Source organism: Trichosurus vulpecula, chromosome 5 (assembly GCF_011100635.1).
Source record: "Trichosurus vulpecula isolate mTriVul1 chromosome 5, mTriVul1.pri, whole genome shotgun sequence".
NCBI lineage: Eukaryota > Metazoa > Chordata > Mammalia > Diprotodontia > Phalangeridae > Trichosurus > Trichosurus vulpecula.
Genome location: NC_050577.1, coordinates 226530991 through 226675169, shown reverse-complemented (window position 1 = coordinate 226675169; position 144179 = coordinate 226530991). Strand labels below are relative to the sequence as shown.

The 144179-nt window shown below is 39.7% G+C and overlaps 1 protein-coding gene across 3 annotated transcripts; it reads right to left on the bottom strand.

Moving 5' to 3' along the window:
- Window positions 1-23398: 23398 nt before the first annotated feature.
- KITLG (KIT ligand) lies at window positions 23399-141884 on the bottom strand. 3 transcript variants are annotated; one of them, XM_036761303.1, is made up of 10 exons: window positions 141544-141884; window positions 86750-86863; window positions 60889-60951; window positions 40958-41125; window positions 39157-39316; window positions 38034-38117; window positions 34773-34882; window positions 34082-34149; window positions 31398-31474; window positions 23399-27440 (listed from the first exon to the last, which is right to left on the bottom strand). In XM_036761303.1, the coding sequence occupies exons 1-9, from the start codon at window positions 141556-141558 to the stop codon at window positions 31435-31437; spliced, it is 822 nt and encodes a 273-aa protein (XP_036617198.1). In that variant the 5' UTR covers window positions 141559-141884; the 3' UTR covers window positions 23399-27440; window positions 31398-31434. The 3 variants fall into 3 exon arrangements, with proteins under 3 accessions (XP_036617198.1, XP_036617200.1, XP_036617199.1); XM_036761304.1 differs by lacking the exon at window positions 23399-27440 and adding an exon at window positions 27551-27574 and having other exon boundaries at window positions 141544-141661; XM_036761305.1 differs by lacking the exon at window positions 38034-38117.
- Window positions 141885-144179: the final 2295 nt, after the last annotated feature.

Genomic DNA, 144179 nt, shown 5'->3' with positions numbered 1-144179 from the left:
ATTTAAATTTAAACTGGTCAAAAAAAAAAAGAAACAAAACCAATAACAAACAAAGAAAAAAAGAGAGCAAGTAGTTTGCTTCAGTGGGTGGGCACTTTCTCTGTAACTTAGAGAGTGATTTGCCTAGGGTCACACAGCCAGTATGTGTCAGAGGTAGCACTTGAACTCAGGTCTTTCAGGCTTCCAGGCTTGCTCTCTATCCACTCAAAATTCTGCTTTCTTTAACAGGTTAAATATTTTCTCCCTAATCCCCCCACCCCAAGTTAGCACAGGATGTATTATGTATGACTTGACAAGTCTTTCATTTCTCTGACCCTGTTTTCTCATCTATGAATGGGCGGGTGATGGCGTTTGTATGACCTTCCCACAGTGGGGAAAGGGTTTGGTAAATTGTGAAGTATTCCATAAGAAGTGACAGTAGTATTACTGTAATCATTGTAATTATGACAATTAGCCTCAGACGTAAAGGTCTGAGTTCTGTCTTCAGAGACTATTGACAGGGAGGGTCCATAGGTGCTCTTCTTTGTGGATGACACTTCCATGATACAAACACCAGAAAACTCAATGGAAAACTCTTTGGCCTACTCAGTGAGATCCACTTGTCACTCAAGACAGAGACTGCCAAGCCATATGCACGGTAAAAACATAGTGGATGGGAAAACACCTTTTACGTAGATTATGACATTCAATTAAATAGGCACCTGGACCTTCAATACATGTGGCTTGGATAAGCACTATGGATAAAGGGCCAGGACTGGATTGGAATAGGAGGAATAGATTACAAAAGATTCCATTTGAGAAAGCTATGTGTTGCTGCAAAAGTCTATCTCTTTAACACTTAACACCAAGGGCCTGTACTAGGAGAGGAAGCAATCATATCAGTGGGATCATGAATCCACTGCAGAATTATTATTTCCATAGAGTACTGAGCCTAGAGCTAGGAAGACTCATCTTCCTGAGTTCAAATCTAGTCTCAGACACTTACTAACTGTGTGACCCTAGGCAAGTCACTTAACCCTATTTGCCTCAGTTTCCTCATCTGTAAAATGGACTGAAGAAGGAAATGGCAAACTATTCCAGTATCTTTACCAAGAGAACCCCAAATAGGGTCACAAAGAGCTGGACACAACTGAAACAGCTGAACAACAAGTTACTTTTCCACTATTCCCCACTGGGGGCATCCTCCACCCCAGCTTTTCAGCCCCCTTTTATGTGTTGTCTTCCCCCATTAGAATATAGACTTATTGGGGCAGCTAGATGGCACAGTGGATAGAGCACCAGCCCTGGAGTCAGGAGGGCCTGAGTTCAAATTTGGCCTCAGACACTTGACACCTACTAGCTGTGTGACCTTGGGCAAATCACTTCATCCCAATTCCTTGCCTTTCCACCTCCCAAAAAAAAAGATAGAGAGAATGTAAGCTCCTTGAGGGCAGAGACTGTCTTGTTTTTATATTTCCATAATTCAGCATGATACCTAACATCTGGAAAGTGCTTAATAAATGCTTGTTGACTTGACTGGTAAAATGGCCTTTTGAACTTTTAAAAATATTTTTAATTGAGCATCTTCAAATTCAGTAAATAAGGCAAATATTAAGTATCTACTATATACAAAGCAGTGGGCAATAACCAAAGATTGGATAAAGATAAAATCATACCTAGGTCCTAGACTAGAAGGAAGCATGAAATCCATACAATTACACTAATTCAACAAACATTAGACACCTGCTATGTGCCAGATGAATATCTCTAATATAAATAAAAGCATGTTAAATATGACTTCTTATCTGACTGTGACTGTGGAAAAGTCACAAACTCTAGGAGCCCCAGATAACTCTCTAAGGCAGTATGTTGTGGAGTAAAAGCCAATGAGAACGGTTAAAAGGAGTTTTCTCAATAACCCCACTGGACCTCCAATAGCTCTTGGTAAGTTTTTTTTTTTTCTTCTCACATAGAACCTAAATCTGGAGTTTCTACCCATGCTCAATCAATCAATCATCAAGCATTTATCAGGTGCCTACAATAAAGCAGGCACTGTCCTTGGTGCTGATGGTATATAAACAATGAAACAGTCACTGACTTCAATGATTTTGCATTCTGTGTGGGAGATTATATGGACATATCAGGGTCAACTGTGGCCTGTAGTGTGGGAGAGGGAAATCCCACTCATGTAAAGCTCTGAGCTCATGTAGACAAAGTTCACGTTCTAGGGGATCCTGACCCCAAAGTTAGAGGATCAAATTTTCACATTCTCTGGCTCATTATGTCCCAACTAGAGAAAAAAAAACGAACTCTGGGGAAATTCTCTTTAAAAAGCTTAGATTTGGCTTGTGTCTAAGGTCTTCCCTAAAACATACTCAACATTACTCAACATACAAAGTAATAGATATCAGACACAGAACAGCTATTTATTTCTTCTGCTGCAAAAGAAATGCTCAAGACATAAAAGTCTCATAAGTGCACACTGACAGGTACTTACAATATGAAACAAAAACATACCACTATTATTATGTTCTCCCAGGAGGGAAAGATTACCAGTAAATCTGTGGCACTGCTGAACACATATTTCACTTTTTACCTCTAAACTGTACTATCTTCACAGCTCACAACTCCAGATCTTCTAGACAGCCTTTCATGTACACCAGTGGTTCTCAAAGTATGGTCCAGGACCTATGGGAGTTCCCAAGACCTTCTTCTGAGGGTCTGTGAGGTCAATACTATTGTCATGATAAAACTAAGACATCTTAACTTCTAATACAGTCAGTGTTGCTAGATATAACTCACATAAAGAAAAGCTCTTTGAGGGGGTTCCTTAATAATTTTCAAGAGTATAATGAGACCAAAAAACTTAAGACTAATTGATCCTCACGGCAATGGTAGTTTCTCTTTCAAGCTGTTGTTTTACAGATAACTTTCTGCTAGACAACCAGGACCAAAACCTAGATGGTCCCAAATTCGAATTTACAAGGTAGCTGCCAAGGCTAGAAATGTACATCTCAGCACTAACGTTTAGTCAACTTTCTTTAGGGATAAGAACACAAAACAAAAGAGGCAGCCAGGAACTCCAGTGTCAGACTCATCTAGGCAAATATGTTTTCTTGCTGCCATATATATGCAGTTCCCATTGCTGGCATTGGAAGGAGGGAAAAGAGATTTTCTTTTCCCTTCTTGCTAGCTGCAAGTTTAAAGGAGAGACTCCCTGAGTCTGAAGTGACACGCTCCAAAACGTAGATGAGAAGTTTTTTTTCCTTTTATGCGTACTGAGTGGGTAGTTCCTTCTGGCTCGATGGCCAGTTTTCTTTGGCACAGATCCTTCTTTGTTCCCCTCCTCCACAACCAACCAGGAGTAAGAGACCAGACCAGAGTACATGTTTCACTGTGGAGTTACCAGTCCATCACCCTATTACACAAGTAGATACAAGATGTATAAAATAGAAGTGCAAACCAATTTTCTGTGGGAAGGTACTACCAGATTTGGGGTAGGAGGAGAAAGAAAGGCTTAGCTCTTGCCCATATGAGCCAAGGAGAACAATTTTAATTCCTCTTCCCTTTCAAATATTTGAAGATACTTATAATATCCCACTCCTCCTACCCCTTACTCGTTCCACTTAATACTAAGTGGTCTCCAAAATCTAAGACCAATTTTGTACCTAGGCTGGGTATTATGACATCATAGACTTAGAGCTAGAAGGCACCTCAGAAGCTATCTGTTCCAACCTCCTCATTTTACAGATGGGGAAACTGAGACCCTAATAGTTTAAGTTACTTGCCCAAGGTCACATAGATCATAAGTAGCATGGCTGGGATTTGAACTCCATGTAAACCCAACTCCAAATTCCAAAGCTTTTTCTCTTTCCATTGTACTGGAAATCTCATTTGAGTCTCATGATAACCTTGTGAGGTAGGTGCTATTACCCTCATTTTACAGTTGAGGAAACTGAGGCAGAGAGGTTAAGTGACCTACCTAGGGTCTCAAGTTAATGTCTAAAGCTAGATTTGAACTCAGATCTTCCAGACCCCATGCCCAGCATTCTACTTACTGTACCATCTAGCTTCTAACTGCCTGTATTACCTACCTATGAGTCACCCACTTAACCTCTCTGGGACTCAGTTTCCTCATCCGTAAAATGAGTAGCAGTTAGGTAACAAAATGGATAGAATGCTGGAGCTGAAGTCGGGAAAATCTGAGTTCAAATCCAGCCTCAGAAACATATCAGCTTTGTGACCCTGGGCAAGTCACTTAACTTCTACCTATGTCAGTTTCCTCATCAGTCAAATGGGGAACATAATAGCTCGTACCCCACAGAGTGGCTGTGAGAATTAAATGAGGTATTCATTATAAAGTGCTTGGCAAAACTTAAAGTCCCAGCCTGTTGTCTATTGTTACATGATTTATAAGGTTTGTTCTTGTTTGAAATCTCTGATCTTCTTTGTTAGATCTTATATATTGCTATTCAAGCAGTGACCTCCATGGACAACCCAATCTCCCAGCAGTTGGAGCTCCAGTGTCTCACTGCTTGGGGTCCTGCCTCTGCACTCAAGTCTCCAGCTGGCTAGATTCCTGACACATGCTGCCAGAGCTCTCTGATCCTAGCCCTTGTCTGCTGGGACCTCCACTGATGGCCTGCAATTTGACTCTCTGTCAACTTTCTGCCCCACCCTGGCTTAGGATGATAGGATCACAGATGGAGCTGGAAGGACCCTTGGAAACCAACTAGTCTCACTCCTGGATTTTGCAGATAACGAAATTGAGGCCCAGGAAGGTTTTGTGACTTGCCCCAGGTTACACAGATAGCAAGTGGCAGGGACAGGATTTGAATACAGTTCTTCTGACTCCACAACCATTGTTCTTTTAAAAAAAATAATTATTTTATTTTTAATTTATGGAATAAAACAATCATTTCCATGACAAAGTATAATAAAAGGATGATTGTACATGAAACTGAAAATCTATTATGTATGACTTGCTATTCCTTTTAAACATACAATAAAGTTATCAAAGAAATTTCTTTTTTTCTCTTCTCTCCCCCCCTCCTCCAGCCTTTGCTTAGGTATGAATTAATATTCCTTATATCACATATGCCCCTTCCCACCTTGTATTCAAATGCTAGATTCATCTTCTGCCTTCATGTTCCCGAATGTCTGTTCCCATCAAGAAGTCCCATGATATGCTTCCAGATGGAGACTCCCAGCCTTCCTCTGACCCTGTGGCTTTCTTGGGACTTGCCATCTTGACCTTTCTCATCCTGACTTATACCAGCTGTTCCTGAACTCTAGTCATGACAGTAAGCTGTGCCTCATTATGCAGAATTTTGAGTCAGAGAGACTGGATGCAAATTCTGGCCCTTGCTCCTTACTACCAACGTGATCCTAGGTGAATCACTTAGCCGAGGAGGCAGTGGGGTTCAGGGGAGAAAAACAGTATCTCTGGAGATTTTCCCAAAGCACTGGTCCAATTATGTTACCTCTTTACTCGGTAAACTCCAGGCTCTCTATTACCTCCTGGATCAACCACAAAATCTTCTGTTTGGCATTCAAAGCCCTTCATAAGCTAGAGCTCCCTCCCATCAACCTTCCTGGTCTTTTTCACACATTACTCCTCAGCGTATACTCTTCAATCCAGTGACACTGGCCTCCTGGCTGTTTCATGAACAAGACACTCCATCCTCTTGGCTCAAGGCATTTTCTTTGGCTGTCCTCCATGTCTGGAATACTCTCCCTCTTGAACACCACTTATTGACCTCCCTCGATTCCTTTAAGTTTCAAGTAAAATTTTATCTTTTATAGGAAGGCTGGGAAAGGCTTTCCCAGCCCCCTTAATTTTATGCCTTCTCTGTGCTACTAGTTTCCTAATTATCCTGTGTATAGTTTGTATTTGTTTCATTGTTGTCTCCCCAAAAAGACTGTGAGCCTCTTGAGGGCAGGGGACTATTTTTTTGCCTGTATATCCAGCAGCATTTAGCACATATTGCTGTTATTGTTCAATGATTTAAGTCATACCCAACTCTTCATGACACCATTTGAGGCTTTTTTGGCAAAAACACTACAGTGGTTTGCCATTTCCTGCTCCAGCTCATTTTACAAATGAGGAAACTGAGGCGAACAGAGTTAAGTGATTTGCCCAAGGTCACACAACTAGAAAGTGTCTGAGGCCAGATTTGAACTCAGGAACATGAGTCTTCCTGACTCAATGCCCAGCATTCTATTCACCACACCACCTAGATGCCCTTAGCACACATAGTGGGTACTTAATAAATGCTTATTAACTGAGTGAGTCAGAGGACCTGAGCTCAAACCTCACCTTTGACACATACTCCCTTGGGCAAGTTATTTAATCTCCCCGACCCTCATTTTCCTCAACTGTAAAATAAGAAGACTGGACTGATTGGACTGTCAGATCCCTTCTGGCTCTAGGCAGCTAAGTGTTGTCATCATCATCATCATCGTCGTCTACCATCATCACCACCAACCCCAGTATTTATATAGCACTCTTTTAAAAATATTGTCTCATGTTGTCCTCCACCAGCCCTGGCAGGAAGGTGTTTATTTTATTTTAGTCTACATTTTACAGATGAGAAAACTGAGGCACGCAGAGATTAAGTGACTTTGCCAAGATCACACAGCTAGTAATTGTCTGAAGTTGGATTTGAAATCAGGTCCTCTTCACTCCAGGTCCAGTGCTCTATCCACTTTGCCACCCAGCTGCTCAATGGATACAGAGCTGGACTTGAAGTCCAAAAGACCTGAGTTCAAATAATGACTTAATAGCTATGTGATCAAAGGCAAATCACTTAACCTCATTCCAGCCTCAGTTTCTTCTTCTTTCAAATGAGAATAATGTCATCTACCTCCTAGGGTTGTTGTGAAGATAAAATGAAATAGTATTTGTAAAAACAAAAAAACAAAACAAAACTCTTAGCACATAGCAGACACTATATAACACTTATCCACTTCTCTGCTTCTTCCCCTTCTTCTTCAGGTTCCCCTAACTTCTTCTAGTTAAACATACCCATAATTGACCCTCACTTGGAATGCCCTTCAATTGCCTGACTATTCAGATTGCCCACTTTTGGTCACTCTACAACTCATCAATATCCTTCCAAATATGTAAATCCTCTCAAAGTTTTTCTTCAAACAATACTGCTCTTACTGTATACAATGTTCTCTTGATTCTACTCAATTTGCCCTTCATTATCTTGCACAAGGCTATGCATGTTTTTCTAAGATCATCGAGTTCATCATTTCCTATAGTATGGTAGCATTCCACCATGATCATATACCACAATTTGCTCAGCCATTCCCTATTTAATGAGCATCCATTCAATTTCACATCTTTGCTACCGCAGAGAGAGCTGCTATAAATACAAAGAACATATGAAGGAAGATGCTATCTGCATCCAGAGAAAGAACTGATAAATAGAAGTATGTATGGAATGATTTTACATATATCTACATGTTTGTGTCTAATGGTAGCCATCTCTAGGTTGGGAGGGAAGGGAAAAAAGGGGGGGAAGAAAGCTACATGATAACTTTATTATCTATTTAATAGGAATAGCAAGTTGTACATAATAGATTTGCAGTTTCATGTGAAAACATCTTTTTAAAAAAACTATGCCATGTTATGGAAATGCTTATTTCATTTCATAAATTAAAAATAAAATAAATTTTAAAATTTTTAAAAGCAAATCTGAACTCCAAAAGTCTTCTCCCTTAATAATTTTTCTGACTAGAGCTTCACTTTGTAAGTGTCTGATGATTTGGGACTTGATTTGTCTGCTCCTATTAAGACCCAGTAACCCTCCCCAGGTCTGGGGAATGATTTATCTGTTAGACCCAAATCTCAAGAATCCAGTGGATATGTTAGTCCAGAGATTTTTAAGTGAGATCTCAAGTTCAGTCATCTTAAGAATCATTAATACTCTAGACAGCTGTAGCATTATCAATATCCAATTCCTAAGTGGTCAAAGAATATGTACAAAAACATTTTCAAAAGAAGATTGGCAAACTTTTATCAACTCTATGAAAGCATGCTCCATATCACTAACAGAAAAGGACAAAACAACCATGAGGTTCTATTTCACACCCTAACATTTTGCAAAGTTGTTTTAAAAAAAATGTTGGAAAGACTATGGGAGGAAAGGTGCACTGATACACAACTGGTGGAACTGTGAATTGTTCCAACCATTCCAGAAAAGTATTTGGAAGAGAAAAGCTTTTCCTACTCATTGACCCATAGATCACACTGTTGGACATCTCAACAAGGTTAAAAAAAGGTCTAATATAGACTAAAATATTCAAAGCGTCACTCTGTGTGGTGACAAAGAACTGGAAACAAAGTGGGTAACTATTGGTTGAGGAATGGCTGAACAAATTATGGCATATGAATATAATAGATTATTATGCAGTAAACAGTGACAAAAATGAGGAATTCAGGGAAAAGTGGGAAGATTTATATGAACTGATAAACAACGAAAAAAAGCAGAACCACAGGAACAAGATATAACATAACTACCATAGTGTAAATAGAACAATGACTAAAAAGAAGTCAAACTGAGTATTTGAACAATTAATGCTGATCCTAGAGAACATATCTCTTCGTTTGACTAAGAATATATTCTATAACATAACTGATAACCAGTCATCCAGCTTTCTCAATGCAAGGGAACAGTGTCTAAAGTTCCCTGATAATAACGTTTGTACAGAATCTCTTTGTATCCTTTGCAGAAGTTTTTACTGTATTGCTTCCTGGAGTAAAGAATTTGGTGGCAGTTATGTTGAAAACTATAGGATTGAAATTTGAAGCTAATATGATGTTCAAAATCTCACAGAATATGTGCTTTTCCTCCCTCAGAAATGTTATACATTGGAAGTATTTGCTGAGATTTCAAATGCACATTTTAAAATTACAACACCTAGTAGGTCTTTAAGAATGCTCCAGCCTCCTTCTCTAATTGGTGAGTTCCTTCTGGAACCTCCATTTTGAGGAAGTGACCAAGGTAGCCATACTCACTCCTTCATTCCTCTTCCAACTCCACTCCTGACTTCCCAGACTTCACCATGTCACTGTATGGCCACCTTCTCCCTTGTCCCCAACTTTTCAGCTTTTTTATGTGTTGTCTCCCCCCATTAGAATGTAAGTTCCTCAAGGACAGAGACTGTAATGTTTTTGCTCATGTCTTTATTCCATGTTCTTTGCCATGTTCCTGGCACATAGTTAGTGCTTAATAAATACATGTTGACTGATGGACTTCTTAAATGTTTGTTGAAGAGAAATGAAGGAAATTACCTTAAACATTTAAACAACTTAACACTTTAGGCTTCAGCTTTACATCTCTCAAAGATCTCTCCGATACAATTTCATAATCCAAATGATAAACTTTCAGTAAGGTCTTTTTTTTCATATAGCTAATCCTGTCTTGAGACAAAGCAAATAATAACAGAAAACTAATGAAAAATTGATATTACATTAAAAACAGGTGTAGTCCTTATAGGCTCCAGGGATCCTTACACCAATTCCCATTTTGATAATTGAGTTGGGCTCCCAGATAGAAATAGTCACACCTTGCCTTTAAGGTCACCCAGATATTAAGAAAGTAGGTGTTTATCATATAAGTCCTCAAACCCCAAACCCAAATCTAAGTCACTTTGTTGATTGGTTGATTACACTGTGGACACATTAGCCCAAGTCCTCCTTTTGCACTGGTGTGTACATGTTAAAAAGTGAAGAGGAAAGAAGAGGAAATATTTATTTACACCTACATTTTAGCAGGATTGGGGGCAGGGTAGGAATCAGAGGAAGATAAGGTCTGAGATGGACTTGTGATTTCATAAATATGGGCAGCTCTTGGTTTGGCACCTCTCTCTACCATGGCAACCTGACATCTTCTGCATAATTTCAAGTCTTAATGATTTACCTGGGGCACTGAGAGATCAGTTTGCTGGCCTATGGTAACGCAGCAGTATCAAAAGTCATGTAATGGAGGCATTTTGTCTGCAACAGTGGTTCAAGATATCTAGCAAATGTTGAATCTCTGACCAATTCTAGTCTCTGTAATTCAGTTTTACGTTGCACCGATATTAACTAAATATTATTCTGGGTATATATCTATTTCATCTGCCAGATGTTTTTGGTACTCAACCAGCTGAAAATTTTTGATATGCTATAAAATATAGCAATGAAATCACTATGTTATAATAAATCTCTGGAGTTTTCTTATATGCCAAATAGTTCAGTCACAGAAATCCACTGAGTATAGAAAATGCTAAATATTTTGCAAAGGCACTTTGGGGAAAGTGGCTATATTTGATTTTTTTTTAAAAGACATGTGGCTGTCATTCAATTTCTCTACCCTAATTGGGCAGATTGAACTATAACATCTTCATTCTGGGTGATGCAAGTTGCAGATTGAAGGGGTCTTTGTGGTCTCTGAGATCTATTTTTCCATCAGCTCAAGATATACTCTTCCATGATTTTCACATCTGGTCTGACCCATGGCCAGATCTGATCTACCCAGGCCAGGCAAGTAAATAAAGATTACACAATAGCTCACATACAAAGTATTTACATGACATTGGGATACTGCACGCTCACACATGCATGCGCACACACACACACACACACACACACACACACACTACATGGTCTTAATATGTGGCTGCATAGCATGTCTAACAGTTAAAGGGAGATAAGCAAAGAGAGTTGTAAAAGGATGAACAGAAAGTAAGAAAAAAAGATTTGGAGAGTCTGATCTCAACAACAGGTGCTGCTAAAACAAGACTATGTGCAGCCTGATATGCTAAAGGAAAATGACCTTAATTGGGGGCAGTGGAAGGGGGTGGTTACAGATGACCAGTGCTAGGCTGATAAAGGCAGTGAGAATAGAAGGGCAAAAGGTAAGAGGTAAGGTAAACGTAAACTGATTTTGCATTTGTGTCAACAAAAAAAGAGAAGGCAGCTTTGGAAGGAAGAGACAATTTCTGACTTCAATCTTGAAATTAATGAAGCGCAAAAAGAGTAAGACTTAGGGATCTTGACATAATTAGCTATGGCATGTTAGCACCCAATACGATGCTCACCATCCTAGAATACAGTGTTTCCTAAAAGCCAACAAAAATTTTGGTTCGGTCCAATGTGATCTGATCTAGTCCAATCCAATCTAACAAGAATTTATTAAGCAGCTATTACATGCTAGGCACTGTCCTAGGTTCCAAGTACATAGATAACAAATGGAATAGTTCCTACACTCAAGAAACTTAGATTTTACTAGAAGAGGGATCCTTAACTTTTGTGTGTATCCTGGACCCCATTAACAAGTCTGATGAAACCTATGATAAATGTTTTTAAATGCCTAAAACAAAATATATAGGATAACAAAGTTTCAAAAGCAGTCATATTCAAATAGTCATCAATTTAAAAAAAAAACATAAATTTACAGATACCCTGAAGTCTTATCAACTGACTCCTTGGAGGTCTTTGGACTCCAAGCTAAGAACCTTTGTCATAGAAGGATAAAACTTGCACTAAAAAGTTGAGATTTGGCAAACCCACAAAGTCTTCTACTTACATCAGGAAAATATTCAGACACATAGCCTGTAGGGAAATGAACTTATCTCTTGCATCTTAACTAAATTATCAGTTTAGGGGTGTGTGTGTGTGTGTGTGTGTGTGGCTAGCAAATACAAATCTGCAGCTCCATTAAATTGTGCAGATAATTCATAGGTAACTCTCTCCTTAGTCACCTGGCCCATTCCTTGAATAGCAGTATTCATAAGTTCAGCTAGAAAATATTTATAAGCCCTCTGAAGCCAGACTTTGGAAAACAATGTCTCTTGGGTATGTGTTGAAGGCAATAACCCTCACGTCCCTTCCCTCCTCCTCAGCCCCCCACCTCAAACAAATAATCCTTCCAGTTCACTAGAGTTGGATGACCTTCCTGGGAACCCTCTACCATGGTCTCTACAGAAATGGCAGCAGCCCAAGAGGGCTTGCTGGGCTGTTCACATTCAAGTATTGAGCTTGCTGGGTTCTCATTCAAGCATCTTTAGACATACTTCCTTCTCCCTCAGCTGAAAGTGCTAATTGGCACAGGAAACATCCCAGCTTTGTTCCTCTTCTATGGGAGTTCGAAATGCCCCTACCTGAGTTGACGGCATTATGGTTTTCTTTTTCTCTTTCGGCAGTCTGAAAGGCCCAGACATTTCAATGACAACTTTGGGAACCACACAATGAACACAAATAAATTCAGTTAGTCTTGCACATGACTGAGTCACAGTGCAAGTGATTATCAGGAGGGGTGCCCCAAACTCTGGGTTAAAAAATGAAATGAAATCGGGGCTTGGGATCTGGTCATTTCGATTTGACAGAAGCAACACTTGCTGCTTCTCAGTTCCTATTGACCCTTTTTTAATTGGGCTGGTTGAACCATTGTGCTTTTGTTCAGGGAGGTACAAGTTACAAATAGGAAAGGGCTTTGTGGTCTCCAAGGAATATTTTTCCATCAGTTCAAGAAAACTTGTGATGTTGCCAAGAGGAAAGAATATTGTCCCTGTATTTGTCACTGGTCCAAAGCCTGTGCCTCACATATGTCTGTAAAACATCTCAACTGTTATTTTTAGTCCCTGCCGGCTTCTCATGAGGCTGTGTAGAAAAGACGACAGGCGGGAGTCAAGATTGTTTGTGGGTGCGCTTGGACTATGTGGTGAAATCATGGGAAACAATTGAACTAGATGTGACTTTTAACTGCATCCGTACTGAATTCTTTTCACATGGTGAGGGTTCTTTTTAAAATTTTTTTAAATTCCACCTTTTTTCCAATTTAAAATATTTATTTTCTTTCTCTCCCATTCTCAACTGAGCAACAAAGAAAATCTAAATCTTTGCAACAAATATGCAGAGTCAAGCAAAGCAAATTCCTATTGGCTGTGTCCAAAAACGTATGTCTCATTCTGCATTTTGAGTCCATTGCCTCTCTGTCAAGAGGTGGAAAAAATACTTCATTGTTGAACCTCTGGACTCCTGGTTTGTCACTGCCTCAGAATTCTTAAGTCTTACATTGTCTCTCTTCATAATGTTGTTATCCTATAAATTGTCCACTTCACTATATAGTACAGTTGAGGGTTATTTTTTAATCATTTCCACTTTCTAGGGGTTCCTGAAGGTATTTTTTTTTTTGGTATTTTTTGGAGGAGGGAAGGACAGGGGTTATGTGGGGTTAAGTGACTTACCCAAGGTCACACAGCTAGTAAGTGTGTCAAGTGTCTGAGGCTGGATTTGAACTCAGGTCTTCCTGATTCCAGTACTGGTGCTCCACTCACTGGGCCACCTAGCTGCCCCGTGAAGGTATTTTTTAAGGGGAGAAGAAGGGGGATGATTTTGTAAAGATATTACCATGTAGCTGTGTTGCTTGTCATTCTCCTAGGCAAACAAATTCTCAACTTAAGTCATTTGATTCACCCCATTTTCCTGAGCCCCCATGTACAAAGCTAGAAAATGCCTCTTCTTCTGCTTACACAATATCTCACTCATTGGCAAGGTATGGTCTCTACTTGGAAATATCATAGAGAAGGTCATTTTTTGACTAGGTGAAAGAATGGCTACAGAGGCTGGAAGACCTGAGTTCAAATCCTGCCCCAGACATTCACTAGCTGTGTGACCTTGGGCAAATCATTTAATCTTTCCCAGTCTTAGTTCCCTTACCTATTAATGAGAAGGTTGGGTGGAATAGCCTCTAAGGCCCCTTCTAGAACTAAATCTGTGAACATATGATTTCTTTTCTTTATTTATGTATCATATAGGCTCAATGATAATCATAGCTAAGTGGCAGAACGGATAAAACCCTGGACCTGGAGTCTTGAAGATCTGAGTTCGAATTTGGACTCAGATGCTTAATAAACTGTGTGACCCTGGATAACTCCCTTAATCTGTCTCAGTTTCCTCATCTGTAAAATTGGGATAATAATAGTACCTACCTCACAGGGTTGTTGAGAATAAAATGAGACTGTAGTTGTGAAGTCCTTTGTAAATCTCGGGGCTGCCGATGGCATAGTGGATAGAGTCCCAAAGTCTTCCTGAGTTCAAATCTGGCCTTAGACTTTAGTTGCATGATCCTGCTCAAGTCACTTAACCCTGTTTGCCTCACTTTCCTCATTTGTAAAATGAGATGGAGAAGGAAATGGTAAACCACTCCAATATCTTTGCCAAGAAAACCCCAAATGGGGTTGCAAAGAATCAGACATGACTGAAAACAACTAAACAATAAAATTGCAAACCTTAAAGTTCTACATAAATGTTAGTTATCATCAGCAATAGGATTGTAGTGAATGAGATCTTCATTTATGATGCCATCACCATGTTGTTCATTTCCATTACATCAGCTCTCCACAAGGCAACAGGGAAATAAAGATAGGTCATACCCTCGAGGACCTTATGTTTTACTGTCAGAATATGCTCAATGGGCAGATCTAAGATCTAAACTCTAGATCTAAGACTATAGGCAAAAATGGTCTCTGCCCACAAGGAGCTGACATTCTATCAAGAGAATACAACTTGTTACAAGATTGGTATACACGTGGTTTTTTATATTTAATTTTTTATTCTGAATTTGAGCACCATTAAAAGAGCATTTCCATATACAAAAGAATAAAGTGGGAGTAGATGTGAGAACACAAATCTGTATTCCATGCAGCTTGCTTTAAAAAATATATGTACAATAAATTCAATATGTTACTTTCAAAGCTGTCTTGCTTGTTCTTGCTTCCTTCTGAACTTCCTTTGACTCTTCTCTTTCTTTTCTGTTCTTTAATTTTTTTTTTGGCAACATTATCACCAGTTCCCCTCTTCCACCAACCTCCCACCATAGTCAATTAAAACAAATGCACACACTGGCCATGTCTGAAAATACATGTCTTATTCTTCGACTTGAATTTACCACCCCTTGGGCAGTCAGTAACATTTTAATCACTGGTCTTCTAGACCAGGGCTTCTTAAGCTTTTTCCTCTAATGACACCTTCTCACATTCTGCAGTCTTCGGTTGCTGTTGTATAGCCTAAGGGCATGTGCTGTGCAAAGTGCCCACGCGTTGTATTCAGAACCAAGGCTGCAGTGAAGTTCCTCATGTAACACAGGCAAGGCTACTAGAAACACCCTGGATTCATTACACTTTTGTTTTTGAATTAAGTTTTGGTCATTGCATGTTCAGAAACTTTTTACTGTTGTCAAATTTTTCGTTCTAGAATCTAGAGTCAAGTCATTGCATTGATGTTCATTCTTCTATCTTTCAAAACTGCCTTTTTTTCAATCTTCATGTTCCCCAAGGTTCTATCTAAGCTGCTGCTGCTCCTCTTCCTCTTCCTCTTCCTCCTTCTCCTTCTCCTCCTCCTCCTCCTCCTCCTCCTCCTTCTCCTCTCCTCCTTCTCCTACTTCTCTCTCTCCTCTGTCTGTTTCTCCCTTTGTCTCTGGCTCTGTCTCTTTCATCAGCTCCTGTGGACTTAACTATCATCTCTATACAGGTGAATTCCAGAACTGCACATCCCTACCCAATCTCTCATCTGGATTTTAATCTCACATCTCCAATCACCTATTGAACATTTCAAACTGATATCCTGGAGACATCTTAAACTCAACATATTCAAAACTGAACCCATCTTTCCCCCTTACCTCTTTCAGACTTCCATATTTCTTTTGAAGGCACTACCACACTTCCTGTCTCCCAGGCTCATAACCTCAACATTGTCCTGTATAAACTCCCTCCTCTCCCTCCACCCTGAAAGCTTGTTATTAAACATTTACCGCCATACCACTGCTTACATTATTGACTTAAAACCATATTCAATCAATGGAACTAAGGATCATGGAATTTCTCCAGTCTTTCCTTGGTTAATTACTCCATCCATTTATTTTTTGAAAAGTCTCAGATGCCTTTCTGACAAGGAGCTTCCTAGCACAATGTAAAAAACCCTGGGGCTAGTTCTGCCTTTAATCCTCTTAAAGCCACTTACATTCAAGTACTCTTTATTGAAAACAGAGTAGCTGATTCAAACATTAAAAAAAAAAAGTAAGTCCCATTTCAAACCTGTCCAGGGGATTTTTAGGGTCCTAACTTTGTGCCTGGAACCACCACTAAAGCCTTCTGCTGGGGCATGTCTGTTCACAATGTAAGTCTGTGCTTTCCCAGCTCTCTTGCTCCTTCCTGGCTTGGTTGTTCCGGTACTTCCCACTGTTATTATCAAAGTGAATTTATAAAAAAAAAACTTGGTTGACACACATCCATTTAGGATCCCATGTGTTGGAAAGAAGCAAGGCTCACGGGCAATGAAATCACATTTTCTCATTAATTTGCCTTACATTTTCACAGATGTTTGTTTTATCTTTGCTGTTGACGGTCAATTCCCAGTAGTACCTGCTAACACTTAAGCGGCCGATTGTCTCTTAAATAAAGCAGTGTTTCTACACCTTTTCCACTCGCAAACAGACTTGTACGACTGTCAATTTCACTGCAGCAATCCCAAGAGACAGAGACCATCTCATGACAAGGACTCAAATACACCTCAGACAACCTGTCTCTCTATTCTTTTTAAATATGCTAATGATGCTTTTTAAAAAACATACCGTATTTCACCGCATAATCATCACAGATGTTATGCCAATTTTTTTTTTTTGCAAAAAAGTGGGGCGCGACCATTATGTGAAGCTTTTAAAAAAATTGTGCTTTATTACTCAAAAATTATTTGTTACTAAACTGTCTTTGGTGCAAGATTAGGATGCACAGAATACTTGTGAATATATGTTAAAATTGAATGCTAACAATATGCATGCCCTGAGAATTCTAGGCTTGGGTCTCACAATTCCTCAACGATAAATGCATATCCATGTACCACTGGTGAATACATTGCTATTCTGTTTACCTTTTAAGCAACATGACAAACAGAATTATAACACGTGCCGATTACACGATGAAAGATTATAAACGGATTTTTGGACTGAGAAAAAAACAGGGTGCAACAATTATACAGTGAAATGTGGTAACACTATAATTCCCTGTAACTCCCTCCTCCCCTTCGAAAGAACTGTTCTTTGTAACAAATAAACACAGTTAAATCAAACAATTCAATGTCAGCCATGTTTGATCCTTTATGATTTGTTTTGCATCTATTGTCTACCACCTCTCTGCTGAGAAAAGGAAAGCAGGCTTCACCATCTGTATCAGGGGACTTTCCTATTCTCTTGGCTTACAGACTCTACCAAGGAGATTTGGAAAAAGAATATGCAGGGTATCTCAGTAAACTTAGAGTGACTTCCATTCCGAAGCAATTTTCAGTATTAGTGGAGCCATTTTTTTAAAGGAGGCAAACAACATAGAAATCCTTGAATAAACAATCATTAGTTCCAAAGTATATATAACTCTCAATCACTTAGTCTCAACTAGGAGGGCTTCACTTGACCCTGCCCTCAAGATGTTAACATTCTAATGGAGAAGCCTACGTAAATGATTATCTACTTATACTTATTAGCTGTGTGACCCTGGGCAAGTCACTTGATTGTTTGCCTCAATTTCCTCATCTGTAAAATGTGCTGGAGAAAGAAATCACTCCAGTATCTTTGCCAAGAGAACCCCAAAAGGGGTCACGAAGAGTCAGACATGACTGAAACACGATTAAACAACAACAATCTCCTTACAAGATATTGGGTCTATGTCTATGGTAGGTAACCTCAGAAGGAAGACATTTTGGGGGGGAGGGGTCTCTAATATAATCTAGGTCCTGTCATGGCCTGCTTCTCCTCTTGCCAGGTGAAGGGAGGCAGTGGTTATACAAGAGTAGCCATTAGAAAGGCTTTATAAATGCCATTTGTGTTTCTACTAAAATTATTACATTACACTCAGAGGCAGGTAGGCAGTACAATGGACAGCGCACTGGGCTGGAGGCCCCAAGTTCAAATCCAGTCTCAGATCCTTACCAGCTGTGTGATCCTGGGCAAATAATATTAATCTGCCTCAGTTTTCACATCTGTAAAATAGGGAACATAGTAATAACTGTCTCACAGAGTTGTTGTGAGGATCAAATGACATTAAACAGTCTCTAGCACATAGCAGACACTTAATGTTTTTTTTTCTCACCCCTTCTGAAGTCTTCTTTGTCATAGTGAAAAATCAATCACCAAAATGAGTGTGTCTGATAGCATATGCAACAAACTGTAATTCATTATTGACTCTCCAGACCACGACTGGTCACTGTAATTAAGCCAAGATTCTCATCTTTTAGCACTATTTTCATTTACAATACTAGAGTCCCTACCTATATTGTTCTCCTGGCTCTGCTTACACTGTTGTGCATGTCTTCCCACATTTCTCTAAATTACACATACTTATTGTTTCTCATGGTACAACAGTATTTTATCAAAAACATGTACTCATTTATTCAATCATTCCACAGATCAATGGGTATCTGCTTTGTTTCCAGCTTTTTTGCTAACGCAAAAAACACTCCAGATATTTCGATACACAGAGAAACTTACCTTTGATGTCTCTGGGGTATGTGCCCAGTAGGATGGCTGGGTATGTCAAAGGGTATAACTGTCTTAGTGACTTTTCTTAGCATAATTCCAGAGGAAGGTCATTTGCATTCACTCATTTTAATTTCTAACTTATTTCTCTAATGAGATCCTATAGGCTCTGTAGCACTAATAGTTTATCTCTCGGTTCCTTGGGCAAGACAAATGGCTGAACCTTTCAGAGTCTTGCTTTTACTCACATGTAAAATGAAGGTTTTGGACTAGATTTCTTAGGGTCACTTCCAGCTCTATTAACAGCTGACAGTTATATAACACTTTAAGGTTGGCAAAGCACTTCACAAATATTATTAAACCCCTTCACAATGTGGCTCTTTCCTACTTTTCAAATCTTTAAACTTTACTCCCTTCCAGGTACTCTCTGATGGAGATACTGATCTTCTTACTGTTCACTGCAGGGAACTCTCCATCTCCTCTGTGTCTTTGTGTTGGACAGAGCATGCCAAGCATGTGGCTGTCCTGGCTCTCCTGGCCCCATTTAAGACTCAATTCAAATCTCACTTTCTGTAAGAGGCCTTCCTGTCTCTGCTCCCCTCACCCCACCCCACCCCACACACAATAAGAGCATCTTCCTTCCAAGATTACCTACCATCGACATTGCACCTATCCTGTAAGTAGATTGCTGTTGTGGAGTCATTTTTCAATCATGTTCAACTCTGTGACCCCATTTTGAGTTTTCTTGGCAAAGATATTAGAATGGCTTGCCATTTCCTTCTCCAACTCATTTCGCAGATGAGAAAACTGAGGCAAACAGGGTTAAGGGACTTGCCCAGGGTCACATAGCAAGCATGTATAGAGAGTTGTTTGTATACTGTCTTCTCCATTACAGTGTCAGCTCCTTGAGGGCAGGGACTTTCCTTGTATCCCTAGCCCTTAGTACAGTATAGTAAGCACTTAATGAATTATTTTTTTTTTTGGAGGGGAGAAGGCAAGGCAATTGGGGTTAAGTGATTTGCTCAAGGTCTCACAGCTAATGTGTCAAGTGTCTGAGACTTGATTGGAATTCAGGTCCTCCTGACTCCAGGGCTGGTGTTCTACTCACTTTGCCACCTAGCTGCCCCAGCACTTAATAAATTCTTGAAATGCTTAATAAATGCTTGTTGACTATTATCTCTTGTGATTCTCACAGTATCCCTTTGAGGCAGGTGTCATTACTACCTTTTTCTAGATGAAGAAACTGAGGCCCACAGAAACGAAGGGATTTGCCTGCCTAACAGAGTCATCAAATAACAAAGGCAGTATTCGAAGCCAGGTCTTCCTGGCTCCAAGTCAAGCACTCTATTCACTATATCATAATGCTTCTAACATTGTGATTAAGTTAAGACCAGCTGTCATGAGTGCTGCCAACCTTTGGTCAATTGACTGGTTTAAAAATTGACTCTTGCTCCCTTTCAACCCACACAAAGACACTCAGGCAAGCAGAGATATACAAAAGAACTCTTCATCCCTTGGACCAGAACCCAAGTCTCTGAACCAGGAAGAGGTACAGATTTGTAAAATAGGGAAAGAGGAGAGGGGCTCTGTATGCTGTCAACTGGAGTTCAATGGCATATCATTCCCTCACAGACATATGGTTCTGCACGAGATGAGTCAGGGGAGTCCAATGATGCTTTACATTTTCGCTACACATATTTTTCCTAAGTGCTTTTGCCTCCATTATTTCATTTAATACTTAGAATAATTCCATGGAGAAGCAATGTTCTGTAGTTTATAGAGTTCCTCAGTCATAAGACCTGAGTTCAAGAGCACCTTCTGACACGTACTGTCTGGCCCTTAGAAAGTAGCATAACCTATCAGTATACCAGAGAACTAAGTTGCAGACCCACATTTGTATTAAGGGCAAGCTGAAGCTGGCTTAAACCGATTTGAACTGATTGCTAAATATTCAGCATGAGTATTTACACCTAGGAAATCAGCAAATTCAAAAATCAGGGCATGATGTATTTTGTTGATTGAATATATAGATTTAAGAAATTGATAGAGAATATATTAGCAAATCAGATTAAACTGAAGTGTGTCAGGCATTTTTTTTTCCAGGAGAGCTGGTTGGTAAACTTTTATCAGCACACACCTCAGATTGGCAGTGAGAATTCTCCATACCAGTGAAATCATGGGTCCAGTCAAAAAAATACACACACATATGGTTAGAACAAGTATGGCTCCAAAAAAAATAGGCCATCTTCTTTTACTCCTTTGTAAAGGGAATTTGCACATACAAAGATTTAAAAATCAGTTTTGGTTTTCTTCTTCTTCTTTTTTTTTCTTTTAGCGACACCTCAGTGACACAATGGGTAAAGTGCTGAGCCTAGAGTCAGGAAGAGCTCAGTTTCAATCCAGCCATAGATATTAGCTGTGTGACCCTAGGCCAGCCACTTAACCTATCTACCTCAGTTTCCTCAACTGTAAAAATGGGAATCATAATAGCACTTACCTCGCAGGGCTGTAGTGAGGATCAAATGAGATCATTTGTAAACATGCTTGGCACAGTGCCTGGCACATAGTAGGCAATAAGTAAGCAAACATATAAATAAACACAAATGTTTGTTTTGTTCCCTCCCCCCTTCCCTTTAAAAAATATTCCTTGTTATATGTCCTGACTCTCTGGGAGGGTGAAGTGAGACAGATACAGGGAAGATTTAGACAAAGTTGAAACAAATCATATCTACAAAAATTTAATTTTAAAAAAGCCCATCAGGTACTAAACACTACAGATCAATGACCATACTTACTATTCAAAATTGGAATGGTTGATGCTGGTCCATTGTATGGAAGAATATGCTTGACTGTAAACCTAAAGGGAAGAGAGGGTGTGGAATGGACTTAAATTTCATGCTTCAGCTCACCACTCACAGTGATTGGATTTTAATATAAAAGGATGGTGAGAAGGACGTGTGAAAAAGTGCGACTAACAATGTACCAGGGAACTAAGTGGTGGACAATGGCAAGAATAATAGACCCAGAAGCAGCGTTTGGGGAAAGGGAATGGACTTGGGCTTCGAGAAAATCCTTGCTTCTGGAAAATATTGAGTCTTGACCCTATTTGACTGAAATAATTGAACATCTTTGCAATCATCTCTCTAGATGAAGGCCATTATTTTACAGAGGGCAGGGAGGGGAACACAACCTCTGAGGGATTAAGCAACTAGCTCAAGAAGGCATAACTGGTTAGTATTAGAGCCAGGATTTAGACCCAGATCCTGTGACTGATCCCCTCCTGCATCACTGACTCGCTATGGTGGAGGGGCTCTGTAGCTCAATAAAACTATGAGCTATGCCGCGCAGGGTTACCTACAATAGACAGGTCACAGTGGAGAGTTCTGACAAAAGGTGACCCACTGAAGAAAATGGCAAACCACTCCAGTATCTCTGCCAAGAAAACCCCATATGGGGTCATGAAGAGTCAGATACCACTGAATGACTGAACAACCATCTATGACTGACAATGTATAAAATTGAGAGTGGATAAGGATAGAAACTAGACGTGATAGCACATGATTTCAATGATACAGTGAACTCCCAGATAAGGAAATTCCCTAGATCAGTACATTGATCAGGGTTGGCCCCTTCTCTGTAATTTATAAGCTCAGCCCTCTCTCACTCAAATCAAAGTCAACTGCAAGTCATGTCATTATTTCTCTGATGTCATGGTCCTCTTCGAGAACGAAGGACAAACACAACAACAATTTATAAGCTAAGAACAATAATTTATAAGCCTAGAGTACTAATGAGTTAAATGACTTGCCCAGAGTTGAGGAAGCTATTAAGGCTGGAGCTAGTTAGACCCAAATCTGACCTCAAACATTTACTAACTGGGTGACCCTGGTGCTTAACCATCATCAGTTTTCACTTTCCTCACTTATAAAATGAGGCTACCACACCTACTTAGCACAGGGCCTGGAGCTGTAGTAGGTGTTATATAAATGCTTATTCCTCCCCCTCCTCTAAGGGTTCCACAGCCAGTAAGTCTAAGAGGTAGGACTAGAATCCAGGTCAAGTTCCTATCTCTAAGAACATCTCTCTACCTACTATTCCAGGCTTCCTTTCTGGGGTTTTATTGGGACTCAATATTCCATCATTTTATTCTGAAGGTATGTATTCCATAATTTTTCACATGAGCCTATATTTCAATAAACTCAACAAAACTGAACAAAATCTTAGTTTTTTGCAGCTGAGATGGTCCTAGTCACTTTATAAAGACAACTCACATTCGTACAGCATTTTCCTCACAACTCCATGAGGTAACTAAAACAATTATCTTAGACCCATCTGATGTGTCCAATTTCATACAGCTATTCAGAACTAGGGATAGGCCTTAGGTCTTTTCATGTCCAAACCAGCTTTTTTTCCACTCCTCCTTGCTATCACTTAGGAAAAAGGCTAATGAGGGCAGAATATCACTGTATTGCTTCCAGCAATAAATAGGTAAGACTCTGCCCTAATCAGATCACATTTAGAATACTGCGTTCAGGTCTGGACATAACAGCAACCAGAGAAGGGCAACGGGGATGGGGTGAGAGTGTGTGTGTGTGTGTGTGTGTGTGTGTGTGTGTGTGTGTGTGTATGTGTGTGTGTGTATACATATACATGTATGTATGCATATATGATCATCAAATTTAGGCTTGATGGAAGGGGGAAAATCCTAATGATTAGAACAGTCTAAATGTAGAACGCACTTCCTTAGGAAGTGAACTTCAAGTAGAGACCAGAGTAGACAGTATTAGAGTAGAGAATCTTGTTTAGGCATAGGCGACCTCTGCAGTCCCTTCAATCACAGGGTCTGTAATTCGGTGACTATAGGAAGAACTGTGAAATCATTAACGACAAGACAATCTCACAATAGTGCATAAAATTCTTTATTTAGAACAATAAAGTATATGTATATATAATGTAATTTCAAATTCAAACCAGTATAAAAAAAAAGAGTCGGGACGTACACCTATTTTAAAAAGTACGCATACGGTATATACACATACACATCACATTTTACAAGCCTCTTTGATTTAATTAACCTTCAGTCATAATAAACTATGCAAAGTAGTGTTGACATACATTTACATTAGAACTCCAACCTAAAACAGAACCAGCAATATACCTGTGTATCCATCCATTTTTTTTCAAAGCACACTCACTGCAAAATCATGGCAAGTAGATATCGTGTGCGATCCTACACTAGCGTTTGATAGTGTAGGAGACTAGGATTTTCTGATTGGGGAGATATTGTGAGTCTTGCAGCTCATGAGTCAAATAACTGAAAATGGCACTGTGTTGTTAGATCTTCCATTCAACAGCTCCTGTGCTTAAAATAATAATAATGATAATGTAAAGAGAAAGCAACCATAGTATGTATGTACTTGGTGATAGTCATCAGAAATACACAAATATCTACATACAGACATAGATAGATATGCATTTTTGCTTAGTTAATATTTCAGGATCTCAGAAACGGACCTTTTACAGGAATAATTGCTTGTAAAAAAACCCTCATAAAATAAAAGTACTCGTATTTGTCTTATTAGAACAAAGGCATTTCCAATTCTAGTGAATGTGTAATTTCATATTACAATAATGTTCCTTGGAGCACTCAAACTAAAACTCATATTCCCCTCGAAACTTGTGTGGTACCTGGCACATAGGTGCTTAAAAAGGTTTGTTGATCGATGGATTGATTCTAAGGGGAGTTTCAAGGTGGCACATTCTAAATTACACTAAGGATGAGTTGACATAAAATTCTCCTCATTTCTCCATGAAAAAAAAAAAAGCAATACTAACAAATGGCCAGAAAAGTAATTTATGGATTGGTCCATCCCAAATTGATTTTAAAATATCTTCTGGCATTTTGGACATTATGTACATCCCACATTTTAGGCTCTCAGCTTTTAATAAAATAAAGATATTGAAATGCATAATTTGGTGGGTTTCCAAATGTTAAAACATACATTAAAGCAACTCTTTCTGACTGCAGGATCTAAAGTGTACTTGAATACTGCTGATGCATTTGGAGGAGGTGATCCAAACTGTTCATTCAAGCACAGCTGAAAAGCCATCACTTGTGCAAATAGTTATCCAATTTACCTTGGGTGAAAGGAAATCCTGCTTTGATTAATGGGCCCTGTTTACATTCTAAACAAAAACAATAACCATTCTGGAAGGTCAGCATTTTATACACTCAGACCCTAGAACTGAATACTACACCAGCTTTATTTTTCTTTCCTTGTTCTGTGTTGAAAACAAAGAAATGTGGAAGGACTAATAAATGCACCAGTAAAAAGAAATGTGGATGACACACCTTAACTAGAGAAATATGTCATAAGGACAGCTGTGAATGTGGAATGAGTTTTTTTTATTCCTACAGATTTAAAACTAGATTGAATCTGGTTGATAAAATGCATCACAAAAATCCTCCCAAACACTCCAATTTGCTAGAAACAATCTAAATCTTACCTAAAGGAAACTTTTTAAATTGACATTTTACCTTATAGTATGGCATGACCAATGACTAATTCACTAACCAAATGAAGGGGAGTAAGATGTTTCTGATATTTGAGACTGGCAGTGTGAAAAGCGTACTGTGTAACCCAATGTTCAGAACCGTTCAGATTTCACTCTCTAAGAACCATTAGCCATGGGGCTGGTTTCTTTACAATCTAGGCTTCTCAAAATAAGGTGCAAAGCTTTAAGGGTCATATACTACCTTCAGACCTTCTGAAGCTACTTCAAAAGGCATCTCTGAAATGTAATGTTGGGATAGGAATGTAACAGGAAATCGCAAGGTGCTTTCCTAGACATAGATGCCAGCTGGCTAACTCCAATAATGTTGCAGGTTCTCTATTTGGTCAGCTCTGGACTATAACACTGAAGCTACGCATTCTCTCTACAGGCAAGCATGTCAGAGCCTGTGCCCAACTAACTAGCATCAAGCAATTACGCTCAGCATTGTTTTACTGTTAAATGCATCTAATTGTCTTCTAAAGCTTGGAGAATTGGGCAGTCCATATAGTATAGTCCAAACTGAAGGTTCCAACTACCACGGAGACTTTCTGACATTTTGATACAAAAGAAGGAGAACAATGACTGTTTCATGCTTTTCTGGGTCAAGAGGCCAGTTTGTCAATGGCCAGTCTGTGGGGATAATTCGTCACTGTACTATTGCCCCAATCGTCAGCTTGGAAGGGTACACTTTTGGCTCCATTTATAGGTTTGTGGCACATTAACTCACCCTCTCTCTCTCTCCCCCCCACCCCCCACCATATCCAGCAGAAAAAAAAACTAAGAATTAATTGTTCATTGGCTTTAATGAACTGTCTGCCTTTAGAAGATTGAACATATCATTAGAAAGGCTTCTCAAGCAAGACACTTAGCTTAAAATTACTAAGTGTCCATATTATGGAGAGCTTTGGTACAGGGAGCTTGGGTAGGAGATTCAGTCCTAGGCCTAGAGTGAGGAAGACCTAGGTTCAAATTCTACCCGCAACACTTGCTAGCTGTGTGACTCTGGGTCAGTTACTAACTTCCATGTACCTCATTGAACCAACCCCTTAGATTCGTCTGGTAGGTTGCAGATTGGTTCTAAGAATCCCCAGTGCTGATGAAATCACAGATCCTTTGCCCTTCTTTGCAACATTTGCCAAGTTTCTCCAAAATATGCCCTAGGAAGCCATGTGTTTTAAACAGCAAGCCAACATGCAAAACTGAATAAAGCTTAAAAAAATCTCTGAATTATACCCTTAATGAATAGCGCCAGATCTTAAATAAATGGATATTTGAAACATGACAATGACTATGTTACCAGTAGCTAAAGTTTCTAGATTTCTTGCTCTTTTGCAAAGGCCAAGGTTTTTGATACCAATGTTTAGGGCTGTGGTTGTCTCTTGTTAGACACTGAATATTCTAAGCCATATCCATGTCCCTCCTACAGCTGTAGTTTTAAGTGGGATCTCCATACATTCAGCAGTTTCTCCTAAGACTCTCTTTACATAACTTCGTGTAAGGTTTCTAGAATATATGTATATAAAATGCTCTAACATATTTTGGAAATGTATCTATACACACCATAGTGGTTATCAAAAGAGGGCAGACATCACCAGGGACACCAAATGTCTTCTTCAGGTAGGCCCTTCTGATATTCAGTGCTGAAAGCTTCTTCATATGTTAACTCTTTCAGAGCTTCTCCATGTGGTGACAAAAATCACCAGTCTAATTCAGTATTGACTTCCCCTGCATGGACAGCCAACCATGTCAGATTATCCGGGTAGGCTTTTTTTTTTTTGAGATGGATAGATATGGTATTCATTGGGCAGAGAAAGACACTTGATCCATGTCATGTCATCCAAAACACGAACCTAGATTCCATAAGACTAAAGGCTGGCATGCTAAACTTCTGCATCTCTCAGATATCCCCTCTTTCCATACCAGAGTGTCTTTAAAACTCCGTTTTCTATAGGTTCTTTTTCATTGTTTTTATCTCCACAATCCAAGCTCAAAGCCATTTCTACAGACCATGTTAAACTGTGGGATGCAGATGGCAATCGAAGGATTAGAACGTATGGATGTTTGGTAAACTCCACATTGCTGGAGGCATGCGGGTGGTGCATGGAGTCCAGGGAATGCAGTTCCTTTCCCGACATGAGTTACCAGTTCTAAATGAGACGGCAAATCCCCAAATTCTTAAAATAGAGTTTTGCCCCATGCATATTCTTCTTTGCAGATGATTAATTCAGCGCTGGTTTCACAGTAAGACACTTTGTCCCCATTTCTGAATCATCATTATGGAGTCATGGGTAGCAAGTACAGACAGAGACTCAGTCTGTCACTCCAGACAGAATATGAATTTGCTTAAAGCTGCTTCATTTATGAAGCAAACATTAAACTGTTACCCGCCTAGAGAAGGAGGAAAAAAGAGAGAGATTGTAGTATTTCTGTTTTCTCCATTCTTTTCATTCTTGATCCAGAAGCAGTCAGAAAAATCTACCAAGTCAACAATGTAGCGGCAAGCTCCTCTCCCCCACAGGAGTCTAAAAAAGCATTGTCAAAGTTATTCTATAAGGTCATCAACCCTTCTGGCCCTGAGTTTCTTCAAGGAGACCTAAGAAATGCCCAATTGGAACCAATCACCAAAAATCTTATGGCATGCAGGTAGATATAAACATAAAAGAAAAGGAAAAGGGAGAGAGTGAGGCAGTAGGAAAGGGTGAACAAGGCAAGAAGAATAAAGTATCTCGAAGAAGGAATGCAAGAAGATCATCAAATCAATTGCCTTGGATGTTACTCTGCAGACATCAGAGCTTGGAGAGATTACTTAACTTGATCTGGACATCATTTCTCCCTTTAATTCAATCCAATTCAATAACCCCATTTTGTGCAAGGCACTGTGCTGGTGTGAAGGAGATAATTCCAAGATTTTAAAAAAAAAAAGGAGTATAAAGGACAAGAGTGCTGAGAAGTCACAGGATCAAAATCTGAATACTGCCTTTGACATTTTCTATCTATGTGGCGAAGTTGTTGTTCATGTTTAGTCATTTTCAGGCATGTCCAACTCTCTGTGACCTCTTTCTGGGGTTTTCTTGGCAAAACTACTTGAGCAGTTTGCCATTTCCTTCTCCAGCTCATTTTACAGATGAGGAAACTGAGTTAAAGTTAAATAACTCCCCCAGGGTCACACAGCTAATTAGTATGTGAGGTCTAATTTGAACTCAGGTTTTCCTGACTGCAGGCCTGGCACTCTATCCATTGTGCCACCTAGCTGCCTCCAACAACATTTGATTAGAATTAGGTCTTGACTTAAATTCAACACTCTTCTCTGCACCATCTATATTTCTAAGTCTTGGACCAAAATGAGGGAAGGATGGATGCTGGACTAAGATTGGTACCTCTCAGCAAAACCTCTGCTAGAAAAATGAGTTTTCAATTGGTCAGTCTCCAGAAACTCCCAAGAATAGTCCACAACTTAAGTCATTCCCTGAATTATCCTGGTCAGAAGAACAAAGAGCTGTCTGAGGGAAAGGGACCTACTGAACCCCACCTTTGTCTATTCCAACAGGACCTGATTCAATACTTGAGGCAAAAAAGGAATCAGAAGGAGATTCTGACCAAGATTTTCCCTAAGTCCTGCAACACAGTAGATATGGTCATGAGGCAGCATGCTCACATTTGCCAAAGCATGGAAACCACACTTTATTTCACTGCTGCAGAGCTGGTTATGAACTATAGAACTTTGGATTAATTTTTGACATTTTCTAGCTCTGATCTGAAGCATTTGTATTTCCTTTTCTATTACTCACTATGTGTTTGTAACAGCCTCTAGGTAATTATCCAGAAAGAATCCTGTAATTTGAGTCAGAGAACATGGGCTAAAATCCCACCTGCTTCCTATGTGACCTTCCAGTTTTTTAATGAGGATCAAACGAGAAGGGAAAAGTGCTTAGCATTGTGCCCAGCACACAGCAAGCACAAATCACAGCTTGATTTATTTTGTTGATTGAACATATAGACTTAAGAAACTGATGGAAAAAATGTTAGTAATGTAGATTAAACTTATAAGTGTGTCTGGAATGTTTTTTTCTTACAGAGCTAGTTGGTAAACTTTTATCTGCACACCCCTAATTGGTAGTGTGCTAACCCTAACCCTAACTCTAAATGCTTATTCCTTCCCTCCCCTCCCTAATCAGACTCAACAAAACAGCATACTTCTTTCTCCTTTGGTCATTTAGGTAGGCCCTGAACCAATCTGCTCTCAGACTCTATTAGTTTTCATAGCTATCAGGAAAAAGCAGAAGGTTCTCATAAGAGCTGACATATCTATCCCCTTAAGGTTGGCAAAGCTTTTTACACACGTTACTTCATTTGTAAACTTTTAAAAGGTTTTAGACTTTGGTAGGTCAATAGGTTAAAGGGGCTAACATTTGGTAACAAGCTACCCAATCTCAAGATCCTACTATCTCTCTCTGACTCCTTAATTCATCACCTATTCCCAATCTAGGCTTAGCTAAGGGTTTCACAAACAACTGGTGATCTGTAGTTCTTTCAACGGCCTCTGTAAGCCGGACTCTTTGAAAGAGTACAGGTCTAATTTCCCCATGGCAGTACGAAATTTTGGCTCTCCTTGTCCTGATTCCCAAGCTGTCAAGTTTGCAGAAAAATAGGACTGCCATTTCCTAACTGGCTGCATTATACAGTCAGAAACTCAAAAAGTCCTGAGTTCAAATCCAGTTTCACACACTTACTAGCTGTGACCCCCAAGCAAGTCACTTGCTTCAGTTTCTATAAAATGGGGATACCAGTTCTTAACTTACAAGTTTGCTGTGAGGCTAAAATGAGCTAAAATTTGTGCTTTGCAAGCCTGGAAGAACTATATAAATATGATGATGATGATGATGATGATGATGATGATGATGATGATGATGATGATATAAGAAGAAACCATTGGGGAAGTAGCTCTTTGGGTTTTGAAGAATAGAGAAATGGGCTGCCAGGAGGAATAAAAATTTGGAGTTAGGGATAATGGAAAGAAATCTTGGAGAATATAAGGCCCCTTGACCTTAAGTGGTCAGAGCTTGAAGCAAAAGGAAAGAAGAAGATGAGAGTGAGACAAGGATGGACAAGAATTCAGGATTTAAAGGTAGAAATGATGATATGGACTGTGGTGACTGTGTCAGAGACTCATCAGGAGATACGGGGAAGAGAGAAGAACAGCAATGAAGTAGAGAACAGACAGTATTAATCAGGCATGAGCCAGGTTGGGAGCACTGTGTTGTCCTCCCATGGCACTCTGGGGCTTAGGAGGAGGATCAAAGAAAAGGGATGGGGAAGTAAATAGCACAAGAGTTAAGTCACTCCAATTTCTCCCTACTTCTTGACTCCAATGTTCCCTCAATCAGACTCACACACTACCTGGTTCCAATCAAAGTGGCCTGCTGGGATCTCCCTGTAGAAGTCTGTCCATCTGCCATCTTTGTACCAATGCACAGACTGACCCCCATTTCTGGAATGCTACTCCTCCCTCACCTCCACCTCGCCTAACTTCTCGCTTCCTTCAAAACCCAACTCCTTTCCTAATCTCTCTCTCTCCTAAAATTACTTTGTATTTACTTATCTGTGTACATGGAGTCATAGATCAAGAGCGAGAAAGGGCTTTAGAGCTCAGAGCCCAACCCCTTCATTAAGTTCAAGAGGGGTGAAATGACTTGGCCATGGTGACAGTAACAGAGCCAGAGATCTGAACTTGCATCCTGTGACTCCAAGCTCAGTGCTCTTCCCATGGCACCACACATGCTAGGACTCTGTAAGGGCACAGCCTGCCTTTGTATCCCCACTGCTTTGTATGTAGCAATTACGTAAATGATGTCTGCTGAATTGGATTGGGTTTTGGATCTATCAACATTTTGTATTCAAAGTATCCTGCTTTGTTATTGGGCACACTTGCTTTCATTAGGGAACATACACCATCTGGTTAAGGGATCTTATGACCACTGTAGCTTTTGCATGGGAATCTATCACCTATGTGGTAAATTTATTATTCTTCTGCTTAAAGTTCTTATCCAAGTCCTAGTCCCCTAAATTTTAATGCTTTTTTTCTTAGAGACATTAATAAAAGAAGATATAGCTATACCACTTATACAAAAGCCGGCCACTCATCAGGACTATATTTGCTTACTGTTCGTGACTCCCAGCTCATAAAGAAAAAAATTAGACATGCATAACTCCAACAGGGAACAGCTTGAGTTTTAAAAATTATACATAACTAAATCAAGGACCTTATAAAATCCTCATTCTAACTTGTGGCTAATGGGAGGGTGGATATTTCTTGTTAAGACTTCCATCTTGTTGTGAAAAACTTACCGTTGTGCAAAAGTAACAGTGTTGATACAAGCAACAGTTACACTTCTTGAAACTCTCTCTCTTTTTCTTGCAACATACTGGGGGGAAAAACAATAGAAAAAGCTTATTTGCTTTTGGCTAGAGATTCTGGAGAACACCATGAACTGATCATTGTGGAAGTCAGTGTTTACTGTGGGCCTAAGCACAAAAGATTGCAAAATGGAGAAAGATGTAGTTTGCTCTGGGTCAGAATCCCAGGTTCGCCAGTCAGTTAATAGTTACTAATCACCCACTGTGCACTGCAGAGTAGTCTAGTCACCTTAGGTAGGCAAAGGATACAGAACACACAATCCCTGCCCTGAAGAAGCTGATAATCTACCTGGAAAAGGAGTGTGTGTGTGTGTGTGTGTGTGTGTGTGCGCGCGTGCGCGTGCGTGTGTGTGTGTGCATTTGCACACATATAAGGACTGGTTATTAGTATAGGTAAGTCCCATATAGGGAAACTGCCTTCATTAATGCAAGTTAGCACATAGTCTATAAACTACTCAGTCTTAGAGAATAAGTGACTTCACCAAGCAACATGGGGGTATGGTGCAGAGGCTGGCCTCCTCGCTTCCAGACCAGTTCTCCATTCATGCACCATGCCATGCTGCTACTTCGCATATATAAAACCATAAAAATTTAAATTATTCAAAGGTAGAACAAAGAAAAAGGTAATTAGATTTGTGCAGGGTAAACTTGAAAGGGCATCCTGGAGTAAGTTCTAACTAAGGTCTTTGAACAGGAGTTCTTAACCTTTTTGTTGTTATGGACCCCTTTGGCAATCTTGCAAAGCGTGGACTAATGTTTTTAAATGTGTACAATAAAACATACAGGATCACAAAGGAAACTCAATATCCTGAAATAGTTCTACATACACACACTTGAAACACCTTCATAGACTCCGAAGTTAAGAGTCTTGATCTGTCTTAAAGGACGTGAGAGATTGTAAACTCCTTGAGGTTGGGTACTGCTTTTTTTTTTCTTTGTAACTCTGGTGCCTATGTCATTGCTGTGCACACAGTAGGTGTCCGGGAAAGGAGTAACACAGACTCTAGGAAAAGGTCACTATAGAGAGTGGGAACAAGGTTCAAGGGACAGCATGCAGATGAGCTTGGCTAGGGTGTGGGGGTGGCAGTCATATAAAATGAGTTTAGAGAGAAGAGGGAATCTGAAAGTGAAGAACTCTGAAGACCCAGCTAAAGACACTTTCATCCAATTTTAAAGTCTGCAAAGCTCTCTCCCTACAGTCTCACAATGGTTCTACGACACAAGGTACTATTATGGCCATTATTATTATCATGGTATTATCATGGCCACTTTATAGATGAGGAAACTAAGGCTGGGGGAAGTTAAGAAGCCTGTCCACGGCCTCATGCTTAAATAAGCTCAGAGGTAGGATTCTGATTCTAATTCAGGTCTTCTGGATTCTAAGTTCAGTTCTCTATCCACTATGCCAAACCGCCTCTATAGGCACTAAAGATGATGTGATGATGATGATATAATACAATAATATAGAAACATAGTTTATGATGTAATTAACAAAATAATCTTTATCTTTTTTAAATTTTTAATTATAATACATAGATATATAATTTATGATATAATTAGTAAGATAATGTCTTTATCATACTAATTATGAGAATTATATTCACATGTTAAAACATGTATTTATAATCTAAAATAAAACTATAATACTATATTACACTATGACATAATTGCAGCAGTTATGATACATATAACACTATATTACAATATTTTAATTATAGTACCTAAGTAGAAATATAATTTATAACTAACAAGATGTCTTTATCTTACTAATTATAAGAATCATATTCATATATGTTAGAACATGTATTTATAAACTATAACAAAACTATAATGCTATATTGTACTATGATATAATTGCAGCAGTTATGATGCTACAGTATAATACTATATTACAGTATTTTTAATTATAGTACATAAATAGAAATATAATTTATGATATAACTAACAAGATGTCTTTATCTTACTAATTATATAAGAATCATATTCATATATGTTAAAACATGTATTTATTTATAATCTATAGTAAAACTATAATACTATATTATACTATGATATAATTACAGCATTTGTGATAACATAGTCAAATACTATGATACAGTATTTTAATTATAGTGCATATTACTAATTATGAATTATGTTAATAATGTAATAATAAAACTATATTGCTCTCTACTATTATCTAATTATGCTATTATCTATTACTATATTATTACATTAAAGCATCATGTAATAATTATTGTCATTATTATTATCATTATAGCAATAGGGAGGCACTTAAAGTTCCTGGACATGCCAATAGTGAGACTGAATTAGATTATAATGGAGGTCGTATATAGGAAAGCAATGTAGGGTTGTGGGAATGGCTATGTGTACTAGGATGGTAATTCAACAAAAGAAGGGACAGTGGTGAGAAAGTTGGACATACAAAAGAGAAACAAAACAGTCAAATATAACTCTTCTGAAGTTCTGAGACTATGGCTGTACTGTGGAAAGGAAGCTGATACATTCCGATGGTTGATAATGTGAGGGAGAGGTCAGAAACACACACACACACACACACACACACACAGGATTTGCAGTGTAGCAGTCATGTGTATATTGGTAAAATAAGTTACCTTATCTCATTATCCTCTTCATTAATCTCTCTGTTTTCACCTTCCATTTTAAGACTCATTTGTTTTTTCTGAGAAAAGAATAATAAAACACAATCACACTGCAGTAGTTTAAAAGGCTGGAAAGTTAAAGAAGTAAATGGCATATATCTTTCATGTTCTTAATTCCAATGACACTTTTTTTAAATCACGTGACAACATATGTTTTAGAGATCTCTTATTTTAAAATTAAGAAAAAACATTATTAATTCAGCATTTTCAGAAACAAGGAGGCCACATCAACAAATTTGAAAACTGAATATATGAGTAGGACTCAATCTAAGAGGTGTTTTGAAAACTGACCAAGAGCAACTTGTAACATAGGCAGGGAAGGAGACTCATGAGTGAACATAAGTAACACATTTAAAAAAATGTCTATTTGACTTTGGAATGTTGTTTTAAAGCTTATGCCTTTTAAAAAATTTAATTTAGACATATTTGAAGCAGCCTTCATCTCCTAAGCATATACCAGGATAGGACCTTTACCAATATGGCAAGTGGGGCAAAAGAGAAACTCACTTGAGTTTAAATATATATCACAGAAAGAATGCAGGTAATAGGTTTTCTTGATAGATTCCATTTTGCAAAAACTTGTGGCTGGTTGATTAACCAATTATTGAGATGAACACAGGCAACAAATGTTGGGCTTCCTTACCTTCCAGTATAAGACTCCCAGAACAAAGCCAATTACAAGAGAAAACAGGGATGGTAACACGATGGCTACCCAATGCACACTTGGGTCTTTAGCTGATCCTGATGCCTTCCCTGTAATTAAAAAAAAGGATTATGTTGAAGACAGAGCCATACAGGAGATTGTTCCACCATGATGTAGGTAATTAATAATTTCCTTAGGACATTCTGACTTAATTCTGCTTAAAGCTTTTTAAAGAAGTGATTTTTCTGTGAAGAAAACATGAGGGTCAGGGTACCCTCCCCTGACCCTCACAGCTCACACAAACTTTGGGCATACAAACCATGAGTGAACTCAGGACAGATTGTCCATTTATAATCACAGCCTTAAGACTCGGAGGCAGAAGCGACTTTAGAAGTCCATCTAGTCTGGCCCCATCAATGTATAGATGGGGAAACTGATGCCAGAGAGGAGAGTGAAACTTGACCAAGTCAGCGAGAAGCAGGGGCAAGATCTGAGTCCATATTTATTGACTATGTAGCTCCATTTGGACATGCCTTGAAGGCTATTAGAAGCTTCCTGGTGATTCTTGGAGAAACTTATATATCCATGGTATAGGAATGCCTACTGCTCATGAGAATTCTGTTTGGTGGCCTGGAATTGTGCTTGGTATCAATTTCCAATAGCCAATGACTGCAAAATCATCCTTAAAAATAGCCGATACTCACGTAGCGCTTTATGTATTTTGTTCCATTTGAACAATCCGGACAGGTTATTATTATTAGTCACACTTTACAGATGAGGAAACTAAGGCAAATAGAGGTTAAGTAACTTGCCCAAAGTTACACAGCTAATAAATAAATATCCGAGGCAGCATTCAAACCCCGGCCCCCTGACACCATATCTAGCACTCTATCCACCATACCACCTATAGACAGAATTCCCATAGCACTCAAAGTAAATATCATCTCATTTTATCCTCAGAACAAACATAGGAGCTAGGTCCTATTGTTATGCACAGGTGAAGAATCTGAGGCAGATCTGAAGATAAGTGACTTGCCCAAGGTCACACAGCTTCTAAGTGTTTGGTTGGATTTAGATTCAAGTATTCCTCACTCCAGGTCTAGCATTCTATCCAGTGAGCTACCTTTCTTGCTATTATGGTGAAGGATTAGGGATATTCAAATGCCACCAGCACTTTGGAATGAGATAGACTGTCTCCTGTTTGCCGATAAATGCAGATCATCTCAGAGCACAAAGTCTTCCTGTATGTGTCACTCTATAATCCTACTCCTGAGCTTTTCTTTCAGTCCAGCCTGGAGTAAAAAGCTTCTTTCCCATGGTTTCCACATAGTATCCCACTAATATATCTCAGCACATTTCTAAAAGGTTTTCACAGAAATGAGAAAGTAGAGATCTTGGCATCTTGACATTCTGCCCTTAGGAGGAAATAAATCATTCTCAGATAATTAAAACTGATGTTAAGGGATGCCTATGTCTCTTGACTTAGAGGGAAGGAAATGACTTTCACCTCAAGAAAGTGATTTAATTTAGATGGTTTGCAAATTTCTTGATCAGCATCCAATTCCACTTTGGCAGAGTTTGGACAGCTGTTTAGCAGCTTTGGTTTCAATAAGCAGCTTTGCCACGGCCAAAGCTGAGTGAAAAGGGGAATTCTTTGTGCAGGCCTCAAAGCCCAGAAAAATCAATGGTCGTGCAAGTCGCCCACATGCTGTCTTTGCCTGGATGGCAGTACCATGGCCAAAAAAACTCCCATCAGCACATGTCCTATCAAACAGACAAACACGAAGGCCCCTTATTAATTTAGAAAAGTGACCACAAAGGACTGAGGCTCAAACCTCCTAGGCTCAACTCAGGGCCAAGGCCTCCATGAGGTTTTTCCTGACCCCTGAGGAAGTTAACTGTTACCCCCACCCCACAGAAATTACTCCATCTTGATTTAGAATTTGCTTTGTCTATACATAGGTGGTTCTATTTTTTCTTTGTATTCCCAGGGTCTGGCATATATCTCCCCAGTAGAAAATAAGCTCCCGGAGGTCAAAAACTGATTTTGTCTCTGTACTCATAGAGACTGACCTAAAGCTCCCTAGTAGAAAATAAAGGCAGGGACAGCTTTGGTTTTGTCTTTGTGTTCATACCTGGCTTCTATCTCCCCAGTAAGCTTTCTGAGGGTAAGAACTGTGCTACTTTAGTATAGCCCTTATCAGCCAAGTAGAAACGAAGTTCTTTGAGGGAGAAAGGGAGGGAGGGAGAGAGGGAGGGAAGGAAGGAAAGAAAAAAGGAAGGAAGGTAGGAAGAAAGGGAGGGAGGGAGGCAAGAAAGGAGGAAGGAAGGAAGGGAGGGAGAGAGAGAGAGAGAGAGAGGAAAGTAAAGTAGGAAGGGAGGGTGGAAGGGGGGAGGAAAATAAGCATTTATTAAGCACCTACTATGTGTCAACCACTGTGCTAAGCACTTTACAAATATCACCTCATTTAACCGTCACAACAACCCTGAAAGGTAGGTGCTACTATTATAATCCCATCTTACAGTTGAGGAAACCAAGGCAGACAGTGGTTAAGTGACTTGTCAGGGTCACACAGCTGGTGAGTATCTGAAAAAGTAGGCTTTATGAAGGAAGGGATTGTTCTACTCTTGCCCTTGCACCTCTCCCCGACACCTGGCACAGCACCCAAGGCTTAGCAAATTTTCATTGAACTGAATTGCTGAGTTGAAGTTAAAGTCAGCCTTCAAGATGTCTTTTTTTCAAAAGTTTTTCAAAAAGCACATAAACTTTTGGAGAGTCTTGACTTTTGAGATGCTCGGAATTTCAGACAAAGCAGCACATTCTCCCTCATGTGGGTAACTGACAAGATGGCAAGTGACTCAAAACTACAATAATAAGGCTAACAAACTCTGGGTAGGTTGGCATGGTCTTGCATTATTAAATTTCCTCATTCATGCAAAATCAGGGCGAAGCATACAAAACAACTTGTAAACAAATGGCATCTTCTCTAAAGGGAATCGTGTTCTTCAGGTGTTACAAAAATTCTCTAACTAGAAAATTGCTGGCAATTTCATAGTCCGATGGCAAGATCACACCAAAGGGCAAGTGCATTCTGAAGGCCCAGGAATGGTTGTTCACATGCTGGGGGGCATCAACACAAAGGACAGTAACCCCATTAGTGAATTTTCCCAATTGTGGGACAATCTCACGTAAAGCTCATGCAAACTCCTATGGAGGCTAATTGGAGCCGTGCATGCATCAAATCAGGTATTCATACTTACTATTACTGCTACTGCTGTCATTCCTAAGGGAGCTGGCTGCAACGGGGGGTAACAAAAATGGTTTTGTGACATTGACCCTGAAATCTAAATAGAAAGCAACAACGTGTCAGAGTTGCATAGCGACTTACGTGGATTACAATGCTCCTTAAAGGTGAAGCTCTATACATCAGATGCGCAGCTCTGTGGAGGTCTGATGCCTTCGGGTCTTAAACTGAGAGCTGCAAGGGACCCTAAAGGCCAATGAGTCCAACCCCCTCATTTTACAGAGAAGGAAACTCGGGCACTGTCTCTAGAGATTTAGAACTCTTTTATTTTTATCTGGTCACACTGTTGTACTGCATGAAAAAAACCCACCACAATCATTATGTGGATCAGCACAGATAATTAACAATCAGTAAAGATTTTTTAAAATACTATATATTTTATATATTTAAAATGTATTACTAGCTTATTTATATTAGTTTATATATTAAAATATTATATATAACAATTTTATAAATATTTTATGCACACATGAATATGCATGTATTTTGTATATATAGCATATATACATATGTGTGTGTGTATATATGTATGTGTGTATATATGTGTGTGTAGATGTGCATAGGTGTATTTGTGTGTATATATTTGTGTATGTGCGTAGGTGTGTGTGCATGTATGTATAAGCCATAAGGAGTGTGAACTAGGGGGAAATTTCAGGTTGAGGACTCTATCCTGAACAAGAAAAGGGGGGAAGGGTCTTGGCACTGAGCCTCTATACCTATCCAACAGGCTGGTTAGACAGAATAAAAGCTTCTTTACCTTAGAAGCAAAATCATAAGGGAAAGATGAGAAACTTGGATGGTGAAAGCCAAGAAATTTAAAAATTAATGGCAAACTCCAGGCTAATGAGTGGCTTTTAAATTATGTGTGCATTCACAATATAGTTACCATTTTGCATAGTCTGCTATCATACATATAGTTACTATTTTGAATAGTCTGCTATTCTAGATGCAGATCTCCAAATGCATGTATGCATTGGCAGGTGTAGGTGTGTTTACAGAAATGCATTATCCCCATAGACATATGACTGAGAAGAGGTTGGCTGATGGGCTAACCTTGTGTTTGAAGATTCCCTTCTTACCTTTCTCAGGTCCTATTGTTGAAGGCAGGATGCAGGTGCTCTGCTCCGATGTTTCTTCAAATTCTTTGAAGGCATCGATGGATTTATTAAAGAAGCTAAAAAACTTTTCGGGAATGAACAAGCCTTCTTGATAGATGTTGTTATTTTGTTTTCGGAAATTCTAGAGGAAAGAAGTAATACTGATATTACTCAAGTGCCATTTTTGCTCAATGTAGGTCAAGGACATCGGTGGGTTGCTTATCTTCAAAGATTAAAGTGGGATGAGCCCTAGGACGCTGAAACTGCCACTTTTTCAAAGCCGTCTCAGTAGGAGCAACTTACAAAAGAAGCTCTGATTTGGGGCCCAGGCCAGTGCATTTTGGCATTTAATTGCTGACTGTCCTCTGATCTATTTCAGGTCTACAGTTTTCTCCAGGTAAGCCTGAAGAAGCCTTTGGAGCATGGTTACCAATAAAGAAATAATCCTCAGAGGCAAAGAGACTACTGTTTGCTACAAAGACTCAATTCAATCTCTATCTTCTCTGTGAAGCCCTTCCTGATTCCCTCAGCTATTAATGCCTTTCAAATAATTTTATCTTCAAGTGTGTGCACACATGTGTGTTTGTGTATTTATATGATATCTCCCCTGTCTAGATCAGAAAATCCTTAAACTTTGGACAGATAAAAATGATGAGAGCATTTTAGCTGGGCTACGTGGGGCAGGGTGAGGGGGTGGCAGTATGAGAGAACAGAAGGAATAAAAGCACAGGGTAGAAATTAAGATTAATGTCAGGAGAGGAAGGGGCAAGTCAAGCCTTGTAGAAGTGCTTCAGAACACAGACTGCCTAGGACTGGACCTTCGGGCTTCATGCCAATGCAAAGCTTCTAGGATCATAGGATCATTGCTTCAAAACTGTAAGGGACCAGTATAGGCTATGTAATGCTACCACCTCATTTCACAGATAAGCAAATTGAGACCCTGAAAAGCTAAGTGACTTGCCCAAGGTCATAAAATAACTTTATTCCAATACATTACAATAGTGGCCCAAAAGCCCAGGATTTGCCACTTTCTCTCTTTGTGACCTTGGGCAAATCACAACTTTTCTAGGTCTCAGTTTCTTTATCTGTAAACTAGGAGGCTGGACTAGATAACCTTTAAAGTCCTTCCCTACTCTGATCATCTCTGATCCTGGCACTGACCCGAAAATAGGTACACAGTTGAGCCCACTCACCTGTCAAATGGTCCAGATGGAGACAAAAATGGCCAGTCCATTTTTACGGTCTCCAAGAAGCAAGGCAAAGATATTACTTCAAAATGGAACAATTACATTATGGAAAAAAGTCAGAACTAAGCCTTCAATATAGAATGCTTTCCATCCAAACTTAATTTAAAATAGCTGACTAATTTGGAAGCCTTCCCCAGATGAATTCCCAAATGAAACAACAGCACAGGTCAGACAATCTTTATTTCACAGTGTGAGGCAATTCTGTTTCCAAATCAAGAGAAATAAACTTTAAAGCATTACCTATTACTATAATTTCACACTCCTCTCTCCTCTGCCCTGCCCCATGCTATTACTACAATTTTGTTAATGCAGAAAAAGAACTGTGAGCAAGGATTATTATGTTGAGGTTTATAATTTCAAAATAATTCAACTTATTAGCATTTAACAACCACACCTTAAAATATTCTATTGCATACATGTAAGTACAAACCCAGACACACATAAATCCTCCATACTTCCAACCCCTTCTTCCACCCCAATCCACGTTAGAGAAAAACAGAAATACACCCTCCTCCTCCCATTTTTTGATACATTACCTTATTTTTCTCTTCTAAGCATCCCATCAGGTCATCAATGATTTTTATGAGTTTATCAATGATTGAATAATTACTTAGACTACTGGAAATTTTGGAAAATTTGTACAGGAGGTTATTCAGGCTGTTGGCCAATTCAGGCACCATCAAATGTAACCAACAATGATTAGGCTGCAAAGGAAAGAGAGACAACAAGATTAGACAAATGCTTCAGGGTCCCAGACTTTTACTCATCAGATGGGGAGCACTCAGGAACTTCCTTGCCAGACTAAATCGGTCCCTATATAATAACTGACCAGTCATTTAATTAATATGTATTCTGTTTTAGGCTGTACAAATGCATGAGAGGCAGCAGGGTAAGGTATATAGAGACATCTCAGCATCAAGAAGATCTGAGTCTGCCTCTGACACATATTGACTGGGTGACCCTGGGCAAGTCATTTAACCCCTGCGTGCTCCAGATACTTTTCTATAATATTACATGCTGCAGAGAAGGTGACAACTTGCATTGGTAGAGAAATCTTCCTCATCCTGAGCTTCCAAAACTGATGAAGTCACAGATCAAGTTCAAAAAATAGTGATCAAAGTCAAGTGCTAATTGCAATAAATTGGTATTCAAAGATATGAACAGGCAGTTTTCTGATGAAGAAATAAAAGTTACCTATATAGACATAGGGGGAAAAATGTTCTAAATCATTATTGATTAGAAAAATCTAAATTAAAACAACTCTGAGGTCCCATCCCACACCAGAGTGGCCAATATGACAAAAAAGGAAAATGGTGGATGCTGAAGGAGATGTGGGAAAACTGGGACATATGTACTGTTGGTGGAGTTGTGAACTGATCCAACCATTCTGGAGCACAATTTGGAATTGTCCACAAAGAGCTATAAAACTGTGCCTACCCTTTGATCCAGCAATACCAGTACTAGGTGTATATTCCAAAAAGATCATAAAAAGGGAAAAGGGCCTATTTGTACAAAAATATTTAATAAAGCAGATCTTTTTATGGTAGCAAAGAATTAGAAATTGAGGGGATATTCATCAACTGGGGAATGGGAGAACAAGTTGGGGTATGTGATTGTGATAGAATACTACTGTGCTATAAGAAATGATGAGCAGGATGATTTCAGAAAAACCTGGGAAGACTTACATGCACTGATGCAAAGTGAAGTGAGCAGAACCAAGAGAACATTGTATACAGTAACAGCAACACTGCACAATGATCAACTGTGAATGACTTAACTATTCTTAGCAATACAGTGATCCAAGACAACTCTTGAAGGACTCATGATGAAAAATGCTTTCCATTTCCAGACAAAGAACTGATGGACTCTGAATGCAGATCGAAGCATACTATTTGTCATTTTCTTTATTTTTTAGTTTGTTTTTTTGTGGGGGGGAGGGCTGTGTTTTCTTTCACAACATGACTAATATGGAGATATGTTTTGCATGACTGCACATGTATTACCTATATAAAATTGCTTATCATCCCAGGGAGAGAAGAGGGGAGGAAGAGAACTTAAAACTCAAAATTTTAAAAAGTAAATGTTAAAAATTCTTTTTACAGGAAGGGGAGGGGAGGGAAGGGAAGGAAATAAAGTAGAACAGAAAGAGAGAGGGGGAGGGAGGGAGGGAGAGAGAGAGGGAGGGAGAGAGAGGAGAGAAAGAAAGAAGGAAGGAAGGAAGGAAGGAAGGAAGGAAGGAAGGAAGGAAGGAAGGAAGGAAGGAAGGAAAGAAAGAAAGAAGGAAGGAAGGAAGGAAGGGCAAGAAATAAAATAAAATCAGTAACTCCATATCAGGGGACCTTAACAGAGCATTGTGTGAGTTTTAATGGGCTATTCTTAATTCACTCCTCCTTATCCAGTGCAACATCCCTCAGTAGAAAATAAGCTTCTTGAAGGCGGGGAAAGTGTTTTTCTTTTGTCTTTGCTTGCCCCCAAGGCATGCACATAGTAGACTCTCAATGAATGTTGGGTTGATTGAAATTGAATGTGTGGGTGGGTTGCTCTCTTATTTAAAAGCAGCTTTAATTAATATATTGCTGCCAACTGGGAAAATGGCCCACTGGCAGATAGGTGAGCCCAAATTCTGGGAAACATTTATGGTCATTCAAAACCATTAAGATTGTTGGCCGGGACTTCAGATAAGCGGAGATAAACAAACTCCAAATGGAAACTATTTCTAGCTTTTCAACTCAAACTCAACCTTTCCAAGCCAGATTTTTTTTTAAACAAGGATATTCAAGGTGCTTATCACAAAAGAAGGTAACTTCCGATTTTTGCATGTCTAGTAGATGTTTTCAGACAGTTAGGTTAGCAGACATTTGGTTTTGAATGGGCTAGTCCAGTGCTACCTTTGGGTAAGGGCAGCCAATCTCAGATGGAAAACAAACAAACAACAAGCCAGGACAAATCTTCAGGCAAAAGGTTAGGTTTTGTTTTCCTCCTAGAACTCTTAGGCCAACAGATCTAGGGGCCATCTATCTAATTTAATCTAACACTCTCCTTTTACAAATGAAGAAATTGAAGCCTAGAGAGGTTAAGGGATTCACCCAAGGTCATCTGTAATGGAGGCACAATATGGGTCTTCCAAGATAATACTCCATAATAATAACAGCTAGCATTTATAAAGTGCTTTATAGTCATCTCATACTATCCTCACAACAACCTTGTGACGCAGGTGCTCTTATTTTTCCCACTTCACAAATGAAGAAACTGAGGCAGGGGGTAGTTAAGTGACTTGCCCAGGACCATGTAGCTAGTAAGTATCTGAGGCCGAATTGGAACTAGGGTCTACCTGACTCCAGGCCCCATGTGCTACCACCTAGCTATCCCCTACAGAGTCTTTCATAAAGCAGTCGGTACCACTATAATAGGGTAGGCTTTCTAGCATGGGGCTAGTTCAGCTCATTACACTGTTGAAACCCTATCTATACTTTTCCCTCTTCATTCACATTCCTTCTCACGTTTCTGGTGGATTTTGTGGCTTGTGGGCACAACAAAATTCCCTTATCATCACAGGGTACTTTCTTTCTTGTGGCCTCAGAGATAAACAAAAGGTTTTTTTCTCATTCTATTCCACCTCTCCCCACCATTCTTCCACCACCAAGCAGAGCCCACCGTTTATTATGAAATGCTTAGATTATTTACTGTCATAAAGGCATTTCTGTTTTTACCTTACAAAAGCCACAGAACTAGATATTTACATCTTATGGCTTAGACCCCTCTTGAGGTTGTGCAATAATTATCTTTTCTCATTTTCTTATGCAAGGAATCACTTCCCCATCCCCACTCCCATGCACGCAAACTCAACTCAACAAATCCAGGATATTTTACAAGTTAAACCAGAGGAACCTGCAGCAAAATAAAAATCCTTTTATTAAGGGGCGATTTGTTCTGTGAAGTTTGGATTCAGTCAAAGGGCCACACTTGAGAACCTAGAAGGCCACATGTAGCCTTGAGGACACAGCTTCCTCACCTCTGAGTTAAACCATAAAGACTTCACTTTCTAATCCCATTCAAATACTTTCTCTGGAGTTGTGGTTTCAATACCATGGGGAACTCCCAGTGTGTAAATACCTTTCACAGATGCTATCCCTTAACTTGTTGTTTTTGTTCTGCTTCTGACTACATCAGGAGGGTGATGTCTTAACACACAAGTGAATTGGATTTAAGTGAGACAGAACTGTGAAAAGTCACCAGCCTCACTCTCTCCTCTAGAGTCTTTGGAGTTCAGTAGCAAGACATTGCCAATTGCTAAGAAGTCTTAGAAAGTTACCTAAGCTACTAAAGAGTTGTGACTCGCCCATGGTCACACAACTACTACGCGTCAGTAGCAGAACTCTAGGTCTTCCTAACTTTAAGACTAACTCCCTCTTTGAGGCACCTAGATGGTTTGTCGGATAAAACTCTGGGCCTGGAGTCACAAAGACCTGAGTACAAATCTGGCCTTGGACACTAGCTGTGTGACCCTGGGAAAGTCACTTAACTTTGTTTGCCATAATCCACTGGAGAAGGAACTAGCAACCCAAACTACTCCAGTATCTTTGCCAAGAAAATCTCATGGTCCACAAGTTCACAAAGAGGTGAACGTGACTACACAACTGGATAATTACCTATCATACTGTCTCTCTTGAGATTTCTAAATGATAGAAATATCTATGTTGTTGTTACTGATATAATCATTATACAATTGTTGTAATATCATAATAATGACTGATCACAAGTTTTTTAAGACAGTGTGCCTGGCAGAAGGTAAACAAATTTTAAATGCTTGTTGGCTGACTTTAAGGTTTTCAAAGAACTTGACATATATTATTTCATTTGGGTTTCACAACAGCCAGATGGGGGGATGGGGGGGGCAGGTAGTACAAGTATTATGTTCATTCTACAGATGAGGTAACTGTAGTGGGAGGAGTAAAATATAGCTTGTAAGTGTCAGAGGCAGGATTTGAACCCAGGTCTTACTGCCTCCTAGTTCATTATTCTATCCACGAGGCCATGCTGTCTTTATTACAGCTGATTTTTACATTGGCTAATTATACTTTTTGCACTTCAGGATGGCAAAGCAATAAATAAAACACCATGAGTTTCCCGAAAGTATGCAATCTCATGTGCTTGTGACTGTCATAACTCCCTAAGATTATGATCTAAAGTCAAGGCTTTATCTACCCACTCGTGTATTTTAGCCCGTTAATATCTTGGCATTTAAGTTCTAGAATTTGTCACAGATAAAACAGCAAGGAGACAAACCCTATTAACTGTCAGCCAGATTTGACCTGTATGCCTGGAAGAAAGAAAAACCAGTTTCTACTAGTATACCAAGCACTAAACTACCTTCTTTTAAATTAACTGCAGTCAATGATTTGCAAATGGCACAAACCCAAATGAACTAACTCTTGTGCTACAGAGAAGAAAAAGAATTTACTATCCTCAAGTATCTCAAGATTGTGGGTTGTTATAAATGATCCTAAGTTCATGGATTTGGTAGGAACCTTAGGGATCTTCTTGTCCAACATCTCAAATACAGATGACCTCTCTTAAGTAAGGATAATAAGTAACTGAAAGTCCCACAGGTAAGGATATCTTTATTTGCTCAAGGCTTTTTAGAAACCTGGCCATTTCTTGCAAAAGGAAAGGATATTTCCTTTTCCACATCACTCTCTGGATGCCACCGATTTGATTTGGAAATTGTCAGTAACACAGGAAGTATTTGAACACAAGTCTTATATCTATGGCTCAATAATCTTTCCAACAGTTTCCACTAATGTAATTTGATTTTCCTTTATACATCAAAAAATGTGTATCTGCTATTATTTTCCACTTTTTTCCCCCTATCTCTTTTAGAGACCAGATAGGCTTTAAACAGCTTTAGAAACATTAACTCTTTGGAATAATGTGAATAGCAAATAATGTTATCTCTTGTGCAACTAGATAAAACAAAAAGATTAGCCAACTGACTGAGGGCACACTGAGAATTCCAGGAGTAGATTGAGGTTCCTGCCCTATTCAACTGTACCCAAAGGAAGAAATCTGCCTAAGGCTTTTAGAAATCCAGACATTTTTATGAAAAGAGAAAATCTGTTTCCATTTCCACTTCTTTATCTGGCTTCCATTCATTTCCTTTAAATCTCTCAGTCTAGCCAAGCAGAATGGGTTGGGTAATGGAAGGAAGACAGGGATTCAAATTCCAACCATTGTGAATTCAAATTTTTGTGACCTTGGGCATGTCACTAGGCCTTGGTCTCCTACTTGGTGAAAGGAAGGAATTTGGTGCCTCTAAGGAACCTTCCCATCTCTTGGCTGCTACTTAGTAAATCTATTAGGATCTTCCTCTATTATCATGCAGGCAAAAGTACCTGGGGGGAGGAGGAACCCAAATGACTACAATATACAGTGACTCAAAGATATGTTAGATGGAATGTCACCAACATCGAAGGTGCCAAATTTGATTTTAAAATATTTTTGGAATTACTAATCCAAAAGGCTTACTTAATTAAACTGAATATTTAATTTCATTACTAAAAAACCAAAACAAAACATGAGTTTAAACATATTTGGGGAAACAGCCCACTTTCAAAGACTAGCTATGTGAGCTGGCCAACTAAAATAGGAGAGAACATTCAAAGACAGAGCAACAATTTAAAAGTACACACCTAGAATACAGGAGGTAGCATTCTAAAACCTCAGCAGTCAGGAACCTGATATATCAGCTGAAATGAGCCATGTGCTTTTAAAATGTCACGAGGACTAGCCTCATTTGCTTCACCTTACATTCATTTCAAAGGGATCATTTTCAAAAGAAATTTAAACTGGTCTTTTTTTTTTTTTTTTAAATCAGCTGAGCCAAGTCACAAAGCATCAATTCGTGATGGAAGAGGTTGAATTTGGAGGGTAGTTATCTAATGCAAGATCTGGAAAGTAAGGGCAGTGAGGGAAAGAGATGTACAGAGAGAGGAGGGAACCAAGGGGAGGGAAGGGGGTGGGAGAGGGAGAGAGGGGGAGAGGAGGGGAGGAGGGGGGGGGAGAGAGAGAGAGAGATATTGGTGCTTATATGCAGAATTGTCCATTGGTCCCCAACTCTGAAAAGAACTAGAGGGAAATGATTTCAGATCTCTTCTTTAAGGATTAACTTTTGGTAATTATGATTTTATCAGATTTTATTGCATTTTACTTTTTTTTCAATTAAGAAGAATTTGTCTCCTCTCTCCCTCCAACTTACTGAACTATAAGGAAAATAAAACCTTTATAAACAAATATATAAAGTCAAGTGAAATAATTCTCATGTTGACTATGTCCAAAAATGCATAGCTCATTCTGTATCTTGAGTCTATCACCTTTCTGTCAGGAGGTAGGTAGCATATTTCATCATCTGTCTTCTGGAATCATGGTTGATTACTGCATCAATCAGAACTCTTAAATCTTTCAAAGTTATCTATCTTTACAATACTGTTCTTGTACAAATTGTTCTCTTGGCTTTAATTAATCACTTCTCTGTGCATCAGTTCATACAAATCTTCCTGGTTTTTCTGAGGTTATCTTTTTTTTCATTTCTTATGGTACAATAATATTCCATTACATTCATATAACATAATTTGTTCAGCCATTTCCCAATTGATGGGTCCTCCTAAGGTCCTCCTTCCAAGCCTTTGACACTATTAAAAAGGGGATTTCTATAAATGTACTTGTAAATATAGATCCTTTTTTTCTTCTTTTGGGCATTTTTGAGAGGTATAGTTCTTAGTAGTGGTATCTCTAGTCAACAGGTATATACATAATTAGGTGACTTTTTGGATAGTTTTAAATTGCTTCCCAGAAAGGCTGGATCTATTTCTAGCTCCACCAACTTAGTGTACCTTTTCCCCGTAGTCCCTCCGACATTTGTCATCACCAATCTGATAAGTCTGAGTTAGAATGTCAGAGTTGCTCTAACCTGTATCTCTATTATTAGCAGGAGCACTTTAAAAATATGACTATGCTCCTAACTTCTCAGTTTTGATTGGTTTATTGTTTTCTTTCTGTGCATGTAGTACATTGCTGCAGTCATTTCATATGCTATTTTCCTAGTTCTTCACTTTGTTCATGTAAGTTTTTCCATGTTTCTCTGTGTTCACTGTATTCAGCATTTCTTTTACTGCACATTAATAATTCATTACATTTACATGTCCCAATTTGTTCAGCTATTGCCCAATCAATGGGCATTTACTTTCTTTCCAGGTCTTTGTTACAAGAAAGTTGTGCTTTTAATTCTAGTGGGTATGGGTACTTTCTTTCTTTTAACACTGATCTCCTTGGAGCTTATGCCTAGCAGTAGAATCTCTGGTTCGAAGTGTAGGGACAATTTATTCCCTCTCTTCTCATAATTCTAGATTGCTTTCCAGAACAGTTGGACCAACTAATTCACAGCTCTACCAACAATATGTAGGATACATACTTCTTTGCAATACAATTCCACTCTTCAACTATTGTGTATCATAACACTAAGCTGATACTTGGATACAAGTGTCTATACAAAGTTTAGATAAGCAGTAATGAGGGTTTAGATAAGAAATACAGATCTTGGTAGTCCTTGACATGTACAGAAAGGTAAAGATGTATTAAAACAGAAAGAGAACTAACTTTGGAGTCAAAGTGGCTGGGTTCAAATCCTATCTCTGATATTTACTACTCATGCGACCTTGGGCAAGTCCCTAAAACTCCTTGGATCTCACAGTTTCCTCAATTAAATGACGGGGTTAGACTAGACAACTTCTAATGTAATTTCTGCCTTTGGAACTATGAGCCAATGAAACAGAATCAGCAGAATTTGGCAATTTATTGGCTTATGGGAGGCAAAGTTAGGGTAAGGGAAGAGTCAACAGTGACTAAGGTTTAGTACCTCAATGATCTTGAAAAGGACAGGTATTTGGAGAATGCCCACACTTAGGATAAGAGGGAAAAACCACAAAGGAGGCTAAGAAGGATCAGTCAAAGAACCAGTAAAGAGCTACGTCAAGGAAGCTAAGAGAATGGAGTGTTTCAAGGATGGGTTGGTTAATATACTGCCAGAAGCTGATTCTTTTGTGAGGGCAAACTAGGCCATCTTTTGCCTCAATTCTTACCTAGCCTTTAAATACTGAATGGGTGTTGCCTCAGATAAACTGAGACCTGGGAAAGACCTTAGCTTAAAAAGCCTTGGTCTCCCATTGCATCCAAGGCCATTGTCAGTTGTCCTGATCCATGTCTTGCTACTGGATGTCAATGACTCTGGAGGAGTGAAGCTGATGACTTTACACAGCCCCGTCTCACTTAAATCCAATTCACTTGCAAGTCAAGACATCACCCTCCTGTTGTCATTGGTCTTCTTCCAAAAGGAAGGATAAACAACAACAAGAAGTCAATACTGCCAGATAGAGCAGAAAAGTCAAGGAATATGTGAACTGAGAACACAGTGATTAGGGCCCTAGGTTGTCAACTGAAGTGAACTGATGGCCTTGGAGAGAGTTCAATTGAATTCTACACCACCACCCCCAAAATCAATTCTACAAACATTTTTAAGTTCAAGGCTCTGTGCTAGGTGCTGAGGTTACAAAGTATGAACCTCCAGGAAAAGACATTCTATTGGGGAAGGTGGGATTTATAACATATATATGGCAAAATAAATAGAAAACAAGGAATCAAATTGTAATTTTGAGATCTAGGAAGTGCTAACAAATAGGAACAAGGAAGGGAGAGGGGAGCTGATCAGAAAAGACCTCACCTGGAACTGGGTTTAAATCTGGCTTTAGATACTTACTATCTGTATGACCCTGTGCAAGTCACTTAACCCCAATGGAAGAGAATGAGGAGGAGGAAGATGAAGAAAGAGAACAAGAAGGAAAAGGAGGAGGAGGAGGAAGAGGAGAAGGAAGAGAAGCAAGAAAAGAAGGAGGAGGAGGAGAAGGAGAAGAAAAAAAAATCATTTGGAAGTAGAGCCAATAAAATAAGTCAGGAAATTCTAAGAGGTATTTGTTACAAGAGTGAGGACCACAGCCAGACTTCAGGGGATGTTAAGGGATGAATGGGTGGTGTCAAATGCAGTCAGTGAACACAGTCAGTTCACGGAGTTTACCAGTGATAAGATAACACAGTTTGATCTGGCAGCAGGGTCATGGGAGAATTGTACTGTGTTTTGTTTTGTTTCATTTTCTTTAGCATAAATAACACCTGGGCAAGTTTCAAAACCCAGGAAAAGAAGGCAGTAGAAAGGGAGAGATTGAAGATAAGAGAGAGGGGAAGGAGGTGCCATCAGAGAATGAATGAAATGAAATCACCAAGACAAGTGGAATAGGTCCCATCAGTACAGTTTTCATTGTTTCCAGGTCATCTGGGGGCCAGATCAGCCCATTTCAGAGGCTCATCTCCATAAGGCTGGCCACTGGACGATGAAATGTTAATGTTGTAGCAACATAGAGTATGGAGGAGGTTACAACCCAAAGCATAGGAGGGATTGCACACACCCGTGAGATCAGGACAAGGAACGTAGTAAGGTTAAGAGATATTATTTGATTTGCTTAAGGTCACCCAGCAAACAAGACTAGACCTCTAGTGGCTGTCTCTCAGGTGAATTTTTTCCTCACTCGTTACCCCAATACAAGGATAGTCAAATTAGACAAGACGGAAAGACAAGGGACATCTATTTCACTGTGGCTTGACTGTGTGGCTATCTTACCCTATGGGACATGCAGATACACAAATCCTGATCTTTCACCAGACAATGGAAATGGCCTTTTCAGTCTCATTTCCATTAACAAGGCCAGGACTCAAGGCCTTTCCACAATACTGGAAAAAGCCTCCATGGAAGCCTACTTCAGACAGCCTTGAAATACCTCAGTCCATATACTTGATTCCCTTGACCAACTTAAAGTCCATTCTGCATAATGAACACTGCTAGTGAAGATATAAACTCAGTCCATTAGCCTAACTTGCTTCATTGTATACTTCAAGGACCAAAAGCCCAGGAGCCCCAACTCATTCACTGTGTGGTCTTTGGCGAATGGTGAAGATTTTTTACAAATATGACTCAAGGCTTCTAATCTACTGAATCTAACTGTTAAAGCACAGTGCTTTGTTTGACAGGTTTGTTTTCTATTTGTTTTTATTTTTGTTTCATGCACACCAGGCATCAGAATTGCTAGTAGGTGGGATGGGAATGCCCGGGGCATGTGGCACACTCCACACTCTCTTCCATTTCCAAGTTCTCCCTGGTTCTTGAGTACTGGAAAGAGCCAAGAACTGTAAGACTGCACTATTCTAGGATCCAAAAGCATCCTTTAGAGGAGAGTTCTCAAGATGTGATCTAAGGATCACTGGAGGTCCCTGAGACCTTTTTAGGAGGCCCCCAAGGACAAAACTACTTTGATAATAAACTTTTTTCAGTCTTGCCTGACTCTTCATGACCCCATTTTGGGATTTTCTTAGCAAAGATACTGGAGTGGTTTGCCATTTCCTTCTCCAGCTCATTTAATAGATGAGGAAACTGAGGCAAAAAGGTTGAGTGATTTGCCCAAGGTCACACAGCTAGTAAGTGCCTGAGGCTGGATTTCAACTCAGCAAGACAACTCTTTCTGACTTCAGGTCCAGCACTCTATCCACTTCACCACCTTGCTGCCTCTTCATAATAATAATAAAATGTAATTTCCCTTTTAAAATGACTCCCCCCACCCCACCTCTAACTACATATCTAGAGGAGGCCAGATTTTTTCATATACTTCAACCAAGACAACATATCACAACAGATTGAGTGCAGAAGCAGATATGAGAATCCAACTGTCTTCTAGTAAGCCAGATATTAAGAAGATTTACAAAAATATGTAAGGCAATGTCACCCTTCTCATTAATTTTTTTTGGAAAATAGTAATTTTTCATAGAAATGTGTTACTTATGTTAACCTATGATGGATTTGTTATTTTTAAATGAATTTTTAAAACTGCATCAGTTTTAATTTCTAATATGGTAAATTTCAATATGTCCCACATAAACAAAAGCTCTTTGGGGTCTTCAATGATTTTTAAGAGCGCAAAGCAGCCCTGAGGCCAAAAAGCTAAGAGCTGATGCTTTAGAGTTAAGAAACTCAGGCCTGGTGACTTGCCCAAGGTCACATACAGGACAACTGTGACAGAGCCAAGTCCAGCTCCCCATCTTCCTGACTCAGTTCTTTTTCTACCCACTACCCAAAGGAAGAAGAGCCAAATTAGACAAGATGGAAAGATGAGAGACACTTATTTTCCTGTGGCTTGCCAGTGTGACTATCTTAACCTATGGGAGATGTAGATATGCAAATCCTGATCCTTCATTAAGAGGGCCTCCCGATAACAGAAATGGCCCTCTTAGTCTCATTTGCATTAACACATGGTGGTATAGACATACAGTAAGGGCATTAAAAAAGTATAGCATCAAAAACTAGCTAACGAGAATCGTTTCAATGACAACTCACTCTTTGTAACCCCATTTGGGGTTTTCTTGGCAAAGATGCTGGACTGGTTTGCCATTTCCTTCTGCAGCTCATTTTACAGATAAGGAAACTGAGGCAAACACATTAAACAGTTGCTAAGTGTCTAAGCCCTATTTGAACTCAGGTCTTCTTGACTTCAAGTCAGGGGGCTTTATCCACCACACCACCTAGATAAGATGCAGAGGACATTGGTTTAGAGGTCAAAGAACCTGGGTTCAAATCTCACCTCTTATTTGGATACTTATAGGCTCTGTCATATTAGGTAAACCATTTAACTCCCTTGGGGCTCATTTTCCCAACTGCAAAAATACCTTCTGAGGTCCTCCCTTACTCTTCAGCTACAATCCTAAAAACTGCCACAAATGATCTTGGGTTCAATTGATAATTCATCCCTTGTCCATTAAGCAAACCGCTGATGAATGCTTTGGACACCCAGCCCCCTCTCTCCATGTCCTTCAATATCATAATAAAGACTATTTAAATAAAAGCATTCTGCAGAACCTAGCATTCTCCAATCACATCCCTGACTTGGTACCTCCATTCGGAAGACATCATTTCCTCTGGGATACCTGAGTTATATAAGGATTTATTTTCATCTTCTCCCTAAACAATATTTTTGGGTCACGACAGTCGAATGTACAACAGTCCTACCAAGAATAGTATCACACACATAGAGGTGGAAAGGACCTTGGAGAGTATTTAGTCTAATGACCTCATTTTACAGATTAAGAAACTGAGGCCCAGAGATGATAAGAGACTTCCCCCAAAGGCATACAGGGAATAATCAACAGAACCAGGATTTATTAGTCTCAGGATTCCAAGACTGATTCTCTTTTTACTGTATGATATCCACCTTAGTTTTCTTGCCCTAATGGAATTATTAAAAATGGAAAAAAATGAAATGAAATGAAAATATTAAAAATTATCTAATTCAAGCAGTAATGAACGAACTAAAGAATATTGAATCTGAATCAAGAAGATCTAGGTTTAAATCCTGGCACTGGCTCAGAAACAGATTACAAAATACACTGACCTTCAAATGAGAAAGCCTACATTGGAGGCCTGTCCTTGACCCTTAAACGCCAAGGCACAGCAAGGCCATTTTGTGCAACCCTCTTGTTTTTACACCTGAGACCCCAGAGAAATCCAGTGACTTGTCCAAGGTTCCACAGGAAATGAGCAGCAAAGCTGAGTTCCAACTGGAGCATTATTTCTATTTCATAATGCTGGCCTCTCTGTCCATTCAAAAGAAAATTATTAACTGTCTACACTGTTTGAGAAACTATGCTAGGCAAGGAGGAGATGAAGACAGATATGACACAATCGCCAATTATTATTCAGAGGAAACAACAATGGATTTGGAGCCAGAAGCTACGAGTTGAAATCACTGCTGAAGATCTATGTGACTTTGAGCAGGATATTTAATACTCATGAACTCTGCTGTGTTAATCTCTAATTTGGGGATGTCCTTACTTGTTGCAAGGACAAAGAAGGCAGTGTAAGCCATAATCATTATGACTGAGCACTTACTCTGCACGTGACATCATCTTAGGTACTATGGAAGATAATCATTATGACTGAGGACTTACTCTGCACACAACATCATCTTAGGTACTATGGAAGATATAAGAGAGATTTAAAGGGAATCTACACAAAATTACAGGCAGCTCAGTGGCAAAATGGATAGAGTAGGTGGAGTCAGGAAGACTTAACTTCGTGAGTTCAAATCTGGCTTCAAACCCTTACTAGATGTGTGACCCTGGGAAAGTTCCTTCACCCTGTTTGTCTCAGTTTCCTTATCTGTAAAATGAGCTAGAGAAACAAAAGGCAAAATACTCCAGTATCCTTGCCAAGAAAACCCCAAATGGGGTCATAAGTTAGACACGATTGAAATGACTAAACTAACCCCCATTCCTATAGTACTTCCAAATGTGCAAAGCACTTTCTATACAACAAACCTATGAGGTAAGTAGTCCAATCTAGTTACACATTCTTTTTAACTTAACATTTTATTTTTCCTCAATTACATGTAAAAACAAATTTTAAGACTTTTTAAAAAAAATTTGAGTTCCAAATTTTCTCCCTCCCTTTTTCCCCTCCCTTTCTTACTGAGAAAGCAAGCAATTTGATACAGGTTATACATGTGCAGTTATGCAAAACATGTTTCCATGTTATTCATGTTGTGAAAGAACACACAGATTAAAAATAAAAACAAGAATAAAGAAATAGTATCCTTTGATCTGCATTCACACTCCATTTTTCATTATAAGTTTTTCAGAATTGTCTTGGATCTTTACACAAGCATTTATTAAGGAGCTACCATGTGCAAGGCACTGTCTCAGGTGCTGAGGTTCCAAAATAAAAGTGAAATAATGCCTGTCCTCAGAAAGCTTATACTCTACTGGGAGGATATTACATATACAAAGAAGTATAAATACAAGAAAACTCGAAGAGGGTGAGATCTATGACAATTGATGGAGAGGAGAGGGGCAGGTTAGGAAAGGCTTTGCCAGCAAGTGTCCCCTGAGTTTGAAGGAGGTGGGAAATTCTCAGAGGCCAAGGGAAGGAGGAAGTGCATTCCAGGCACAAGAATCTATTCAAAGGCATAGAGGAGAAATGTTGAGTTGAGGGAAGAGCTGGTAAGTAGGTCAGTTTGACTGGACTGTGGTGTGAATGAAGAGAAATGACAGGAAATTAATCTGGAAAGGTTAACACAAGTATATTTATCCTTTTACAGATGAGGAAACTGAGGCACAGAACAATTTAAGCCACTTGCCTAGTGTCAGATAGTTAGTGTAGAGAGCTAGGATTTAAATCTAGATCTCTTAACGACAAATCCTCGTTTTAAAACTACATCTCGGGCAGCTAGGTGGCGTAGTGAGTAGAGCACCGGCCCTGGAGTCAGGAGGACCTGAGTTCAAATGAGGCCTCAGACACTTGACACATGTACTAGCTGTGTGACCTTGGGCAAGTCACTTAACCCTAACTGCCCTGCCCAAAAAACCAAAAAACTAGATCTTCAAGATAATAAAATAAAATTAAATTAAACTACATCTCCCCATCTCACCCAAGTTGGTAGTACAAGGGCCTTTCAAAGGCCCAATCCCACTACTGACAGATACAGGGGCTTTGATTGCTATTTTAAAACTGGGTACCTCTGTGGAGAATCCAGTTCCCTTCCCCAACCTTCCCAGAGTTTCACCACATTGAGGTTCAACTTAGCATGAATGCCTACATCAGTAACTCAGTCAACAAGCATGACTAGCTTGCTCGGCATCTACCAGGTTCAGTATCCCCAGAAGCTGGATTACAGGCGTGACCAACATTTTCCATGATCCCCATATTGTCATCTCTTTGGAGATTTCATTCATTATACAAGTGAGGTAGCTATGTAAGGCAGTATTGTGACTGAGAAGGGCCAGGAGAACCATATGGGCTTGTGTGTTGGCTCTGGGGTTCCTGGTAGAAATGGAGTTTTAAGCTTTCTGGTAAAAAGGATAATCTCTCAGTCTACAATTCTAGAATTGTGAGGTCTATGAGTCTATGCAAGGATCCAGACAAGAAGATATTCCAGGCCAGGAATTTTAGAATCGGGGTCAAGGTAGCATATCTGAACAACAGTGAAGAGACTAGCCTGGAGTGGAGGGTTTGGGATAGCCATGAGTAGGAAACAAGAGTTATGATGGGATCAGATTGTCAGGAGCACTGAATACTAGGCTGAATCTGAATCTTCATCCTCTAGACAATTGGGAACCAGTACAGGTACACAAACCAGGTAACTCCATGTTGAAAGCATTGTTTTAAGAATGAGCTAAGGGACTCTAGCAGCAGGAATGGAAGCTAGCAAGAGATTTCAGTAGCCCAGAATTGAGGGGCCAGATTGTGGGTCACAGATTTAGAGCTTGTTGTTGTCTTTCAGTTGTGTCTGACTCTCTTTGACTCTGTCTACCATAACATATCAATGAGATCCAGGGGGTTTTCTTGGCAAAGATAATGGAGTGGTTTGCCATTTCCTCCTCCAGTGGATTAAGACAAACAGAGGTTAAGTGACTTGCCCAGTGTCACACAGCTAATAAGTATTCGAGGCTGGATTTGAACTCAGGTCTTCGTGACTCCAGGCCCAGAACTCTAACCACTGAGCCCTCTAGCTGTCTCTAGATTTAGTAGCTTAGAGGTCATCTAATTCCTCTCTCTCCATTTTGCCAAAGGAAAAAACAAAATAAGGCCCCAAATGGAGAAGTGATTTGATATATTCCCAGGTGAGGGTGTGACTATGTGAATATTTATTTACAAACAAAAGCAGGTTGTGTTTCACATGATTATTTTTGGTCCAACTTTCTTTTACTTCTGTTCTCCCAAACTCCCTTACAGTTTGGTTCAATTAAACTGGTAAAGAATCTTTTCGTGCTCAAATAAAGGAAAATCAACTTCTGGGAGCTCTTCACATTTTGAAATGATTTGACAACTGGTGGAAAAAATCCAGACGTATATCACACAAATAACTATCACCACGACTAAACAACTGCCTCTCAAGCGCCTACTGTTCAGAGTACCAGGCATCAGTTCGAGTTTTCTCCCTGATATCCTCATAGGAGGCTGACTACAAAAGAAAAAAAGAAAAAGCTAAAGGAAACCATTAGCTGGCTGGCAGCATTATGGTTCATAATCATTTAAGTAGGACTGGTAATTATGGTTAGGCTTAAACACAGATGTTTTATATTAACAGCATGTGCACACCCTGCTATTTGGGAGCAGTATTCTGACAGACGATTTGCAAGCAGCGTTTCCGAGGCTGTCCTTCCCAGAATTGGGCTGCCAGGATTCAGGCTTTTCCTTATAAATCTGTTTTGAGTCCCCCATTTTATGAATGAGTAAACTGAGGGTAAGGGGAAGTGGGAAGGGGACTTTACCAAGATAGCCAAATTACTGAGTAGCCAAGGCGGCACTTGAACTCAAGTCTATTGACTTTCTACTTAAGTTGTCTTTCTAGTAGACCACCCTGTCTACAACCCTGAGCAGCTTTTCAACAGGGAGGGTCTAGAAAATCCCACCAACATGGCATATGCTAACATTTTGAAACAAAGGGCAGAATCACCTATACTTGTATTCAAGTCTGAAGCCATATGGAATAGTTTGTTCTCTACTGTAATACTGGCGTACCACCAATTACCACCCAGATGCTTGGTTTACCACCAACCACAGCCACAGTCACTGGAAGTACAATCAGGATGCTGGGAGGTTAATTATCACTTTTAGGCTGCCAGGTCTACATTACTCCTCTGGGGTCTAAATAGGTTCTAAATGACTTAAAACTCTCAAAAGAATTTAAAGTAATGGTTCATTTCAGTATGGATGACACTTCTCAGGTTACAGAGTCAATCAAGGAACAAACCACCACACTCTCCACTAACAGGTTAAATGATATTGTTTTTAGGTAAAAAACACAAAGCAGGAGCATGTGCTACGCTGACTATACAGTCAATCTTGGGGGTCCAGGATTCCCACAATCTTGGATATATAACAGCACAGATGTCACTGCAGCATTTATGAACTTGAAAATGAAAAAGGGAGAGAGGGAGCGAGGGAGGAAGGGAGGGAAGGAAGGAGAGAAGGAAGGGAGGGAGGAAGGAGAGAGAGAAGGAAGGAAAAAAAGGAGGGGGAAGGGAGAGGGATAGAGGAAGGGAGAGAAGGAAAAGAGGAAGGAAAGGAGAAAGGAAGGAAGGAAAGAAAGAAGGAAGGAAAAAAGGAGGAGAGAAGGGATAGGGATAAAGGGAGAGAGGGAAAAGAGAAAGGAAGGAATGAAGGAATGAAGGAAAGAGGGAGAAGGGAGAGGGATGGAGGGAGAGAAGAAAAGAAGGAAGGAAGGGAGAGAAGAAAAGGAGGAAGGAAGGAAGGGAGAGAAGAAAAGGAGGAAGGAAGGAAGGAAAGAAGGAAGGAGGGAAGGAAGGAAGGAAGGAAAGAAGGAAGGAAGGAAGGAAGGAAAGGAGGGAGGAAGGAAGGGAAAGAAGGAAGGGCCAGCTCCAGTTTAGGACTAACTCAGCCCTAGTGCAGATAAGCCAAGTGGTAACTAAAGGTATGGAATGTTTTTAATACAGTTTCAAGTAACATGATTTAGCACAAATTCTATTCCAATCAAAGGCTGGTCCAATGGGGATTAAGAACTACATAGCCAATGCATAAGGACTGTATAACTAACCATGGGTAATCATTAACCCTTTCCCAGTCATGACAGAGGGAAGGGTCATTATCTGAGATTAAAAGGGAAAACCCCTAAACTATACAATCACAGACAGAAATATCCAACGATATAAAGCTCGGATTTAACGTACAAGCACAATTCTAAGTGGCAACAGAGACCTCTGTGGCCTCTGCCATCAAGGTCTTATGAACCACTACAAAGTTCACTCCCAAAATGTCTATTATGGAAAATAAACAGGCTTTTTCCCGGAGAGGTGGTACTTGAAACTCTCTGGAAATGACTGCCTTGAAAGCATCTGCCGGGAGCCAGGGGCTGGGTGGGAAGACAGTAATTGGCACAAGTTTTAAGTTATCCAAAGATTAAGTTCAAGCCAGAACATTTTGGTTTATTACTCAACAAGCATTTGTCAAACACTTACTATTACACTGTACTAGGTGACAACAGGTTGGGGGTGGGAATGAGTGAGAAAGAATTCCATATGAACTAAGGAATGGGCTAGAAAAGATGTTCAGAAAGTATTTGTTAAATGAATGAATGAGTTTACTAGAGGGAAATGACTAGCCCATGAATAAGACTACAGCATGTATGTTTGGTGGGGGGAGGGAGGACAAGAAATATTTCTTTGCTTCAGTAATTAAAAACGAAGCTAAACAAACTGGAAAATATAACCATCTGCTTAAGAGAATGCCTTAAAAAACGAAAACACATGCAGTAATACTAATCACAGTTCAAAGACAGATATTTTCTCAAAACCACACTGGGAATCAAGTTTTATAAGAATTCTGCACTTCAAAGATATGAAAAAAATTTCTAAAATTTCAGACTGAAAAACTTTCCCCCCTGGATTTGATTAAAGAAAGATATATGGAAGACAATTCATTACTCTGTCCTACACCTACACACATGACATGGGTTAGGATAGGGAGAGACGCTAGATTTGTGGTTTCATTTAGGGAGCTTCATAGAGCGAGTTAGACTGCAGTGGATAGTCAGGAAGACCTGAGTTCAAATGTGGCCTCATACCCTTACTAGCTGTATGACCCTGGACAAGTCACTTAACTTCAGTTTGCCTCAGTTTCCTTAGCTGCAAAATGAGAACATAATAGCACCTACCTCTCAGGGTTTAATTGTTGTGAAGATCAAATAATATTTGTAAAAAGTGCTTAGTGTCACAATTGCTAACACATAGTTGGCTGCTTGTTGGTTGGTTGGGTTACTGCCCTTTATTCTCAGAAAGGACCATCGCTAGGTTGGGGTCAAGGTACAGTGTGTCCAAATGTGGCTGATCAGACCGCTACAATCTTGGAAGGTTCTATCACAGGTTGGGCACAAATAATCCATATGAACACCTGGAGTGGAGATGTCCTAACATAGTAAGTGCTTATAGGACACAGCCTTCTTGGCAACTCAAGAGGTGCCCTATCACTGAGAGTTCATGTGGCTTTCCCAGAGTCACACATCCAGAGGCAGGGCTATCACCCCATCTTCCTGACTCTAAGAACATCTCTATTCATTATGTCATACTGCCTAGACACTGGTAAATAAAGGAAGTCTGAGGAAAGATGCTAGTTAAATAAATAACTGAATAAATAAATAAATGCCAATAAATGGAGAAAGGAAGAAAGGAAGGAAAGAAGGAATTTGCAAAGATCCTTTCCATTAAAGCCTGGAAATTAGTAAAACTCTCAGCCACAGAGACTTTTGCAACAGGAAATGACTAAACCCGTTGCTTCTGGTAGCGGCTGTATGTAATGAATACATACCAGGAGTTCCATCCCGGGGACATAGTTAAGAGATATCAGATAGTCATTCGGAAGGTTTGCCACCTGCAGACAGAGACAAAAAAGGAAACAGCATAAGAAAAGTCATACTTTTCATTCAATCATCTCAGTTTGAATGATGTCAAGAGAAACCTGTCATTGAAAAAAAAATTACTATTGATTTGTATTATTTTCTTCAAAATGGGATATAATATTCAACCAAAAAGCATTTGAATCCCTGAATTAGTCCCATTATTTGAATTTGTACCACATGTTTCCATTGGCCTGGAATCAATGACCAAATCTGACATAATAATAACTTCAAATAGTGCCAATTTGAATATACACGCTCACTTCAGAAGACTCATGATCTGTACCAGGTGCCAGGCACTGGGAATACAATGGCCAAAGGGAAAAAGCACTTCCCTTAAGGAGTTTACCAGCAGAAATATTGTACACACACCATAAACACAAGGTATTGTGAAGCCAGGAAGATACAAGGGTATCAGGGACAAGAGGGGGTGGGGGGAGCTTCATGCAGAAAGGGGTGAATGAACTGAGTTTGGAAGGAAACGGGGACTCCCTTCTCTGACAAAGGACAAAGAAAAGAAATTTAATCTTCCCAATAATTCAAGCTTCTCTCAACAGAAACTCAGTATTGATAAAGATGGTAGGAAAGAAATGAATTTATCAACCCACTTGCAGGGCTTAGAAACTTAAGCTCCAGTAAAAAGAAGAGTGAACATTCATCAGCATCCTATTTTTCTACTCTGTCTCTCCACTGGAATGTTAAAGTAAAACTTTCTTAAATTGATTCTGTTATCTTTCTTTTTGACAAGACTTATTTTATTGGTATAGGTCAGGGTGGGGAACCTTTGGCTTCAAGGCTGCATGTGGTCCTCTAGGTCCTCAAGTGTGGCCCTTTGACTGAATCCATCCCAGAAAATTCCCAGCTGTCACATGAATAAAAATGAATTCTCCTCCTTCTTGATTTCTGTATTCACTTAGCCTAAGTCAGAAAAATATAATCCTGACCTGAATGAACTGATGCGGGGAAGAGAGAAGAACCAGGAGGATAATATCATAATAATGCCTAACATTTTTGGAGCACTTTCACATGAACAAAGTACTTTATTAAATTAAATATTCTCATTCGATCTGTACTTCAACCCTGAGGGGTAGGTGCTATTATTAGCCACATTTTACAAATGAAGAAACTGAGGCAGACAGAAGTTAAGTGACTTGCCCAGGGTCACCCAGCTAGCAAGTTGTCTGAGGCAGGGATATGAATTCAGGTCTTCGTGACTTCAAGTCTAGTATTCTAACCATTCCACCATCTAGCTGCCATTAAAAGGTACAACGACAACAATCATGTAAAGACAAACAATGAAACTCTGATTAAATACAATGGCCAATCTTGGCCACTGAGAACAGAGCATGAAACTGTTGTTCCTCCTCTACTCGGTAAAGAGGCGTTGGGGCTGTGGGGCTTTTTTCTCCCTTAAGTAAATAGGGTGGGTGCTTCAGTTGGTACATATGGCATATCAGTGACTAAATGGGATGTAAATTCCAAAAGAACTTTTTAAAAAGGAAGGAAAAAAGGGAGGGAGGAGAAAGAGAAAGAAACAAAGAGAAAGAAAAAGAGAAAAGAAGGGAAGGGAAGGGAAGGGAAGGGAAGGGAAGGGAAGGGAAGGGAAGGGAAGGGAAGGGAAAGAGGAGAGAGAAAGAAACAGAGGTATAGACAGATAGACGCTGAGTATGTGAGATCACATATTTGGAACAGCAGGAGATCCATGGGACCATCATTTTATTACTCAGGCTCAGAGAGGGTAAGGGACTTTTCTGAGGTGGCATAGGTAGTAGGTAGCAGAGTCTTTCCCCAGCACCATCGCATTGCTGGTTTGTTTTCTAAAACTGATTTTTTTTTAAACAAGCTTTTGTTGCTTGCCAACTCCATACCCTTTCTGACAAACTTATTGCAAGAGCTTTGGGCATTAAAACCTGCCAAAGGAAGGGGAGTGGGGGAGGGAGGGTTGAGGAGGAAAGGAAGAGAATAAAAATGAGATGAAGTGTCTGCTCAAGCTGAGAACATTGAAAACTTCGGCAGTTTCATATTAGCTCATTTGATCTGATGCCAGTTTAGCAAAACAAGTGGCTTTGCCCTATTAGGCCTTGGACTAGTCCATTGGCTTTGCCATCTTTTATTTCCTTCCTCCCTTTCTCTCTTTCTCACTCCTTCCTTTCTTTCTTCCCTCTCCCTCTTATTTCTCTCTCCCTCTCTTTCTCACTCCCTCCTTTCTTTCTTCCCTCTCCTCTCCTTCTTTCTTCTCTCTCCCTCTTTCTTCTCTCTCCCTGTCTGTCTCTGTCTTTCTGTCTTCGTCTGTCTCTGTCTCTGTCTCTGTCTCTCTCCCTCTGTGTTTGCTTGTCCTGATAACCCTCCCAACTCATCTTACTCTCTGTCTTTCTACCAGTCCTGTTAGGATATTAAAACCTGAGTGATTCCAAAGCCAGGGCTGTCAGAGGGAGTCTCACCCGAACAACAGACCACGTGTCTCCCACCAGTTGTCTGCCAAAGTTTGCTTTTCTCTCACCATCCTATTTCAGACACATAATGACTGTGACAAATGACTTAACTCTCCCTCATCCCTTCTCTCCACCACTACTGGATATAACTCTAAATCTATAAGGGATACACAAGGGGCCAGGAACTGAATTGGAAGAAATGGTTTCTTCATTCAGGTCTAGGAATTCATAGATCTAGAATGAATTCCCTTCAAAATTTAGCTGGTGAAGGAGGTTCCAGGTCTAGAACCCATAAAATGTAGAAGAAGTGTTCCTCATTCCATCTGGGTGAAGGAGGTTCTAGGTCCAGAACTCATCCTTTTCAACATTTACAAGTAGTGTTCCGCATTCCACCTAGGTGAAGGAGGTACCAGGTCTAAAACCCATAACATGTAGAAGGAGTGTTCCTCATTCGACCTGGGTGAAGGAGGTTCCAGGTCTAGAACCCATAAAATGTAAAAGGAGTGTTCCTCATTCCATCTGGGTGAAAGAGGTACCATAAGGGTTATCCCAGGGGCAGTGAGCATGGCAGACTGGCCTAATACCTTACATAATAGATTTGGATACCCTAGGGAACATCCAGGTGCAAATTCTACCTCTGACATTTATTATCTGTGAGGCTATAGGCAAGCAACTTTGTGTAAGTCTTAATTTCCTTATATACAAGATGCATGAGACTCAGTAGAGAAGGAGCAGGCACACAAGACTGTGTTCAGGTCTTATCTTTGACACATACTAGCTGTATGACTCTGAGGAAAGATACTTAACCTCCCAGTGTTCTAGGCTGCTGGTTCCGAAAATGTGGTCCAGAGACCCCTCAGGGATTCTTTCAGGGTGGTCCCATGAGCTAACAACTTTCAAAATAATACTAAGATGTTTTAATTTCTAATAAAGTAAATACTGATTAAATATAACCCTCATAAACAAAAGCTTTTGGGGACCACAATAAATTTAAAAGTATGGAAGGGGTTTTATTGGTTACTTGGCCAACCCCCTCGTTTTACAAATGAGGAAACTTAGAATCAGGGGGAAAAAAATTAAAAGTTAAGTTTGAATCTACTGAGATGAAGTGGTTTGGGATGTTTGTAGTTTTAACAAGATAATTGGGATATATAAGAAGATATCTTCCTCCATCCCTTTGCAGAGGTAGAGGGTCCAACAGGTGTGAAAGACTACATACAATGTCAGATTTTTTAAAAATTGAATTGATTTGCTCTCTTTTCCAGATGTTATATGGATCTGGGGCGTCAGTACTTAAATGTCAAAAGCAGAATTTGAATGGAGGTCTCTTCAGACTTTAGATGCAGTACTCTTCCCAGCCTATGACCTTGTCTTCTGATTTCTTCCACCTTGACTTCATTTTAGCCATAGTTAGGTTGCCTACCTGTATCTACCTACAATCCTACACAGCAGTTTCTTCTTTACCAGGAGAACCCAATCACACAAAGAAAAAGAACAATAAGCCCACCCTCCTAAGAGTAACAATGTCTGAGTTGAAAGGAAGATACTCTTACTGGAAGAAATTAAATTATCATTTATTAAGCACCTACTGTGTGCCAAGCACAGAAGTAAAAACAGGACCCTGCCCTCAAAAAGCTTACATTCTGCTAGGGTGGTAGCTCTTAATCTATTTTGAATTGTAAGACCCTTTGGAAGCCTGTGGACACCTCAGAATCATGACTTTAAATGCATGAAATAAAACACACAGGATTCTGAAGTAAATTGATGACACTGAAATAATTTTCCAAATAGGTATTTTTTCTAGGTTCACAGACTCTAGATTAAGAACCTGTATACTAAAGGAATAAGAAATGTAAACAGATAAATTATAAAAAGAGACAGCTAGGTAGCGTAATGGATAGAGTGCCAGGCTCAAAATCAGAAGAACTTTCAAATCTGGCTTCAGACACTTACTAGCTGTGTGACCCTGGGAAAGTCACTTAACCCTGTTTGCCTCAGTTTCCTCATCGGAAAAATGAGCTGGAAAAAGAAATGGCAAGTCATTTAACCCTGTTTACCTCGGTTTCCTCATCTGTAGAGTGAGCTGGAGAAGGAAATGGCAAACCACTCCAGTATCTCTGCCAAGAAAGCCCTAAATGGGGTCATGAATAGTCAGACACAACTGATGGAACAAGAAGTTAAAACAAGACAATTTGAGAGCACAAAGCGAGCATTAACAAATTGAGGGAGAGCGAGGAGGAAGGCTTTCATAATATAAAATTGAAAGAACCCTAGATTTGTAGTCAGAGTACTGAGGTTCAAATCTGGACTCTGCCATTTACAAGGTGTGTGACCTTTGAAAAGTCATAAGCCCCCTGGACTTTGGTTTTCTCATTCCAAAAATGACAGAACTGAATATTCTGGCTTCTAAAATCCCCTCCAATCTGATTCTATGAAATAAGGAAGGCTTCCAAGAAGATGTGACATGTGAAAGAATCTTCTTCCAAAATAAGGTAAGGATGCTGAGAGGAAGATAGTAAGAAAACATGCATCCCAGGCACTGGGAACAGTTTGCACAAATGCATTGAGACAAAAGAGGAAACTGTGAGGTCTGGACATGACTGGTAACCTAGTTTGGCTATGATGTAGAGGGCATGAAGGGAAGTCATGTGAAATAAGCTAGAAAGGTAATCAACCAATAAGCAACTACTATGTGCTAGGCATTGTGAGGTAAGCTAGAAAGGTGATTAACAAATCAATACCCACTTATTAAACCCCTACTGTGTGCTAGGCATTGTGCTAAGATGTGAGGTAAGTTAGAAAGGTGATTAAATTGTATTAATCGATACAATCAATATTAAGCACCTACTATGTTCTAGGTACTGCGTTAAACACTAGGTAGGTGGGAGCTGGGTTGAGATGCAATTTGGAGCTTATCTTTTATTTTAGAGAAGAAGGTCTGAATCACTGGTATACATGAACTTTTTCTTTTTAATATTTTGATCACTATTTCATTATAATTGATTTCCTATGTGATCTTATATATTTTATTTTATGCATATAAAAAACCTTTATTCTAAGGAAGATTTCATTGGCTTCACCAAACTGTCAAAGGGCGACAACAACAAAAAATTTTAGAGGCGATAGGGAGCTATAGAATGTTTCCAGAAAAGGTAGTACATAGTCAGATGGTGATGTGATTTAAGAAGATGCTTCTCATCCCATTTCTCACTAATATAGATACCTTGATGTTATTCTTTTGCCTTTACTCGGTTACTTTTCTCCCTTCTCCTTCGAAGTTCTCTCCATGTTTTTGCATATTAGCTTTTTTCCCCCTTCAGAATCCCAATCCCCACCTTTGAAAAACAAAGGGAACTCCCTGATTTATTTGCAATGCTCAGGGGTAGGCACTGGCAGCAGAGACACAGTAGATGCCTCTGCAGGTGTGGAAGCTGGAATTGGATACTCAGCCGATCAGTGACACTATATTCCTTTAAGAACAAGCCGCGTAAAATTAAAGTTATTCCAGATGAATAAACATGACAAGAAGAGACATGCATTCTGAACACAAGCTGTTTTACTGGTATCCCAGGCCAATCTAGACCCGACTTAACCACAATCTGAAACATAAAAATCCATTCCATCCCAATCACCTGGTTTAGTTTTTAATAGGCATGCGGGGAAAAGAAGAGGATAACGAAGAAAGTGTTTGTTGTAGTGGGTGGTGATGGTGGGGGCAGGTTTTTTTTTTTTTAAAAACAGGGCATGGTAACAAAAATAGAGAAGAAGAAAGGCATAGAACAAGGATTGGTAACATAGAGTCTGTAAATTGTTTCTGAAAATTCTTTTTGAAAGACATCACCATATAACTGGTTTTCTTTTGTAATCCTGAGTATTTCATTTTATGTCTTTAAAAACATGTGTTCACCGTACTACCCAAGGGGTCCAGGACAACAAACAAGATCAGAAATGCCTGGTACTGGACTTTTGCGACCCACACATTGATCTGATCGTTAGTCTACAAGAATCTGGAGTTTAATAGCAAGCAGTTTTTTCTGGATCCAATTAATGGGCACTTAAGTCCCGAAATAATAAAAAGAGGCATCACGCGCTTTAACCCAGAAGACAGTCCCAGCAAGGGGACGCTCGGGATACTATTAGAGTGAAGGTCTCCCATAGTCCCCCTTGGTTAGTTTCAATGTACAGCTGTTATGGGAACCTACTTCCTTTGTTTCCTTTGGTCCACCACCAACTTATTCAGATGAGAACTTGGGAAATTGAGTCAAAGATTGTATAATCACAGCTTAAGTTAATACTTTCTCCATATGCCAGATGGTTAACAAAGAAGAACAAATAATGATGACAAACATTTGTTTAGCACTTTATAAATGCCCCTTACTGCTTGCAAAGCATGTGTTCACACATACATATGCAATATAAATATGTGCCCGTCATATGTGTGTATATATACTTGCATGCATATGTACTGTACACATATGCGCATTATATGTATTTGTATATGTATGTGCTGTGTGCATGCCTTTATGTCTGTCCACAGACCAAGTGTGCATACATGTATATGCATGCATGTGCACACATATGTTCTTGCATGATCTTCACAACTCTGTGAGGTAGGTGCTATTACTATCCTCACTTTTGTGTTCAGCCATTTTCAGTCGTGTCTGACTCACTGTGTCCCCATTGGGGGTTTTCTCGGCAGAGATACTAGAATCGTTTGCCATTTCCTTCTTCAGTTCACTTTACAGATGAGGAAACTGAGGTAAACAGGGGTAAGTGACTTGCCATTTCCTTCTCCAGCTCACTTTACAGACTAGGAACTGGGGCAAATAGGGCTAAATGACTTGCCTGGGGTCACACAGCTGGGAAGTGCCTGAGGCCAGATTTGAACTCACAAAGATGTATTCCTGACTCCAAACCCAGCACCCTATCCACTGCACCACCTAGCTGCTTCTCTTTACAGAGGAGGAAATTGAGGCCCATAGAGGTTAAGTGACCTGTCCAGTGTTTCGAGTGTGTGTCTGAGGCCAGATCTGATCCCCCTCCCCCCATCTTCCTGAATCCAAGTCCAGCACTGTATTCATTGAGCCACTTAAATGCCTGGTGATATAATCTTATGATAATTAATCTACCCTTCTGGATGGGTGTCACCAGGGAAAGAGAAGATAGGACAGAGCTGGATCCTGAAAGAAAGTAAAAATTGGCTAAGCAGGACATGAACAAAATACAAATGTACATAGTATAGGAGTTGACAAGTAGTCTAACTCTGCCATAACATAGGATTAATAATGATAATGATGATGATAGCTAGCACTCACGTAGCACTTGAAGGTTAGCAAAGCACTTTATGTTAGCTCATTTGCTTCTCCCCATACTCTCTCTGACATGGGTGCTATTATATCCCTATTTTACAGATGAGGAAACAGGTTGAGTGAGGTTAACTGACTTATCCAAGGTCATAGGGAAGTAGTGGGGTACAAGAATGGAAAGTGAGGAGGGGGACAGATTACAGAGGGTCAAGAATGAGAAACAAGGGAATTTGGGTTTGACGCTGGCGATGATGAAAGTGTACACGCCTATGTGTGTGAAGGGGTAGTTGATGACTGTTTTAGACATAAAGATGACTTGCTTTAAATGGTATTACAGGAGAATCCATCCGAAAGTAATATTTAGGATAGACTGGAATCAGGGGTCTGGAGAAAGAAAGGGACGGCAAGCTGAAGATTCCTAAGTTAAACCCTGACAAGGAGTTTTAAAATGTTGACAGAGAAATCAAAGGTCACAGAAGCTGCAAGGTTTTTTCTAGAACTTTTCCCCCAAAAGATTCTGTCAATAGTATTAATCAGGCAATTCATTAGGTGCAAATATTTCACAACCCATCCATTTTAGGCAAATTACACTAATGAAAGAAAGAGAATCTGGAGGGGCAGAAATAGTCACTTCAATGCCAAATATGCCAATGCCCTTTGAATTTGAGCTCTATGTTAAGTACCATGTCAGAGTGCAGACAGCCTAAGACAGTCAAAAGCATATTCTTTAATGAAGTGTTAGCTTTGCATGACCACATGTATTTGGCTCCCCCTTTGAGGTTCCTTAAGGAAAGCTGTTTTTTTTTTTCTTTAAAAAAAGAAAATCAAACCTTCTCAAGAACACGGAGATAGAAAAATGGTGTGGTAAAAGACAAAAGGGCACCATCCAGGGCAGCCCCAGCTGAAAACATAAGAGATCCAGACATTTGGCAAGCAAAGGTCCTTTGGCTTCCTACCATACCCTGAAGCAAAATATGTTTGGACAGCAGGACTGAAAAAGCTGGGAAAGCTAGAACAACATCTCTCCTTGAGCTCACTGGTTTGAAGTCTTAAGTTCCACCAGTCATGGAAACTGTCGAGATTCATTCAAAAAGAGGCTTCTGAGGACCCTCTATAGTCCTATTGTCTCAATTAGGCTCTAGTGCCTGACAGTGAAAACCAGACCAGAAACGAAGGCAACAGTGGACAGCTGAGATTTGGATGTCTGGCTGTTATGGAACAAACAGGACTTCCTGCCTCCACCCCAAAAGGTCCATGTTCTATCCACCCATTAGAGACCACAGAATGGCACAAATCTCTAAATCAAAATGGACAAGAGAGCACCAGAAAAAGGCGCTGTGTCAAGTACCAGGAATTCATTTCCTTGTAGATCATCCTTGCCCAGAGGCCTAGTAAAGTTTATTGGATGCTCAGCCCCTATGAATCATGCAGAATATTTTTATTCCATTTTTAAAAACTTTGAAAGTCACTGAGGCAGCATTGTGGCATGAGGAATAGATTGCTGTGTGATCCTAGGCAAGTCACTAGAACTTTCACAAACCTTCAGCTATAAACTGAGGGCACCTGAACTTAAAATCACTTGCAGTCCTAAACCTATGAACCTACCAGCTCTCAGTATTCCTGCCCAGAGAACCTTCTGGGTCATTGGAGTACAGCTTTCAAAGTTACCTAGATTGTTATTTTATGGAATCTTAACGTATAGTTTTTTGAAATTGCACAAAGAAACTTCAAGGTGATTTTCTGGGTCATCTTTAAATATTAAACTAAAATGTGTGAAGTGAAGAGTATGCTCGAACAAAAGCAGACCACCATGCTTTTCTTAAAAAACATTAAATTGATGTTGTCTGTTTACTAAAACTACTGCCTACAGGTGCAGATACTACCCGGAAGATACAACATTACAAAATTCAAGGTCCTTGCCCTCATGGTATCCACAATCCAGTAACACCCATAAATAATCAGAATACAAAATGAGATTTGAAAAGTGGGGACCCAAGTGTTTTCTAAAATTGCTGAATTCTACTTTCCTAGATGATCATTATCATTAATTACGAGGCAACAATGAGTAAGTTCCCTAGTTGTATTCATTTTGTTCCTTCCATGAGAGGATCCCTAAAAGAAATGCAGCTGATAAAATGATTAAGGGACTGTCTTAAATAGGTCACCTTGCAGATCAGAGTTCTTCATTTTTTTGCGTGTCATGATTTCTTCTCAGAATAACGTCTTTAAATAACTGAAGGAAATGCTGAATTTCAATTGGAAGTTAGTGAAAAAAAAAAAGCGCATTTCTTTTCCTATCCAAGTTCACGGACCCCTAAACTTTCTACAGGAACCCAAGGAAAAGGACCCCAACTCTAGAGGGATCACAATTCAATGAAGCTGCTTGGCTGAGTTAGCTTTTGAAGTATTGGAGATAATGAATCACAGCAAAAAATTCACTTTCTTCTTATGTTTATTATATTTACTATATTTAATCCTGATTTGCACTCAGTGGAATCAGAGGTTCTGGGTTCAAATCCCAGCTTTGTTTGGGGCTGCTAGGTGGCTCAGTGGATAGATAGAATGTTGGGCCTTGGAGTCAGAAAGACTCATCTTTGTAAGTTCAAAGCTGTGTAATCCTGGGCAACCTGGCGTGCCTCAGTTTCTTCATCTGTAAAATGATCTTGAGAAGGAAATGGCAAACCATTCCAGTATCTTTGCCAAGAAAATCCCAAATGGGGTCAGAATGGTCAGACATGACTAAAAAACAGAATAAAAATAATAGGGTCTCTTTCTAACTAAATCTGTAATCACATGGGTACTACTCATATGACCCTTGGAGAAGTGAAATGAGAGGGTTGGACTAGGTGATCTCAAAAGCCCCTCCCACCAGCTCTAGAGCCAATGAATAGCAAAGCTCCTCTCTTGGCATTTCATAGGAAAAGAAAATTCTGATGATCACAAAAAAAAATGAACATTTAGGAACTGGGGATGGAGAACGGCTAGATTTATGGAATTTACCTCTTTTCAGAGCAGAGGTGAATAAATCTTCTGGTTAGAGGCTTAGCATAAAATGTCAAACCACTTCAGTATCTTTGCCAAGAAAGAGTCAAGAGACAGGACTGAGCAACAATACCAAAGTAAGTGCAAAGAATTAGACTTCGTCATTCTAAAATGTGCATTACTAAGGTTGGGAAATAGCAAGTCACAGAGTAAGAGGTACAGTGGATAGAATCTGGATTTGGAGTCAGGAAGACCTGAATTCAAGTCTTGTCCTCTGGCCCATATTTGCTACGTGACCTCTCAGTACCTCTAGGCAATTCTCTGACTCTAAGTGCTGGACTTAAGGTCAGAGAGTCTGGGCTCAAATCTCGGTTCTGCACTTACTACCCGGGCCCATATAACCTTGGGCAAGTCACTTAAATTCTCTGTTAAATGCAGGGGAAGAAGGGGAGGAGACTCAATGAAATCTAAGGTTCCTTCTAGCTCTAAATATTTGTTGTACTGTTTATAGCATCACAGATTTAAAGCTGGAAGTGACCTTTGAGGCCCAATATTTCACACACACAACCCCCACCCACACACACACTTTACAGTTGAAGAAACTGAAGCCAAGAGAGATTAAGTAACTTTGTCCAAGCTAGTAAGTGACTAAAGTAGGATCTGAACTCTGGTTTCCTTATTCCTATCCTAGCACTCTATCCACTGTGTATATGTATGACCCCATGAACTCTTGAGTTCCAAATGAATTGGTCAAATCAGTAGAGGGAGTTTCCACACCAGGTATAACCTTTAAAAATCTGAATGGGGGCAGCTAGGTGGCCCAGTGAGTAGAGCACCAGCCCAGGAGTCAGGAGGACCTAAGTTCAAATCCAGCCTCAGACACTTGACATACCTACTAGCTGTGTGACCTTGGGCAAGTCACTTAACCCCAATTGCCCTGCCTTCCCTCTCCCCTCTCCCCTCCACCCCCCCCCCAAAATCTGAATGATTCAAACCTTCCAGGAGACAATTTGGATGACATTAGACGATGTTTCCTTAAAATGAATGGCCATAGGCTAATTGCTAACCACAGAACTGAGAAACCAGAACGTCTGATTTCTGATCCCATCCCCAGCCGCTGACTTGTCGACTGACCTTACTCAAGACACTTAACTTTCTATCTCATTTCCTGCTTTACTAGTTGGGTGTGAGAACACTGACCTAATTCAACCAAATGCTGTTTTTTTCTTTTTAAAGATGATCAAATCCCTAAGACTCCTAAATATCGAAGCGTGAAGAAAAGGTAACAATGGCATTTTTAATTAACATGCTCCAAAGTGGAAACAAATCACCCCAACAAGTTTTATCACCAGGGGAACAGCAGGGAGAAAAGTCACTCACACCATTCCCGTGAGCACAATTTATTATTGCTTCCATTAAGACTCTGAAAGGATAAAGAGCTGTACCCTAACTGTCCCACAGAGGCGAAAGTTTCGAAAACTCGATTCATCTTCGCCCAAAATATTTGACCCTTTCTTTAGGTAGGTCTGGCTTTGCCATTTAAAACAAGTCTTGCAACATTTTTAGAAACAAAGCAAAATGTTCTGTAAATAGATGAACTCTTATGCTGAGTAAACATGCCAGAATGATTTCCAATGAAAACCATGGGGACAGTAGAGCAGTACGGGCTGTCCAAGACAAAACCCCAAAAAATGAGCCTGTAAAAGCCATAAATCATGTGCTTCCGTGACAGGAGAATAGCCCCGGGCAAACAAACTTGAGCCACGAGGGCACAGCATCGGTTGCCACCTAATACAAGGAAGGAACAACTCAAAAAATTGCAAAGGGATCAATTCAAAGGAAGAAAAAAATGCTGAAATAGGAGGGAAAAATTAATTACCCATGAGACTATTTCCACTCAGCATAAAGACTCTCACTTCCTTGCATGTACCTTAGAATCATTCTATTCACACAGCAATGTCCTTTGCTCAGTTTAAGGTTTGCTCATCCTATCCTTGGGTGTTCCCAATGGCATACAATGCAAAGCCCTTGTTATTACCCAAAGGTTTAAATAGAAGTCCTGTTCTCGAATTAAAACAGAGTCAGAAAAAGAGATCAGAGATTTGGAGCTAGAGGGATCTCGGAGGACAGCTTCTCCAATCATCTCATTTTATAGATGAGGGCACCTAGGCGGCACAGTGGATAAGAGTGCCAGACCTAGAATCAGAAAGACCTGAGTTCAAATCCGGCCTCAGACACTTACTAGCTGTGTGACCCTGGGCAAGTCACTTAACTGTTTGCCTCAGTTTCCTTATCTGTAAAATGATAAACCATTCCAGTATTTTTGCAAAGAAAATCCCAAATGGGGTCACAAAAAGTCAGACATGACTGAAATAACTAAACAACAAAGAGATAGGGAGTTCCAGAAAAGTTATATGAATTATGCTAGGTCACAAAGCTATTAAGGATCAGAGGCAGGATTCAAATCCAGAGCTCTTTTTAAGATCAAATTCTGGACTTGGGGGTCAAGAAAATCTGGGTTCGTAGCCTGCCTCTGACGTTATTAGCATGCAGTGACAGGGGGAAAGCACCAGAGAACAAGGCTCAGGACTTGGTTCTGCAAATTCCTACCTACGTGACATTAGGTAAGTTATTTGGCCTCTCTAAGGCCTCAGTTTCTCTCATAAATTAATCAGTCAGCATATTAGTCATCTACTATTTGCCAGGCACTGACCTAGGTTCTAAGAACAACAAGAAAAAAAAAAAGAACTTATCCTTGAGGAGCTTATATTCTATCAGGGGAGAGATAATCTCATTAGACCAGATAACTTCTTAGATGATTTCCAGTTCTAACCAAGACTAGGACTTAACTAGCTATGACAGCATGAGCACTTATCACTGAAATTATATATGCCTAGGGGAATAACACCCCTAGTAACCACCTCACAGGGATGTCATAAGGCTCAGATAATATATGAAAAAATGTTTTGCTACCTTTAAACCATTAAATAAAATTAAATTATTAATTCCTTATCCACTTCTGTTCAACTCTCAAAGTCCTTACTTCTTCCTCTCAGCCTTGAAACAAAGTATCAGACCTGGAATATGGAAGACCTGAGTTCAAATCCTGTTTAGCCACTTACCAGCTGTGGTTCTCTGGGCAAGTTATGTGACTTCTCTCAGCCTCACTTTTCTCCATCTTTAAAATGGGAATAATATTAATAATAGCACCTATTATTTGTGACAATCAAATGAGACAATATACGGAAAGCACTCTGTAAACATTATGATTTGCTATACAAATGTTAGGAACTATTATATGAGTATGAATTGTTCTTATCTCCATAATTGTGATTATACTCTTAATATAAGAAAAGAACCAGATTAGGTAAGAGGAGATCAGAGGACATTCTTATTGGTCTCCTCCAGTGATTTTGACTGGAACTCCTTGAGAGCACCACCAGTCTCGAGATGGAAGGAATCTCCTCCTACAGAACTCTGTCCAATCCCTTCATTTTAAAGGTAAGGAAACTCCAGGGAGATTAAATGATTTGACCAAAGATCACAGTGGCACTAAAGTAGAGATGGCAGGATTGGAACCCAGGTCCTCTCATTCCATAGTCAGTGTTCTTTCCACTTCTGTCCCTCTACGTTTATGGGTTTTACCAAGAAAATTTAGAAACAGGAAAAAAAAAGTTAGCGTTTATCGTGCCATCAAGTACAGAGACCATGTTTCAAGAGTGTAGCAAATTTCACTTTCCATTTATAGTTTATCATCAAAAGTAAAAGCAATGAATGGAAATCATTTTTAAAATCACATGCTGATACTGTTACCTTTAAGATCAAAAGGGATCCACTAAATTTTAAATGTGAAAAAAAAGTTTTACATCTTATTGTATGATGTCTAAGCTCTATTCTTAAGGCTTAATACAGATAATGAAATATGTCTGTAGCCAGAATGGACTTTGTTTTCTTTGAATGACTCAGCTTGCCTCGTTGAGCTTCCCTGGACGCTGGGGCTTGCTCTTCCGGGGCAGGACCAGAGCTTCCTGTGTGATGAGTCGTGGCGCTGGCTGAGGGGAGGTGTGTTAACGTGGTCTACGCTGGGGGAGGGGCCAAGTCAAGAACCAATCGGCCCTGGTCGTTCAGGCGGCGCTTGATGATGTCAAAAACTCTATAAGAGGGGAGAGGACAGCTTGAAGATCCTCCTTTTCCTTTTCCGGTTGGAGCCAGAGACGCCTACAGCCGAAGCTGAGCTGCCGGTAGCAGAGCTGACTAGAGGCTAGTGGGTAATCTTCTTACCGTAGAGGGGAAGCATGTATACGATTTTGCCTTATACCATCTCGCTTCTCTGTGGCCTCCTAGTTACTCTTGTGAGGCGGACTTATTGGGCCTGGAGGCTTTTGATGAAAATATCAAAATGGGGATGTTGGTTTGTGGGATTGTTACTGTGGAGTGTAAATACATGCTTTAGTACTCCTGCCTTCTGCCTAGAGAAATCCTTATATCCTGTGGTTTCGGACATTTAGGCACATATGATATTCTCTTTGAAATCATAAATTCTGCCTTTCTAATATAATGTCAAACCCCTAAATGATAAAGGGAAGAATGATATGGAATGCTTAAAATTTTCTGGCAAAACCATTTGCATTAGTAACTTCAAGCTTTTAATATTTAGCATTTCCCCTCACCAACAAACTAGTAAAAGATTTTTTTTTGGAGGGGGGAAGGTAGGGCAATTGAGGTTAAGTGACTTGCCCAAGGTCACACAGCTAGTCAGTGTGTCACGTGTCTGAGGCCGGATTTGAACTCAGATCTTCCTGACTCCAGGGCCAGTGCTGTACTCACTGCGCCACCAAGCTGCCCCAGTAAAAGATTTTTAATGCGATGAGAAGGTGGCAGGAGCTAAGGAGAGTCACCTAACTCAAAAATCAAAACCATCTTCATGGCATCAAAACCTATTAGAAATGGTTAGTAAATGATGATGACGATGACAACGACATTTAGTGTTTATATGTATGGCACTTTAAGGTTTGTAATGTGCTTTATAAATATTATTATATTCACGTGTTCTCTCTCTCCCTCTTTCTTCCTCTCTGTCTGTCTTTGTCTCTCGTTCTCTTCCCTCCTCCTCCTCCTTCTCTTCTCCCTGTCTCCGTCTCTCTGTGTCTTTCCCTCTCTGTCTCTCCCTCTGTCTGTCTCTCTCCCCACCATTCTCAGGCACTATGAATACATGTTATTTTTTTTCTTGATAAATATAATCTGTTTTTTCTTGGTTTCGGGAAACACTAGTGTTCTGTTCTTACCTAGATTTTATAGTAAGCTTTTCTCATTTTTTCCTACTAGCCACCTTGAAGAACAGTCCTCTGAACATCCTACAAGCTCTTCCCATTTGTTCAAGAGCAACAAATAAATGGCCCGTTTTTCAAAGTTCCTCAGCCAACTGTCAAATTTCCTCTAGAAAGTGGCACTAATAAAAAAAAAAAGTGGCACTAAATATCAGAGTTGATAGCATTCCTGGAAAGGAATATGCTTCTTCATTTCTAGGACCTAACCCCAGTTCAGTATATGGTAGACTTCTTGCAATATTAAATTCCTGACTTGCCTAAGGGAAGTATTTTCTCTACTTTTATAATGTTCATTAGAGTTCTTGGTGTGGACTGTAAAATGCTACAGCATTATTTGGTGAACTGCATGTCCCGATTATATTTCTCCATGTATTACAACAGGACTTACGTAAATCACAAAATCCTCCATGGAACTACCACATCTACCTATTCTGAATGACCCTCAGATTGTTCAATCTTTTCCATCTTGATAATGACCTTTCTCTGTATGTTCAGGTTGTTTCCCCTAGTCATTATGTTGTTTCTAAAAGCCAGAGCTATCTCCTTCTTTAAAGATGCTATATGAAATTCCTATTTCCAGAAGTTTCCAGGTCCCAATCCAACCACTGCAGATGGATTCTCTTTTAGAGGTGGTCTCAATCCAACCACTGTGGAAGGATTTTCTTTTAGAGGACTTATCACTGGCATCTGTGTTCTAATGTTGATCCAGAAAAAATCTACTCCCCCTGAACTGATCTCTCCAGGAAGAATCATCAGATGAATTCATTCAGATGAATGAAGTATATGACTCAGTGTCTTCAGCTGTAAAATGAGGGGGCTGGATTCAATGGCCCTCAAGTTCCTTTGGGTCTCTAAATCTATAATAGTATGGTCTCCATTTGCTCCAGAAGCACCAGGTATCGAATATAAGGAAAAAAGAACAATATGAGGTTTGATGTTTTCTGTGTCCCAATCTTCGTCTCCATATTGGCCACAAGTTTTCTCAAGAACCCTGCCAGCTACCTCCTCACTAAGCAGTCCCATTTAGAGACACTGGTGATTTTCCCACAATAACACATGGCTTGCTGGGATGTATACAACAATGTAACCAGATCATCTCCATCTTGTTTCACATGGATTTCCCCTTTGTCTTTGTTTTCTTATCTCTGGGGAACAACCAGCTTAGCTGACAGGAAAAGCCACTGTGCTTCTGTTGTCCAACCACTGCCAAATCTAGAAGCCACCGCACCCTCTGACACAGCACTTTAGACTCCTCTAATACATCTGACCTCAGACACTAGATTTTGTCACCCTGGGCAAGTCACTTAACCCTGTTTGCCTCAGCTTCCTCATCTATAAAATGTGCTAGAGAAGGAGTTGGCAAACCACTCCAGTATCTTGGTCAAGAAAACCCCAAAGGGGGTCACAAAGAATCAGACGTGACAAAACCCCAAATAGGGTCACAAAGAATCAGACATGACAAAATCCCAGAAGGGGTCACAAAGAATCAGACATGACAAGACCCTAAATGGAGTCACACGGAATCAGGCACCCCTGAAAAATGATTGAACAATACACTTACCATTTTCTAATTTGTTGTTTTTTCTCTGATTTTTGTTAGTTTTGTTCAACATGTGATTGCCTCAGTACTGGGAGCTCTTAGTGAAGAATTCTCTACCAAGCAGGATCACTTTCTCTGCCATTAATCCCAAAGAGTTCTGACAAAGACATAAAGTACCTTACTTACCCAGGGTCACACAGCTAGTATGGGTCAAAGGCAGGACTAGCCCTCAGAACTCCCTGAGGCTAACGCTAGCTCTCCATACACATATCCAGCTGCCTCTCTCTAATTTTTCAAAGTCCCTATGTGAATTCCCTTATTACATTGTAAATTCCTTAGAACAAGGTCTATGGTTGAAATTATTTTTATACTCACAGGGCCCAGCATAGCACATCACACACAGTAAGAATAATGACAATATTAATCATAATAGTAACAACAGCCCACATTTATTTAATTCTTAAGGACTTTCATAGTGTTTTTGTGTATAATATCTCATTTTATCCTGAAAACAGTCCTATGAAGGAAGATGCCACTATTATCCACAAATCTACAAATGAGAAAACTGAGGCACAGAATGGTTAATTGACTTACAGAGGTTCATACTATGAAGTGCCAGAAAAAAAAAAAAAGAATTTGAAGTCAGGTCTTATAGGAAACAGCTTGGGCTATATGACTGAGGACTGAACTCAAGTCAGAAGCCCTGGGTTCAAATTTTAGCTGGGTAACTGAGAGCAAATCATTTAATCCACCCTGTGCCTTACTGTCCTCCTCTGTAAAATGAGGGAGTTGGATTTCTCAATGTTTGGTGATTGATTTGATGGCTTCACAGGTTCCTTTTAGCTCTAAATCTGCATCTGCAACTCGAAGATTTTCCTAAGAACAATTCAACCATTTTATCTACTAATTGGCACTTCCTCTCTTAATCCATGTTTGTTAAATGAATAAATGGAGTCTCAGACTAAAGAGCTCTGGGTTACTTCTGGGCCTTCCTAGGGTTTCTTCAGTATGAGATGTAGTTAATTCCATTTTTCTTTAATATTAAACTGAATTTTTCAAAATTCTTCTTATGATCACCACTCAAAAAATAAACAAAAACCAAAATACCTTGCTAATTTAAACAGAATATGAGTTGGAATTTAGAAAAAAAATTTTAAATGCATTCTCTGGTGTCTAACAGCATGGTTATACCACCACATTTTTGTTTATTTGTTCATAGTTGGTATTTCTGACCCAAGAAATGATGGAACGAGTCATTCTCACCTCACAGATGACTCTTTTGAAGTGAGATCAGTTACTCACAGAGATGACCTTGGAAGTCTGCCACTAACACGTGTCCAATTTGCAACTTTTCCTTTTGTTTAGCATCAACTTCATATGATGCTCCTCTCAACTGCCAGACCACAATATGGTACACTGGGCAACATAGCCAACATTTTCCCTAAGCTCCAGTGATCAAGCACTGATGTTAGAAGTCTCTTATGTGACACATGATTAAAATGTTAAATTTGGGGATATTTCTAAAAGGTTTTTGGTTCAGTTAGCTTCAACTATTGAATAGTTACTTCAGGAAGAGATCACAGGTGAAGTGTCTTCATAGAGGCCTAAGAGGTATATTCTTTCACATTTTTATCAATAACTTTAATAAAGACATAGATGTTATGCCCATCAAATTTGCAATGAATGACAGAGTTGGAATCCAAAAATATCTAGAAAGGGTCGAGGTAAAATTCAATGAAGATAAATGTAAAGTCTTCAACTTGGGTATAAGAAATCAATGTTGCAAGTACAAGATGGGGGTAAGCACGTTTACACACCAATTTATCTGAAAAAGAGTTAAAGACTTTTGATAGAATTCATATTAAATGAGTCAGCATTATGAAGTGGTGGGCAAAAGAGCTAATGTTGCCTCAGACTATATTAAGAGAGGTATAGCTTCCAGGAATAAAGAAGGGATGATGTAGTCCTACTACACTCTGCCCTATGCAGACTTTATCTAGAATATTCCCTTTCCAGTTCTAGGAGCCACAGTTTAAGAAGGGCATTAATAAGATGGAATGCATCTATGTCATAAAAGCATCAATTAAAGAAAATTATATTAACTACAGTTAGCCTGTAAAAGAGAAGTTTGGGGAGTGGAAAGAAGGGACATCATCACTATCTTTGCAGGTATATGAAAGGCTCTCATGTGATAGAATGATTAAACAAGAAACAATGATTGGAAATTAGGAAGAAGTAAATTAAGTCTGATGTCAGAAAAAAAAAAGCAAACCTAATCATTAGAGCTGTGAAAAAGTGGAATAGATAGTTTACGAGGTGGTAGATTCCCCTTCCTTGGAGGCCTTCAAGCAGAGGATGGATGACCATTTGTTAAATACGTTGTGATGGGGGCAGCTAGGTGGCACAGTGAGTAGAGCACAGGTCCTACAGTCAGGAGGACCTGACTTCAGATCCAGACTCAGACACTTGACAAACATACTAGCTGTGTGACCTTGGGCAAGTCACTTAACCCCAATTGCCCTGCCTTCCCCCCCGCAAAAAATAAAAAAAAAAATAAATGTTGTGATGGGGGATTGTTTTCTGGTATTGTAGTTGTATTCCCTTCCAACCCTCAAACTCAACTCAATTCACAACTCCTTGGACTACTTCTCCAACCTTACCCTTCCTCCTACCCCTCCCCCACCAAATGCATCCTCCCAACAGAATATAAACTTCTTGCGGGCAAAGACGGTCTTTGTGCCTGTGTTTATGTTCCTATAACTTAGCACCATGGCTGACATGTAGCACTTAATAAATGCTCTATCCGTACCTCTTATCCTAAGATTGTATGATTCTAAGTGGGAACAGAAAATCAGAGAATCAGAAAAAATGGGCATCAACACAATGATAGATTTCCTCCTTAATTTGCCCATTACAATAATAAAAATGATAAAAATTCACAGGTCGATAGAGCTTTAAGGTCTTCTGTATGTTTTCAATTGTGAATGACTTGGTTATTCTCAGTAATACAATGATCCAAGACAATCCCAAAGGACTTACGATGAAAACTGCCATACACTTCCAAAGAAAGAACTGATGGAGTCTGAATACAGATTGAAGTATGCTTTTTTCTTTAACTTTATCATTCTTGGTTGGTTTGTTTGTTTGATCTGCATTTCTTTGTGCAACACAACTAATATGGAAATGTTTTGCATGACTGCACATGTATAATCCATATCAAATTGCTTACCTTCTCAAGGAGGGGGGAAGGGAAAGAGAGAGAATATGGAACTCAAGATTTAAAAAAAATGTTAAAAATTTATATTTATATGTAATTGAGGGGAAAATAAAAATTAAAGAAAAAATTGGACCATAAGGTAACAGTATGAAAGAAATGGTACAAAATGGATTTCTACTGGAGTAAAAGGGAGAAGAATGGGATGATTACATTGTGTAAGATCAATGGGTGTGTGTGTGTGTGTGTTAAATTTTAGAACCATTACCCCCTACCCCAACAGGAGGTGTCTATGAGTAAAAGTAAGTATATATTTATTTTTGCTTTCAGGATAAAAAGATTTACATAATTGTAAGAGAATAGGTTATTGATCTAGGACAAGCCTTTTAACCTAAGTTTCTTATTTTACATTTGAGGAAAATGAGACCCAAGGAAGTGAGATGACTTTCTTAAGGTCGCACAAGTAGTCAACCTCAGAAGCAGGATTTGAACCCAGTCCCTCTAACTATAGAATCAGTTCCCTCTCCCCTGTATCATGCTGGAAGTCATGACTAGAATTAAAAATAGGGATCAGGTACCCATGTGTTTGTGGGAGGTGCCTAACAGTAGAGGTATTAGGTGTGGAAGGTGTGCTCTATTTGTGGGCCACAAACTAAGCAGTGTAGCCAGAGAATCAGGTTTGGCATCAGAAGATCAGGGTTCAAATCTCAGTTTAGCCACTCAGTGTGTAACATTAGGGAAGACACAATCTCTTTGGGACTTAGTTTCCTCATTTGTAAAATGAGAGGGTTGAGCTAAATGACCTCTAAAGCCCGTTCCAGATAACCCGATGATTTTATGATCCCACAGTATCACTAGAATAAACTTACACCACAAAACGTCTTTCACAATTTACAACTAACTACAGAACAGACAAGAGTTATCACTACAACACATCCCCCTCAAAATAATACTCAGCGATTAAGTTGCATGATTTCATGTTAGAACTTTCAGACATAAGTTCAGAAACATAAATACAAGCCTTCAGGAGACAGCAAAGATAAAGAAGCGAATGCTATCCCTGGAAAATGGATGGTACGCCAGGGTCGCCTTGGCATGAGGCCTGGACTCCTTGGCAACTTTCTTGTTGCCAAGATGTCCAGTCATTTGTCCTTGAGGGTCTTTGTTGCATAGTTCATGTAGCAAGTGATTGCCAGCGAAACTCCCCACCAGTGGCTTAGTACAGAAGCCAAAAGCAAAATCAAGCCATCATTTTACTCTTTAAAATAAGCACCCTCTCAGATTACTCATTATTCTATCATGTGTGGTAATTTTGGCACCCCAACTAGACTGTAAGTTCCTTGAGGGCAGGGATTCTATTTTTATACTTTTTCTTTGCCCTCTACAACTACTAGAACACTTGATCACTGTTTCTTGAATAAAAGAGCAAAAGTATAAAACAGGAAATATACTATGAAAATTAAAAACTTTTTAAAAAAAATCCTCTTTGACCTAATCTATTCTCAATCCCAGTTTAGAATGCTAAACTTCTACATTCTAGAAATTTACCAAAATATCAACTTCAAAGATTCACAGAATTTCATGTTGGAAGGGACCTCAGTGGCAAATCCAACCTATACCCATTTTACCTAGGTCTAGAAAATATCCCTAAAGTAGGACACTAGCTAACTGATCCTTTCCAGAAGACCCATCAATGTAGTTAGTGATAGGACCTGCAAATAGTAGTCCTTAAGTTTCAACCACCAAAAAAACAAGAATGGATAAAAACAATTCACACTCATAGAGCGTTTTAACTTTTGCAAAGCATGATATGAAATGAGTAATGGGATGCTGAGAGATCTGCCCAAAAACCAGGGCATTTTTAGGATCTAAAAATGAAGGGATAATTTACAGAATGATGACTGGCGGGACATATCATTTGCTCATGATTCCATGGGAAAATGACTTCGTTCAATTCAACGAAGCACACACTTCTTATGGTATGTTAAGGGGATATTCTTTAGGGATAGATGGAGATAGTACAAGCACCCAACGATGTCTCTTTATGGGTATATTTAACCACACAGAGACATCTAGGAGACTATTCCTAGGAAGACCTGAGTTCAAACCCAGCCTCAGACACTTCCTAGCTGTGTGACCACGGGCAAATCACTTAACCTCTGTTTGCCTTAATCTATTGGAGAAGGACATGGCAAACCACTCCAGCATCTTCGCCAAGAAAACCCCATAGGCACTATTGGGGTGCTATGGTCCACGGGGTCATGAAGAGTTGGACTCAAATGAACAACAAATTAATCACACGTGCTTATAATCCACTGAATGCTGAATCTAAGAGACAGAAAAGGAACAATTAACATGGAGAACTGTTAAGAGAGATATAGCACTGGGAAAGGAAGAATATGCCTAAAAAGTAATTGTTATAATACTGCGAAAAAAACAAGCATTTCACTCCCCATGAAAATTATGCAATTAATAAGCTACAAAAGGGGTAGCTAGGTGGTGCAGTGGATAGGGCACCAGCCCTGGCATCAGGAGGACCTGACTTCAAATCCAGCCTGACACTTACTAGTTGTGTGACCCTGGGCAAGTCACCTAATCCCGACTGCCTTGCCGATAAAAAATAATAAACTACAGAGAAATGTTTTCCTCCTATTAGCAAATCAGAGAGACAATTTGATTTGATCTGACATTTACTCTGAATTAGCATGCATTAATAGACTCACAGTTGGAGGGCTCCTAAAAGGCCAGCTAATGCAAACCCCTTTGCTTGAAAGAAGAAACTAAGGCCCGAAGTCAAGGGACTTCGATCAAACAGTTAGGAGAAGAGCTAGAATTTTAATCCAGTTCCTCTTTCTGTCGATTTTTTTTTTAAATCCAGTTTACAAGGAATTATTGTGATGTATTTTAACGTATTTTTTAAAATTTTATTGCTGTTTTGTTTTCCCATTACAACCATGTACAGATTACTCCTACTTCATGAGGTCTCTTGTAACAAAGTAAAGTAAGACAGTGACCTCATCTGAAAACACACGCAACAAACATTTCCCATCTGTAGTTCTACCTTCTATCTCTATTTTTTAAATTAGCAAAAATCTATTTTCTTTACCTTCCCACCCTACACCCCACTAAAAAAAATTATTGTAAAAAATATGCAGAGTCTAGCAAAAACACATTGCCTCAGTAGCAATGGACAAATATGTGTGTCTCATTCGGAACCCTAAATCCATCATCTCTCTGTAATGCCTGGCACTATTTCATCTTCAGGGGTCTGGAATTATGAAAAGTTATTGTACTGATCACAGTTCTTAAAACTCCCCAAATCTTACAATGTCGTAGTTTTTGTATAAATTGTTCTCCAGATTCTGCACAGTTTATAAAAGTCTTCAAAATTTTGGTTTTCTGCTTATGTCATTCTTGTCAAAAGCCTATTAGAGAAGAGAAACTAGGAGGGGCAGAGAAGACAAAGACGAAGACGAAGAAGAGGGATTGTAATATGCTGTTGTTTGGTCTTTTCAGTCATGTCCGACTCTGTGATCCCATCTGGGATTTTCTTGGCAAAGACACCAGAATGCTTTGCCATCTCCTTCCCCAGCTCTTTTTACAGATGAGGAAACTGAGGCAGAAAGGGTTAAATGACTTGCCCAGAGTCACAGAGCTAGTAAGTGTCTGAGGTCAGATTTAAAGTCAGGTCTTCCTGACTCCAGGCCCCAGAGCAATATCCGCTATGCTGCCTAACTGCCCTTACGCATGGTTTACTGGCTCCAATTTCTATTTGATTTTGGCACTAATGAAATCTAATTATAAATAATAAAACTTATATATAGCTATCCTGTCTATATCACCTTTGCACCTAGTTGTTTGTATATGGTCTCTCCCATTAGACTGTCAGCCCTTTGAGGACAGGCCTTTCTTTGCATCTCTAGGGCTTGGCAGTGGCCTGCACATAGTAAGCATTTAATAAAGCTTCTTGACTTGATTTTACTTGGTTAGACATCACGTTGTCCAATTATCTCATGTTATTGATGAAGGAGCCAATTTTCCTGAGTATATCTGGATGAATCCTCCCTACTACCAACCAAATGGAAAGATGCTTCCTGATTTCTACCTCACTTAAGGAAAGCAGATCCACTTCATTTATACGGGGCATGAAGTTAAGTCCAGAAATACTTGTTGATCTGATTTCATGTTTCCTACAGAGGTATTATTATCCCCATTTTACAGATGAGAAAGCTAAGGACCAAGAAGGATAAGCAACTTGTCTGTATCAGAGCTGGGATTTGAAATCATGACTTCCTGACTCTGCGGACCGCTAGGTAACACAGTGGATAGAGTGGACTCAGGAAGATCTGATTTCAAATCCAGCCTCAGACCTCCAGCTGAATGACCCTACACAAGTAACTTAACCCTGTTGGCCTCAGTTTCCTCAACTGTAAAATGAGCTGGAGAAGGAAATGGCAAACCACTCGAGCATCTTTGCCAATAGAGCTCCAAATGGGGTCACAAAGAGTTGGATACGACTTAAAAACAACTAAACAACAACTTCCCGACTCTAAGTGCAGCACAGTAGTGAAGTGATGATAAGGGGCCATCTAATAAGATAATGAGGAATATCTGAATGCAGCCCTCCTCATGCGAGGCATCTGAAGGATTATGGATAAGAGGAAGGGGCAAGAAAAAGGCAGCCTCCAGGGAACAGCACAGGAATCATTGTTCAACTCACTAATCACCTGACATCTCAACTGTTGTCAACTCCATTGATAAACTCCTCAGAATCTCCTGACAGTGACTTTACTTACCTCCACTGATTTTGGAAGGAAGTGATTAATATCTTTTTTTTTACCCCAACCAGCCAGTATGTTTTTCTCTTTCCCTCCAATTCATCTAAGAAAAATATCTCCCATTTTTAAAATGCATCCTTTTCTTTTTTTTCGATATATTCTTTTCTTTAAAAAAAAATGGATTCTTTTCTTACCAATGTTGTGATCTCTTTCACATCATCGGTCACAGGATTCCCGCAGATCCCTTTGGTTTTGACGAGAGAATTGAATAGGAGCAGCTGAAGATAAATGCAAGTGATAATCCAAGTCTAAATAGAAACAGAACAATAACTCGGTGACCAGCAGTATTCAATTTCAATAATTAGCGTAATTTACCATCTTATGCTTTAATAGGAGCACGTGAGGAAGAGGACTTTTCTTCCGAGGAAACAACCCATTGGCTTCTATAACTATAGAAAAGGTTAATTCCTAAATCTCAAGCATCCAACCTGTGCCTACCAATGAATGAAGAATAATCTGAGTTCAATTAAAACTAGATATCTGGTCCGAATATTCTTTTCAATAGCATTGTTAACTTTGCTAAAGGCTCCCTAGGGCCAATTCCCCAATGGCAAGTATACCGAAATGACAGCACCTGTACCAACTTGCATTGGAGGCTTCTTCCCCAACTCAGGGAATGAATAAAATTCAGCCGCTAAAGGCACCAAAAAGAACTCTTTCTTTCTTTTCAGTGTACGATACTTGGCAAAGATACAGGCAACTGGAACAGGATTTCAACAGAAGCAAAAATAGCAGCAAGATGAAATGTAGCAAAAAAAAAGGACTTCTCCAAATCCAGTAAAACTCCAAAGGAGTAAATGATCATTGTGTTTGATGAGAGCGTTGGGGACCATTCTGACGTGCTTTATTCTAACCTCCTCCTGACGTTACTGGGGAAAGAACTAAAATGTAAGTTTCTTGATGGCAGGGGCTGTATGCATCTCCTGGCACTGGCACTTTGGACTGTAACTGACACACAGTAGGTACTCACTTAACTAAATTTGGTTGTTAAACTGAATTGAATTGTCTGTCTACATGCCGCTTCTCCAGAGTGGAATGTAAGCCCTCTAAGGACAGCAAATAAAGGGAATCAAAGTGGATGTCCAATGATTGAAAATGAATAACCAAATTTTGGCACAGGAATATAATAAAACATCACTAACTTGCCTCTGTCATAACATCAACTCAACACTCTGCCTTGCACATAGGTGTTTCAAGTTAAATAGAACTGAGTTACATGTCTATGTGTTGTTTCCTCTAATAGAATGTATTTCCCTTGAAAGCAAAGGCTGTTTTGACAGGTTTTTTTTTGGGGGGGGGGGGGGGGGACGGGGCTCTGGGGAGTGGGGCAGGAAGCCTCAGCTCCAACACAGCCCTTCACACACATTAGGTGTTTTAATAAATATTTGTAGAATGAATGTTAATGGAAAGATTTCCTTGAGTACAATAAGAGTCCGATACTTCCAGATCTAGAGAGGTTTTTTCTGAAAATGAAAATGTGAACTAGGCATTTTTAAAGTATTTCATAATTATATCTGGCTAGAAATATTTTCTACTAATGCTAACGGTCATGCATAATTATAGGGCATATTTTTTTCAATTAAAATGCAAACTTAGGCCAATGGTGGAGAACCTGCCACCTCAATGCCACATGTGGCCCTCTAGGCCCTCGAGTGCAGCAGCCCTTTGACTGAATCCACACTTCACAGAACAAATCCCCTTAATAAAAGGATTTGTTCTATGAAGTTTAAATTCAGTCAAAGGGCCACACTTGAGGGCCTAGAGGGCCACATGTGGCTCGAGGCCATTCCTCACCCCTGACTTAGGCTGCTTTAACAAGAGCAGGAGAACAATGGGGATTTGCAGCAGCTTCTAATAAAAAGACTCCTTGACAGAAGGCCAGGTTTACCTCAAATCATGTGTCAGGGAGTTCTAGAAAGCAATCTACCTTCCTTTACCATTTAACCAGCTTTCAGCAACAATCTCACTGAAAATCGGATAGGACCACCTTTGGGAACACTGCGATTTTGTTACTTAGTGAATTCAGTTCTATTTATCCCTTATTAAGCACTTACTATATGCAGAGTGCAATGTAAAGTGTGTATGAGGCTGAGAGCTGAGGACAGAGGAAAATACAATGACACAAAAGGCTGTTACCTAGGAAGAGGGCATAAATTTGTTCTGTTTGACCTGGGAGGGCAGAACTAAGAATGATGGGAAGACACTGCACAGGGGCAAATGTGGCCTGGAAGGGCAAACTCCCTAACAACTGGAGCTATCCAAATGTTGACAGAGATCCGTTAGGAGGCAGAGGGTTCTGCCTCATTGCCAAGCTTCAAACAAAAGCTGGAGGACCACTAATTAGTAATGCTATGGAGAGGATTCTCCTTCATATTCAGAGGTCCTTTCCAACTCTGGGATCCCTGATAAATAAAAATATGATCCCTGCTCTTACTGGGCTCACCACTGATTAAGGTGTATACAACACATACAAATAGAATTACAACGCAAAATTGAACCTAAATGCAAACGAGGGGTACAAAGTAAATCTAGCTGCATGAGGTACATTGTTAAGCAATTAAATTATTTATTCCTTTATTATTAGTAAATAATTTTCATCCCTCACCCTACCCCACTCCTGGCTCCCACCCTCAGAAACAGCTTTATCTTAGTTCTACCAGAAAGCTCTGTGAACAATGGTGAGAACTTTCCCAGAATGCCTCTGATACTTGGCTGCCTTAGTGTTTTATAAATACCTAGGAGTCATGGACACACACTTGCTTTCTGCAGTATGTTACAATGGAATGCCTAACTTTCATCTTAGTGTTGGTGTTCTTATGTCGGACGTGAATGTATATGTTCTTGTAAAAGAATATTTTGTAGCAGCATTTTTGTAGGAACAAAGAACCACGAACAAAGTAGATGCCCAAGGACTGGAGAATGGTTAAATAAATAGTGATACAAGGAGGCAATGGAATATTACCATGCTGTAAGAAATAAGAAATACGAAGGATAAGGAGAGGCAAGGGAAGCATGATATGAATTCATGCAGTGAAATAAACAGAAACAGGAAAACAAAAGACACAATGACCACAACAATGAAAAAGGACAGGAAGGAAGGAAGGAAAGAGGGGAGGGAGGGAGGAAGGAAGGAAAGAGGGGAGGGAGGAAAGAAGGAAGGAAGGGGAAAATGAGGGAGGGAAGGAGGGAGGGAGGGAGGGGGAGGAAGAAAGAGAGAGGAAGAAAAGAAGAAAGAGGAAGGAAGGGAGGGAGGGAGGAACAAAGAAAGGAGAGGGGGGAAGGGGGAGAGAGGGGGAGAACAGGAGGGAGAAGGAAGGAAGGAAGGAAGAAAAAATGAATGTCATAATGATAAAATTCAAACTTGGCCCTGGAAAGAGATAGGAGAGTATAGCTCCCTCCCTTCTTTGCTGAGATAGAGAACAAGGGGCACGGACCACTGAATATAATGCTGGGCATTCTTGATGTATTGTTGAGGAGGCTTAGTTAAAGTACTTTTCTCTCTTTTTTTATTCTATGTTATAAGCAATAGCTCTGTGTGTAAAGAAAGGAGGAAGGAAAGAGGGATGGGAAATGAAGGTATGTAAAAACAAAGGCTAGGTACATATGTATTTTTTAAAAAACTGGACAGTCAGCGATTTCATTTCCTGAGTTCAAATCCAGCCTCCAACATTTATTAGTTGTGTGATACTGGGCAAGTCACTTAATCCTGTTTGCCTCAGTTTCCTCAATCTATAAAATGAACTAGGGAAGGAAATGGCAAACTACCTCAGCATCTTTACAAGAAAATCCCAAATGAGGTCACATAGAGTGGGACACAACTGAACAACAACAACAAAAACTCCCAATAAGGAAGTTCCTTCTACCAACACAAATACTACTTAGCTATTAGAGAGTTGCCTGGGAAAATGAGAGGTCAAGTGACTTGCCCAAGGTCACAGATTCAGATTGTATCCAAGGCTGGACTCAACCCAAGTTTTTAACTCTGAGCTTGGCTCTCTTTCCACAGGCCGCCCTCTATCCATTTAGTTTATAATGTTCTCGAGGTTTCAAAAAACAATTTTGCTCTGAGACAACTGTAACGTAGTTACTGCTTATCCAGCCTTTGTGCGAAGGGCTGCAATAAGGCAGAACCTTTTACCTCCTAAGGCATCCCAGTTCACTTGTGGATGATACTAATTGTTAAGAGGTTGGCATTTTTACTAGGTCTAAATCTGCCCCTTTGCAGCTTTTTATCCATTGCTACTAATTCTGCTTCCTGGGGTCAAATAGAAGATTACCTGTTCTAGGTAACAGCCCTTTTAGAATAATGATGATGATGATAGTAATAATGTTATTATTTTAATATTATTATTTTAACTAGCATTTATATAGTGCTTTAAGGTTTGCAAAGCACTTTACAAATGTTATTTCATTTGATCCTCACAACAACCCAGGAAGGAGGTGCTATTATTATCTCCATTTTATAGATGGGGAAACTGAGGCAGGCAGTGATTAAATAACTTGTCCAGGGTCAGACAGCTAGTAAGTATCTGAGGCAAGATTTGATTTCAGGTCTCTCCTGTGCTCTATAGCCACTGACTCACCTTGCTTCCCATCCCTGAACCCCTACTCTAAGCCTTTCCAGCTTGTCAGGTCCTGCCAAGGCTATGATCCGCTAGCATAGTCTTTAAAATCCCAGAGACATGGGGCAGCTAGGTGGCACAGTGAGTAGAGAGCACCAGCCCTGGAGTCAGGAGGACCTGAGTTTAAATTCGGCCTCAGACACTTGATATAGTAGCTGTGTGACCTTGAGCAAGTTTCACTTAACCCTAATTGCCCTGCCTCCCCCCCTCCAAAAAAAAAAAAAAGAAAAGAAATCCCAGGGACACTTCCTATAGTGAAGCACTGGGAAGAAGACTACAGTGGAGAACATATTTGCTTTATTTAGTAAAAATTAAAATCTAGTACTGAAAATCAAAATTTAACTAATTTTCATGGAAGCATTCTGTATTGGAAAGAACTTTTTATAACATACAACATTTTTTTCATGGCTATTAACCAAGGAATAGTCACCTTTTCACTAAATCTCATAAAGCATTTTGATATAAGCAAAGTATTTTGATGTGGAGTCTAAATGCAGAAATGTATTTGGAATGTATCTCCGTTTTGCAGTCAATGCCTCATTTATCTGCCATCATTGGAAAGCTTCTCCTTCCCAGCCTCCCATGTCTGGAATGCCCCCCCTCCTTCACCTCTGCCTGTCATTCTTTAAAAGGTAGCTCAGGCACCATCTTCTACATAAAACCTTTCCTACTTCCCCACTCCAACATCTACTGTCCTTCCTCCCAAACCACCTTACATTTAATAACTGTGTGTACATTTGTATTCATTCACTTTCTATTTATACTGCATAGGCTTAAAATACATGTACTTGCTAACCCCAACCCCACTGAGATGTAAGCTCATTTCAAGGGCACTTCCATTCTTTGTACTGAATCCCCAAGATTTAGCAAGCCTGTGGCACATAGTAAGTGAATAATAAATAAATGCTTGTTGATTGAAAAATAAATGAAGCTTACCCATTTTTAAATGTCCAAAGGTTATTGATTAAATTTGATTAAACTTTAAAATTTGGTTAAAAATAGGATTTGGTTTAAAATAATTTTGTTTTGATGGAAATCTTCCTAAAATGTATTTACACGAACTTGCCTGCCTTCTAAAAGAGCATCAATGGAATATACAAGGGTTCCAAAAGTCACTATACTTTTAAACTTTAATAATTTAAATTATACTAAAACTTTGGAATGACTCTGTAGTTTTACCTCTTTGATAGTTTACATTCAGCATTGTGAACTAAGTATTATAAAAATATGTTGCCCTTAATGGCACAGGTAAAATTGTTGGTATGTGTGTCCCTACATTATATGACTTCAGGATTCTGTAACCTTTGAACTACTGTGTCTGTAATTAATTTTCTTCTCCCTCCTCTCTCCACATAAAGCCAACAGTTATCAACCTAGGAGCAAATCCCTGCCCCTACCCCCATCCTCACCCTCATTTAATTTGCTGTTTCTAATCTATCCATCTGCAGTGGACTAGAAAACCAGATAATCCAGGCTTATTACAATTGTGTGTAAAGTAAAAGTAAACAGCTTCTGAATGAGGGTCCAAGAAATTTTCCTATAAATTCAGTCTTGGCAGCTCAGTGGACTTTTTCTTCCTTTCTGCTTTTTCATGGATTGTCAGTTGGGGAGCTAAGGTTGCAGATAGTCTTCATATAAGTAGGCTTCCCTTTTTCTCTTTTTCCTCTCCATCCTGGCCTGTGTCTCTTCCACTCACTCTCCCTCTATCCCTCCCTCTTTGAAATATTGTTCTGAAATAATTTCCCAATAATTTTGCCTTCGCGCTTTAAAAAAAAAAAGCGGTTTTCAGCATAGGTGACCATCTCATCTAAAAGAGTATTATTTTCTAAGTAGTGCTTTTCCCCCATCATGGCACATTGCATTTGGTTACTTTGTTTTAACTCTCTACAAACTTTCCTCTAGATCACCCTCCTGGTGAGATAACCTCTCAATTTCATGATAGCCTTTCACTGCATAGACACTGGCCAATCCACCATTTTAATTGGCAGTCCTAGATTTTCAAAAACAAAAAGATGTTTAGTATGGTTATTAATTTGTATTAAACTAATTTTTTATGGAAAACAATATACATAATGTTCACAACAACATAAATGGAAAGGACCAACATGCACCCAAAAAAAGAATCCAGAAACTGAAATATGATTAGACAATTACAGTTACTGAGCTTATCAGCGAAGAGATGGAAAAATGCCCCTCCCTCCCTTCTTTGCAGACATACCAGTCTATCAAAGGCACCTGGCAATGCAGTTGATACAGTACTAGGCCTAAAGTCAGGAAGACTTGAGTTCAAATTTTGTCTCAGACACATAATAATTCTGTGACCCTGGGCAAGTCACTTAACCACCAGCAGTCTCAGTTATAGAATGGGGCTGACAATAGCATCTACTTTGCAAAGCTGTTGTTGCGCATCAAATGAGCTAATATTTGTAAAAAGCACTCATATGTAATATATATAACATATATAACATATAACATATAAATGTTTATGCCATTCCTCTGTGAGTATAGAAAAGCGTATATACTGTTAGATTTAATTGATATTTTGGTTTTTATTTTTTATTACAAAGGATGGCTCACTAGATAGAGAAAAAAGAATTTGGAAGCGAAGGTGATGGAAAACAACACATATCAATAAAAGTAAATTTAAAAAAAAATTTTTATAAATCAAAAATATTCCAGGAAAGAACAAGACTAAGGTATAAATGACCAATACTGGTTTCTTCCCTGATAGAAGCAAGGGAACACCTGATCAAAAGGTGAAACAAAGATACTTGGGCATGAGGGGGGCAGCAGTGCACATCACTAGATCCTAGCTCTGCTTGGCCTTTCCGTCTAGTAGGGACAAGAGCTAACTTACACGTATGATATTTTTTAAAATCAGTCATCCCAATGGAAAACAATGAGTTCACAGAAAATGAAAAGCCAGAGACCACAAGAAGGGAGACTCACAACATCCACAAAGAAAACTATTTGACAGATATTAGATTCATGGTATGCATGCCATATTTTTCTCCTTCTATACAAACCAACACAGATGGCGATCAGAGAGTAGGAGTACCAGAAGAGAATACCTCAAAAGAATCCTCACACCAACGGCTGATCAAAACTCCTCTTCACCTTATCAGATGGCTTTTACTGAGTAGGTCATGGCCAAAAAAGTCACCACTTGTCAAAACTCAGCAAAGCTGGGCACAGACAACGGATGCTTAATTCATTGCCAGGTTTATACTTGAAGTCTTTTGGTGTAGAGATGTAGAACCCAGAATATCTCCATACAATTGTTCTGTTGTTGCTCTGGTCATTTCAGTCCAGTCTGTTTCTTCATGACCCCATTTGGGGTTTTCTTGGCAAAGATACTGGAGTGGTTTGCCATTTCCCTCTCCAGCTAATTTTTTTGATGAAGAAACTGAGGCAAACAGGGTTAAGCTCAAGGTTACACAGCTAGTAAGTGTCTGAGGCCAGATTTGAACTCATGAAGATGAGTTTTCCTGACTCCAGGCCCAGCATTCTATCCACTGAACCACTTAGCTATGTACTAAACTGTCCCTTTAAGGCAACAGTTCTTAATCAGTAGTCCTTGAATTTAAATAAATGTGTGTATATACACACACATATATATGTACATATATATGCATACATACATTTGTAATATATAGATAAATGTATTTCAATATCTTGGTTTATTTCATAATCCTATGTATTATATCATAAGCATGATTCTGAGAAGTAGCGTATAACAAAAAAAGGCAAAATCCCCCTTTCTAAGGCTAGTTGCTGAGTTAAACCTTTTAAGACTTCTAAAAGACATCACAATAGGAGTTTGGTGGGCTGAGTCAGGCAAGTATTTTCCACCCAACGACCTAAATGTACTTTTGTCAAGTTAGATTTTCTAAACCTTGGAAGACACCACAATCCTTCCCCGACATAACCTAATCAAGGCCTAGAGAACACAGAAGAGTAGGGCAGAAAAGGGCCTAGAGGCCATCTCTTCCAACCCCACCATTTTACAGATAAGGAACACAAGATGTAAAGAGATTAAAATCAAAGAACCAGTTCATGGCAGAGCTGGGACCAGGGAACCGAAAGCTGGTGTTACCCAGATTAAAGAAATTAAGAGTTCATTGTGACATACAAGTCCATGTTAAAAGGTAGGCAAGAGTCCACATGGTTTATTTGGTGACTTTATTAATTTTATTTACCCCACTAAAAAAAGGTACGAGGCCTGCCTTGGACAAAGCGGCACCTGTTGCCAAAATCAACATTCATCTTCTCTTTAATCTCACAATCCATCCAGTAAAGCAGCCAGTTCCCTGGCAGCCTAAATGTGCTTTGGAAGAAAGCCAACCAGATTAGCTTCATAAAGCAAGTTACCAAGAAACAGGGTAATTCGGCCTCAATTCAGGTTACTTGAGGCCAGGCTAACCATGCCTCTCTTATTTATTTATTTACTTGTTTGTTTGTTTAATCTAGTTTAATCTAGTTGTGATTCATTGAGGAAAAATTAGGATTCTAGTTCCTCGAAAAACCTAGCTTAATTTTTTTGGAATCAGCGTAAAATATTTTTGATGTGAATAATTTAGCCACAACACATTTACATGGCCTTATAAATTGCTTTATAGCCATTCATTCTTCTATGTGATTTTTCTCAAGGACCCTCTGAGACATACACAAGAAAAGTTATTCTCATTTTACCATGAGGGATACACAGGTTCAAAGTATTGGGAAGGAACCAATCATAGATCATTTGATCAACCAGTCAACTTGCATTTATAAAGTGCCAACTATGTGTTTATCATGTGTCTACTGTACTGTTAGGGATACAGCTACAAAAAGAAGACAGTCCCTGTCCTCAAGGGGCTCACAGTTTAATGGGGGACACAATACATGAGTGGTGGTCAAGAAAGGGAGTTATGGTTCCAGGAAGTGGCAAATTTGTTGAGCAGAACAAGAGAGAAATCCATTAATATACCTTTTTCAAAGTCAACAGTAAAGGTGATTCGATTACAGTTCTTAGAGAAAGGTAGAAGGAGGTTGGGGGAGAAGGAATTAGTGGCCAGGTGCCCAGGAGGACTCTAGTTCCCAGGGAGTGCAGAACTGAATGGCTTAACTTCTCCCAAACATAGCTTCTGGTGGCCTGGTTTATAATCTAGTAATGGGAAACAACATGTACTGTATACAATATAGCTAAAAAATAATTTTAAAAGAAAGGCACCCGCAGATGGAGCAATCAGGAAAGTGTTACTGTAGAAGATGGTGCTTCAGCTGAGCCTCAAAAGGAAAGTAGGTATTCTAAGAAGAGGAGACAGGAGGAATATGAGGGAAGGGGAGGAGAGCCAGTGGAAAGCCATGGAGTGTTGTATATGAAGACCAGCAAGAAAACCAGTGTGGATGGACAGTTGTGTGCTTAAAGGGGAGTAAAATAACAAGGCTGGAAAGGTCAATTAGGACTAGAAGAGACCTCAGACATCATCTAGTAAAACCCCTCCACTTTACAGATGGGGAAACTGAGGCTCAAAGTCACACACAGCAAGGATCTGAATGGGCTTTGGATTCTTTCCGTGACATCCCCGTCTCATTGTTTAAAAGATGCATATAAAATACGTGGAATAATCATGAACTTACTCAAATTCTTCTCCAACTCTAATTTTAAAATGGCAATCTGAACAGGAGAAAAGACATTTGAGCTGCTCTTTTTAAATTTGTATGAGCAGTTATTCAGAACAGTTGTGAACTGGAAATTAAACCAAGTCCATGTTTGGGCTCTGAAATGGCACTGAAGAAACTGTTAGGTTTTTTGAAGAGAAGAAAAACATTTTTAAATAAGCAAAGATAATAAATCACAAAAGCCAAATTGTACAGAGATCACTGGATCATAACAGAGGTGGAAGGAACCTTTGAGATGGGCCAATCCAACTTCCTCATTTTACAGGTGAGGAAACAGAGGTTAAGTGGCTGGCCCAAATTCACCCCAGTTGTAGAGTAGGGTCCCCAAATCTCCCTGGGCTTCACTTTCTTCATTTGTTAAATAAAATTGGTCTCAATGGTCTCTTAGGTCTCTTCCAACTCTAAATCTATGATTCCAACCCCCACACTCTTCCCATATGTGTCATCATTCTAGAGGAAGGCATGCCTACCCAACTGAAAAACAAAGGAAAGGATTGTGTCATAGAGGTGTACCCATGTCATAGAGGTGTACCCCTTGGTGGCTTCAAGTAAAAACCGAATCCATTAAGATTCATCAAAATATGTTTCAAAAAGGAATCTGGCTGTATCATAATTCTTCTAGACAAAAAAAAAAAATCACCCTGGGATGAATTTTCAGTAGGTCATGTATAAATGATGGTAAAAATTCAAAACTGAAGCAAAATCCTTGAACTACTGTAATCAAATAATTTTAAATCTCTACTCACAACTCTCTCTAATCTGTGTTCAGATATTCTGGTGTTTTGTAGGGGATACTTCAATACTTAGCTGAAGTATTCTCTCTGTATGTACACTCTCTCTCTCTATTTATATATATATATATATAGGGTTACTTGCCCCACTAAGAATCATGATCCAACCATACTCATCCACTTCTTGTCTATTTCTTTTACATATAACCTCCATAGAAGATGTACCTTTCCTCTAAGTTTATGGATATTGGTATAGTATTCAGGCTATTTATTTTTTATCTTTTACTCTTCCACAAGATCAAGTGGCCTCATTTTTAGGTCATCTTCTGCAACAGGTTTTGCCATAGGTGCTGCAGTTATGTCCATCAATCAATCAACAAGAGTTTATTAAGTATTTACTCTGGGCCAAGCACTGTGATGAGTGCCGGGGCCCAGAGACTGGATCTGTGACTTCCTTGGTACTAAGGACTACCTTTAACCAGTACAATCTTGACAATTTATAATTTAAGAAAATTGCCTGGGGGCACCATAACTAGGTGGAGCAATGGATAGAGTACTGGGCTTAGAATCAGGAAGACTCATCTTGTTGAGTTCAAATCTGGCTTTAGACACTGTGACCCTGGGCAAGTTACTTAACCCTGCTTGCCTCAGTTTTCTCATCTGTGAAATTAGCTGGAGAAGGAATGGCAAACTACTCCAGTATCTTTGCCATGAAAACCCTAAATGGGGTCACAAAGAGTTGGACATGACTGAAAAATGAACAACAATTGAGAAGTAAATGACCTGTCCAAGGTCACACAACCTGTCTGTGCCAAAGGAGGGCCTTGAATCCAGTTCTTCCCATTTTCAAGGCCAGGTTACTTCCACCAAGCCATGCTGCTTCTCAGGCATTTCATTCTAATGGGGGAAATAAGTACATGTAGGATTCATATAAAGTAAGATCTATCTAGCAGCTGGGAGAACTAAGAAAAAGTTTACATATATGATCATCATTGTACTGAAAGACACATGTCCAATGTCCCATGAAATGATGGTTCATCCTGCCTTTCATGATACAACAAAAACAAATCTTCAAATTCCTTTATTCATTTCTCTCCAAAAAAATATGGAAGACTTTCTTTCCATTGAGTGGCAACCTTTCATGCCTGCTGATTTCACTTATGGTGAGAATGTCCACATGGGTGTGTGGTTCAGTTCTCCTAATAGCATAACCATTCACAAATAATTATAAAAGCTAACTTTTTATAGAGTTTTAAGGTTCACAGAATGCGTTTATGTGTGTGTGTGTGTGTATGTGTGTGTATGTATGTATTAGCTCATTTGACCTTTACAGTAAATCACAGTGTGAAAAAGGTGATATAATCATCCCCATTTTACAGATAAGGAAACTAAGATTCAGGTTAGGTGTCACCCAGCCACCTAACTGGAAAGTATCTGAGGCAGGCTTTAAACACAGGTCTTCTTGACTCCACTGTTCCAGCTAAGATGCCTAAGTGTTCTACCAAAGCACCGAAGATGCATGAACATTCCCTCTATGACTAGTCCCTATGGAACAATGGGGCCTTTCCATGTGATACAGCTAAAACCTGCTACCCATGTTTCCTCCCTCAGCTGAGAGTGAAATCCCTTTGAAAAGCAAGGACTGTCTTATTTTCTGATTTAATATCCCTAGTACTCAACATGGTGTTCTGCATATAGTAAATGTTTAATTCATTCATTCATTTAATAGTACCATATCACCACCATACTATACCACCATGTAGTCTGTCTCCTTTTCTGTCTTTATCTGTGTCTGTCTCTGAATCCCCACCCACCCACCATCCCCCCTGAAGAGAAGCAAGAACTCTGACTAGAGGGAGATGGAAGAAATGAACTAAGGCCTAACCTATGACTAGTTCAACTAGGTTAAAAATCATTTGCCTGTAGATGCTTGGGTACACACAATCTCAGGTATTACTGCATCCCAGCTGTAACAGGCAGCTTGGTGACAGAGTGGATACAGCACCAGGCTTGGAGTCAGGAAGACTCATCTTCCTGAGTTCAAATCCCCAGCCACAACGGGAGAAAGTCTATTTGGGTGAAGGCAACTACATGGTGACCTTGGTTGAAAAATTGTAAGAGTTGAAACAGAAATATGAGCTCTTTCAAGACAGTTCTCAGACACCTGATGAAAGTATAGACGAAAGCTAAGTGTCCATTCCCTGGTTCCCCAGGTCCTTGGGATTTGGCTGCCACTGGTATCTGGAAAATGAGGGGGGAAGACTTTGGTCACAAGACAAGTCTCTTTGCTTTTTTAAAAATAATTTTTGGAAAAAAAATTTTAAAAAAATAAAATAAAAATAAAAATAAATAATTTTTGTTTTTTGTTAATATGAACTTGACAAGCACAAACAAGGGGACTTACTAGCTGTGTGACCCTGTCAAGTCACTTCAGCCTGTTTGCCTCAGTTTCCTCATCTGTAAAATGAGCTGGGACCAACCACTCCTGTATCTTTGCCAAGAAAACCCCAATCACAAAAAGTCAGATCCAATTGAATGACAGCAAGAACTATTATCTTTTCCTTGCAAGAAGTTAAGGATTGGTGAGTAAAATAGTGACTTATGTAAATAAGTGTTTAATTTTTGTAAACACAGATCTAAGGCAGTCCTCTTTTAAAATTCACTTATGTTTTTACTTAACTTTTAAAGTTTATTGACATTGATTTCAACCCTATGAATAAATTACCCTTTTGGTAAATAAGCAGAGAGTTTGTGGTTTCAAATCTGTGGTAAATTACAGGAAAAGTATTCACCTTGAAGTTTGAACCGTAAGATTGAAAATCTACCCTCTGGGCTCAACAGGCTACATTCCAAGATCTGTTGTTTTTTCCTAGCAGCTCTACCATTTTAATAAAGAGATCTATTTTTATAAATAAGTGGTCAATTTAGCAAACATTTATTCAAGCACGTCAAATTTTAGATAAGTATGGCCTATATCATTATGGAACGTACAGTCTGGTAGGGGAAATGATACTTAGTCAAATAGTAATATAAAATAACATGATAATAAATTTACCCTGCTTTAAGGAACCTCAGAGGCCATCTCATTTAATGTCTTTAATTTACCAATGAGGAAACCAAGTGCAACAGAGTTTAAATGACTTGCCCCAGGTCACATGTCAAGAGTAGGATTTGACCTCATGGCCTCTGACTCCAGAGCTGCTGTTCTTATCACAGAGCCATAAAATGTGAGAAGAGAAAGGGCATTACTAACTAGGAAATCAAGGAAGGCTTCAGGTGGGAAGCAGCATTTTAACTGGATTTTTCAAGGATGGAATTTCACCATATGGGAGTTATGACAGGTATTACAGGCAAAGAAAAAAGTGAGAAGAAAATTTTAGGATCTTTTGGAGGAATAATGAATAGTTCAGGTTAGGCGAAATGAGGAGTACCTGGAGCGGAAAGAAGATTTAAAAGGTAGACAGGTGCTAGCACCCCTAGATTGGAGATGGCCCTGAAGTCTTAAGTTTGCCAATGAAGTGATTAAAACCATTGCAGACTTTGAGCAGAGGGACACCATCAGATCTATGTATAAGGTCACAGATGCAGCAAATACGTGAGAACAAACATTAAAGCAATCATATGTAGAAATGATGATTTCTCTCTTCGCTTTCCCCCCCCCCAATTTCCATTAAACCTACAGGATAGATGGAATCATAGATGTAGAATTTCCCAGAAGGGATCTTAGTCACCAAGTCCAATCTCTCAACTTTACAGGTGAAGAAACTGAGACCCAGAGAGTTTAATTTACTTGTCCAAGGTCAATAAGAATCTGAGGCAGAATTCAAACCCAAGTGGCAAGAGCAGTACTCTATTCCCTGCAGGAGATTCAATCAAAGGAGCACACTTGAGGACCTAGCGAGCCACATGTGGCCTTGAGGCCACAGGTTCCCCACCCCTGCTACCATGCTGCCTCTCTTGCAAATTAATATTTCTACCGAAGCACCTACAGAAATAAATGTTATAAACACTCAGTTCTGTCGTATACCATGTATCAAAGGTATATTTCTAAGGTTCAGAGTCTTGCCCAATTTTTTTCTCTTTGGGGTCTATACCTCTGATTTCACTGGGGTAAGGAACTGACCGTACAAAATATCCCTCTCCCTGTTCAGATCTGAAATTTGCTGTAACTTCATCATCTTCGGAGAGTTCCTTGGGACACAGATGAAGTTGGTCATAGTCCCAGCCAAAGGCAATACTTAGATTCTGGTCTCCCTGACTCTAGGGTGAACTTTCTCCCCTGAAAGTTCTCTGTCTTTTTGGTGTCCTTAACTCTTTCCATAGTCTGGTGAAGTCAATGGACTCAGAGAGTCCTCAGAGAGGTTTTAAATACATAAAATTAGGAATAACAAAGAAAACCAATCATACCAAAATATGGTATACACACACATGTACATATACAATATACATTTAACACATACAATAATGTATACAATGTAACATAATACAATGTGATGCACATACCGTACACAATACAATGCAATGGATTCAGTGTACACAATACGATGTAATATATACAGTATAATATATACAATAACGTATGCATATGTATGCATACTTATTTGAATATACAGCCATATAGCATGAGTATATACTACATACAATATGCATATGTATATTTAATATATAATATGTATGTATAATGTATATATATATATAATGTAAATATATGCATATATTTTATTACTGGCATATAAAAATCAGATTTACCTGCAAGTCAAGACATCACCCTCCTGATGTCATTAGTCTTCTTCGAAGATGAATGATGAACAGTAACATGTATATATAATACATATAATATGTGTATATTTTATATATATAATGTATATAATATGTGCATAGTGTATGTGTACGCATATATCGTATTACTAGTATATTATCTATGTGCATATTCTATATTACACATACACTATATATATATATACATACACACACATACATTTCCAGATCCCAGATTAAAAACCAATCCCTGCGCTATTCCTTAAGCCTTTTTGCTAAGCCTTTCTCCTTGCACATAGCAGATTCTTCAAAAATAATAAAAAGAAAAAATTTGTTGGATTGAATTTAAGGCATGTGTAATGACTGGATCTATCTTTCTCCCTGGGGAGTACCATCTTCTGGTAATGATATCATTTAAAAGTGCCAGAAAACACATTGCTTTGTGTCCTACAATAGGAGATAACACATGCTATCTCTCTAATTCTTGTGATCATAATGAATGAAGCTATTGTAACTTTACTAGTTGAAGCAAAATGTTAAAAGCTGGAAAACAGTTCTATGTCCTTAACCTAAATCATTCTAGGTAAAGATGATGGCAAACCAATGAAGTAAAAGGAAGGGGACCCCTGAAAATTACTCCATGACTCTGTTTTCATAAGCTGTTACCTTGTTGAAGAACCCAAAGATAAGGAGAATAATATATAAGCATAGAGATTAGCTTCTATGGCAGAAGAACCATTTTGTCACATGGGGGAGAATGAGGGTTTTCTTCCTCAGGAAATGAAGGGCCAATGTTTAGCAGTTTATCTACTTAGATGAAATTTAAAAGATATGTTTCAGCTGTCTTAGGGAATGTGCCAAATTTTTCCAGAAGACCCTCACATCTGCATTTCCTTGTTCAGTGCAACAATCTATTTATTTTCTCTGCTCCTAAACTTTAATTTCTGCTTACTTACAAGGGGGAGTGCTCAATGGAAAAAGTAATTGCTGACTTTTTGGAATAATTTTTAAAAGCAGGGAAAATGCAGAATTTCACCAATAACATTGCAGCTTCTGTACAAATGTAAATTTCACTAATGTGTCAGTGCAGCTTTTGGCTAGACAGCTGAAACCAATACTGTGAGCCCAATTTTGAAGACATTTCCACACATTATATAACTCATACTATGAAACTGTGGTAGTGGCAAGAATGCTAGATTTAGAGCCAGAAATCTGCCTTTGAATCCCAGTTATACTTACTAGTAATCTATAAGACCTTAAATAAGTCACTATATTTCTCTTGGTCTCTGGTTTCCTCACCCGCAAAAACGAGGGTTTGGACCAGTAGATTTCAAAGGTTGCTTCCAGGTCTGGATATTATGCTTAAACTCAATGTATTTTACAGACTTAAGAGCTTTTGAAATTTGGCATAAGAATATCTGCTTTGTGAATAAAATATTGTATAAATACCCTTAACAATCTTATTCTCAGGGCATAGTGCATACTAAGCACTTAATAAATGATTTTCCCTTCCATTCCAATCTAACTTTGGGCAACTCACTTCACCTATGTGATTCTCAGATTAGACAGCCTCTGAGGTCACCTCTGGGTTCTCTCTATGATCGTCTGGATCATAAACAAAGTGTTTCTAATTTCTTTTTTGATTTCAGGTCAAATTTTAATCAAACCAGTATTAAAACACATCTGCATATTTGTCATATGGGAAAGAATGAGAATGCAACAATATTGCATCCAGCAGGCGCTTAATATATGTTGGTTGAATTGGTCAATATTGCCATATTTACTCACACTTTTTCTTCTACATCTCACTTCATCTTATATCACATCTCACCTAGGTCGACCCTATCTATTGAAACATTCCCTGGTAAACTTCATCTCATTTACATTTGCTTTAGTCAAGTTGGAATGACCCACCTAAAACACTATTCCTTACCTTTATTAAATAGCTGACTTATTTCCCATTGCTTTCTGAATGGCATTTAGAGATTCCCAGCTTTTACTGAACCTGAAAATCATAGACTCAAGACAGCACTGAGTGGGTCATAGAGTCGAGCTTAACCTGGTTTGTGTCCTGGATCCCTTAGGCAGCTAACGGACCCTCTTCTCAGATTCATGTTTTCAAATGTATAACATGAAATATGCAACATTACAAAAGAGAACAATTATATTGAGATATAGTTTTCAAAATATATTTTAGAAGTTCTCAGACCCAAGTTAAGAACCTCTGTCAATGATTTTTATCCATTTTATCCAACCCCTGATTTTACAAATGAGGGAAACCGAGCACCATAAAGTTGATGTGAAATGCCCAATGCCCCACAAGTAATCCACATCAGAAGTGGAATTAGAAACCATGGGCTCTGACTCAAAATCCAGACTTGAATTTGAAATCTTAGCTCTAAGGTTCCATGCTACAGTGTTTTACACAATTTCTTTTTTCTTTTTTTCCCTTCTGGTGTTTAAAGAGTTAGTGAGTGTAGGGCTGACTCTGGTGTCTTAAGGTTCAAGCAGCTCTGCTAGTGACAACCTACCTAGATTGAGAACTGCTCTGGGACTATGGTACCCTCATCTGTAAAAAGAGCAAGGCTAGTCTAGGGAATCTAAGATTCCAGTTGGGTTGACCACCTTTAAGTTAAGAAAAAGCATTCCACAGGTATTGATTAAAACCTTTGCTCAAGGGAACACAAGTAGTTAAATTTAAATGGCACAGCTGAGCTATGAACCCAGCTCCCCTGATTCCAATTGAAATGACCCACAGATAATATAAGACATAGGTAATATTTGTGTAGACCCTAAGAAATAAAAGTCCATTTCCCCCATGATCTCTGAGTATAGCTTTTGTACTCATCATCCTCCATGTCTGGAATATACTCCTCCCCACCCTCAATAATAACAAATTATTATAGCTAGCATTTATATAATTTATATATTATTATATATTTATATATAATGTATATTGTATATTTATAATACTGCTACTACTGTATGCCAGCATTGTGCTAAGAGCTTTTACAAATATCATCTCATTTGATCCTCATAACAATCCTGGGAGATAAATCCTGTTATCTCCTTTTTACAGTTGAGAAAACTGAGGCAAATAGAGTGACTTATATGAGGTCACATACCTGATAAGCATCTGAGGCCACAATGGAACTCAAGTCTTCCTGACTTCCTGATTGTCATTCTATCCACTATGCCATGATTTACCCCAAATTTGGCTTTCCCACCATCTCTTCCATGGTCACCTCAAAGGCTATTTTCTAAAGGAGGCCTTTTCTGAGCCACACAGTTGCTAGCACACACACACTCACCACCTTGTTTTGATATTGTATATATGTTCCAAATTTTCTCCCCATCTCTCCCCTCCCCTATATATATTTATCCCATTACACTTTGTCTCCTGATAGAATGAAAGCTTTTTGAGGTCAGACACTGTTTCATTTCTATCTTTGTAACCCCAGCACCTAATGTCTTGAAGTTAGTGGTAGATTACTAACTACTTGCTGACTGATAGATTGATTGTTATGTACCCTGTTTGTAACCCTGGCACCTAACACAATGTCTTAAACTTAGTGGTAGATTACTAATTGCTGGTTGACTGATAGATTGATTGTTATGTACCCTTTTTAGGTGTTGGGGATAGAAAAGATAGTTACTTGATCTCTGAGGGCTTATATTCTATTAATAGGGAATACAGTATGAATGCCATGAAGTATAATAAAAGAAAGGAAGTAAAAGAGAGGTCAAAGGGCTCCAGGAATATTTGAGGAAAGAAAAAGTATGGACAACTGAGGAGATCTAGGGAGGGTTCTCAGAGGGCTTAGTCTACCTAAATTGGATCCCGAAGAGGGAGGATTCTGAAAACCAGACAGGGATGACCAGAGGGCATTCTAGCCATAGGTACAGCTTGTGTAAGTACAAAGGCATTGGAAAGAAGGTTAAGTTTGGGGAACAACAAGTAAAGAGTCAGAAGGACTCCTCCTTCCTGAATTCAAATCTGGCTTCAGACACTTACTAGCTGTGTGACCCTGGGCAAGTCACTTAGCCCTGTCTGCCTCAGTTTCCTCATCTGTAAAATGAGCTGGAGAAGGAAATTGACAACCACACCGGTATGTCTGCCAAGAATACCCCCATGGGGTGACAGAGAGTTTCAAACATGACTGAAAAAATTTAGCAACACTCTGACTCTAAATCCACTGATCTTTCATATTGTGCCTCGATTCTGGACCTCTTGGATCTGTTGAGGTCCATTCCAACTTGAAGATCCACAATAAGCATTTCGTTCATTGCTACTCCTTTTGGCCCACTCAAACCTACCTCTTTTCTCCTCTTTCCCACTAGAACATTTTGTCTGTTTGGCCTAAAGGTGGCTCTGAGGGAAGCTTATATGTTGAGCTCCCCTAAAATGGGCATCCCAGAATTCTTAGGCTGTGGATGGCAGTGCTAATTGCAGCCTTAGCTGTGTTTATATATTCAGAAATGTCTCTTTTAAGCACTTACACGGAGGAAAGTACCAGCATGACTCAGCAAGAACTATGTGGCACATTCCCTTTCCATGCATCCTACTGGAGCTATTCCTTTCTCCTGGAGAACACAAACTCACTTGCCTTTTTGTACTTCAAGAACTCAAGTTTCAGTCATCATGTCTTCCTCCTAGCATGGTAGACTGAATACTGAGCGAATAGTGGGCAAATTCATTTGGAAAGTGGGCACGGGGAGGGGATTTTTTTAAGGCTAATTAAATTATCTTAATTTCCCTTCCTCTTAGCTAAATCCAAATCTTTACAAGTCCTTGTGAACTGATTCTATTTTGTAAAACTTTCTAAATTCATGCCCTGGAATGCTGAATAAGGGAGATTATTTTTAATTATTTTTATTTTCAATTATCAAATATTTTATTTCCTCTCCTTCCTACCTTTCCCTCCCCAAACAAAAAGGGAAAAAAATTCTTATAACAAACCTGCATAGTAAAGTAAAAGAAATTCCAAAATAAATAAATAATGAAAAATGGGAAAAAAAAAAAAAAAGAAATTCCTATATTGGCCCTGTCCAAAAACGGATGCCTCATTATACATCTTGAGTCCACCTCTCTGTCAGAAGATTGATAACATTTTTCATTATCAATAGACTGGAATCATTATTAGTCTATTTCATAGTTCTTAAGAAGGGGCTTTTTCATGAAATGTACATATATTAGTAATTGTGTACCTTCCATATTTCTGGAATTTGGGGGCACCTGATCATCTGAGGAAAGAAGCATCCAGTGGAAAGGATGCTCAATCTGTATAACCAGAAGAACTGAGTGAGAATCCCAACTCTGCCAACCGCCACCTAGCTGACTTGGAGCAAAACATTTCATTTCTATGTTCCTTAGCTTCTCATCTATAAAAAGAGGGGGTTGACTGCTAAGGTCCCTTTAATCTCTAAGAACACGGTCCACTCATTTTGCAAATGCAGTAACTGAAGGCCAGAGAGGTAAGTAAAGTGACTTGCATAAGGTCACATTGTAAGTTAGCAGTACAACCAACTTCCAGTCTCCTGACTCTCTGCTTCTCAACAAAACATTCATCTTCAGGCAACTAGATGGTGTGGTAGATAGGAGGAAGACCTGAGTTGAAATCTAGCCTCAGACACTTACTAGCTGCATAACCTTGGGTGAGTCACATACCCCTATTTGCCTCAGCTTCCTCATCTGCAAAATGAGTTGGAGAAAGAAGTGGCAAACCACTTCGGTATCTTTGCCAAGAAAACTGCAAAAAAAAAAAAAACCCGCAAAAGAGGCCATGAAAAATTGTACACAACCAAATAACAGCATTGATCTTCAAGGAATGGTGCAAAAATAATCAAGTTAGCTTACTAGTCTGTTGTCACTCTTACTTATTAATGCCATGTATTTTAATATTCCTACTCTTAAGAATGTTACAAAATAAGAGGCTTGTTTTTAATTTTGGCAGCATTCTTAATAATCACGCACGCACATACATATAACGCTCTATGGTTTACAAAAGGTGGTCCCCCTACAAACACTGTGAGGTAATAGATATAACTACTGTACCCATTTTACAGATGAGGAAACAGGAGCTCAGAAAAACAAAGTGGTTCTAGCTCTTTTATGTACTACTCATGTGATTTTAGGCAAGAAACTCAACCTGCCTGACCTTCCTTCAGCTTCCGCATCTATAAAATGAGGGGGTTGGATCTTATGACTCCTGTCATTCACCTCTGGCTCTAAATGTAGGATTCTGGGACATGCATACAATCATACAAACCCTCTAACTCTCAGACCAGTGCTCTTTCCATTAAGATAGATCTTCTGTCTCCATAGAAGGCAACCTCATTTATTTTCATTTTAATTCGAATTCTTTTGATTAATCTTCAAATCCCTGTTCCAAATCAAAGCTGAAATTATTACATCTGAATCAATTATTACACCTGAATTACATACCAAATTACTTCTGAATCAATTATTATGCCTGAATTATTACAGCAAATCAAACCTGAAATTATTTTTAAATGAACAAAATTGGGCTTAACAGAGAAACTCAGATTTTCTTCTAAAAGCAGGCCAGAAGATTTAAAACTGGAAGCGATGAGGTCCCCCAGGCCTAGCTCTCCACTTTACAAATGATACTTGCTCAAGGTCACACAAGGAGAACGTGGCGGTGGTGGAATTTGAACCCAAGGCTTTTTGACTCACTTTGTTACACACAGTTTCTTAGATTATAAAATGGAGGTAATCTATCTAAAGGTGCCCTTTGGCTTCTCTATATTACAAAGCACTTGTATAATCAGTAAGCAATCAAAATTACAATCGGTTTAATGTTCTGTCAAAGAACAGAATGTTTGTGTACCTGAAGTAATGGACTGATTAAAAAGGTACCCATCTGTTTCTTAACTGACACAGAACTCAGGCTTCTAGTTTAATCTGGATGCTCAGGTTTTAAAATCAAGGCAAAAATCTTTGTATCTTAGAGGAAAAAACAAAAAAAAGAAAAAACCAATCTGAATTCACACTGGGAAAATTTCCAATTGAGGAACTAACATAGTCACTAAATGACCTCGTACATCTAAAAGTCTCCAACACTGTGGGTGTATTTTCCTTCCTAGGACACGCAGGTCTGTGATACTGTTTTATATTAGAAGGACACTGCTTAATATTTCATGTTTCATAATCACTTAATCTTGGCAATTTCATTAGGATCAACAGACAAGAGTGTTAGTAGGTGTTTACTAGGTTCCAGTTGCTAGATGAGATCTTGCCCTCAAGGAGCTTACATTCCAACAATAGGGTCATTGCTAGTATTACTGCCATAACTGAGCCCATTTACCACATACTGAAACGGATATTGGCTCTGGGGTCAGAGGGCCCGAGTTCGAATATCCCATCCGACACTTAGAACCTCCTCAATCTGATCCCAACCTATGTTTCCCACCTTGTTGTAACTGCAGATGGCTTATAACTGCACTAAGACTTTTGGGACACTCTGTATATTACTCCTACCTATGATCCAGCCAGACCTATCTCCATGATTTTGGATTAGCTGCCTCACATCTGGAATGTTCTCCCTCCTCACCTCCCATTTCTTCAAACCTTGTTTCCTTCAAAACTCAGCTCAAACATTCCCTTCTACATGAGGCCTGACTTCCCCCAACCCGAATTACTTTGTATCCATTTTGTACATATGCACATGTTGTCTCTACCTAAGTCATCCCCCATAAAATGTAAACTCTTTAAAGGCAAATACTGTTTTACTTTTTTCATTGTATCCTAAGCACCTGCGCTAAGCACTCAACATTGCCTGTTGAAACTGCCTGGTCAAAATGACCAACCTTGAAAGAGCTAAGAATGCTGATCAATCCAATGATGGGCCATGATTCCAGAGGCCCCATAGTGAGGCATGCAAGACTTTTTGGACATGGACGATCTGAGAATGTTTTCCTGGTTTATGTATATTTGTTATAAGGTTGAGGGTTTTTTATTATTTTTCTCCCAAAAGGGGGGTAGGGGTGGAGAGAGAATATAAATGCTTGCTAACTGAAAAAAATGTAAATGCATGTTTACTGATTGGTTGGTTGATACTATTTGCTTGACCTTGAGTATGTTACTCTACCCTCTGGGGATACCTCATCTGGAAAATGAGGAGGTTGAATTCAATGGTGGTCCCTTCCAGTCCTAAATAAATGATTCTAGGCAGCTGTGGCCCAGTGGACAGAGCACTGCACCTGGAGTCAGGAAGATCTGAGTTCAAATCTAGCCTCAGACACTTCCTAGCTTGGTATGGGTTGGACTCATTGGCCTCTGGGGTCCCTTGCAACTGGGATCCTGGACAAGTCATGTTATTAATGTCTGATTGCCTGACAAAAAGATCCACTGGCAAACCACTCCAATATCTTTTCCCAGGAAACCCCATGGGCAGCTATATTCCCAAAGAGTTGGACACAACTAAACAACAATATCACTCTAGGACCTTATGAAATACTTGTTAGCTCATTGACTAAAATCAGAATCACCCAATGTAAAAGTTACAAGGGACCCCAGTGGCCAACAACCCAAAAATCCCTTTTCCATCCAACTGGATGCCTGGTCTCTGCTGAGAGACCTCCCACGAGAAAGAATCTGGCCGAGGGCCTCCTGAGACAACTACTTTTGTATGGCTATTAGGAAATTATTCCTTACTTCAAATCTGAATCTGTCTCTCATGTTTTGGCTGAGAAAATAGAAATATTCCCCAGGCCTCTCACCAGCCTGCTACCTTCTTCTGCCTATGTCCTTGCTTAGGTGCCAAGAATTGAACACATGACTCCAGAGGACCAGGGAAGAGCAGCACAATGAGAGTGTTATCGCTGTTGAGATGGACACTGCCAGTCCATGGTTATACCGTGGACAGTGAAGGCACCAAAACTCAGATTGCCTTAGTGTTCTTCCTATCTCCTTTTCCTAATGTCCTAGATGAAGGGAGATCTGGCTACCCAGGCATCAAAAAAGACAAAGATGGGGAAGCTCTTTCTGCCCACTCTGGATTTGGCTCTAATCCCTGCCTTGGCCATTAGCCATTGGCCATAGTGCCTTCTCACCAACTCCTGAATCTAAAACCAGTATGATGAATCAGCTGAAAGGCTGATTATAATGAAAAACATTGGAGCATGTTCTCAAAGTCTTTTCTATGAAAACTCCCTGTCCCCAGCCCTTCCCCATGACTACCACATGCCCAATTGTCCTAATACAACTTAAGGATTTGTTTCTTCCCAGGGAAATCTGAGGCACAGTCTTTTGATGTGGATGGCTAGAGGGTTTAGGGTTTGGAATAGGATGGTGGCCTGTTTTTCTTGAATTAGACTGAGGCAGGGGTGTGTGTGTGTGTGTGTGTGTGTGTGTGTGTGTGTGTGTGTGTGTGCGTGTGGCTACAGTTATCCTTTCACACTACGACTTGCCCCATCATGGTTTTGATATATCACCAGTTGACATAAGAAATTAAATGAGAATTTGAGGAGTTTTGTGGAAGCCACAGACGACAGAGGCCAACAGACAACACAAAAAAAGTTTAGAAAATCAGAAATGCATAAAACGTATGTATAGTATTTTATAATATCAACCCAAATTTTGCAATAAGGTACTGTAAACACCCCATAAAAGAAAAAGAAAAATTTCAGACTTCTCTGGTACAAAGGGAGGGACAAGACATTTTACGTGGATTTTCTGATTTTGGGGGTCAGACTGAACCCAGGCCAGCTATGTCTAGTTCTTCTACAGGCAATACTCCTGATCCTGCCCGACCTTTTGAGTTCCTTTTTATGTGTAGTTTCCCCTTATTAGAATGTAAACTCCTTGAGGGGAGGGACTGTCTTTCTGTTTACTTGTATTTGTATCCCCAGTGCTTAGCACAGTGGCTGACACACAGTAAGGGCTTTATGGATGCTTGTCAACTGCCTTGACCAAAATGTAGGTGATGTTAAAAAAGAAAAAAACAGGGGCAGCTTGGTGGCGCAGTGAGTAGAGTACCAGCCCTGGAATCAGAAGTAGCTGAGTTCATATCCGGCCTCAGACACTTGACACATTTATTAGCTTTGTGACCTTGGGCAAGTCACTTAACCCCAATTGTCCTGCCTTCCTCCCTGCAAAAAAAACTAGGTATCAATAAAAATAATTATTTTAAAACAATAACAATAATAAAACACAGACCTGGTGCTTTCCTTCCTCTCCACACTTCAGATGACATTCTGACTCGGAAAAGCAACTGAGATATGCTAAAAGCCTTGGCTGTGGCGTCAAATCCTACCTCTGACAATAATTAGCTGTGTGAACTTGGACAAATCTATTAAAATTCTCTTTGGCTTAGTTTCCTTATTTATAAAATTAAGAGATAGGACAAAAAGGCCTGCCTTCTAGTTCTAAACCAATGATTACTTGGAGGGTGGAGAGAAGGCCCATGATGGACCGCTTTCTGAGGGGCCTAACTTTATTTCCAGATTCAACTATTCATTTCACACCAAGTTCTCTTGCCTACGTTTGCCTTAAAAGACTTTCAGACGAAAGGCCCCCTGAAGGAATGCATCATTCGCTCTCTAATGTATATCACCGATCACATTGTAAGTACTAGGTTGACTCTTACAATAATAAAACTAATAACATTTACACTCAGTTGCCAGTGGGCATTGTAAGTGTATATGCAGAAAAATACCTTTCTAAAGACTATTTTTAGACTATCATGCATATATATCCTGAATATGAAGTACAATAAATGGACTTAATAAGTTCTTAGAATAAGAAGGAATGTAAACTGTTAGAACCATTAATCTAATAGGACCTTCCCTGAAAATATTATTCCATGAATATGGAGCAGTCCTAAGAAATCTTAGAGAGAAGCCACCTTTGTGTGACAAAGGATGCTACAGAAGAACCACAGAAAAGTAGAGCTGACAGGGTCCCTAAATCTAACCATCTGAGACCCAGAGAGGGATAAGGCATTTCCTAGAGCATGACTCTCTTAACCCTTCTATTTTCCTAATGGATCCCCTTTGGCAATCTGGTAAAGACTGTGGACTCCTCAAAATAATGTTTTTAGATGCATAAAAGAAAATATATAAGATTATAAAGAAATCTAATTATACTAAAATAAAGAATAGATTTCGGATAGAATTTGGAACTTAGAACTTTAAAAAAGAAACACAAATATTAAAAATTGTTTTAACATCATAATTGGGGAAAAATATTATTTTTTTAAAAGTTTATAGGGTCCAGGTTAAAAACCCTTCTGTCACAGGGAGAAGAATCTGGCTTCAGTATTTGGAAGGGAGGGCAGCAGACATTTGTGAAACTCTAAGAAACTTGCATTGCAGAAAGAATACTGCATCAGGAAGCTGAAAAGTATTTACTTATCTGTATACATGTAGTACACAAAGATTAAGTGACCGCCTCAGGGTCACTAAGTATCAAGAGAGATTTAAATACAGATGTTCCTCATTCCCAAACCAGCTACTCTCTCCACTGCACCAAGAACTGTCTAAATTATGTATTATAATCTTAAAATAGATTTTAAATCTAGTCTCACCTCTGACACATAATGACTGTATGAATGTTGACAACTTATTTGACCTCTCAGGGCTCTAGGCAATTCTCTAAGATCATAAACTGCAGAGAAGGTGCTGACTGGCATTAGAGAGTTTCCTATATCAATGACTTCCCCACAAGGCTAATCCCTATACCTGTCCCTATACTTCAATATTGGAGAATCACCTAAGACAAAGAATCTGAAAACCAGTCAACATATATGGATGGGAAGAAAGTATGAAATCATTTGTTTAGAGCTGAAAAGGACATTAGAGACCAACTCTATCATTTTACAGATGAAAAAACCGAGGCACAATTTAAGTGACTTGCCCAGGGTCACACAGCTGTCATTCAGTTGTTCTGGTCATGTCTCTTTCTCTGTGACACCATTTGGGGTTTTCTTGGCAAAGATACTGGAGTGCTTTGCCATTTCCTTCTCCAACTTATTTTACAGATGAGGAAACTGAGGCAAACAGAGTTAAGTGACATGCCCAGGGTCATACAGCTAATTAAGTGTCTCAGGCAAGATCTGAACCCAGGTCTCCCCAGCTCCAAGGCCACTGACTCCTCTACTATTCCATGAGATAGTCATTGTGATTCCAATGTTCCAACTTTGAAATTCTTGTTGTTGTTCAGTTGTCTCAGTCATGGCCAACTCTTCGTGACCCCTCTTCTATGCCATAAGATGGTCACTATGTTTCCTTCCAACTTTGAAATTATATGATTGTTTAAAAGTTCCACTTTAAATCAGTACAATCTAAAAGACTAGTTGTTTTCTATGCAAACTTACAACAGTAATGTTTCTATTGAGTGTGCGTATGAATATTTCTCCCACAAATCATTAATGTTATGGGTGTGAGGATTCCAGATCCCAAGCTACTCATGCCTCATTCCATGTGGCTCTGGCCCATAACTCTCCATACACTCTCCATGGAAGACGAATCTGGCACTCTGGAGGCTTTCCTTATGTTCGTTTACTATTTCATGGATGCCAGTGTCTTTGGTTGGCCACCCACCTTCTACGCTTTGTCATTTTCTGGTCATCCAAGTCCCTTATAGCACACAGCTGGCTCCTACTAGATAACTCTAAGGTCTCTTTCTCCTTGAGATCTATGATCCTATGGATTTCAATAGGAATCCTGGGAAATTTTAGATTATGTCCATATGCCCAGTGGAAGGACCATTTCAAGACCTCATTCCTCCCTCAATCTCCTAACACTCACCATCCATCTTTCCCTTTGGAACACCTCACTGTTTGGGATTTTTTTTGGCATCATCACGTTTCATAATTTTCAGCCATGAAGACTCACTGGAAGAAAACTGGTGTTAATGAAAGAGAAAAAGGAGAGATTGTCTTTTGCAGCCGCAACAGCTTTTTGGGGGGGAGGGGTGGTACTGTCTGTCCCATAAGTTTTTCCAAATGACATCTGGCTAAACCTCTGTTGGAGACAGGCAAGGCAGTACAGTGGGAGGAACTCTGAATCAGGAGTCTGAGGATGCGGTTTGAATCCTGACTGTTACTACCTGTATACAATTAGGCAAACCTCTTTATTTCTTTGGCCTGTTTTCTCATCTGCAGAAAAGATGGCACTTTATACCAAGGGGTTCCTACCTTTTTTTTTCCCCATCCTAGACTCCTCTTGATGAAGCCTATGGCCCCTTCTAAGAATATTCTGAAGTGCATAAAGTATGCAGGATTGCAAATCAAAATACAGTTATCTACATACATATACAGATATCTATATATACACACATAGATGCATATATACACAATACATATTATGTGCATGTATGTTTGTGTATGTTCGTATGCTATGTACATACACACACAAACACATGTGTGTGTCACAAATGTACAGACCCCCAAATTAAAAATCCCTGTACCTAGATTATCTCGGAGGTCCTTTCCAACTCTGAATGTGTGATATTATTACCCTTTTTCTATTCAATTCTAGACCAGCTCATTTTCCAAATGCAACATCTCTCCCAGATAAAGACATAGATGAAGTAACTCATTGGGCTACCCATCCAACTGCATGTCATGATCTGGACAATATTCGGTCTTTCATCCACTTTGTTTTTCACCACGGATGGCTCAGATGATTTTCACTTGACCTCACGTACCAGGCCTTGTGTCATTCTCCAGGCTTCAACATAATGTCATCTACCAAAGAAGAGCTACTGATGACCTTTCTCTTAACAGGGGATCCAATTTCTATTTGTCATTGGCCCAGGATGTCCTCCATGACAGCAGCAGCATAGTACAGTGGAGAGAGCTAGGCCGAAGGCCTGGAAGACCACAGCTCAAGTCCTCCCGCTGACATGTGCTGGTTATATGAGACTGGACAAAGGCAGAGAAGATGCTCCATCTGCACTAAGATTTTCCTTAAAACAGGTTTCCTACACCATTGCAATCACAGGTCTAGTCCTTATCCCTATCCTCCATGATACTGGGGAGCCATCATTGGTGATCACATTTCCCTGTTTTACACTTGGTTTGACAACCATAGTTGGCAGACATTAGGTTATGCATTGTGTGAGTACCTAAGCATGACTGTGAGTATAAAATGGACTTGATACCCTGTGATATTCCTTCCAGAATTTGTTTTATGACCCTATGATCTATATACACACAAAGATCATTCATTACATGTAATATACACATATATTCATATATAATAAAATACCTAAGTATATTGTTAAAATACAGGTCTATTATTTCTTATTTTGTGTCTTCTTCAACTATCACTAACAATTGCATCCTTGTGCATGCCCCAAGATCGAATCCCTTTCAATTGACATTTTTATTGCCCCTTAATTACCAGTGAATTAGTAAACAACAAGATTGAGAAAGGAACACAGTCCAATGTCTTTTAATGACCTCATTACTGCACATAATTAATTTAACTCTTACAAAATTCAGGTGATGAAGAGTTAGAAGAAAGACAGAAAGGCTGATGACCTAAAATCTATAAAACACAAAAGGTAAATGGTATTAATAAGGCAGCTAGGGGGTGCAGTGGATACAAATGCTGGGCCTATAGTCAGGAAGGCTCATCTTCTTGAGTTCAAATCTGGCCTCAGATACTTCCTAGCTGTGTGACCCTGGGAAAGTCACTTCATCCTGTTTGCCTCAGTTTCCTCATCTGTCAAATGAGCTTGAGAAGGCAATGGAAAACCACTCCAGTATCTTTGCCAAGAAAACCCCAAATGGGGTCATGCGGGGTTAGATATGACTCAACAACAAAATGGTATTACTGTCAAAAACAACTGAACAGGTTAGGAAACCATGCAAAAAGGAGAAATATTTTACATAGCATGCTTTCTGGGGAAAAAAATTAAGTAAAATACTTTAAAATTGAGATAGGAGCCTAGATCTAGAGACAGAAAAGATCTCAGAGTCCAACCCCTTCATTTTATAGATGAGTAAACCAGGGCAGCTAGGTGGTACCATAATACATGCCAGGCCTGGAGTCAGACTCATCTTTCTGAGTTCAAACCTGGCCTCAGACACTTATGAGCTATGTGACCCTGGGCAAGTCAATTAACTATTTGCCTCAGTTTCCTCATCTGTAAAATTATCTTTGCCAAGAAAATCCCAAATGGGAATCATGAAGGGTCGCATGACAGGAAACAACCAAATAACAACAAACTAAGGCCCAGGGAAGTTATTTAACTTGCCCAAGGTCACACAGTTAGTAAGCAGGAGAGGCAGGATTTGAAAACAAGTCTTCTGACTCCAGAGCCACATCTCTTTTTCCTGGACAACAAAGTAAGATGCCAACTAAGCGATTGTGAGCACTGTCTTAAAAAGAGACCAACTGTTCTGTAGCAAGTTACAATTTTTTTTAAAAAAGAATTAAGGAAGCACCATATTCCACACTTCTCCACAGTAACAGAAGCACTGAACTTGAAGTTAGAGGGCCTGTGTTCAAATCCCACCTAGGGTATTTAGTATGTGACTCTGAAAAATTCACATTTCTCAATTTTCACAGTTATAACATGTCAAGAATGGACTTTCACCTTGAGAACTATAATCCTATGAACCCCATCAGGAATCCTGGAAAATAAATGAATGAATGAATAAACACATACATATATAAATGCACATATACACATGTTTATGTATGTATACATATATGTGCGCATATTATATATAATGCACACATATAACATATATTAAAATATATAACATATATAATATACACACACGCACACATATGACAAGTGGAAGGACCACGCCAGGGCTCTCTCCTCTATGCTACACTATAGCATACGGAATCTTTCTTATAATATTAAAATTTCACTGTAGTGTAATTTTAACACAGCAAAAAGCTCTAGGGAAAAAAACCAAAACAACCTCTGGATCATATATCCAATTTCAAAATAATCTAATTCATCTTTTCCATTCTGTTCTCTTCAGATATCATTCTATTGGCTCTCTGATTTCAGCTCTGAAAGAGAAATACCTGAAAACAAGGGGAAAGTGGTTTTTCACAGAGTTAAATGTTCTTGAGTATCATTTGGCATAAAAGAGAGTAAAATCGGTTGGCAAAGCAGTGACGTGGGCAGTGGGAAAAATTAATAGACCTGCAATTGGTTATGGTTGTGCATGCTGATGTGGGATTGTGGGTGGCCCACTGAGCTGCTCTGAGCTTCCCTTTTCCCACCTGTAAAGGAAGATCAACGGTTAAAAATTCTAGAACTATGAGGGTCCTCAGAGGCCATGGAAACTGAGGCTCAGAGAGGTATCAGACATAGGATCTGATGGTTTCAGAACAAATGCTCTTTTTCTCTGTACCAGTCACTCTCAAAGTGTGGTCCTGGGACCCCTGGGGATCCTCCAAGACCCTTCCAAGGTACACAAGGTCAAAACAATTTTCATAACAACACTGAAACATTTTCATTTCTAATATGTTAAATGTGGACAGACAGAGCCCATATAAATAAAAGATCTTGGGGAAAAGGCTTCAATAATTTTGAAGAGTATAAAGGAGTCCTGTGACTACTGCTCTGAACCATTCATCTTGACCAAGAGTGATTCACAAAAATAGACTGGATATTAACACCCATCCATAAAACACGGTTCAAATGTGAATATCATATGTAAAGTGCTTCATCAACCTTAAAAACTGCTATATAAATGATCAGGTTATAATATCATCATTGGTTAAAATTAGATTTCGAATTCTCTGTGGATTTCATTTATCCATATTATTCTCCTTGAAGCTATAACCATAGACCGCTGAAGAAGTAGGAGCTCACTTCCCAGCATGTAAATGTGTACCAACACTTCCCAGATTATCTGGAGGTTGTTCCAATGGTAGCCAGGTAACTTGAGGTTCATATCTGAGCTTTCCTATTTACTTCTCATGGGATTTGAACCAAGCCATGTAACCTCTCTGGATCTCAGTTTCCTTATCTGTAAAACAGAAAGGTTAGATTAGATGGCCTAAAGTTCCTTCTAGCTCTAAAATGATGATCCTATGAAAAGTCCTACTTTTAATGATGCTTTTTAAAAAGAATTTTTTGGTGTGCACCAGTGATTTCTTAGGTATAGGGAAATCAAGAAAATCCCTCCACAGACATGGTTATATAATCTATAGTTATATAATCTATAGTCTTATATAGTTATATAATCTATAGTCTTAGAGTGTTGCCTGGGATACTAGAAGTTAAATTGACTTGTCCAGGGTCACATTGTTAGTACAGCGTGTTTCTGACTCCAAAGCTGGTCCTCTATTCTCTATACTGATCCTGTGGAGGCAAAAAATTAAATCCCTTGCCAGGTCACATGTTCCAATTTGTTTCAGAAATACTGGCTACTTTACCCATAATGCTACCTACCTTCTTTTTTATTGTTATCAATTAGCAGCTGATGCTGTCCTCTCATTTAAAAAAACAAAGACAAAAACATGGCAAGTGAAAGCAATCCTAAAAGTTGTCATCAAAAGTATTTCTGCACACATACATAGTTCATTTCTGGACATAGTTTACATTATCTGTTCTTTAAAAAAGAAGACAGGTGTTTGAAATAATACCACTAGGGGCAGCTAGGTGGCGCAGTGGATAGAACGTCGGCCCTGAGGGCAGGAGATGTTCAAATCCTTCCTCAGACACTTCCTAGCTGTGTGATCCTGGGCAAATCACTTAACCCCAATTGGCTCCAAAAAAAAAAGACTACTTAACATTCTAATAATACTAAGCATTTCCATAGGGCTTTTAGGTTTACAAAGCACTTTACAAATATCATCTCATTTAATCCTTACAACTACTCTAGGATATTACTGTTATTGGTATCCTCATTTTACAAGCAAGAAAATGGAGTTAAACAGAGATTAAGTGACTTATAACTAATAAGTATCTAAGGCTGAATTTGAACTCAGTTCTTCTTGAGTCCAGGTCCAAAACTCTACTCACTGCACCATAGGATACTTCCAAGCTTTTGACACATTTTTGGTTTTATTTTCTCATGACCACCCTACAAGATAAGCAGTTAAAATCATTGCCCAAATGTTACAGATATAGAAACTGAGACTCAGAGAAATTAACTTTAACTGACTTAACCACCAAACAGCTTCTGGGATATGTATGTGCGTATGTATGTATGTATGTATGTATGTATGTGTGTATGTATGTCTGTATAAACAGTTCCAGGATGTGAATCTAAGACTTTTCATACCAGATTCAACACTCTCCATTATACCTTGCCAACTCATATACGGCATTTTTTGGGATAAGGACCTTTGTTCAAATCCCATCTCTGACACTCTTCTATGTGACTCTGAGCCAGTCATTAACTTCCCTGGGATTCATTTTCCTCATCTATAAAATGGTAGTTAAAGGATAGACTTGATGGCCTTTGAGATCCCCTCCCTTTATGATCTTTTCACCAAATTAGACTTATTTAAGGTATTAGTTGACTGGGGAATTGAGAGACTGAATGACTTAACATATTGTTAGTATGTGTCAGAGGTGGGTCTTCCTGACTCCAAGGCCAGATCCTTTATTCCCTTCTACCTCAGCAAGCCCAGCCCTTCCTTTGTCTCCCACAGCACAATACAAACATAAATAAGCATTCCTTCCTAACAAGTTGACTTTCTGAGTTAAGGATCAAGACATTTTGACTGTCTAATTTTGCTACTGACCACCTGCTTTGATGTCTGGCCTGAATTTATTTTTAATGCAATCTGATTGTAAGGAGAATGTGTGTATCTTCACACCATAAAATAAACAATACTAATTCATTGTAGTTGGTGCCAGCTAAAATGTTTTCTGGTGTTAATCTTGGCAAGAGCAACCTGGGTTTGGCATGAGGGAGGTCCTTATCTTATTTTCCTCATCTGCAAAATGGGATTAAAAAAATATACATGTATATTGTTACCTACCTCACAGAGGAGAATGAATTAATTAATGGTGCAAGAGTTCCTAGTCTGCAGTTTGGGCATGATTTATAGCCATGTAAGGCCCTATATTCAAATGTAATGAGTGGTAGGAAGTATTCCAAGATGGGCCACACACTTCACTACCAAAGCACCTATCCTGGCAAGTGGCTTTCATTTCTGCTGGTAGAATCATTACCGTGTGAATGTAAACTGCAAAGAAACAGGCCACTTCCAGGAGATTCATTTTATTCTGTTCGATAAGCAGAGTCAACAAGACGAAAGGTTCAAAGCAAAAAGAAAGTCCACCTTTTCTAGGTGCTAATTGTTTGTTCAGGAGCAGATAACTAACTGGTCGCTACAATCCTGGAAACAGCAATCTATTATCCATAAGAACAAACGGATGAAAAAAAAAAAGGATGAAAAAAATGTCTCCAAGGTTGAATGATTTCTCTAGGCAGGGTTTTGTTTTTCTAAGATCCATAATTTTATCAGTATACTAAAAAAAACAGCAACAAAAACCTATCAGTTCTCACACACAGTGTTTTGAGGGATGCAAAAGACTTTATATACTTTACCATCTTGTTGGGTCCTTGTGACAACTCTGGGTTATCTCTGTGAGGAAATTTATCACCCCCATTTTACAGATAAGGAAATTGAGGCTAAGCTTTTGCCTGGGACCACAGAGCTAATATTCAGAATTTGAACCCAAGTCTTCCTGATTCCAAGTCCAGATCTTTATTCACAAATCTATACTGCTTCAAAGGAACTCTGAGTATGGAAATTCTCTCCACTGAGGAAGACCATCTATTTCATTGGTGACCTCTAGACTTAGGTGGCTGGAGCACTGGAAGGTTTAGTGATTTACCTTGGTTCGAAACTGTCAAAAGCAGGAAGTGATGCCAAGTCTTTCTGACTCCAAGGGTGACTGACCCCAAAACTGGGGAGTTTAACTTGGGGTCTGTGATCTTGGTTTTTAAAAAATATTTTGGTAACTTTATTTCAGTAACTTGGTTTCCTTGGTAATCTTATGTACTTTATTCTAAGAATTTAAAAATATTCTTGAGAAAGCGTCCATAGACATCATTAGACTGCTAAAAGCATCCTGACACACACAAAAATGAAGAGTTCCTGTTCTCTCCAATATTCTCAAGCTGACTTTCAAGTCAGGGGTTAATGGGGGAAAAGCTGCTTCTTCTCTAGGCTTCATTAAAATTAAATCCCTTTAGCCTTTGCTTTCTTTTCCATTTTCCTTTGTTTCTTTCTCACACATGCAGCTTGAGGATCACTCTGAGACCACCTGGTAGGAGAAAGTCTTGGCCATTTTCCTGTATGATAACGACATTGGCAGTTCTCACCAATGGTTAGTTGTCATCAGAATCTGGGCCAACTCCCTACCTAGGAACTGATTTCTATTATGCTGGAATGGGCCAATGTTTGACTCATCTGGTGTGTCACAGGGTACGAACGGATTTCTGAAGGAGCCAAGATATAGATTAAAACATCAGTGGAGTTTCTCATTGATCAAAAAACAAAAGCAAAAATGAAGAAAAAAAGGAAAGCAAGAAATATCTCCTTCTACTCTAGAAAAGTGTTAATTCATAGCTCAGCACAGAGCTGTAAATGATAATGTGCTTGTGTTGAGGGTTGTATTTATAATTCTTTTTTATTTTCGGGGTTCTTTTTTTTAACCCAAGTAAGATACTTTTAATGGAGCCTGGCAATATGTAAATGCAAAGGGCCATTATATTCATATAGCTACCACATCCCCTAGGGTGGCATGGAGCCCTTTATGCCAGAACACACTTTCTCTGTAAGACTATTCATGGGAGCCAAGGAAACTGCATATTTTCACAAGGCACTTGTTGTAGGAGGGCATTTCCAGTAGTCCCTCTGAGGAACAGAGACAACTTTAGCATAGTAGGACCTTGAGGTTACCTCAACATACAAGCAGCTATTATTAGCTGGGTTTTCGGAGAAGACTTGGACTAAGATGAGTGTGTCTGACACTGTTAAACTGGAAAGTAACAAGTCAATTGTGAGGCATCATTCAGCCCCCTGAACTTTCCTAAACTGCAATTGTCTCTCCTTTTGAAGGATTTGCCTCAAGGAAAAAAAAAATAAAGAAAAAAACACCATTCTTAGATGCAGAAAGATGAAACAGATAGTTCTGATTTAAGCAAAATTTTAAAGCTTTTTACACAAACAAAAAAAATGCAAGTAGGACAAGAAAAGAAGCTGGGGATTGGGAAAATAATTTTTTTACCTAAAATTCTAAAACCTTACTTGGCTCTGCACCTTAGCTCAACTCCCACTGTTGACTTGAAAGGTTGACACAGTAAATGTGTGCTAGACAAACACAGCCCTGAATGCTCTTTGCTCTGGGGTCTGCAGTTCATACTTGAAATATAATAATTGACTGTCCTTTACGTAGGAAGATGAGTTCAGCTGATATTCTACAAGTTGTGATTGGTTACGGATTTGCTCTCTTCCATCTACACTGTCCTACTGGGTCTCTCCCATGACTGACTACAGGCATAGGTGCAGTGTGGAATGCAGTCTGTGAACCAGCACAGGTAGTACAGTATAATTAAAAGGGTGGCTGAATCTGCTGGCCAAAGGGCCTTTGCATGAACACCCGACTGTGTCACTATTTTGGGGACTTTGAGCAAGTCACTTAAACTCTCTGGGCCCCAGTTTCTTCATGCCTTAGAGGCAGCTAAGTGGCACAATGGATAGAATACTGGTCTTGGAATCAGGAAGGATACTCTTCTTGAATTCCAATCTGGCCTCAGACACTTAATAGCTGTGTGACCCTGGGCAGGTCACTTAATCTTGTCTCCCTCATGTTCCTCATGTGTAAAATAAGCTGGAGAAGGAAATGGCAAATCACTATGGTATCTTTGCCAAGAAAACCTCAAATGAGGTCACAAAGAGCTGGATACAACTGAAAACAACTGAACAACAAAAAATGAAGAGGATGGCCTTTTAAGGCCCCTTAACAGTTTTAAATCTTCAGTGTGGTATAGCAGAAATACTTGAGTTCTTGAGTCAGAGGACCTGGGTTAAAATCTTGCCTCTGACCTCGGGCATGGCACTTAACCTTCCTCAGCTTCAGTTTCCTTATCCGTAAAAGGAGAAGATTGGAACAGATCACTTCTAAGATCCTTTCAAGCTCTGGATCTAGGATCCCTTCCTCCCAAAGCTATGATCACCACCACCACCTCTCCATGCTTGCGACCTGTGTTACCTTAGGTAAGTCACCTGAGGTCACTTCTGGCTCTAAACCTAGCATCCTAAACTGGGACCCTGCCTCCATTAGCAATATGCTCTAAACAGTGGAACTAACTGACCTCAACTACTGAGGTGAGGCCAAATTCCATAAAGAATCCAGGTAATTCTCTCAGGAAATGAATGCTAAACATCATTCTCACTGGTCGGTATTTTTGTCTGTCCGTTTTCTTACATTATCAGTCTTAATTTCTAACTTTACCCTGATAAAATCACTTCAGGTTTCTAACATCTGTGGAAGAAAACCTGTGGAAGATCAATGTACCAACTCAGGGGTTCTTAACCCTGACTTTGCAAATTTGTTTTAATAACTTGGTAACTGTTTTTCAATAGAATCAGTTTTCTTTGTAATTCTATGAAATTTTATTTTACTCATTGTGAAAATCCTTTTCTGAGGTGATCCATAGGCTTTACCGGACACACATAAATAAAGATTAAGAACCCATAAGGAGAGAGAAATGTTCTATTACTTGAAGATTTTTGTGATGTTGGAACCAGCCACAGGGAAGAATCTTGGGATGTTTGATTACTCTCTTGTAAACACTGAAAAAAGGATTGCCGAGGCTTCTGACTTCTAAGTAAAAACTGTCAGCGGCTACAGGAATGGACCAGCTCCTACAGCTGGTTTGGGGCCTCCCAGGGCCTCAGGAAAGGAGTCATCCAGGAGAGAGTTATTTCAAAGGGGGCAGGAGGTCTACTGTCAGAAGGAGGGGCGACAGTACCACCACAATGAATCAGATTTTTCCCTCAACTGGCTGGGACTGTTTCTTTGTTCTCCTCTACAGTTCTCTGGTCTCCGGTTCCTATCCACCCACCAACTCTTTGCTATTTATCATTTTACCACGGAGAAGTCCTGTAAAATTGAAAGATGCTGCCTGCAGCCAGCTTTCTGGTGCCCAGTCATAATACAGTTCCATTTGCCTTTATTCATTTCAGACCACACAGATACTGAAAAGTTGATGGGGAAAGAGAGAGCATGGTAAGCCTTACATTCCCCTTGGTTACTTGGGCTTCCTTGGGCTGCCTGTCTTTCAAAAGACGTAACAAGAGGCAGCCTGGGCACTGGGGGAAGTGCTCGCCGGAGAACTGGGGCTGGAGGCAAGAAGGCATAAGTTCAAATACATACATTAAAACATGGGCAGCTAGGCAATGTTGGAGGTAGAATGACAAATCTGGAGTAAGACAGACTTAAGCTTGAATACTGACTCAGTTACTTACTAGTTCTATGACCACTTAAACTTTCAGGGTCTCAGTTTCTTCATGTGTAAAATGAAGATATTAAAAACACCTACCTCACAAGGTTGTCATGAGAAGCAAGTAACAGACGAAGAACTTATAAATGTTGCCTATTCAAATACTACTTAGGACACTTATTTTCAAATTCATCGAGAACAAGTCACTTAACCCAAGGATTCCCAACCTTTTTTTTTAATCACCATATTCCTTGGCTTTCAGTAAACTTTCCCATGCCCCCTATTCAATGTGAGAGGAAGTTAATTCTAGAATTTACCATGTAACACATTAGAAACAAAACTAAAAGATTAATGGCAGCTAGGTGGCCTAGTGAATAAAATGCTAGGACTGGAGTCAGGAAGACCTGAATTCAAATATGACCTCAGTCATTAGCCATGTGACCCTGGACAAGTCACTTAACCCTATTTGCCTCAATTTTCTCATCTCTAAAATGAGCTGGAGAAGGAAATGGCAAACCACTCCAGTATCTTTGCCAAGAAAACCCCAAACGGGGTCACAAAGTATTGGACATGACTTAATAACAATTTTAATAGTATAACATAATTACGTACCAAATAGTAGCCATACCCACTTGACAACCTCTTCACACCCCTGGTAATCCCTGACTTAACCTCTTTGAGGCTCAGATGCTCAATAAGGCTATAAGTTATAAACACTGTGAACTCCCTAGAAGGAATTTTCCCAACATGAAATCAGCAGCTCCTTATATAACCAATAGAGCACCAAACTTAGACCTGGGTTTCAGCCACACTGTAACTACTTACTGGCTTATTGACCATAAGAAAAAAAAAACTGCATTCTGCCTCAGTTTCCAAACTGTAATATTAGAGATGGTAAAATATTAATGCCCTGTCCCAGGATTGTTTTATTGTTTTAAGGCTCAAAGGAGATCACAGATTTGGAATTAGAAAAGAATTTATAGGCCTTCAGTCTAACCTTCTTATTTTTGCAGATAAGGAAACTGAGGTCCAGTTAATTAACTTAGCTAAGATCATGCAGGTAATAAGTGACATAACATGTTATAGCATGTCATGTTATACTTTGTTACATTACATGTATTGGGATGGAATGGGATGGGATAGGATAGAATGAGATGAGAATGGATGGGATGTTTTGTCATAATTTTGTGTCAAATGTTATGTTATGTTACATCATGTCATATTATATTATACTATGTTACATTAGGTTAGGTTACATGTGATGTTGGGAAGGGATGGAATAGGATGGGATGAGATGAGAATGGACCGGATGTTTTGTTACATTGTACTGTGTGGAATGTTATGTAATGTTATGTTATTATATCTTTGTTTCTATAAAGTACAATTTAAACTTAAGCTCTTTCTTTTCCCTCTTTTATCATAGAGGTCAAAGGTCAGAAATGAGAACTGGAAAAAGAAACTCAGAGGAGAATGCAATCATAAATTTAAAAGTCCAAGTGTGATGATGGCATTAATTTATGCACTGACTAGAAGCAGTGGAAATTAAATTTAGTCTCATTTTTCAACTTTCACATCAAGCAGCATGGCATAATAGAGTTGGCTTGGAGCCAAGAAGACTTGGGTACAAGCTCTGCTTCTGACACATACTGGCTGTGTGACCCTAGCCAAGTCCCTTAACCTCCCAGTGTTCTAACTAAGACAATAATACAAACAGTCCAATGAAATGAGAGGTCCAGAATAGTCTCTATTTTCTTATTTATCTCTGTGTATCACTTTTAAAAATCAAGTGTCATATCTCTGATTTACCTGCATTTATTTTAGTTTGAGGCAGTGATTTTATTGAACCTTCAGATTTTTAGTACCGACACAAAATTTCACAGACAAAGAAACAGAAGACCAGAGAAGTTGAACAACTTCTCAAAGTTATACAGCAAATTACTGACAGAATCAGAATTAGAACCCAGGTTTCCAGACTCTACTACCTAAAATTCTCATCATAGAAAATACTTTCTGTAGAAATTAACCAAAAGTTATTGGGCATCACATCATCCCAACATCACATGTAACCTAACCTAATGTAACATGGTATAATATAACATGACATGATATTTTTGAATGTTTCATAAATTTCAAAACACTGGTTGCTTATCCAAAAGGGTTTTTCATTCATATACTTGCCTATTTATCATAACTGATCCATTCAGATCGAGTTCATATGTTAACTGCCTTAATGATTCAGTAGAAGTTCCTTGTGGATGGGGATTATTTGTGTTTGTAGCACAGCTCCTACTACAATGCTTACAGGAAGTATGTGATAAATGCTTGTTGAATGATAGGCTTATCTGGAATCCAGAAGACGTGGGTTCAAATCCTGGCTCCACCATTTAATACCAGGGTGACCTTGGGCCAAGTCACTTTATTTCTATAATTCCTTCATAAAATGAAGGGATTAGAGACTCTATGATCTCAAAGGTCCCTTCTATCTTCATTCTGATGAAAATGGTTCAGTAACTTGCATGAGCTGATGCAGACAGAACTAGGAAAATCACAATACACAATGATAACAATACAAATGGATAGAAAGAACAACCATCACAAAATAATCAAAACTGAATGTTGAAAAATAATTAAGAATAAGCTTGGCTCCTAAAGGAGAAATGTGAGAAGAAACCTCCTTTGCAGAGATGGGGGCAGGGGGGAGGTTGTCCATGGGTGTGTAACAGTATATGTAATATCAAGATGTTTTTCAATGTGTTCATCAATTTTGATAAATTTTTTTTTGTTCTTCTTCTTTGTAAAAATGTTAGAAGTGATGGCGTGAGGTAGGAGAGGGATTCTGGGGGAAATCCAGGCTATATCAAAATAAAAGATATCATTACATAATGGTTCAATGAAAACTGACTTTAAATTGCAAATTAATTTTTAAGCTCATCTTATTCATTTTACAGATGAGAAAACTGAGGCACAAGAGTTAAAATACTCTGATCAAGGTTAGAGCATTAGTAAGTGTCAGCACTGGATTTGAACCCAGGTCTTTATAGTGTAGCTAGGGCACAGCTAGGTGGCATAATGGATAGAATGCAGGGCCTGGAGTCAAGAAGACCTAAATTCAAATCTGGCCTTAGACACTACTAACTGTATGACCCTAGACAAGTCACTTAACCCTTTCTGCCTCAGTTTCCTCATCTGTAAAATGAGCTGGAGAAGGAAATGGCAAACCATTCCAGTGTCTTTGCCAAGAAAACCCCAAATGGGGTCACAAAGAGGTGGATATGACTGAAAATAACTGAACAGCAACAAAACTTTATGATGCCAAATCAACCAATCATTCTACAACTGACAATATTTGTTTTAAACATGTTACTGGAGGAGGGCTTATCTCAACTGCCAGGTTAACATGTGAAAGTATTCTGAAAATAATCTTTATAAAAACAAAACAGTCCTTACTTATCTCAGGCTAGACAATTATGGGGAGGGGGAGGGGGGCAGCCCAGAAAATAAGCACAGGGAAGTCAAAAAGGAGTTTGATTTCAAAGTCCTTCCTATCTCCTCTTACCACACCCAACTCTCCTCCAAGAATGAGTCCAGTGAAGTCAGAAAGTCAGACCTTTGGGTTGCCACATTACTGTTGTCACAATAGCTGCTATGGTGTAAAATAATACCAGAGAGTATGAATTATAAAGCATCCCAAGCGTTTCTTCCATTTGCTCTCTAGATTGAACCAGCCACACGGGAGACTGGAGGCCAAGAAAGTCAAAGGCAGTTGCTTATGAATCATGTGTTTAAAGGGGGTGGGGAATGAGAAGAGATCCCTTGGGAAGTAGCCTAGGGTGAGCAGCTAGGCAAACTGTGGAAAAAAGCCTTCCCCCCCTCCCCCCAAAAAGGGGAAAATTTGCATAATATTAAAAAGTTACTGCCTGCCATCCAGTAAAGACACAAAGCAAAGCAAAGGAAATGCCTTCCATTACATGAAAGGTAAAGAAAGACCAAGTGAGTACCAGAAAAGCAACTGACCAAGTCAGAGAAGGAAAGATGTGAGCCTCTTTTCTTCATGGGAGTATATGCACAGCATGGGGGACATAGGGCTATCAGTCTGTGTCTGTCTGTCTCTGTCTCTCTCCATCTCTGTCTGTCTCTGGCTCTCTGTCTCCCACCCTCACACCATCTCTCTCTCTCTCTCTCTGTCTCTCTCTCTCTCTCTCTCATAGCAGTGGAGGTTTAGAGCTTGAAGGGACCTTAGAGTTCATCCAGTCTAACCTTCTTATTTCACAAGAAGAACACTAAGAAACAAGTTCAGAGTTAGGATTCAAACCCAGATCTTTTTAAAAACAAACTTTGTTGATACACTGATAGTTGGTTCTAAAGCCTCAACTTTATTTCAAAGACTTTTCCAGGATTAATCCAGGTGAGACAGTGTGATAAGATAGAAGGAGAGCTGATCTGAAGACCTGGATTCAAATCCTGCTTCTGACATATGCCAGTTGTGTAACCCCAGGTAGCTCAGTGATCTGGAACGTAACTATTTAAGACTATTCATTGCAAAGAAACTGCTGACCTGCATTGGAGTTTCCCCACTTCGCATTTCCTTATCTATGGGTGTGCTAGTAAATGTTTAACAATGGAAAAAATGTTTGACACTCTTAAATTTAATCTGCATTGTAAATATTTTTTCTATCACTTTCTTAAGTCTAGACAATCAACAAAACAATAAAACAAGCCGTGATTTGTAGGGTTTGCCAATTTCTGAGGTGTAAATGATCACACAGAAAATTTAACAATCAGCTCCCATTCAGTGGGCTCTAGCACACTCCTGTTGACCAGTGAGATTAGAGGTCTGGTCGTTATTCCTTAGAGTACAGATAGAGCAAAGAGCTAAAGGAAAAGAAATTGACTCTCTGTAGTGAAGTGCCCAGGATGAAAACCAGTCCATGGGATACCATAGTCTTTGAGGGTTCCTAGACCATGGGGTACTTTGGCGGGGGTGGGGGGGGGGGGGTGGAGCAGGGAAGGGAGTTACTCTGTCCACTGTACATTGCCAAAAGCAGTCTAGTTTGAATGGTCCAAGCGTCCTCTTTGGTTTCAGGATGTTCTTCTATTGGAAATGGTTTCATTTATCATTCCAGGTAGATGCTTGACAATGACAGAAAATAATGAATGAACCAAATCAGATAAAATATGAAGCTCTCTGGATCCGTACACTCTACCTAATACTATGCAGCACAATGTTTGTTTTGGTTGGTTGGAGGGTGGGGTAGGGAGAAGGGAAGGATGTTAAAAAGTTAGCTGGCATTGTATTCTTATGTTATGAGCAAAATGGGGGTGGGGGAGTAGAGACAATTCAGGCAGAAAATGGTATCCTATTTCTTCTGAAGGATCTGTGTAATGTGGAATGAGAATATGGAAGAGATATTCAAAAGCTGAAATACAGAAACAGTCTCTTTGGGAATGTGTATTCTTTGGGAAGTCATTTAGGGTGATGGAAAGATTTTCAAAGTAACCATATTTTATGAAAAAGTTGGATTACAACTTAGCTAGCCCCCTCAATTCAATAAAACAAACACATTTTTAGCAACTTAATTGGGTTGGACCAGACTTTTCTCTTGCCATATGGTTGTTTTCCTTGTTCTCTATGGCATTTAGTATACTGTTAACACGGAGATTTCAAAATCTTGGAAGGGCCTAACCAGTTTTGAGCCATTATAAGTCAGCATTACTAAAAGCTATGGGCTGTTTCGGCCAAATTGGGCTACTAGTTGATTACACTCCCCCTCACTCCTCCACCCCCATATCTCCAGCCTTCTGCCTCCTGTGTGGATGGTCCTCCACTCCCAGAATACCAGTGTCTGACATAGAGTAGGTGCATAATAAATGCTAGTTGACTGACAGACTCTTGCATCAAAGATTAGCTCAGGTGCCCCCTTCCTGATAGAAAATTTTCTGTCATCCTGACTGTGATTTTCTATCTGTTCCGTCTCAAATATTTCTAAATTACTTTGTCTAGATTTCTCCTTTGTCCTCTTCACCTTTAACCTTTTGCGAATGCCCTCTACTAGGTTATAAACTCCCTAAGAGTTGGGATTACAAATCCCAGAGGTTAGGGGCGTGGCACCCTAGCAATCTGGAAAATCGTGTAAAAATTTTTGGCCCTCTCTTTGTACCAGAGAAGAAGTTGGAATTTTTTCTTTTTCTTTTATGGGGTGTTTGTAGTACTTTATTGTAAAATTTCGATTAAGTATTTTGTCATAGGCTCTGTGTCATCTGCTGGCCTTCACATGTCATCTAGAGCTTCCACCAAACTCCCCCCAAATTCCCATTTAATTTCTTATGACAATCCGTGATATATGGAAACTGTGATGGGGAAAGTCAAGATGTAGAAGGGATAAAACTGTAAGTCACTGTGTATCACTAGCACCTAGTCCAGTTTCAGTAGACAATTGACAGGGGATTGGGTCCAGCTGGATTTACAGATAAAAGGAACTCCCAGGTGAGGAAACACTCTCCATGACCGAAAGTCAACACTTTTTTTGTAATATAGAATCTTAGCATTGCTTTGGGTCACTACGAGATGATATAACTTGCCCAATGTCACATAGCTACTTTGTGTCGAAGGCTGGACTTGAACCCAGATCTTCCTGGCTCCTTTTATATTTGTTTCTATTATTCGTGACTTAGACCAAATATAAAATCCTACTTGGATTTTAAGTTCTTCACAACTTGGTCCCCTCCTACCTTTCCAGTCTTCTACTTTTCTTCATCCACATACTCTATTCTCCAGTGACACTGACCATCTTTCTGTTGCTTGAACAAGAAATTCCATCTCCTAACTCTGCCTTTTCATTGGTCATCCCCATACCTGGAATGTTTTCCCTCCCCACCTCTGAATCCTGCCTTCCCTGGATTCCTTCAAGACCCAGCTCAACACGATGCTCCCAGAAAAACCTGGAAAGCCTAACATGAACTGATTCAAAGTGAAAAGAGCAGAACTAGAACATGGTACACAGTAACACCAACATTGTAGCAATATTGTAGGATGATCAACTACAAATGACTTAGCTATTCTCAGCGCTATGATGACCCAATAGAATTCTGAAGTACTTATAATGAAACATGCTACCCATCCCCAGAGAAAGAACTAATAGAATCTGAACATAGATCAAAGTAATTTTTTAAACTTTATTTTTCTTGTTTTTGTTTTTTTAGGTGGGGAGGGTCTATGTTTTCTTTCACAATATGACTAAAGTGAAAATGTTTTGCATGACTACACATATATAACCTACATCAAACTGCTTGCCTTCTCAATGGGAGGAGGGGATAGAGGGAGAGAATTTGGAATTCAATTCTTTTTTAAAAAGCATGTTAAAAATTGTATTTACATGTAATTGGGGGGAAAAATACTAAATAAAAAAAAGACCCAGCTCAAATCCCACCTTCTGTAGGATTCCTCATTCTATCCCCCCAAAAGTACATTTTCAAATTACCTTCTTTTTGTCTTTTATGTACAGAGTTTTTATATGTTGTCACCTCCTTAAGAATGGGAGACTCTTGAGGACAGGTACTCCTGGCTGTTACAGCAACAAGACATTCTACTTCTGGGCTCCCACCATTCTCTCTGGCTGTACCCCATGCCTGGAATTCTCTCCCCTTCTCTGACCCAGCTACCGACCTCCCTAGCTTCCTTTAAGTTGCAACTAAAATCCCACCTTCTACAAGAAGCCTTCCATACCATTTCTTAATTACAGTGCCGTCCCTCTGTTAATAGTTTCCTGTATGTAGCTTGCTTTATAAATAGTTATTTATGTATTGACTCCCTCATTAGATTGTAAGCTCCCTGAGGCCACTGTCTTTTGCCTCTTTTTATATCCCCAGCACTTAGCACATTGCCTGGCACTTGGTAGGCACTTAATCAATGTTTATTATTTGATGGGTTTTGCCCTTTTTTTGTATTCCCAGAGCTCACCACAGTGCCAGATACATAGTAAGCACTTAGTAAATGTTTGTTGATTAATAGTCCAAATTTTTCTTTTGATAAATGTATTAACTTTATTTTGGAAAAATAAATTTCCCTCACTACGTAAGCAACCTAAGGCTACTTCACACACACACACACACACACACACACACACACACACACACACACACACACATCTCATTTGTGCCTTACAAGAACTCTAGAGTAAGGAAGGAAGATAGTACCATGCCCATTTTATAGCTGAGACAACTGAGTTTCACAAAAGGTCATAAGACTTTTCCAAGATCAAACAGCAAGCACTTTTGACACCAAGGACAATCACCTTGAAGTGACTTCCAATAACTAAAAGTTTCTTGTTTGTTTTTTTCTCCCTGAAATCTCTCAGAAACATCTTCCCCATCAGAAATAAAAGCATAGACTGATGTAGTTAATTGTAAATGAAATCACTAGTTTTGTGACCTTGGGTAAATCCCTTAAATTTTTCTGAGCCTTACTTTCCTCATCTGTTAGGTGGAGATAAGAATGGCCAAATTATCCACTTTATGGGATTGTTGCAAGGATCCCACAATGCACTGTATATAAGGCACCTGTAGGCTCAAAGACTAGAAATATCAGAGAAGGTGTCAACTGGCACAAGGCTATGACTGAGGTTCCCCTAAGAGAGTTCCCTAAATCTCTAAAAGCAGAGATACAGTCACTGACCCCATCTCTATAAGCATCATCTATAATATCATTAACAACAGCTTTTAACTAAGTTTTAACTGTCATGATTTAAATTGAGTGCCTTCCAATCCAGGATAGACAGACAGATAGATAGACAGACAGACAGATGAAGATAGACAGATAAACATATATATATATATATATGTTTATCTGTCTATATTGACAGATGGAGGTGTGTGTAGAAAAACAGATGAGAGAGAGCATTATTTTAAGTAGTGTGCATATAGGGAGTTGGATTATCTACAGTATATATAGTGGAGTATGTATTTATGTAGCGCGCATGCTATAAAAAGATTTACAACATATATAATATATATATATATCTATTTATACTGAACTCCCTAATACTAATTACATATTTTTTGTTGTTCATTTGTTTCAGCCATGTGGAACTCTTTGTGACTCCATTTGAGGTTTTCTTGGCAAAGATACAGAGTGGTTTGCCATTTCCTTCTCCAGCTCATTTTACAAATGAGGAAACTGAGGCCAACAGGGTTAGGTGATTTGCCCAGGGTCACACAGCTAGTAAGTGTCCAAAGCTGGATTTGCACTGGGGAAGATGAGTCTTCCTGACTCCAGGCTACTGCGCCACCTATCTCCTCTATGTTGCATGCACACATGCACACACACACACACACACGTGCATACACATATGTATGTGTGTATAACATGCATGTGTATAACCTATGTGGGTACATACACATATACATACATATTCAAATTCATATACAGAGAGCATCTTAAAAGTCTTAGTGCTATGTAGCTAAAAAGCTTTAAACTACATTAAGACTTCTAGGATATCCTATATATACTCTTTCCCCACACATCCCATACATTACACACTCATTCACACACACGCATACTGTATAAGCACACATCATATATATACATACATACGCATATATATATATGAAAGTCTAATATTTATTGATATTTCATATATACCCAACTTCCACAGGAGAGGCAGTATAGTTTCATGGAAATACAGTCTCAAAATCAGAAATGACCTGGGTTTGAAAATCTAGCTTCTACTACTGGCTGCCTGACTCTGAACAAATCACTGAATTCTCCAATAATTCCCAGCAACTCTCTATCATAAGACCATAAATTGCAGAGCAGGTGCCTACCTGCACTAGTAAATGGAGTTTCCTCCCCTGGGACTTCCCTAGGCCAATGAAATCACCAAAACCACAATCTGGAAACTAAGAACAGACTTTCTTTGGAATATATTATAAAAAAATATGTTAAGTTATAAGATAATCATACTCTAACAATAAATGTTTAAAAACAGAGAAAGAAAAAATACCCAACTCAAAATATTTCCATTTCTTCAAGCAATTTTGTAGCAATGATTCCATGTATCCTTATTAATAGTGTAATTGTTTGCCACATCACTGGGAAGTCTAGAGGCTGTGGGGCATATTGGGTAGAAGGTTGAGACTGAAGTCTACAATTTGTTGTTCAGTCATTTTTTTGTGTCTGACCCTTTGTTGCCCCATCTGGGTTGTCAGTTTTGTTGTTGGGTTTTTTTTTTTTTTTGCAAAGACAGTGCAGTGGTTTGCCATTTCCTTCTCCAGCTCATTTTACAGATGAAGAAACTGAGGCAAACAGGTTGAAATGACTTTCTCAGAGTCACACACCTAGTAAGTATCTGAGGCCAGATTTTGAACTCAGGAAGCTGAGTCTTCCTGACTGCACCAGGGGTGGGGGACCTGCGACCTTGAGGCCACATGTGGCCCACTAGGTCCTCAAGTGTGGCCCTTTGACTGAACCCAAGCTTCACAGAACAAAAGGAGCACTAATCCTTCTTCCTTCCTCCCTCCTGCCTCCATCCTCTTCCTTTCTAACCTCTCCCTCCTTCCTCTCCTTCCTATCTCCTGCCTCTTCCCTCTATGCTCTTCCCTCCAGTCTCCTCTTACCTGCCTTCTCTCACCTCCCTCCTGTCTCTTCTCTCCAGAAACCAGTTGGGCAATCCCACCAAGTGCCTCAACCCCTATAGTCACTCTTTAGGACTGGTCTCCTGAGGCACAGGTTGGTTGTGATCTGCCTTAGTGGATGTAGTTCCCACACCAAGAGTTCCCCCACAGTGGTGAAAGTACAGATCTAGGTCCTGGAAAGGAATAAGGCATACAGTGGAAATACTACGGAAAGAACTCGGGTTTCAGAGACCCTGAGCTCAGTTGCTGGGTTCCAACCCTGGGCTTCTTGTTCACTGGTTGTTCGACCTTTACCAAATCACCTCTTCTCTGCAAGCCTAGCTTTCTCTTTTGTAAAACAAAGAGATTAAATTAAGATGATCTCAGTACCCCGTCAGCACTGAATCTAGCAATTGTTGTAAACTCTTCCCATAAGAATTTCATCAGACGCACCCAATGTATGCTGTCACTCACCAAAACACATATGGATATTAATTTCATAGATTCAATTAGATTGAAATCAATCAATAAGCATATTATTAATGTATTAAGTGCTGACTAGGTGCCAGGCACTGTGTCTAAGCCCTGGGGATACAAAGAAAGGTTAAAAACAATCTGCCCTCAAGAAGCTTCTATTTTAATTGATAAAAAATATGCAAATAGCTAAGTAATAATATAGTACTTTCAACTTTACAAAAATCTTATCTAGTTTTATACTCCCAACGATCTTGAGAAGCAGGTGCTATAATTATTCCCCCTTTAGAGATGAAGAAACTGAGGCAGATAAAAATTAAATGACTTGCCCAGGGTCAAAAAGCTATTAAGTGCCTGAGGCCAGATTTGAATTGGGATCATTCTGACTTCAAATCCAAGGTATGTGAAAGCCTAGAGGGAGTAGTTCAAATTATAACAGTAGAAACCAAAGAAGCATTGTGTTCTTTGTTTCTTAAAGCATTTTGGGGGAAGGGATGAGCAGGGATTTTGATTGCTCGAACAGGCATTCTATGACACTATCATGGCTCTGTGACCTTTACGAACAAGTCACTTAACTGCTGCCTGCCTCAGTTTCCTCATCTGTAACACAAGGCTCTAGTCTGGAGCCTAATGTAGAGAAAGGACTTTACAAAAATTAAAGAACCACAGAAAATTTACTTATAAGGACTGGACTTGTGATCCCATACATCCATTCTAACCTTCACTGACCACAGAAATAAAAGACCTTTTAAATCAAGGGTCTTCAACCCTTTTCATGCACCATGGATATCTCTGGCAATATGGTGAAGCTTTTCTCAGAATAATGCTTTTTAAAAAGACTTCAAAAAATGCTAAATTAGTAAAAATAAAGATGTAAAAATTCCTTCCATGTCTCAATTCACCTTGAAATCTATCAGGCCCCAAGTAAAGAATATCTGATTTAAGCTAACAATTTAAACCTAGGGTCAAAATTAGCAAAGACAAGATTGTATTTGTGGACCAACCAAATGCAAACCTCAGTGACTGAAGCTTGCAACTGAAACATGCTAGCCACTTATGCAATATCGCAGAGGGACATTATTAAAAAAAAAAAAAACACCCTTCTGGCTTGCAGAACTCACCAGTGAAAAAGAGAAGACAATTTTTCCTCTCCCCCTCTTTCTCCTTTGGAGATGTTCCACTTTATCTCATGCTAATTTCCACAGTGTTCCCTCTCTCAGTGGCAGGAATGTGCTATTACTAGGAGGAACCCAAAAGGAAACTTTGAAGGTCACTTACTCGCTGTTGATGAATGCATCCATTCACCAAGGACACTCTTAGGATTGGGCCACAAGCCCTTTACCACACCATTCAATTCCCCAAGAGGCCACAAGCTTTTAACTTGTTCCTACAGGTCGCATTTCTAAAATATTTAGCTGTCTCCAATGTCCCCAGCCAACAGCATCCTGAGGCATTAACACCAAGCAGCTTTGCAGGGTAGACTGACCTCTTTCTAGTTCCTAATGGAATCATTCCATTTAATCCTACACCCATAAAGGAGATTACAGGGCTCACATTAATTCCACAAATCGAGGATATAATCGTGTGGTGCAGTGTCTGTCAGTAAGTCAGTCAACTAGCATTTATTAAGCCTCTGCCGTGGGCCAAATACTGTGCCAAGCGCTGGAGTTTCAAAGAAAGAAAAAGTGGAAAAAGAAGTGACTGGAGTCAGAGAACCCAGTTTCAGATCCTGATTTTGTGTGACCTTGGGTGAGTCATTTGACTTCCTTGGACCTCAATTTCTTCACCTGCAAAATGAGGAAGAGGGGTAGACTAAGGAGCCTCTGAAGGTCTCATTCAGCTCTAAAACTAGGTCCTGAGGTTATAGGGCTAGGTGTTTATTATCTTGTCAGTTTGGGAAATAAAGTGTAGTGCTGTAGAAAAGGGGGGCAGCTAGGTGAAGTGGATAGAGTGCTAGGTCTGCAGCCAGGAAGACTCCTGTTCCTTAGTTCAAATCTGGCCTTGGATACGTATTAGCTGTGTGACCCTGGGCAAGTCATTTAACCCTGTTTGCCTCTGTTTCCTCATCTGTAAAATGAAATGGAGAAGGAAATGGCAAACCACTCCAATCTTTGTCAAGAAAATCCCAAATGGGGGCATGAATAGTCAGCTGAGACTGAACAACAAAAATGGGGGAGGGGGGAGTGTGGATTAAACACATTGCCTCCAGAGTTCTCTATATTTATGATCTCCAAGTTGCTTCCAACTGCTTCGTTTAAACAACCACATTTTAACCATTTTACCTTTACCGGAAGCATCTTGATCTACCAGTCTGTGCAATGTTATTCCCATTCATATGAGCCTCTTCTACTCGGGGAAGGAATTTCTCTGACTCACTCTCCCCATCCCGCTTAAGAACAAGCCTATTTTAAAACTTCTTCGGTATAAGCAGCACTTCAGGGCCTATTTCTTTTCCTATCACTTCCATTTCAATAACAGCTCCCAAAGATGACCCAGTAGACTATTTAATACTTTACCTTTAAGAAGACAGAACATTAAAAGTTAGCTTTCTACATCTCTATCTTTTTAAAAGTACGACGCTTGATGATTCTATTGTCTGTGGGCTACTGCCCTCAGAAGTATCCTTTTCCCTTCAGATAATACAGAATGCTAGTCTAGACTGCCTCTAGATAAATGGATGGACTCAGTACTGTCCCTAGACCCAGAATTAGCAGATTTTGAAGACACCAAACTGTTTAAAGGCAAATCTCTTTCCAAGTGTAACTTAAGCATGAGGAATTGTTGTTTTTGTAGATTTCACGGACTATTGCAGCTCTCACTTTTAAAATGATTTTTTTTTTGAAAGCAGGAAAAAAAACAAACAAACCCTCTTTGCTTCCACCCTCCTCCCCTTTCAATTCAGGAATCTCAAGCGCCTGTTTACCCCTGGGGGTAAAAAAGAAGCAATTAGAGATACATACAGCCAATTTATCAGTTCTTTCACTTTGGGCTGAAAGAGTAAGATTGTAAAGTGATTCTAACAAACCGTCTCTAGAAGGACTAACCAGAAAGAAGACCCATTCAAAATAACGGCTCAGACGACTCCCTTTTAAACACCTACCAAGTTAAAAAAAAAAGCCAACCCAGCATTAGAGCTCAGTGATTTCGCAGACGAAATCAACAAGCATTTTAATGCTAGGCGCTGGGTATACAGATACTCAATGTTACCCAAAATTAACAATCTGGTAGTCCTCTTAAGACTGCAGAGGGACGGCATAGCAATACAGCAAAGCTTGTAGCGGCTTGGCTTTGGCACCACGAAGCCCAGGTTCAAGTCCAGGCCCTGATACGCTTTAGCTCTGTGACCATGAGCAAATCACTTAATCTCTCTCTGAGGCTATAAATTACACACAGACCTAGATAGGTGGAGGCAGTTTCCTAACACTGATACAATCACAGTTCCGACTAAAAATAAAAAGCATTTTATAGTGCAATCTCAGGATTACTCTGATTACAGCTTTAAGGAACACTTTCCTTGGCTTCTTCCTCCTGCCCCCCCACCCCCCTCCCCCCGCCCTCTGTAGTAAGGTGGGGTGGGAATTCTTGGGCTGGTTAAAAAAAAAAGTAATGCCTGGCCTTCCTGGGCAACGTTACACACACACACACACACACACACACACACACACACACACCACATACACACCTCACACACACACACACACCACATACACACCTCACACACATACCACAAAAACACACACACATACCACATACACATCTCACACACACACACCTCACACATACCCCCCCACCCCCACCCCCGCTCCTCTAGGTCAGCAAAACTTCTTTAGGAGCAACTGCTTCGCCACTGGGTCAGATATGCAGTTCTACGGCAGAGCTCTGTGGTGGTCCTATGCCGCAAAAGGGCAACACATTTCAAAAGTCTGAGAAAGAGAATCTGGGGCGCTGCACACTCTGCTTTCGGAAGACTCCGAGCTCCTCGGACTTGGGGAGTGTGCAAAGAAAGGTGTGTAAGTGCATGTGCGTGTGCATGTGTGTATGTGTGTGTGTGCATGCATGTGTTTGTTTGGGATGCAGGGATTTCGTTTCATAACCTGCCATCATCCATGTGGAGATTTCCCCTTAGAAAATCAACGTCTTCCCTGGCTAACTTTTAACGCCCCTTTGGGAAGACCGGAGACCTGAGCTCCAATATTTCAGGAAAAGATCTCTTCTGACAACCGGTCTTTTCCAAACTTAAAAAAGGGGATTTGGCTCTTCAATCAATCATTTGATGAGTCAACAAACACTCACTCATTAAGCGTCTACTATGTGCCAGGGACCGAGCAAATTGCTGTGGAGGCAAATACAAAGAATGCAACGATCTCAGCTCTCCGGGAGCTTCGGTTCTCAATGCAATGCGCACATTCCAAGTCCCTCGCCTTTGGGTTCCTGAACTAAGCACCTCTGTCCTCCTCCACCTCTTTCTTACCACCAACACCTTGCCCTGGGTGGCGGAAGGGAGGAGGGGTTCCAAATCCCTGCCAAGACTGGCTGGGTGCGCAGATTCCCCCCACCCTGGGGCACACACATTGGCCTCTCCCGGAGCCGCGCTAGTCCCTCCAGCCCGGTCCCCAGCCCAAGGGGGCACGAGGCGCGGGGCGCGTCCTCTACTTACTTGTGTCTTCTTCATAAGGAACGACAGCGCTGCAATCCAGCTCAGGCAGCGGTGGGAAAACTCCGTTTAGCTGTTCTGTGGCTCCAGCATATTGCTCGGGGAGCGGCGGAGGCGGCGGCAGCTGCAGCGGAGGCAGCGGCGGCTGCGGAGAAGCGGCGGGGGCAGCGGCGGTGGCGGCGGCGGCAGCGGCAGCAGCAGCAGCAGATTGTGCACGCATTGGGCAGCCCCGAGCGCTGCGCCCTCAGCTCCGGCCAGGTTCGCCGCCCGCCCCCCGCCCGCGGCGCTCGCTCGCTTACTCGCTCGCTCCCGGCCAGTCGCCGCGCGAGGCAGTAAGTGAAGCCGGAGCCGGCGCCGGGCCAGCGCTTTTATAGCTCCAGTCCCCCTGCTCCTCCAGCAGCGGCGGCGGGAGCTGCAGGACGGGCTGGCGGGCGGGCAGGCAGGCAGGACACGCCTTCTTCCCTCTGGGAGCTTTGGAAAGGCGAGCACAGCGGCTGCGAGCAGAGGAGGCTGGGTGGGAGGGGAGGGTGGATGGGTGGGGGAGGCCCCTGGGATGGGGGGGGGGCCCCGAGTAGGAAGGGGGGAGGGAGGGCCGTAAGAACTCCAGTCAGTGAGAGAGAAGTTGGACAAATTAGGCCAAGCTTATCCCATTGCCAGCGAAGGTAACCCGATCCCATCTTCCTTGGGCACGCACCGGCAGGAGGCTACCCGCGAACCGGCTGCGGGAAGGGCGAAGCAAGGGGACCCGGAGCTGGCGCCCGCTGCTACTGCTGCTGGGGCTGCCCCCAAGACTTCTGCTGAGCCGAGAAGCAGCAGCGCGCAGGGAGCTGCCGCTTACCCTCGACCCTCTGTGCCTTCTCGCCGGCTTCTGGAGGCTCCAAGGCTCACCTGTCACCTCCTGGGGACAGAGAAGATTCCGAGGAACGCCACAGTTTACAACTCCTGGAACCTGCTCTTTTCTCAGGGAAGCTTCCCATCTTTACATCGAAAACGAGCAAAAGATCCCCTCGGCCATTTACTAATAATAAGCTTTAAAAAGCAAAAGTTAAGCGGGCCCCGAGGACAGCCATAGTTCTAGGGTTACTAACACTATAGGAAATGAATTTGGAATACTTAGAGCTAAACAGACTTCCCAAGTCTTGTCCCTCTTCTAGACTGCTGTTGCTGGAATCTAGATATTGTCAGGATGGTTTACGTATTAGAATTTAATTTTTTTTTTTTAGCTTTTTAAAGAATGTGGAGGAAGTGGTGTATGAAAATTCTCTTGCAGAAAATAACCTACCTCCACTTTGGAAAAAATTTCATAGCCGGAGAGTTTGAAATTCGAAAGTAGAAAAAAAAAATAAACCAACCCACCTACTTTAGATATACTTGCATGGATGAGAACAGGGCTTCCCTATGGAATGTCAGAGCCTGGAGGACAGTCTCTTTCATTTGTCTTTCTGTCCCAAGCACTTTAAATCAGTCAATCGGTCAGTCAACAAGCATTTGATGTTAAGCCAAGGATACGAAGAAAGGTCCCGAGTTCACAGTCGGGAGATGCAACGGGGGAAGACAGCCTGCAAACAACTATATACATACGGGTTAAATTGGAAGTGTTCCCAGAGGGAAGGTTCTGGCATTGAGGGGTACCTGAAAGGGCTTCTTGCAGAAGGGGAGATTTTAGCAGAGACTTGAAGGAAGCCAGGAGCTGGAGGTAAGAAGGCAGAGCACTTCAGGTCTGGGGGACAGCCAGTGAAAAGTCTGGAGATGCGAATGTCTTGTGAGAGGAACAGCGAAACGGTGATTTTCAATGGCCTAGCGTAGATAGAGGGGTTAGAAGGGTATAAGAAGACTGGAAAAGTAGGAGAGGGTCAGTTTAGAAAAAGTTTCCTAACAGTATTTTATATCACAGTTCCCGGCTCACAAGTTCATCTCTTAGAATATCTGGCTTCCTACAAAGCTCAGCTCAAAAAAGCACCTTTCTTGGCCTCACTCTGGCTGCTAAAGCCATCTCCTCTGAGGTTACCTGCGATCTGCAGGTCCCAATTGATTTAAATGTCTCTCCTATTAGAATGTTAGCTTCCTGAGGGAAGGGACTGTTGCCCCAACACTTAGCAAAGTGCATTCATTACACATTGTATGACCTTGAGCAATGCCAGTTAGCTTGAAAACTGGTTTATGATCAATTGATTGGCCTGACATTTCTGCCTACAATCTTTGGAGCATGAAAAAAAGTGCAAATCTTAGATCATGCATGGGGCATTAACTTCAGGGAATCAGGAAAAGTCCCCTGAAGAAAGTGGCCATGGGAGATGAGCTCAGAGGTTCTTAATCTGGGTTTTCTGACCTTTTAAAAAAATGTATATATGTTGATAACCTTTCCATTATAATTGGTTTCCTTTATAACCCCATACATTTTATTTTATACATTTAAAAACCTAATTATGAAAACAGGTCCTTAGGTTTCACCAAGCTGACAAAAGGATCCATGATATTCGATCAATATGCATTTATTAAGTACCTACTACATGCCAGACTTTGTGGTAATTGCAAAAAAAAAAAAAAGTTTTTTGAGAACTCACTGCCCTCATTTTTCCAAGGGATTAAATGAAACCACTAGAGGTTAAGTGACTTGCCCAAGGTCACCCAGATGGTGA

Bases quoted from the DNA above. Each gene is read 5' to 3' on its own strand.
- KITLG (XM_036761303.1), bottom strand. The intron at 60,952-86,749 runs GTAAGAAAAGAA...CTCTGTCTGCAG, and splicing joins TGAAAGAGATCACAACATTG to GTGGCAAACCTTCCGAATGA. The intron at 41,126-60,888 runs GTATGTATTCAT...TTTCCTTTGCAG, and splicing joins TCCCCGGGATGGAACTCCTG to CCTAATCATTGTTGGTTACA.